Source organism: Zootoca vivipara, chromosome Z1, assembly GCF_965207765.1.
Source record: "Zootoca vivipara chromosome Z1, rZooViv2.hap1.1, whole genome shotgun sequence".
Classification (NCBI taxonomy): Eukaryota; Metazoa; Chordata; class Lepidosauria; order Squamata; family Lacertidae; genus Zootoca; species Zootoca vivipara.
Window position 1 is genome coordinate 36,510,071 of NC_142583.1, and position 119,752 is coordinate 36,629,822.

The 119,752-nt window shown below is 41.4% G+C and overlaps 1 protein-coding gene across 1 annotated transcript; it reads right to left on the reverse strand.

The window, feature by feature from the left end:
* Positions 1 to 4,769: 4,769 nt before the first annotated feature.
* FHIP1A (FHF complex subunit HOOK interacting protein 1A) lies at positions 4,770 to 92,495 on the reverse strand. The gene is made up of 12 exons (XM_035114011.3): positions 92,071 to 92,495; positions 53,082 to 53,291; positions 51,292 to 51,918; positions 44,892 to 45,050; positions 38,078 to 38,164; positions 26,548 to 26,715; positions 22,018 to 22,097; positions 20,634 to 20,821; positions 15,842 to 16,894; positions 12,055 to 12,233; positions 11,339 to 11,477; positions 4,770 to 6,850 (listed from the first exon to the last, which is right to left on the reverse strand). The coding sequence occupies exons 2-12, from the start codon at positions 53,184 to 53,186 to the stop codon at positions 6,600 to 6,602; spliced, it is 3,036 nt and encodes a 1,011-aa protein (XP_034969902.2). The 5' UTR covers positions 53,187 to 53,291; positions 92,071 to 92,495; the 3' UTR covers positions 4,770 to 6,599.
* Positions 92,496 to 119,752: the final 27,257 nt, after the last annotated feature.

Consider the following 119,752-nt stretch of genomic DNA (forward strand, 5'->3'; position numbering starts at 1 on the left):
CTTCAGTAGCACCTTAAAGACCAACTAAGTTTATATTTTGGTATGAGCTTTCGTGTGCATGCACACTTCTTCAGATGATCAGAAACTGAAGTGTATGATCAGAAACTGAAGTGATGGCCATCAACTTTGTGTAGAGGAAGTGCTTGCTTGGAATGCTGTTTTACAAGTTCCAGGGAGTTATTGTACCTGAAGCTAGTTCCAATCTTGTACCATCACCCTGGTTCTCAATTGTGTTACTAAATCTTTAGAGGTTACTGACCTTATTACATGTGCTTAACTGCCATAGACACCACATTGTAAATACAGTGTCCACGGTAGTAGGAGCTTTGGAAAGAACCACTTTTTTGCAGTTTGGAAAGAACCACTTTTTGGCAGTTTGGAAAGAACCACTTTTTTGCAGTTGTAAAAATCTACTATTCCAAGAGTATGTTTGGGGGTTTGGAAAGTTAGCACAGGCCTGATGTGCATACATGATGCCTTGTCAAGTCTAGCAAAAGTGGATTTTAGCGAGGGTCATTTAACAGCATTAATTCTTGAGGGAAACAATCCTCTATCATAAATGGGTTCTTCAGAAGGATGCTGCTTTATTCATTAGTAATAAAAGTAATAATAATTTGTAGTACTTATTCTTGTATAACTAAACATGCAGTTAACTTCCCTAGAAAGGAGACAGTGGATACAGATGTGTATAACTGGCTGTATTATTCTTAAAGGTAAAGGTAAAGGGACCCCTGACCATTAGGTCCAGTCGTGACCGACTCTGGGGTTGCGCGCTCATCTCGCATTATTGGCCGAGGGAGCCGGCGTATAGCTTCCAGGTCATGTGGCCAGCATGACAAAGCCGCTTCTGGAAAACCAGAGCAGCACATGGAAACGCCGTTTACCTTCCCGCTGTAGCGGTTCCTATTTATCTACTTGCATTTTGACGTGCTTTCGAACTGCTAGGTTGGCAGGAGCTGGGACCAAGCAACAGGAGCTCACCCCGTCACAGGGATTCGAACTGCCGACCTTCTGATCAGCAAGCCCTAGGCTCAGTGGTTTAACCCACAGAGCCACCTGGGTCCCGTATTATTCTTAGTTAAAGACTAATATTCCACCTCCCCTTTTTAGAAAAGCTACTTAAGTGATAGCTGAGCAAACATACTTCTTCCCCTGCAAATTGTGGCTTAGCTGTGGGACTCATTACTGTGAGGTGGTATTAGTGAACGTAATGGGTAATCTGCTTCTGAAATTAACAAAGATACTATCTCACTGATGATTGAGTTGGTGCTCTCTGCAGCTCTAATATCATAGATTAAATTATAGCTAGGGGACTCTAGGCAAGACTCTAATCTTTTCTATCTCACCTAAGTCAACAGTAAGTCAGTAGAAAGACTACTTCAGTACTATAAGAAACTGACCTGAAGTGTTCTGAAAGGCTCTGGTTTATTGACATTTCAATTTAACATTGTTGCATAGTTTCTGGAGAATATCAATGCAAATTTAAGTATGGTATCAATGAATTAGAGGGACGCGGGTGGCGCTGTGGTCTAAACCACAGAGCCTAGTAGGGCTTGCCAATCAGAAGGTCGACGGTTCGAATCCCTGTGACAGGGTGAGCTCCCGTTGTTTGATCCCAGCTCCTGCCCACCTAGCAGTTCAAAAGCACGCTCAAAAGTGCAGGTAGATAAATAGGTACTGCTCCGGCGGAAAGGTAAACGGTGTTTCCGTGTGCTGCTCTGGTTCGCCAGAAGTGGCTTTGTCATGCTGGCCACATGACCCTGAAGCAGTCTGCGGACAAACGGCGGCTCCCTCAGCCTATAGAGCGAGATGAGCGCACAACCCCAGAGTTGTCCGCAACTGGACCTAACTGTCAGGGTACCTTTACCTTTTTATCAATGAATTAGAAGCATCCAGCTCTACATTTTATTAACTAGGTATCCACAAATTGCCATCTTAGTCTGGAAGCAGCAGCAAGTGGGTGAAAAACTGACATTGAGTCAAGACAAGAAGGAGTAATCCCACCAATCTTGATCATTGTCCTGTAACAGGTTTGGAGCCTGACAGTTCTGGACAAAGTGTGAGTATCCAGGAATACATTTTCTTAGCTGTGTAAGCTCTGTCCCCTTTTAGAGGCATGAGAGCTTGCCACAGTAATATGTTGGATGCAAGGCTGCCCTTGAAAGATGACATAGGAATTGCAACTGGGGTGAAATGCTATAATTTGCCTTGTAATGAAGAGGCATAGAGAATAAAACATAGCTGTTTTGTGATAACTTCAGCCTTACCTTAAAAGCCTGGAAACAACCTACTATATTTTGCATGACCTCTTGCCAGGAATAGGCATGGACCATAGGTGGTGTTGGTAGGCCAGAGAATGTATTTTGTTTTGTTGAAATCATTAACTGGAGAGTGGGATGTAGAGAACTGTGAAAGGATACATCCAATTATGTTTGAACCTATGCAACAGGGAGTCTCTAGAGAACAGTAGTTGATGTAGCAGCAGATTGAGGAGCAGTATCTTCAAAGACTCCACATTCCCAAGCTTTCCAATTTTAAAAGGCATTTCTTACATAAGTTGCTTTGTGATGTAGGGAAATGTCTTTAAAGTGCTTAGAATAGAGAAACTAAACTGAATTCAGATTCATTGTATTAAAGTCTTTTTGTGCTGCAAATTGTTGTAGCTGGAAGAAAACACACAAATAAAACCCACAAAAATTGAGAGTACAGTCCTCATTTTCTACAATTAAGGAGATAGAAGATTATTATAAAATTACATTGTAGCAGCAGCTAGGCCATATTATGCCACACACTAATCTTGGTGCAAATGCAGGAAGCACATTAGAGACTTAATTCCCCCCCCCTATAATATTGTAAGATGGCTGAGAGGCAGTAGGGCATGTCATTTTAGGGAATGAAACTTAATTTTTGCATATTTCTTCAGTGAGGGGGTCTTAAAAATATGTTTTTGGGTGTGAAAAAAATCAACTCTATTAATTTTGTGATTGGACAACATTTAGCTCGGTAAATCTATGTTTGATTAAAAAGCACCTAAACTGCTCTTGGAAAACCAAAGAATGATTTTAAAAAATCAGTTTCTCTGCATACAGCATCTTTGGGTTAACATTCCTGTATTCTGCAAGGAGTAGAATTTGTCAGTGTTTTAAAAAGAGAGTTTTCACATAGTCCTACTAATTAGAGTAGCTGTGGCACCTTAACGACAGATAACGTGACAGTGGCATGAGCTGTCAATTGTGGGAAGAATGTACTCCATCAGATGCATAGAGAGAACTGTAGAGACAGGGCAATGGAATATATTCTACTTAAGACTAAAAGTGTTGTTGTTTTTTTTAAAGCCAAGCCTGAACACAGAGGCCTCGTGAGTGTTAAATCAATGGCCACAAAGATCCAGTCACTTTAACAGATGCACAACAAACACTAGTAGAATGGTATTCAAATCAGCAAAATGCTTAATTTGAGCTGACTTAAGGAAAGCTGTTAACTATTCCTGCTGCAGAAGTATTTTAGGGGTAGCTTGCTTTCTAGATGCCTTTTTGGGCTAGTACCCATCACTAAATTATTCCAAATAGCTTACTTATGCAAAGCAATCCAAAGCCACATTAAGCAAGATGCAATTTTCACTTTCCCTGAGATGGCATTTATATAGGAATAATTACAACACTACAGCTTGAATTAGTGCTATAATCATGGCTCGGATAATTACACCAGAAGACTGCAGCACTCAATTTCAGAGATGTTTGGAGGGGTGGTTATGTTTTTTTTAAAAAAAAAATATTTGGGTGCTTTTTGACATGAAACAAGCCAAAATAGCAAAGTATTTGTATTTTGTACTCATATGTGTCAAGGATCATCAAGCTTACCAACAATTTGTAGGTGTCATTTTTACTTATTTGTGTATATCATTCTGTGGTTTTCCATTACTAACCCTCCAAAAAGTCACTGTAAAGACTGTACAGTAATTCTCCAATTCATATTTTTAACTCTTATTTTATTAAAATATACAGAGACCAAATATCCTCTCTCTACTCTCAGCGAGAACCTAACTTCACAAATGTTAACAGTGGCTTACATGAGAGGCACAAGTATCTCCACTGAATGCAGCTCAGAAGATTGGTGAATGGCTTAAGGGCAACTTGACTTAATAAGCAGAGTGTAAGACAGGAATCTTTCCCAGTCTTACCTGGAGATGCCAGGGATTGATGCTGAGACCTTTTTAATGGAAAGCACATGTTCTGCCACTGAGCTATGGCCCTTCCCTTATTAATATAACATGCCATATCCTGGACCTACATTTCACTAACTGACCAACAAGTGGAATCTGCCCTTCCTGCTGTAATCATGATTCAAACAAAATATGAATAGTTTCTAACAAAGTAATCTGTTATACTTTTCTATACCACTATTAAATGCTCTGTTAAGCCTTGAACTAAGCCTAAACATTGCGAGGGTGTGGGCACATGATTGCTTCCTTTCAGCAACAAGCATGTCAAAATTTCATGAAACTACTACATAGTCCATACTATGGTAGCCTTGCTGGTTTTCAAATGTCCAACATTTTAAATGTATGCTTTTCAAATGCAGCAAATATAATCACATTTTATGTGATTATTAACAAACCCACATTATTTAAAAAACCTCACCTATCTTAACTTTAAATAAGAGCATGAAAATACAATGTCTTTTGAGAGCAATTTTTAAAAATCTGCTACAGTTAACACATACACAATTAATCAGTCAATCAAAAGGATGGATCGCTTCCCACAGAGAAGGTAGCAGGACTAGAATTATGAGATCATTTTATTTTTTTATGAAGATGTCACCAGACATGGGGAACGGGCCAAATAACAGGACTGGCAGATCCTCCCCTGCATAAGATTTTTACAGCTTGCAATGCTTTGAGAAGTTAAAAGGAAGCTGCTCTCTCCTCTTTGATTTCTATGGCCTGCAGGATTCTAATTCTGCCCATGGATGGTGGTGGGAGAGGAGACTGAGCAAATGGACCCGTCACAGTAGACCAGTGGAGCAAGAAATGGGTACACTGAAATCCCTCTCTTGCCATTATTGCACTTCTAAACAAATATACACATCATTTCAGGCAACCCTCCCAAAAGATGCCTGTGAAATTCCCATTTGCTCAGGTGCCATGTTCTAGCATAGAACATGCAAACCTCAACTGCTACTATTAGTACCTCAATATGGAGTTTACAAAGAGGAGCAAAGCTGTTTTCAAGTCTTGTCTTCAGATACTGTTTTCATTGGTTTTGGAGCAGTTTGTCATATTCACCTACTGTAAAAGAAAATGAAGGCTTTCAAGCACAGAGCCACTATTAACACAAAGCCAACTTCAGCACTGGAGGAACAATTACTCTTACTAGCACAAACTGAAATGCAGCTGTAATGCAGCAATTCATCATGTTTGGACCCGTTCTAATGAGTCTCATTACTCACAAAAGAAAATGTTCTTAGGCTATTGGACAGCAGCTGCAACAAGTTCTAGTGTATCTGTCCCAAGTAACATCCTCCTCTCTACTACTAGGGAGCAAAACATTTCTGCCATCCTTCAAAAGTGCAATGTTAGGACAAGTCAACATACATCATAAATAAACAGCTAGTGTTTTACAATACCACAAAGCTTTCCTTGAACCAAAATAACTTTTTAAGCTAAAAAGAAAAAACACAGCTTATAAAGGCAGGCTATTCTTTCAATTTTGTTTAAAAAAATAGTACTTAAAAATAGATAGTAACAACTCCCAGATGACGGTAACCTTTTGAAACTACTCAAACAATAACTGGAGTATTTGTGTTCAGCTTATCAATAAAAGTGTACAAATATGGTCTACCAAAAAGGCTACGGTTTGCATAGAAACATTTCATTGTGTGCAAATATTACTAAAATTAAGGCTTGAGCGTTTAGTTTAGGTAGAGATCTAGCATTTTCAAAGAATGCTGAGAAATGGCGGTGGGGGTGGGTGGGAATTCCATACAGTCTGCACTCAACATCCATTTACTCATTTCATTTAAACTTCAAAGGAATCAACAGCTGAGAGTGTTAGACTTGTCCACAGTGTAAGGCAATATGGTATGTATTCAGCACAGCACCTGCTTTTAGCAAGTAGCAGGCTTATATCTGTTGAATCCATTTGGATTCACAAGTCCAGCCACTCACAATGCAGAAAGCAGGGAAGGAAAGAGATACCTAAAACGTTATTTGCATAGAAGGCTTATCAGATTTGACATGCTCATCCAGGTAAGCACTCTCTTACAGAGCAGCCAACTTTTCTAGATAGAAAAACAACAACACAAAAGCAAACCACCTTTTAGCTGGTTACACAATTGTGCCTTTTTAACCAAAAGTGTCTATAGCAGAGTTTAAAAGAAGGAATCTTGAGGTAAGGAAGTTCAAGGGTGGGAATAGGGTAAAATAAGAAATCAAATACATCAAGTGTTTATGCTGCACAGTAGGAAATAAGGCCCAACATAAAGGTGTAACAGTTTTCCCCCAAATCAAGTATTACCAGGAACATAAAGTAGAATTTTCCTTTATAAGTAGCTCTCTGTGTTTTTTTTAAATTAAAACATCCTTAAAAAAAGTATTAAAGCTAATAAAAATTCTCAAAGTCACCAAATACTTTGTAACAGAGTATGGAGTGTTCCTGTGCAAGAGCAGCCAGCTCCTTGAGAAACTCTGGGAACAGGGCAGCTGCCAGGATGGCATTCCGGATGTGCAGGGGGACGCTGGGAAGAGCCGTTCCTTTCTTTTCCTTACTTCCAAAGAAAGGTTGCAGGATGACCTGGGAAGCCTCAGAAAGGTTCCTGCCTTTCCCCAAAGCATGGTTGTGCTGTGCATTGTCTGAAAAGGAGAAAGAAAAAAACCAATCACTTTTGTACCAAAACAAATTTAAGGCAATTGCAACCCAAGTTTAGTACATGGAACTCTAGCCCAGAATCAGTTTTAAATAATTCCTATAGGACTTTTAAAATCTGCCAAGTGCTTTACAATTCTCATTTTCTTTCACCCACACAACCATCCTAGGAAGATCAGTCGTAAGTATTCTCATTCCACCAATAGAGAACCAGGACTGGTAGGCTCTGAATTCTGGCTTCGCCACGTTTCTGTGTGCTCTGGCATGCATCACGGTGTTCTGTTGCGCCAGAAGTCAGGCTGGCCACATGACCTAGAAAGCTGTCTGTGGACAAGCGCTGGCTTCCTTGGCCTGAATCAAGATGAGTGCCACACCTCATAGTCAACCTTGACTGGGCTTAACTGTCCAGGGGTCCTTTAGCTTTACACCCTACAATATATCTTTCTAGTCTCCAGTAAATACATTTCCTACATGCACATCTTTTCTGTATGCTCTAATCTTAAAGCAAAATCGTAATCATTAAGGCTGAACATAAATTCGTCGGTATTCAAAATGTAAGGTGGTGCCAAGAAAATTCCCCGTATACATATACAAACCACATTTACTTTACAGCTCAAGGAAGAAAAGTGCTCATTTTATTGGTAAAATTGGATCCGAGCATTCCGCCATAACCTAGCCACAGTTCAAATAGTCTTGTATATACCATTACCACAGGCCATTTCTACCTTATATTCCCTAATTGACATAATGATACAAGTTGATGGACAACTGGCTGCAGGCACTGGAATTTGATTGCTGACATTATGAGCATGACTAAGCGCCAAACTTGCAGCTATCCAGGCATTTGTTTATTGTATAAGCATTAATATGGTTGTGCATGGGGGGGGGGGGCAGCACAGGCAGAGTGACTAGCCTGTGCTTCAGATTTATTTAAAAAAATGTGCAACATCTTTGCAAATGATCAATCCATTTTTTTAATAATAAAGGTGTTGGGGGTGTGTGTGAGAGAGAGGATATGAAGTACTAAATAATATGAACCAAACTATGAATAATATTCACTGAATATTGGGACTTGTTCACACAGCATGAATAACTGTTTTGGATTGATGAAGCCACGTTGAGAATATGATAGGAAAAGATCTCATAGTGAGCCCTTAGGGGAAGACATAAAACGGTAGCCAGGATCCAAAGAAACATAAATATAATTCTATGTCCTCGAGGGAGTTTGAGGCTTGTTTTCCCCCTCTAAAAGCACTCGTCATGCCCCCAGGAAGACTCATTTTGAAACCTAGGCCTGATTCAAATGCAGTTTATGATATACCCTAGGAGTCAGCTGTTTAAAGAAAAACTCATTAGGCTAACGGAAGCCATAGGCAGGAACCTAAGCAACTGTTGATCCCAGTCATTGGATGTTGGGTTTCGAACCCAAAATCCATAGCTCAAGCTACACTGCCTCACAACAGCAAACTTTTCTGTAGTAATTATCTGAAACAGCTTCCCAAATCCTATGACCTCTGCTAAGCATCTTATTTACTGCACACACCCATGATAGGATAATAATACATTAAGAAGCAGGCAATGATCTTGCAAGCTCCATAGTATGTTAGAAGATGTCAGTATGTCAATTATAAATGGAGCTACACTAAGATGAACGCTCAAAGGCAAGGGAAGCGGGGGACACATTGGCTGCGGCTGCTTCCCACAGCACTACTGAAATGCTTCAAATTAAATCAAGCAGAAAGGCAAGGATTTTACTTCCCAAAATAAGTGACTCCTTTACACATACTACTGGTAAGCAATTAGTCACTATGGTTACTGTGCTCATCAGATTCTGCACATTACCCCCTGAACATAGCTTCTAATGAAAATTTATACCTACAAGAACAGTGCTCTGATACAGTGATTCTAGCAAGATAAGAACCAGGGCTGGGGGGAAGGGGCAGGAGGAATTTAATTATGAAAGCAGAACACAGACCAACTTCAGTCTACGGAACATCCACATTACTTCCAGATGATTCAGGAAACAGAGGTATATTGTCTCTGAAGACAGAGGTTCCATTTAGGCATGGCTGCCAAACCTATTATCTATGCATTGGTCTAAGAGCAATCTACCACCACATCTGTTGGTGGTCATCATACCACATCAGCTTGTGATGGTCACTGCATGCTGTGTGAAGTAGTGCTTTGATTTGTTTATCATCATCATCAACCTATAACCAACCAGACATCATCAGTGAGGTGTTGGGAGAGGAGAGATACCCTTTACCCACATTTTTCATAGTTTTGTAAACCTGTGACTTGCTTCCTCTTGGTCATATTTCATCTCAACTAAAAAAAAACCTCCTCCAACACAAGGACATTCTTTATAGAGAGCTCTTCAAACACTGCTTGGGATGTCACCCATCCAGATTAATTTGGGGTAGGCAAGAAACTGTGACAGTCATCACCTCTGACTGTGCATCTTTTGTGAATAAGTAAAATTGCACCAGTCCCAACAATCCTTGAGGAGCCTCTACTGTTTACTTCCCTTCAATTTGAGAACTTTCTGTTGATTCCTACCCTTTGCTTAACAATCCAGAAAAGGATCTCACTTCTTATCCCAGAACTGCTGGCTGCTGCTCTGTAGTACTTTTGCAAGGGACCTCATCAAACGCTCTTTGGCACGTAATAATGGCTGCCAAACCGTCCCTATTTGAATAGTTTGCTGACCCCCTCAAACAAATAAGCAAAGGCTTTTCTTTCAATCAGCATGGCTTGTTTCCAGACTTAGTCACCCTTAGTACACACCCACTGAAGTATATGGGTTTGTGTTAGGAAAATCTGATACCTCTGTGGCAATGGCTCTACCTTGACAGGTGACATCCAAATCCTAGTATGACAAATAGAACTACTCATACGGCACGCTAATAACTGGGTGACAAGGAACTCAAAGTCCCAAATTTAAGAAGCAGTTTGGAGATTTGGTACAAGAGCTGTTTAAAGGAAGTGACCTCTAGTGCACATGGATAGTTTTATCTCCCAAGTTTCCTTTTAAACAGCTTTTGTGCAAAAAAAAAAAAATCCGAGACTGCATTGTTGTAAGTAGGCAACCTGGGAATTCTCTGCAAGGAGGTCTGGAGAGAGAATCACAGAAAATGCGCATACCTTTCTCAGTCAAAGGTAATACACTTTACTACTCATGACCCTGCTTGTGCTTCGGTCGCAGTAATAAAAGTTGACTGGCTAACGCATGAGAACTGGTGGTAATATATTCAGAAGGCAGCTGCAGATGGGGAAGCTGTTCTGCATGGTAAGACCAAACAACTCCTCCCCTCACCCCCAGGGAGTTATGGAAGGACTTATTTTTAACATGGTCGACTCCACTTGAGAGAGCACATTCATGAAATGTTGGACATGCTCATCTCTCACGACAATGCGTAAACTGCAGAGGTTTCCCGCCCCGCCCTCTAGGATTCCTAAATGAATGTTTGCAACCACACTCTCCATCACATGGTCATTCTAAAAATAAAGCAATCCACACACACACACACACACATTACCAGTTACCCTTCTGCTAGCCCTGAAAAGAAGAAAACATGGTTACTCCCTTCAGGAGTTAGAAGTTATATAGTGAAAAGCAGCTGTGCACATACAGAGATATTTTAAGGGTGCGGGGTCCATCGTCATAAAGATAACTGGGTCAACCTGGGCAAGTTACCTATCTCAACCTACCCTACCTTGGTGCCTTGTAATGAGGATAAACCGAGACAACCGTGTACATTGCCCACAGCTGCTTGGAGGGGGAAGAGAACACATCTCAAATGTACTGCGCAGGTTTTCTGTGCAGGAAATTCCGAGTGTAATCAATGGCATCACCAGTTAAAAGGATAAGATAGCAGGTGATGGGGAATATATCTGCCCCAGATCTTGGGGAGCTGCTGCCAGTCAGAGTAGACAATCCTAAGCTATATATGCAACTAAGTCTGCCCTAATATATATAAGACGAATTCTTCTGTTCTTGTAAACTTAAAAGGGTATCTAGATTCTGCTCTTACAGACAAGGCAAGATTGTTGCTTCACCCTGCTTCTATAAGACAGCAGCCACAGCCTATATGTCCTTTAACCAGGTCTCTCATTATAGGATACTGTACCATAGATGTTCCTGAAGGGCTCAGCTCAGGCACCCCAGGACCCAGTGTGGAGTGACCCATACTCCCAGCGGTGCGACCACATAGTGAAGCTAACCCTCAAAACATTCCAGCCTTCTGTATCTAAAGGAAGGGTGGGTGGGATGTTTCACACTGTATTTAATCCCAATATATTAAGACTACCACATAGTTAAAGCAAACCCAAAACATGCTTTCATAGGAACATAAACATAGTGAGATCTTTGAGATCTTGTTAAAAATAAATAATTGATAGTAATACGTGTTTTTTAAAAAATAATATATATGCTTTTAAGAATATATATGCTTTTAAGAATAGTAGTTGCTTGCCTTTAATCAATGACTCCAGAGGAATATCTGACATGTCCACCCGTAAAAGCAGATATTGCTGGGCTTCTATGAGTAGTCCAGGGAAGTCCTTTTCAATGGAAGCAAACTGCTCAATTTTGTTTTTCACAGATGCCAGCACCTGCCGAAACAATAGCAGCAATAAATCTTCATATTGCCATTTGAGTTGTGTCCCAAATCATCTGTTTACTGTGTCCCTTGCTCTCAAAATCACATTAAGGGCAGCTGTGGTGCCAAGCTCTGCCCAACAGCATTATTAACGCATCAACTTTAAGGCACCGTTCAGTGGCAGCTAAAGAAAAAGATCAGGGTAAAGTATTTTGCAAATCTTCCTTGTTTTTAAAGGGGTATGTGGCCAGTGATTAGAAACAATGGAAATTCACAAGGGAGATCTCTAGATGTCTCATTGCAGCCTTGTGGAGTGAGGCCCAATAGAGTTAAGCTGCAAATACGCAGGGAAATAAAGTGTAGAACAAACTGACGCTAAAACCCAATCACATTTGTTTGCATTCATTCCTTATTCCCTTTTCCTCTTAGAAGAAGACTGTAAACTCCTTGGAGCAAGGACCTGGCTGTTGCTTATGTCATTCTGTCATTCTAGCATTCATGCATAATGATGGCACTATATACCGAGAATGTTTAACAGCAAGTTATATCTTCAACCATATTAGGACTTCTGTCAAGCAATCATGAAGTACCTGGTACAATGACCGCACACTAGGCTGGAACACCATGTTGGTATTGAGCAGAAAGGAACGAAGGAGGGGCTGTGGGTAACTGGCCAGATGTGTGACAATGCCAATGAGCAGCAAGTTGACATGCAAGGAGTTCTCCAACATGTTTTCCAGCTTTGAGAGCACCACACTGATAAATGGACCTGAGGATTTAAAAACACACATCCACAAGTGATTAATTGCGAAGCACTGTTTTCCAGTCCGTTTGGGCCTTTGGGTAAGCTCATTTTGTGCTGGTTGTAGTGCTACCAGGACAAACTGTAGTGGAGTCCAAGAATGGGCCATCTGCTTGCATCAGACTTCCACAGAAGTTCCTTCACCCAAAAATACTTAAGTAGTATCGCTTATTTTCCCTTTCAATTAGCCCCCTGCTTAAAATCCTCTCCTTCCCAGCCATCCAGCCTTCTTCATTTGCTCCCATTCCACTTATTGGGCTGACTGGCAGCAGCCCTCTCACTCCAGCAAGCCACAGAGGACTCCCTTCTCTTCTCCAGCAGTTGCCCCAGGGGACTGTAGTTTCTACAGGGCTAACGCAACGTCAAGTAGCCCTGCATTTTCCATGGGCTACGTTGGCCTAGCCTGACGCTTCGGAGAAAGGAGAGACTCCCCCCCCTTTTCTTCTCTCTCCCTGCAGCTTGATATGGCCTGCCAAGAGGGAGGGGGTCAGGAAGGGAATTCTGCCTTGTTTTCAACCCAGCAGAACGGGCACTTCCTGTCTCCTCTACCTGCTCCCTGCTGTGGAAACAAGGGAATTTTGACTTGGAGATCGGCCACACATAGCAATGCTATGAGGGGCTGCACTAATGCAAGGCTGCACTGCTCTAAACATAGAACTCCCCCACCCCTCGCTCTGGAGGACACAACTACCACCAGCACCCAGCCCAGGAATTGCACAATGGCATTCTTATATATCTTTTTCCTAAGCTTAGGAGGGAGTACAGACAGTGACAACCTCGTGCTATTTTAGCATGGTCTTGGAGCTCTGGCATTTCACAGTGTCTACTTCATAGAGGCTTGACCAATTAATTGATATAAAGGGGTTTAAAATGGCAAGCAGGGCACAGCTGGACATCGCTGCCTCACTTGCCATGCCTAAGATGCCACTATGCAGCATAGCATTAGAATCAGGTTTCTCAGCCTTCCTACATGGCAGTTAAAATCCAGGAAGTCCATCAGAGATGACTGTGACCTTTTAACCTCTACTACACCAAGAAAAGTTTGCGTTACCAAGGAAGGAAATTAAAAACTCAACACCTTTTGTTTAGCATAGCAATGTTGCTATATGCACAATGCACAGGAATCATAGAACTGTAGAGTTGGAAGGGACACTGATAATCATCTAGTCCAACCTCCTGCAAAGTAGAAATAGGCAGTTGTCCCATAAGGGGTTTTGAACCTACAACCTTGGCATTATCAGCACCACGCTCTAACCAACTGAGCTATTCTGTGAAAGGCTGTGACTCAGAGGGCGAGCACATGCATAAGGTCCCATGTTCAATCCCTGGCATCTCCAGGTAGAGCTGGGAGAGACTAGCAGTGGGATTGCTTGTAACCATTGCAAGTTCTCCCTTGCAATCTTGCAATTCTTAAGAAGCTCCCAGGACAGCTCCATAATAATTATTATTATTTAATCCCCTTGTCTTATTGGAATTATCGTTTTCAGACGCTGACGAATACTGCTGACATGATCCAAGAGCAAAAGCTGTGTGAGAGATTAAAGAGAAAAGTATGGGGGTGGTAGATATTGAATGGTAAACGATTTTGGAAATACATAAACGGCTTTAGTTGCAAAGGGGTTCTTGCTGCACGGTGAGTTGCTTCCAAAGACTGAACCATGGTACATATAAATGGCCCTGTCATCACTAAGCTAGCTTCAAGCACCTTGTTAGATGAAGAATCTCAGGTGACAAGTAGAGGTTTACAAGCTTTGCAAGAGGAGTATCACAGACTAATTAGATCAAAATTAATGATGTTATACAAAACTCACCGTGCAGGCGGACATAAAACTAATTGGGGTCCTATTCATAATAAAAGTTTTATTTGCCACATTACATTCCCATTACTAAAATACTGATTGTGTCCTTGTCGGTGGATGAATGAGTTGGGATTTGAGTCGCAATAAATTATTAGAAAGGAGCTGATGCTATTTTCTTCTCAACAAACACAAAACATTAGTACCACATACAAAGATCAGTTCATTGTCCACCTTGAGCTCTGAACAAAAGAAATCTTCTTATTCCTTGACACAGAAACTTTGTTTCAGTGCTACAATCCTATGGGAAAGAAGGAATCAACAGAATTCTTTATGCTGGCTGTGTTTCGATGATAAAATTGTGGTTAAAGAAACCAGAATATGTACAAGCTCTATGCATTTGCACGCAGCTCCTTCCTTTTTATAAACAGGAAAAGAAGCCAGGAGGCCCAAGGCTTACTGCAGTTCATCCTAGTAATGTTAAAATATGGTTTACTGTTACATGCCAGCTGGGCAACTGAGAAGGAAGATGCCACTCAAAGAGCTGAAGATGCATTAGTACTGCAATAATGTGAAATGTTAACTTTTCCTTAATTTGACTGACCCGTGTGGGTTTTGGAATATCAAAGTTACCACCAACTGCTACTGTTCAGAAGCCACAAAGCTCCTGGTCTTTTAGCAACACAAATCCAACTATTTATGATGATTTTTTTCGTTAAGCTGATTATTTTTCACAGTGGCCAGACAGCTGCACCAGTGGAAAGGAAATTATTTCCAGACCAGAATAATAAACCTGATAGCAATATGCTTATTCAATTGCATTACTCAGTTTAATTGATCGATGGAGTTATGTGACATGCGGCCATATTTAACATTCCCTTCTTCTCCACCCTTTCCCTGAAAAGTATTATCTGGACAATTTCTCAGTTATATTGTATTGCCTGGATCTTTATGGGAACAGAGAAGCGCTGGAAAAATACAATTTTAAATTAGTAGGTAACAATAAATGGAAGTTTGCTTTAGTTATTTGCTTTTGTCATTATGAGCGCATATTTGAAATTTCCCACCCATTTTACCACCATCATCCCTACCCCCCCCCCATAGGGTGAATATTCACATCATGTCATTCAGGGGAGCTGAGATAATTCAGAACAAATTGTGTTCCAAGAGCTACCAAAGTTAAATAAATAACAGTGTTTTTAAGCCCAAATACAATGTGTCCTTCATCATTACAATAAAATCCTTTAGGGAAGTGTGATATTGAAAACAGGATGAATTCAATTCAGCAGTGCTAAGCGTTTCGCAATTGGTAGGGAGCAAAATGTCTCAATGTGCAGGTAAAATGGGGCAGATGCACAGAATGGCAGCAGAGCTGCCATCTAGTGATCAGAAGTGACTAAGACATTTGCAACTTTTATTTTACAGTGAATAAACAAGGTGTTGTTGTTTTGTCTTACTAGAAATAATAGCTATTGTCAAATCTTTTTGTGGCAATTGCTCTTTAGCAGTGCCTGCTGTAATAGTTCGATTATCCCTTTTCCTAAACTATGTAGGGATATTTTCTAGAATTATGCTGCTATTAGAGAATTTCTGTACAAGATATATTGAGAAGTATATTGGTCTACTTAGATTTCATTGATATGAAATCCAAGCCAAGAATATATCTACACTTAATATTCAATGTCAACATAATCAATAAGTCTCTTATTAACATGGCCCTCTCCCCCACCAAGAACATTGTTTAAAAGAGTTTTAGGTGACTTGATTAGAAAATTTCACCTGTAAATGGGATGCTCTGGGTCCTTGCCAGATTGCTGGACCATACATCTTTTGGCCCAAAAGGTGAAGGCATACTTTCTGCTGATGGTGTGTCGGCTGAAAAATTTTCAAAGTCTTCTTCCTCTTCCACGGGAGAGATTGGTTCAGGAATAAGCAATTTAAGCTCGACCAACTCTGTAGGGGTAGAATCTAACTCTTTAATGATGTTATCACATTGGGAAATAAAATCCTCACTTTCTGGGCTCAGCAAGCTCGTGTTAGCATTGTGGTCTTCTTCAAGGCAAGACAACTTCAGTTCCAAGTCTGGCTGCGGGGTTTCAGCAACGCTGTCATGGATTTGTTTGACTGTGGTGTGCTGGATCAAGTTTGAATTTTTCATATTGTGTTCCTCCAAACTGGAGTCTGTCTGGGGACTTTTAAGGGGACCATTGGCAGGGAGCGACTGCTGATCACCTGTGCTTTGAGATTCTGACACCGGAGCTTCCTCCTTTGCGCTGTCTGCTTCCTGAGCATCCTTTTCAGCACATAACCTATAAACCATGACATCATCCTGAAAGTCTGATTCTTCTATGTATGACCCTTTGATCAGCATGATTGCATTTTTCTTCATTTCTTGAATGTGCTTTGGTGGCGCTGCAGGTGCTTGTGGGTTTACATTGCCCAAAGCATTATCATGCTGTGGAGAGCCCGTATCAGATCCAGGAGAGATCCCCGTATCATAGCTATCGTCCCATTCCAGCTCCAGCTGCAACTTTTCTCCCAAAGGAGTTATCTGAGAGGAACTTGTATTACTAGGTGTTCTGTGCTGAAATCGGAAAATGGGCTGGTCTAGGTTTTTACCATCCTCGTCAGCTAGTGTTTGGATAAAGGTACGTGGATCAGGGCTTTCGCCGTCATATGGAGCAGACCAAACCTGGCAGTCTTTCATACAGTGGAGAATGAGGGATTGCGCATCCCAAAGGTACTGCAGGTAACTGATATCAACAGTCTTCCCATATTCCACAATACATGTGGAGTCTGCAGTACCTCTGCTGCTGGACTCTTCAGTTGTACCTGAAATGGAATGGCAGGGAGTCACAGTTAGGGTGTTGAACAGCAACACAAACATGCATAGAAAGATGCTATGAATATGCTTGTAACTTATACATGGGTTACACAGCTATCATAGTCAGGTGGCACGTGAATAAACAGCACTATTCCACAAGCAGGCAAATTTACAGAGAGAAATGTGGCTATTTAGATTAGGCCAAAGGAAGAAGATTTTCCAGTTTCCCTGGACTAGGTAAAGGGACCCCTGACTATTAGGTCCAGTCGATACCGACTCTGGGGTTGTGGCGCTCATCTCGCGTTATTGACCAAGGGAGCCGGCATACAGGTTCCAGGTCATGTGGCCAGCATGACAAAGCCGCTTCTGGCGAACCAGAGCAGCACACAGAAACGCCGTTTACCTTCCCGCTGTACCTATTTATCTGCTTGCACTTTGACGTGCTCACCCCGTTGCAGGGATTCGAACTACTGACCTTCTGATCGGCAAGCCCTAGGCTCTGTGGTTTAACCCACAGCACCACCCGTGTCCCTTTCCCTAGACTAGATAGTCCCTATTTTATGCAGACTAGTTCAATGGTCCTTAAAACTTGGAAGTAAGCTCCTGAAAAGCAAGATGCTATCAGTAAACAAGCTGTAACAGTGCAGAAGAGTGATTTATGCAACAGCTGCAAACTCGCATCCTGTCCCTGGCAAGTGGGGCAAAAGGAAGGACCTCTCCCACTTAATTTTAACAAAACTCTCCGAAGCAAATTAATGTTGAGATATGTTGCTCCTACAGGCTGCCAGATTCCACAAGATGCAGTAGAGAGAAAACTGTCCTGCCCTGTCAGTAATAGCACATAGTTTTGTGCTTCTCAATGGTCCAAGAAACAAGGTCACTTGGCAAGCCCCTTCTAAATCAGTTCACCATAGCTAGTTAAATGAACTCTACTGAACACTACTACAGTGGTACCTCGTTTTGAGTCCACCTCGTTGAGCGTACATTTTGTTGAACGTCCGCAGCAAACCCGGAAGTACCGGAACGGATTACTTCCGGGGTTGCCTCTCACGCATGCGCAGAAGCACTAAATCCCGCTTCGTGCAGAAGCGCAAACACGACAAAGAGCAGCTCTTTGTCGTGTGTCCTTTTCGTCTAGTGTCCGGGGCTCCAGAACGGATCCCGGTTGCAAAAAAAAAAAAAAAAGATACGACTGTACTGAATTCCTAATAATAATAATAATAATAATAATAATAATAATAATAATAATATATTTATACCCCGCCCATCTGGCTGGATTTCCCTAGCCACTCTGGGCGGCTTCCAACAGAAGTATTAGAATACACTAATTTCTTAAAGATTAAACCCAAACCCTAAACAGGGCTGCCTTCAGATGTCCTCTAAAAGTCTGGTAGTTGTTTTTCTCTTTGACATCTGGTGGGAGGGCGTTCCACAGGGCAGGTGCCACTACCGAGAAGGCCCTCTGCCTGGTTCCCTGTAACTTGGCTTCTCACAGCGAGGGAAGCGGCAGAAGGCCCTTGGCGCTGGACCTGTGTCTGGGCAGAACGATGGAGGTGGAGACGCTCCTTCAGGTATACTGGACCGAGGCCGTTTAGGGCTTTAAAGGTCAGCACCAACACTTTGAATTGTGCTCGGAAACGTATTTCAGATCTTGCTCTTATTATAAGCTCAAGGGAAAAATCCTCCTGCAATGATCCATGCAATGAAGTTTAAATGACTCGAGGAAGCTCCATGTATCACAAATCAAACAGGCAGTACTGAGCAACTAAATAGCCAACTGTTTGAATTTTTTAGAGAACAGACAAACAAATGTGGAGAAAGCCTCAATTTGGCAAAATGTAATAGGTTTCTCTACGGTATGGAATGTCCTTTATTTTTATGGATGGCTCTAAAACATTTAGCACAACAGTTTGCCTTGCAACAAGAAGTTCAATGAATCCCCCCCATACACACACAAAATAAAAGTGTATTTTTTTCCTCAATCTGACTGAATTGTCAGCCATAAACACAGAAACAATGAAGTGTTAAAGATCATGTCACTGGTCACCGGAAAGGCAATTTCCACCAAATTTCCAATAAATTTGTTCAACTGACCTATGACCAAGATGTCCTAAGATATTTATGATGCTCTTATAGACAAAATACAAAAGTTTGGGGCAATCGACTCAAGTTTTATTAGGTTGCATAGTTGACATTTCTTTCCAATGGGGAATGGTTTTACTTTTGATGGATTTGAAAGAAGGGGCAATGCTCCCCTTTACTTAGAATTTATTTCCTATCTCAAAAACTCCCAAGTCTGTTATAATACATATTTAGCTGCATTTACTGTTACTGCCTGGCGTGCTATGGTCCATGGGGTCACGAAGAGTCAGACACGACTAAACGACTAAACAACAACAACAACTGTTACAACCACCTCCGAGAGGCAGGTTAGGTTGAGAAACAACTGCTTGAACAAAGGTACCTAGAGAGGTATGTAGTTGAGCATGGGTGTGAAACTCTGGTTTCCCATGTGCAAACTAGGAATGGGGGGGGGGGGAATTGCTCAGTTTCCATTTTAATACAAACTCACTCACTAAAAATGGAGCTTTGCTTCAAAAGTTGCAATTCTCCCAATTTTGCAAGGCAGCTCTGAAACCAAATATTGTCTACAAAAAAGCATTTATTTTTTGGAAAGTGTGCGTAATAACGCTTGTATTAGTTAAAATAATGACAACAACACGTTGAGAAAATTGCTTGCGTAAATGCATATATTACAAGAAATGTGGACAAATGTGCATTGATTTCCATTAGGACTTTCTTTTCTTTTCGACTTGCTAAACTGATGCAGAAATGAGACAAACTGAAGTTAAGGCTGGGGAAAAATGAGAAACTGGGTTCCTAGTGTGAACCCAGTGAACCCAGCACCTCTTTTCCTCTGTTCTCTCAGAATATTAAAAACCACCACATGGCAAAGCAACTGTTTACATGAGGCAGGAAGAACAGACAAGGGTTCCCTCCCCACCCACCCACAGTCTCATGGTGGACATTGGAGATATCTCCTTGATTACAGTATATTCTTGTATACTATTTGCATGGTGTGTCAATGTAAATTACTTTCATTCACAGTATCCTGAATGCTCTTATGGGTGAATAATGCAAATACAGTCAAGATGGTCGTAACAGTTCTTGTTGTTTATACACTGTAAATAAAATAAAAACTTTTTTTAAAAAAGCCTTTCAGAAGTAAAGAGTTTTCCATATTTTTGCAAACAGTCTGCATGTTCATGCACACACAACACGTTTATTCCTGAAGCTTCCTCCTCCTTATTCTAACCAGCGGTAAGGAAAACCACACCTAATAGTGTACGTGCGTGTAATCAGAAACCTAGCATCCCACACACAGTTAGTAATAGTAGTAAATACTCAGCTCTTCAGTCCAAATGCTGACAAGAGTAAAGAGGTTTTCACAAAATCTCATGAGACTGGTGTAAGAGAGATGGAAGCATTTGCCTGGAACACAGAAATCCTGCGCTAAAGTCCTCACGCTGCTTTAAGTGCATAGCGTGGATGTGATGCAGGGCGGGGGGGGGGTGTTCTTTCGTTAGTCCAGTAGAATATGAATTTAGTCAAATGTTACACATGGGAGAAATTAAGAAATTTAATGATAATCATGAACTCAATGGCACTGAATACACCGCGAGGAACGAAAGAGGGAAAACAGCCTGATGCCAACTTGTCCATTCAGAAAACAGGTGAAATATTTACCTGCCCTGTGTATGTTTTTCCTCCACAGGATATAATCTTTTTCTTGTTTTTCAAAAGTCAGAGTAATCCCACTAGAGCAGCAGACTGGAGTCAAGGCAAGCAATCTAGCAGCAGATACAGAATACCAATCTCGTTCCCTTACAGCCCATCTTTGGCTGAACATGATGTGATTACAGGGTATCAAGTACCTAGGAACAGAGGGTTTCATTAATTAACTGCCATGAAATAGCTCTTATAAAAAAGTTATTCTCCAGCCCTCATTTATTCCTTAAACTAAATCACATAGATGAGCCAAATTTTATAATACCAACTGTCTCAGGTCTGATGACTGAACTGCCGAGTTGCTACTTGTCTGCAGGATATGGAAAATACGACAAGAAAGGACTATGGAAGAGTGGACTCCAGTTTGTACAGGGTGGTGAAGGAACCAAACTGGTTCACCATCATCATAGGAATACTAGCAATTAACATAACACTACTCAACAACCAGGTACTCAAGTTGCCGATCTTACAGGGATGTATCTGACTGGTAAGTTGTGAAAGTGCAGTGCCAAGCCAGCTAACTCTCATTAAAGGTAAAAGGACCCCTGACCATTAGATCCAGTCGTGACTGACTCTGGGGTTGCAGCGCTCATCTCGCGTTATTGGCCGAGGGAGTCGGCGTACAGCTTCCAGATCATGTGGCCAGCATGACAAAGCCGCTTCTGGTGAACCAGAGCAGCACACGGAAACACCGTTTACCTTCCCACTTGTAGCGGTACCTATTTATCTACTTGCACTTTGACGTGCTTTCGAACTGCTAGGTTGGCAGGAGCTGGGACCGAGCAATGGGAGCTTACCCCGTCGCAGGGATTCGAACCGCCGACCTTCTGATTGGCAAACCCTAGGTGCAGTGGTTTAACCCACAGCGCCACCCGCGTCCCAGGCTCATTAGGCTTCCTCAAAACTATTTTGCAAAAATTGATCGTATTCTTCCTAATGCACTCACAAATCCTAGGAAGTACTGACCTTTTTCAGAAACAAGACACATCACTCTGTATGCAGAAGAGCCTCTATCAATTTAGCCCGAATGAATGTAAATGCTTCACTCAGTCTGCTAAATTTGTGGAAAGTCTACTTTCATTCTTTTAAGTGGTTTGTGTTTTTAAAAATTCTCATTTTTCATTTTTTCGGCACTAGACGTCTAGGATTGACATTGAGCTTTCTGTACATCCTAAAACAGAAGTGTGTGATCTTCACCCACAACAGTGTAACACATACATCTCCACCTACTCACACCATGCACAGCATGGGTAAAACAACAGGTATAAAGCAATCACAGGATACTAATCATCAGGGAGGAAATAGCAGGGGCAACATCAGGAGAAAGAGTGTTTGATTCTACCTTAAAACTAGCTGTAACATCACATCTTCACAATGCAAGCTGATAAGTGTTCTGAACAATGCCAGGGACACCACACAGAGCTAAAAAAAAAAAGATAAGCAGAGTCAAAATCTGTAATTCCCCATGCTTTCCTAAGGTAAAACATTATTTTGTATTAAAGCAGCTCACAACCTAAATTTTTGCAATTTTTGAGAGAGATGTTTTAGTTCACCTAGATAACATCGCCTAACAAATTAATTTAGCATGCCCCAATAAAGTCAGATATAAGCATAGATATATACTATAATCCTTTCAGTAATGCAGTAAGGGAGAGAAGATTCCAATTAGTCAAATATGAATTTTTAAAGAGAACTGAAATGTGATTAACCCCAAACCCTCAAACACTTACGCAAGTATTCTTTTCTCTTTCTTAGACAGAATTATTATACAATCATCATACACAGGGTCAAATTATGTTGGAATGGTATCATGTCATATGTCTGGAACACTCTGAAACAGCTGGAGGCCTTTTAAGAAAAATGGTTCTGTTCCTCAACAAATGTAGAGAAACTCAGGTACCAGTCAGGTACCATCATATATTTTTTCATCAAAAACAGCTGCCTAAAAATGGAAAAGGTTAATGGCTTTATGCAAACCTTGCATAGAAGCATTAAGACTCATGTCATGTTACCGATTACATTTTATCTGTAGTTTACTAGAGAATAAGGACTAAATACAGTGGTACCTCTGGTTACGAACTTAATTCGTTCCGGAGGTCCGTTCTCAACCTGAAACCGTTCTTAAAGTGAGGTACCACTTTAGCTAATGGGGCCTCCCGCTGCCGCTGCGCTGCTGGTGCACGATTTCTGTCCTCATCCTGGAGCAAAGTTCTTAACTTTGATGCTGTACTGTTTTTAATATTCGACTGGAAGCCGCCAGGGAAACCAAGCCAGATGGGCGGGGTATAAATAAATAAATTATTACTATTATTATTATTATTTATTATTATTATTATTATTATTATTATTATATTAACCCGAGGTACTACTTAGGGGTTAGCGGAGTCTGTAACCCGAAGTGTTTGTAACCCAAGGGGTTTGTAACCCGATGTACCACTATATTGGGAAAGATCTATTGTGAGAGCCACTGTATTTCACTGAAGATAGTGTTTAGCTGCATCTGGAAGTTTGAATACCGGGGACTTGGAGTCTATTTAGATGTTTAGGAAAATTCAGTGCACATGATGCATTCCTTGATTAACATCAACATTTCAAAGACACCCCAGCTGCTGAAAGCTTATGGTAGGGATAAAGTTGCTTGCATTCTGTGGTGCTATACTCAAATGGATGACATTATCTGCATCTCAGGTTATCCCACTCAAAATCTGGGCTTCCTAAATCAAGGAAGAGCATCTCAAGCCTCTCTCATGGTACAATTCTCTAAAATCGGCTGAGCACAGAAATGCCTGACCTTCAGACCTTAAGCACTATAGGCACAAAAAGGGTTTCCTCTTCCTGTCAAGTTAGGCATGATATCCTCAAGACCATCTCTTCTATTCCTGTTCTTGTACTGTGTGAATCACTGCTTCCTATCGCAGCTGTACAAAGAGGTGAAGGTGGACTGCTGCTTTGCCTAGAGTGCCAAGCAAAATTACATGCATACCCTTGTTTGAGAGAACAGTTTGAGGCACTTTAAGAAGGTTCACCTCATTGGTTAGGACCGCAGGGCAGCATTAAATGAAAATTCATGTAGGGATATTATTGATTAACAGGACACTAAAATCGGATTCTGTAAACGAACGTCATAAATGGGGTTCTGCTATTGTATAGAGTTTTTGTTCTTGCCGAGTGCTGTCATCTGTTGAAGCTGTGGAGAATACACTGATCAAAATTATGGATCTACAGTTTAAAGGAATAGGATGTAGGGGGGAGTGACCAAAAACATTCATGGAGAGAAATGGGAGTCTTAATTAGTTCATTAGGTGAAAGGAAAGCTGCTTTATAGGTGTGTTCCAAGTGGACAGAAGCACTTGTACATTTAATCCTATCAAGTATTGCAAAACCTTTCTGCAATAACAACAGTGCTATGGTAACGTGCCGAAAGCTGTGGGGCTGGTTTCTATACTTGGCTAAGTTATACAGCAGAGAACTCATTTAGCATCACTGATGCATTTTGGCGGAGCTCCTGAGTTGCTAGTGGCTGGAGAATTCTTCGCAATACCCACGCCCTCTTGTCTGTGGAACAAATAATTATGGTACAGGAGACACACACATTAGCAAGTTGTAAGCGACTGAAGCTGCTTGGGAGTTTTCAGAGAGTTAATCTGCTTGGAGCTAGAGTCACAGCCACGAGGACGTGCAGCTATTACTTGGAAATGTTTATTTGGTGCAAGGTGTCGTCCTTAATACATAAACGTAATACACCCGTTGATCATTTGGCTCTGCCTGCATTTCCACCCATATGCTGCAGTGCATCCTCCATCATTTAATACTGAGTAAGTGCCAGCCAAAGAGGGGATCAGAAGTGCAGCTTGCTGAATGCAGACTGCAGCAGGTGCTTCAAGATTAACCTGCTTGCAAATGGATGCTCCTATTAGATTAACTATTTCTGTGGCTTAATTAACATGCCACAATTATTTTCAGGAGCGGCTCTTGGCAGTCCATTCAATACCACAGAAATACTTTTATGTTGCAAAAACCAAAGGACTGATCAAGCTGGCTGCACTGATAGCATTATATTGACATCATATTGAGCAACGTCCGTATACTAAAGCAAGTGTTCCGATGCTGCATAGAGGGCCCCCTCACTCTACCTCTCTAAACTGAGACAATGAAAATATGAAAGCTTGCTTGGGGACAAGCGAGTAACGGTTTTGGGAAGGGGGCGAGTGACTACTTCGTAAGTCTGCATAGTTAATTTCGAACACTCAAAAATATGGTGTCATTAAAATTTTATAAAAGCCTGCTTCTGAGATGCACACTTCTGCAGTTGATTACTTAACGCACAGGGAATAACCAAAAAAACAAACTCCAATTAAGTGGCAAGAAAAACACTCCAAAACTCCAATTCGGTTTTATGCTGCTGCAGGGCTGATTTTACTGCTGACTCATTGATTTTATTGTTGTTTACATTAATAGTGTTATTGTTTTAATTGTTTATACAATTAAATTTTATTGTATTGCTATGGTTGTTTCTAATGCAGTGTAGTCGGCTTGAGGACTTGGTAAAGGCGAAAGAGACAAGCAATAAACTTAAAATGAAGAAACAAATAAAATAAACTCAAATTAAGTATCAAAAACAACTTGCAAAGAGGCAGACACAGCGTCACATCCAGAATTAAAATAGCAATTTGAAATTCTAATACCAGTTCCATGATTTATCTGAAACAGTGTTATATTCAGATGCCTGATACTTTAGAATTCTTTAGAACCTCCAAATTTGTTTCAATGGAAATATGTTTCTGCCTCTCACACCATTACACCATTGGATTGTGGCAGCATAAAGGTAAAGGTACCCCTGACCGTTACGTCCAGCCACGGACGACTCTGGTATTGCGCGCTCATCTCGCTCTATAGGCTGAGGGAGCCGGCGTTTGTCTGCAGACAGCTTCCGGGTCATGTGGCCCGCATGACTAAGCTGCTTCTGGCGAACCAGAGCAGCGCACGGAAATGCCGTTTACCTTCCCACCGGAGTGGTACCTATTTATCTACTTGCACTTTGGGGCATGCTTTCGAACCATACACACCAGGTATTTCAAGCACATTCCACCCACAAAAAAAGATTCATGAGAACTGTAATTTGTTGTGTCCTGGAAATTGTATATCTGTGAGGAGTAAAATACAGTCCCTGGTATTCTTTTGGGGGGGCCAGTCATGTGATTTAAATGTATGGGTTTCACAGCCTGTGATGGCATAACTGGATAACAATGAATACGCTGTCCAAAAGCAGAATTTATGCACCTCAAACTTCAGATGGGAAACAGTTTTCTAGATGTGCAGAAACTGCTAGGAGAGAATGATTCTTATATTGGGGATTTGAAATGAACCAAGTCTGTTGTAGATTCACTGGGTGAGCTTTGGTACATCATTTCCTCCCCCAAACATCCCAGGTTATCCTCCCCCACACCTCCTTGCAGCTCATTTCATCTTATTCCCTGGATGGCCTGGATGTTGTTGTATCATTCTGAAGTGAGGAGAAATTCTGGGACAAATTCCCAGAATGCCCCTGAAAAAAATAATCATATGGGCCACTTGGTGAAATAAATTGGTACTGTAGTTGTCACTGCAACATTATTTAAGAGATGAAACTGGAATTTTCCTTATTTTCTTCTTCCCTCCATTTTTCTTTTTGTATTGAGTCTATTAAATTGTAAGCTTGAAAACAGGGCCGGTGTTGTTTGTAGGTGTGGAGTTTTTTCAAGAAATTTTAAGCACTTTCTAAAGAATATTAAAGTAACTAAATACACAAAGGCATAAGCAAAATAAGCTTGCAGTTGTCTAAAACAATCCCACAGAGTAAAAGACGGCCATGTTCCTGTTATTCTCATCTCACCCGAAATGGAGTGTTTATGCGGCTTGTGAGGGTATCCAAGATGTGCACGTTCTCATGGCGGTGCAGCAAGATGAACCGGAGGAAGATCTGTAGTAAAGCTGGTTCTGAAACACTCCGCAAGAAGAGATCCAGGTAGGCAGTTGTAGTCATTACTTCCTCCACCGTCACCTGAAAATGAATACACAAATGATTACAGACCACATCAACTTTGCTGCTCTGATTATACAGTCTATGTGGCCTCCACAATGACCTTGCAATGGGATATATAATAAGCACAGTTTGTTTGTTTTCTGTGGGTCTAAGCCAGCATACACAAAAACAAACATCAGTGTGCTAGTTTGAGTATTTTGATTAGCTAATGATAGTGCAGGAGTTTCATTGCTATGCTAGGAAAGATGGATGCAAACAACCGAACCATTTATTTGGAACATTCTCTTCCAGTACTTGACTTCCTCTTGAAGATGCTGTTTGCTAAACACCAAAAGGCCTGCTATTTGACATTCAGAGAAGGTGCTTGCAAGAGATGCAGGGTTTTATAAAAATCCTCCTGCTGCATTATATGTGCTCTCTACTTTTCCTGCCTCAAGCTTTGCCCATACTGAGTTATAAAGAAAAATCACACTTCTCCTATCAGTTGGCACAAATTATTGTGAACATGTTTCTTCCAGTTCAGTCAGTCACACAGCACACCTATTTCTTTTGTCTGCTACGGAAGTCGAGGAGCACAAGGTAGCCTACGAAAGCTCACTTGGTTTGTAGCAAACCCTCCCTCCATGGATTGCGCCACTACATGTTGCCACCTGGTTGATGCACTAAGAGACATCGGCAGATTTTGACATCTAGCTTTGTTGTTGTTCTTTAGTCATTTAGTCGTGTCCGACTTTTCATGACCCCATGAACCACAGCACGCCAGGCACTCCTGTCTTCCACTGCCTCCTGCAGTTTGGTCAAACTCATGTTAGTAGCTTCGAGTACACTGTCCAACCATCTCGACCTCTGTCATGCCCTTCTCCAAGTGCCCTCAATCTTTCCCAACATCAGGGTCTTTTCCAGGGAGTCTTCTCTTCTCATGAGGTAGCCAAAGTATTGGAGCCTCAGCTTCAGGAACTGTCCTTCCAGTGAGCACTCAGGGCTGATTTCCTTCAGAATGGATAGGTTTGATCTTCTTGCAGTCCATGGGACTCTCAAGAGTCTCCTCCAGCACCATAATTCAAAAGCATCAATTCTTCAGCGATCAGCCTTCTTTATGGTCCAGCTCTCACTCCCATACATCACGGCATAGCTCATAGCTTCTCTGAGTTATTCAAGCCCCTTCACCATGACAAGGCATGACAAGTGATCCATGAGCTAGCTGTGGTTTATTGTAGACACCAATAGTGCCTGGTCCCAGAAGAAGAAGAACAGATTTGTTGTAAAGTAAATACAAAAAATAATGGAATATATGTACTAGCTATAAACTTTCAATTACACCTCAGCCTCTTGTGGTGAATGTTCCTGTTTCTACTAGTGAAACAAGTTACTTTGCTAATGCAGTCCCTAGAATATCATTCGTCAGTAGGTGTCTGATATTTTAGATCCAGCCTTTGTGTTGTGCACCAAATGGTGCAAAGTCAGCATTTTCAAAAATAGTTACGTGGAAGCTTAATAAGCTTAAAAGCACAGATACAAATACGGTGCATACTGGTCTGCCTATATGAAAAGGAGCATTAACCATCTTTTTTTAGTATTCTTCATTGAATAAATGAGGAGAGGGTTTTTTTTTCTCCTTAAGAAAGAAACAGGTAAAGGAGAGACTCCAAGCTGTCATTTAAGAGCTAAGAGGATTTGGAAAGTACTCCAGTGGATGGTTTTGCATAAAATGCGCTCTCATTTTGCATAAAATGCTCTCTCTCTCTCTCTCTCTCTCTCTCTCTCTCTGTCTGCTCATGCAACACATTAGCTGTTTTGTTCAGCAGTTTAAAGATTGTAATCAAAAACATACGTATTAACATCAAAGACCTCAACTAAAGAAAACATCTTGTTAACACTATGTTTCCATTCATATTTACATACCAAATAGCATCTAACGACTAACCGGTGGACTACATTTGCTTCAAAAGTTTGTGCTATTACCTCTGCAACATATTTAGGCGTTCACAGTCATATGATTAAGTACAAGCTACCACAGATGCAACATGAGCAATTTTCATTATGGGTGCATTTCCCCCCCTCCCTTATCTAAGTTCAAATTAGAAACAAATAAAAGCACATCCAACCATAAAAAACCTGATCACCTCAGTCTTCCTCCGAGTTACATTGATCCTCTAGAGCCACCGTTATAGGCTTCCCAACTTAAGCAATTTCAGGGAGGAAAAGACAGAAAAGGACCATATAATGTATTCTGTACCCTGCATATACTAGATTGACAGTCCTCAGCAATACATTATTTATGAGAGAAGGGTGTATACTCAGCACTTTCCAAATTGGCTTGAGGACCTGGTTCCTGAGCAAATAAGCTTACAGCCTAACCTTTATTCCAACAGCCGTGTATACACATTTTTTTTAAAGCAGGAATGAAGAGCTGAGTAGGCCCAGGCTTTGGTTGCTAGCAGTTTCCTATGAGATGTGTGTGTGTGTGTGTGTGTGTGTGTGTGTGTGTGTGTGTGTCTGTTTCAAACCTTATTGAAATGCTCTCATATACACAACAGATGCTATTTCACTTTGCCAGGTGAGAGGGCAGGCAGGAGTTACAGAGGCCTCAGAGCATTTAACTTTGTAAACGCAACTTCAGGTGATGTCCTGGTAACCCACAAATTAACCATGCTCTGTACTCACAAAAGGGGTTTCTACAATTTCCGTGCCTCGTTAGAATCTGCCTCCAACATGAATAAGCAATAACAACAATATTCAAGATCCTAGAAAAAGGAAGAAGATGAAGAATAAAATCACCAGAACTTCAAAGAGGAGTGTAAGATGCAACTTTTATTGGAATAGAAGTCAACAGCTACAAGATGAGCAAGTCCCTATGTGGACATCTTTAAGCAGGAAACCGCTCAAGACCCTATGTGTACATAGAGAAGAACACACCACAGAATACAGCAGTCTTCTAAACCTGGCGCCTTCCAGAGATCTGCACTACAACACTCATCAGCCTCAGCTAGCGTTGCCAATGGTCAGGTAACATGTAGTGCTAAACATCTGGAGGGCACCAGGCTATAATGAAAAGGTAATACATTCTGCAGGAGAAACAGTTTGGAGGAAGTTGTGTTGTATACATAAATGTTGGTTGTCTATAAACATTTTTAAAGTACAACTGTACTTTTCCCCAGAACTTGCAACAGTGGCTATCTATTACAAAAACTTTTGAAATGGAAATGCTTGCACTGGGGAATTTCTTTGGGGGGGGGAGGGAGGGAGCCAAAAGCAATATTGAATGCAAACACAGGCCAGGCTCTTGTCACCACTGCTGACACAGCAAAGGACTAATAGAAAAGAACAATAGGAATAGCAGCAACAGAAAATGCTGCAGCAGCTGTCATGGGAGAGGAGGAAGATTTAGGAAATGGGCTGAATTCGCCCTGTTCCCAACACTTTATAGAATCATAGAGTTGGAAGAGACCACAAGAGCCATCCAGTCCAACCCCCTGTCAAGCAGGAAACATCATCAAAGCATTCTTGACATATGCCTCTCAAGCCTCTGCTTAAAGACCTCCAAAGAAGGAGACTCCACCACACTCCTTGGTAGCAAATTCCACTGCCGAACAGCTCTTACTGTCAGGAAGTTCTTCCTAATGTTTAAGTGGAATCTTCTTTCTTGTAGTTTGAATCCACTGCTCTGTGTCCGCTTCTCTGGAGCAGCAGAAAACAACCTTTCTCCCTCCTCTATATGACATCCTTTTATATATTTGAACATGGCTATCATATCACCCCTTAACCTTCTCTTCTCCAGGCTAAACATACCCAGCTCCCTAAGCCGTTCCTCATAAGGCATCGTTTCCCGGCCTTTGACCATTTTGGTTGCCCTCTTCTGGACACATTCCAGCTTGTCAGTATCCTTCTTGAACTGTGGTGCCCAGAACTGGACACAGTACTCCAGGTGAGGTCTGACCAGAGCAGAATACAGTGGTACTATTACTTCCCTTGATCTAGATGCTATACTCCTATTGATGCAGCCCAGAATTGCATTGGCTTTTTAAGCTGCTGCATCACACTGTTGACTCATGTCAAGTTTGTGGTCTACCAAGACTCCTAGATCCTTTTCACATGTACTGCTCTCAAGCCAGGTGTCTCCCATCCTGTATTTGTGCCTTTCATTTTTTTTTAAGACAGGGGGATGGCCAAAGTGTGGCACATAGTCAACATGAGAAGGAAGAACTGTGACATGCCTGGACAGGACTATGAAGGCTTGCACAATATGCATAAATCTTAATTTCTGCAGGGTCAAGCTTATGAATATACATTCATAAGGAAGATGGGGGGGACAGTGGGTTTTTTATTGGGAGAGATCAATGTTTTATTGACCTGTTTCATATTCTTCAGGCAAAAAGAAATGTTTTCAAATTCTTCCTGAAAGTTAGTAATGATGGAGACAAACACATCTCATTAGGAATGATATTCCACAAACTACAATCTGGGTCAAGAGAATCCTTTACACATGTAGTAGAAGCTTTCGGCTCACAGAACAGCACCTTTGGATTCAACACAAAGGCTACAACTGAAGTGCGCCAACTTTAATTTACAAGATCTGATCAATCATGGTTTACTCCAGCTTCTGCTAGTCTGGTACCCTCTAGGTTTTCTGGACTGCAATATCTATCATATCTGACCATTAGCTGTGCGACATGTAGTTGATGGGAGCTATAGTTCAAAACATCTGGATAGCATGAGATGGCGAAGGCTTGTTTAGACATTCTGGATGAGGAGGGGCTTCCTGCTCTGCAGAGGATCATAATTATCCTGAAGGATCATGTACACAACTTGGGAATACTCTGGATCCAGCTTTGCTACTGAAGACTTAAGGTGATGACAGTGTGTATACAAATGGTTTTCATTTGTTCCAGCTATTCATTTATTTACTTACAGTATTTACAAACTACACTATGCCAGACACACCTGAGGCAGTGTCCAAGCTTTAAAAGCTAATAAAAGTCACTATATGCAATGCGACTAAGGCTGCAGCAAAACACTACCATTCCCATATAAAAACCTCAGAGCTGCTGATCACTCCCTGATAAAAAAAAAGGTTTTAAAAGCAAGGGAGCTTTTACTTGCTGGCAGAATGACATCAGGAATGTCCTTTGGGAGGATGTTTCATAGAGATGGTGCACTGTTGGGAAAAAGCACTGATACTTGCTCAAAACAGTTTTACATGAGTGGAGAACTGAAAACAGAGGAGACCTTTCACCCTCTGTCTGCAGTGGAAGGGAGGGACTTATGGGAGGACACATCCCCTAAGGTGTGCCAGCTATCCCCTTACATGGAGACCTTGCCATATTATTCATTCTCCGGCAGCCCTGAGGATTTATTATTGTAATAAAGGGCTAGCTTTGATTACTGTCTAAAAGCTGCAGCAAATGCTGAATACTCTTGCCTACCTTTTCATTGTGGGATGGCCGGGGGGGGGGGCGGCAATTTAGGCAGCGTATCATGTGGACCAAGTCCGTTTCCAAGTACAAAAAGTTAAAGCCTTATAGCCTCAAATGCAGAGTAGCTATGGCATGCCTTCTGTCGAAAGAGGATCCTGTTTTAATATATTCCAAGGATGACCCAATCCAGTGCTATATTCCTGGGAGGTGCAGCTTAGGACACCCTGTAGATCTGCACCAAGTTATAATCTGTTATATTATGTTGGGTTTCAGCTTGTGGTAGCCTTAAGTCCATGCTTCAACTTTCAGTACTTTAGCTTTTTACACTAACTTTCAAGACCTTGGGCTGCATGGATTTTTTCCCCTTCCCACTTGTTGCATTTTATCTTATTGCTAAAATAGTACTGAGTAACTTGTTTTTACAAAAGTGGTATTTAATTTTTTTAATATATGGACTCTTATCTCTCAGTCATGAGAAAGTTGCTTAGATAAAATGACATCTGCCTTGAAATGTAAATGGCTTTCGCCAAGGGAATATCTTGCTATGTAGCTACAAAGATGTAGTAACCCGAGAAGAGGCATCAATGTATGTGCTGTATTAGTACAACTGGAAGCTGGCTACATTCAGACTGTTCATTGCAGCACCTTCTGCTTAGCAAAGTTCCCTGGTAAAGCTCACAGAAAGTTCCAAGTTCAATCTCTGGTATATCTAGTTCAGAGGGAACAGCTAGTAGGTGATAAGAAAGATGTCTGCTGAGACCCCAGAGAGGGACCATCCGTCAGATTGGATAATACTGAGCTAGATGAACAAATATTCCAGTATAGACAGCATACTAGGTTCCACCTTTTCCTCCATAGTCTGTATGGGCATGCTGAGATGAAGAGCGCACGGAAGCAGAAGTTGATGGTCCCGATCTGTTCACACACACCATATCTCTAGTAGGAGTTCACACTTCAAAAGTCACTTAACACATGCAAGCTCCAAAAGAAAATCAAAGTTTGTCCTATCTGCCAGCCCTCTGGTTTCCAGCTGCTGTTGCTGAATGCCAGGCTGACTCTTAAGTAAGACCACTCTCAGCCCTGATCTGATGATGGATGAGGAGGCTGATCTGGTCTGTATCACTGAGACCTGGGTGGAGTAACTATAAAGTAATTACAATAAAAAAACTGGAAGTGCATTTTGTAGACTGAATTTCAGGAGAATGGAGACTCCATATTTCTCCACCAGCAAAATGAGTACCAGAGAAAAATGGGACAAACTATGGCCTAACAGTTATACAGCAGCCTCTGTCGTTCAAAATTCAGTATTCTGAAAATCAGTGCATCCTCACCAGATTAGAATACTAATATAACATGCTTCCATTTAATTTAATAAATTGAAGGGGGGAGCGCTAGAGATAGAAATTGGGTGAGATCTGAAATCTCCTTTTTTTCTAATTTATCCATTCTATATTTTAAAAAAATCAGGTGGGTGAGATATATAGCTAGAAAACACCATCAAGTCAGTACAAATTACTTGGTGATTTCAAATCGTTTGGTAACATAAAAAAGAGTTGTCCCAGAATAGTGAAAAAGTGTTCCTTATCTGGGTCAGCCAGAGACTGACTATCCTGAATGCAAAGGTCATTATTGTGCAAGCGTCACCTGTTTAGTATTTAAACAAGTTTATGAAAAAAAGCAATTAAGTGAAGAATCCAGGTGCATGTTTAGTTAACTCATTTATATCTGATTGAGCATTTTGGTTTCAGCCACCTCTTTTAGTTTCCCCTCAGATCCACTAGATGGCACATTCCAACCTTCTCTGTCCAAGATGTTCAAAAAGATACAGCAAATGACATTGCTAAAAATTAACATGTGATCAGCATACATTGGGATAACACCATCTTTTTAATACCACAGGGAAAAGGCCAATTTAAACAATAACAACAAACAAACCCTGATTTGATCACACCTGTTTTGAGGCCATTGAAAGCCCTGCAAAATGTCTATAAAGCCGCCCCGACATCCGAAAATTCTGTCAGGCAGCAAGCCTACCTTGCCGTATGTGCCCTAAAAAAATAGTATAAAGACCTAATAACCCACCAAAAGATCGCCTATAACAGAAAATGTTGGCTGGAATTAATCAGTGTGGCAAAAGCAAAAAATCAAAAACTTCTTTAAAAAACCCCACCACCATGCTGAAGTGAAAAAGAACTGCTGAGGTTGGTGGTAGCTCATCTCTGGAAGTGGCAGAAATTCTAACTGAAGACATTCTGCAGATGTTAATATAGTTAATACAAGGAAACAGAAGGCACTTTTAAAATTCTACATCAATTACTAGATAGCAAATTTTATTCGCAGGGGACACTGTACCCTTTGGCGACTTCATCCATAATTTGTCTTACCAGTAATGAAATGATCACAAGTTTCATTACAAACTGGCCTTTTGGACTTTAGTGTTTATTTTTCCTCCTTTCTTCATTTACCAAAGCTTCAGTTAGAAGAAGCGTTGGTATTTGTACCATCTGGCCATATAAAATAAAAAAGGGCTCAAACGTACTTCCCAGAAGTGCTGCTCAAATGTTTCTTTTTTCTTTTTAGTATAACTTACTGGTAACCACATAAATGGGTAGTTCTGAAGTTCAAACCACACAGAATCATAGAACTGTAGAGTTGTGAGGGATCACAAAGATCATCTATTTCAACTCCCTGCATTTCTGATCCAGATGCAGGGAAGTCCTTTGAAGGTACTGATAATGCCTGGATCACATTCACTCCTAGGATTTATTTATTTTTCCTCATACCCAGAAGGAAAGTTTTGTTTCTCTGCAAGTACATAAACCATTTAAAAACACATACATAGACATTTAATTGTATTTGTACTTGTTTTGTGCCAAAATGGTGATGAGACTAGGAGCTCAAAAGTCTTGACAGGTAAAGATGACAGGACACACTGACAAATCCAAAGGAAATAAGGACACTTTTTCGGCAATATTAATAATTCTATTAATTATCTACATGGCAGGCTGAACCTGAGAGCCTTTCAAATGCTAATGAGACTGTCACAGCAATCTCTCATTTAAACAGCTGAAGTGCTCATGCTGCAGCAATGCGACAATGCGCTGCCGAAATACCAGTCCATGCTTCAGATGTGCTGCCAGGCCCCAGGTTAAGTTCTCCCCTTCTAGTTTGCCAAAGCATAACTTGAAAAGATTGATGGATTGCAGTTGGAATATATCACATTCATTTAGGCAACACATCCAAAACATGTTAAAAATGGGAGGGTGTCATGGATCGATGCTGCAGAGAAAATAGCTGTGAAGATATAGGGCAGGTCCCTGTCCCTAAAATAAATTCCACAGGAAGGGGATATGAGGAACTGAGGCAAATAGTCACAACAAGAAGCTTCCTCACAAAATAAAAACGGGCAAAGCAAATTCTGATAAATCACCAGATCCACTCAAGTGTTCTTAAGGAATTCAAATGTGAAAGTGGGTGAGTGAGCAGTAAAATGACAAAAGCAATTCAATGGACAAAAGTGTAAAGTGATACCTGCGAAGGGAGATCCTAATTTCATGGATACTCTCTTGGGGTCTGAACTGGCCATGACTGACAAGGAACGAGACCTTGGGGTCATAATACAGAGTTTGATAAAGAAATTGATCCAGTGTGTGGAAGCTGTGGAAAAGGTGGATGCCATGCTAGGGACCATTAAAACGGGAAAGAAACTAAAACTGTCAATGCCATAGTGCTGCTATACAAATCTACGGTGTGACCATGATTGGAATACTTAGTGTACGGTTCTGGTAACCTGACTTCAAAAAAGATACTGCAGAACTGGAGACGTTTCCCAAAAAGGCAACCAAAATGACCAAAGGGACGGAGCAACTCCTCTATGATGAAAGGTTACAATTACGCCTGGGTGATATCGATATATAATCCGGGACCAGTATGCGGGGGCAGATTGTGATGACAGGTTCATTCAGCGGTATATCGCTGGTGAAACCGTCACCACTCTTGAGTCCCTCTGCCTCCAGCGCCCTGAGGGAGAAATAAACTAGCTGGGAGCTGGAGGCACTCAAGCAGTGGCAGTTTCACCAGAAATATACCACTGGTGAAACGCCATCACACTCTGCCCAGGCAGAGGGAGAATCAAGCTGAATCAGCGAGGTGCCGATACAGCTTGTTCCTTCCTCCACTTCTTTAAACTGCTTGGGCTGAGGAGCACACTGCTGCCCTCGCCTCAGCCAAGCAGTTTTACAGAGCTCTCGCCCCCGCCTCACAGTGGCAGGATGGGGGCTCCGTAAAAGTGCTCCCCCTCCCCAGCTGGGAGATTCCCGCCCCTGCTTGTATGCGAGTAGGAGCGGGATTGAGGCTGCTCAGCTGGGGAGCATTAAGTCTCCAGCAGGATAAGGGTGCCTTTGCACACCACGCCTTGCAGACTACGCCCGGGAGGGTGGGCTGTGTCATTCCTCCTGGGGTGAATGACCCCTCACCGGAAGAAAGAGACTGCGCACCTGCGCAGGCAAAGGAGAAAGCAGTCAAATGCATGGAGCCTGACAGGTTCCATGCGCTTGGCTACTGCCGCTTGGTCCATCTTCAGGGAGTGGGTGGCAAGTGGGCAAGGTAGCTCGTCCGTCCCCCATGCCAGCGAAGGCAGGGGGAACTTGGCAAGGAGCCCCAATGTCCTTGCTGCTCCAGCGCGAACTGCAGGGGACTTGGGGCTGCCTCCACTGGCGGCAGGGGCCTGTCCGCCTCCCCTGGCTGAGCAGCAGGCTGAGACCAGCTGTATTGGCCACAGCCCGCGAGGCACTGGGGTGAAAGCACCTCAGCTCCCACGATGAGAGCTGCAGCAGTTTCACCCGGCATCAATGGAGCTTTTCTCAAATCGCGATGTTTGGTTGGAGATACACTGCAATGTTGAAAGCCCAACGTCGCTCAGCCCTAGTTATAACTTTGGGTGCTTTTTAGTTTAGAGGAAAGGCAAGTAAAAGGAGAGATAACAGAAGTGTAAAAAAAAAAGTGCATGGTAGAAGAATTGGATTCTAGAACTCTGGGACATACTAGAACTTAATGGACCATAAGTGACTACTAATTGCAGTGGCTATGTTCTACATCAACTGTCAGAGGCAGAGTAGATAGAGTGTTGTTGTGGCTGGGGAAGCCCAGCCAGATGGGTGGGGTATAAATTATTATTATTATTATTATTATTATTATTATTATTATTATTATTATTATTAAGGTCCTGCTTACTGGTTTCCCATAGGAATCTGGTTGGCCACTGTGAACAACCATTTGACCTCGAGAATTTTATCAGCAAATCAATTTAAAGTCAACTATTCAAATAGTTGGGACGCAGGTGGCGCTGTGAGTTAAACCACAGAGCCTAGGGCATGCAGATCAGAAGGTCAGCGGTTCGAATACCCGCGATGGGGTGAGTTCCCGTTGCTTGGTCCCAGCTCCTGCCAACCTAGCAGTTCGAAAGCACGTCAAAGTACAAGTAGATAAATAGGTACCACTCTGGCGGGAAGGTAAACGGCATTTCCATGTGCTGCTCTGGTTTGCCAGAAGCAGCTTAGTCATGCTGGCCACATGATCTGGAAGCTGTATGCCGGCTCCCTTGGCCAATAATGCGAGATGAGCGCCGCAACCCCAGAGTCGTCCGCAACCGGACCTAATGGTCAGGGGTCCCTTTACCTTTATTCAAATATACTCACTTCACTAGCAGAACTACCTGCCATATTTCTCTGAATTACTATGATTTCAGCCAGGCAAACATTTTGTATTTGATTATAGATCAAATAGCAACTCAAGGGATGTGACCTTCTGCTGCTATATCAGCAGATGTCTAACGAGTAGTTCAAGTAAAGAAACTAGGCTAAAGTAGTTATGCTTAGATTGGTCCATCTTCATCACGCACGTAATATTCTTAAGACTCTGAAAATGGCTGCTTATTTTTTAAAAAAACCCATACAAAAAACACTGACCTTATGCAATGCTGGGGCCATAACTGGTACCAGAAACCCATTATAAATGTAATCCACAAGCTGCATCCGAATCAAAGGATGTGCCACCTAAAGAAGTGAAGGGGAGAGTGATCATGGGATTTCAATCAAAAAGGCATCAAACTTAAGATATGATTTAACATATTTTTCTGAAGTTCACAGAAAAATTAAATAGTAATAATAATTAACCTCTGATAAAGTCCTCCAACCACCTTTACACAAATCAAGAGACAAACTATAGCTTATATCCTATGCACAGAATCCTATTAAATTCAAGATAGGCTTACTTGTGTATATAAGCGTGTGTAGAACTGTGCGGTATATTTAAGGGAAATTAATTCATATGTAAGCAAAGATCAAAAGGCTCATATCCCTATGTCATACAATTTAATGGTGCAAGATGATAGATTAATAGCCACCCAAGTGTACATTACAGCCGACTAAGGTCATTTTAGAATGGCCAAGCTACTATTAAATTTATCAAAATTATAGTGAAGCAACAGGAAGACCATTATTCATGTTTCAGCTTTTCAATACATAACAACATTATTTCAATAGTTCAAACAAACCAGTTTTTCCGCAACTACTATTTGGTAGTGTTATGTACTGAGCTGAATCCTAGAACAATAGGATTCAGAATCAGCGGGAGCTACCCAATCCAACTCCAGGTGGAAGTGAATCCGCAACCTGATTGGCCTGCTGGAGCAGCCAATCAGGCGGCTGGCAGAAGTGAATCTGCTACCTGATTGGCCTGTAGGAGCAGCCAATCAGGCTGCAGGCAGAAGTCAATCCATAATATAATTGGCCCACAGGTGTAGCCCTGAAGTAGCCAATCACGCAAGGCCCATTGTGTAAATAATGTATATAAGCAGATGGTTTGGGGAAAAGAGCCATTCGTCTTCTCTTCTCCTCCTTGATGACTATGAGCTGAATAAAGAGCATGAAATTCACTCTTGACTCCGAGTATATTTCACTGGCGACGAAGATGGGATCCTGCTGAGCTGACCGCCACCACGCACTGCACCGCAGCACCGCCACCTGCTGCACCGCTGCATCGCACCGTGCATCCAGGCTTCAGCTCCAGGACCCAAGGAACCCAGAATGGCAACCGACAGCAGCTTCTCGCCATTCAAACCAGCATCAGGAGACTGGGAAGGGTACGCCGCCCGTTTCAACTTCCTCCTGCAAGCGAAAGAAGTCACCAACGATGCCATGAAGAGGGCGACATTCTTCAGCGTCTGTGGAGAGGAGACGTTTGAAATCGCCCGGGCTCTCCTTGCACCTAGAGATGTCGCTACCGTCTCTTACAAAACAATAATGGAACGGCTGAAGGAGCACTTCTCACCACAGCCCTCGGTGGTAGCTTGCCGAAATGCCTTCTACGCAAAGCGGCAAGCCCCGGGGGAAACCATAACTGGGTTTGTGACCTCCCTCCGCCAAGCCGCCCGGTTATGCAACTTCTCAGAATTGGAGAACATGCTTCGTGACCGCCTCGTCGGTGGCCTGAGGGACGAGATGTTGCAACGACGCCTCTACGCCAAAAAAGACCTCACGTTCCAGATTGCTCTGGAGGAAGCCCTGGCAACCGAAGCCGCCGAGAGGTCAACGCAAGAGGCACGACCGGCCCCGCCATCCCAACCGAGGGTCTACCACGAAGACCTCACCGATGAATCCGAATCTGACAGGGAGGAAGTACACCGAGTACAGCGGCGCACTCAAGCAGCACACACACCACAGCAGCCTCGACGAGAAGGAGGGAACTGTGCAAGCTGCGGGGAGAACCACGAGAGGAGGACCTGTCGTTTCCGCAACGCAGAGTGCAGGCAGTGCAGAAAATTGGGACACATCGCCCGGGTGTGTCGGGCTCGACTCACCCGTCGACAAGCATCAGATGACCGACCCAGGAGCCCCAGGTCACACAGCACCATGCACCAAGGCAACTCGACGGAGATCACGGACTACCAGGTATTCCAGTTGCCCCATCCCAGCACAGAGAAAATTTATATAGAGGTACAGATAGAGGGAGCCCCATGCCGCATGGAGCTGGACACGGGTTCAACTCTATCCATAATCTCGGCCCGAACATTAAGGGAACTGTGCCCTAATGGGGGTCCCAAACTAAGGCCGGCCCCATTCACCCTCCGGGACTTCCAGAAACGTAAGGTCCCTACTATGGGGGTGGGGACCTTCAGGGTGCAATATCGAGGGCGAAAGCAACAATTGGACTTGCTGGTAGTTAAGGGCCCCTACGTTAGCTTACTGGGACTGGCATGGTTTGGACCTCTGGGGCTAGCCGTTACCGGGGTGAACCGCACTAGCTTACAAGTGGACGTGGACGCCATATGCAAAGAGTTTCCAGGGGTTTTCGATGGGGCATTGGGACGATATACAGGACCCCCCATTGCCCTACAGCTGGACCCCGCTGTACGACCCATCAGGCACAAGGCCCGCCGGGTCCCGTTCGCCCTGAAACCCCGCATAGACGAGGAATTGGACCGGCTCGTGGAGCAAGGAGTGCTGGAGCCGGTGCCCAACGCCCCCTGGGAAACTCCAATTGTCACACCCGTCAAGCCTAACGGTTCGGTCCGCATCTGTGCAGACTACAAATGCACCATAAACAAGGCTCTCACGGCCCATGCATACCCAGTGCCAGTGGTCAGCCATGTCCTCGCCACCCTGGCTGGGTCAAAAATCTTTGGCAAACTGGACTTGGCCCAAGCGTATCAACAGTTGCCTGTGGACGAAGCCACAGCAGAGGCTCAGACGATTGTGACGCACAGAGGGGCATTCAGAGTTAAGCGGCTGCAATTTGGCGTTAGCGTGGCACCAGGCATATTCCAGAATCTAATGGACTCTCTCCTTAAAGGGATTCCTGGCGTCACCCCCTTCTTCGATGATGTACTGATCGCCGGGCCCACACCAGAGGAATTTGAGGACCGCCTCCGCTCCGTCCTGCACCGTTTCCAGACGGCGGGCCTCAAGGTGAAGCGGGAAAAGTGTTTACTGGGAGTGCCGCAGGTGGACTTTCTGGGATTTAAGGTGGACGCAGAAGGGGTCCATCCAACCGGTGACAAGGTACGGGCCATTTGTGAGGCCCCAGCGCCCAAGAGCAAGCCCGAACTTCAGTCATTCTTGGGACTATTGAACTTTTACCATGCCTTCCTTCCCCATAAGGCAGCGGTAGCGGAGCCCCTACACAGACTCCTAGATAAAAGGGCCCCTTGGGTGTGGGGCCAGCGACAAAGGGCCGCATTCCAGGCAGTCAAGGACTTGCTCGTCTCAAACTCGGTCTTAGCACACTTCGACGAGAGGCTGCCAGTGGTGCTGGCATGCGACGCCTCTCCCTATGGCATCGGCGCTGTCCTGGGACACCAACTCCCGGATGGAAGAGAGGTGCCGGTGGCATACTTCTCCCAGACGCTTGCTGCAGCCGAACGAAACTACTCGCAGATTGACAAGGAGGGTCTGGCAATCGTGAAGGGCGTAAAAAAATTCCATGATTTCTTGTACGGGCGGCCCTTTACCATAGTGACTGACCACAAGCCGTTGCTTGGCCTGTTTGCCCCTGAGAAGCAGACCCCCCAAGTGTTGTCTCCACGTGTCCTCAGGTGGTCAATTTTCCTTGCCGGCTACCAGTATGCACTAATCCACCGCCCTGGGAAGGCGATGGGCCACGCAGACGCCCTCAGCAGGCTACCACTACCAGAAACAGGCCCCGACCCAGCGCCTGCGCAAGAGGTTATGACCCTGGAGCTGCTTCCCGACCGACCCATTCAGGCACAAGAAGTTGCGCACCATTCCACAAAAGATAGGGTCATCTCCCGGGTCCTGGACTGGGTGTGGCGAGGATGGCCCAGCAGCAGCCCCGGGCCAGAATTCGCTGGCTACACAAACCGCAAACATGAACTGTCGGCCCACAAGGGGTGCCTGTTATGGGGAAGCAGGGTTGTTGTTCCCCAGCCCCTCCGCAAAAGGGTCCTCACAGCCCTACACGAGACACACCCAGGGGTAGTGAGGATGAAGGCCCTTGCCAGGAGTTATGTGTGGTGGCCGGGGATTGACAGAGAGATAGAGGCCTGGGTCCAACACTGCCAGACCTGCCAAGAATCCCGCCCGGATCCCCCAAGGGCCCCAGTCCAGCCCTGGGAGTCCGCCCGACATCCATGGTCACGCTTGCACGTGGACTTCGCTGGCCCCTTCCAGGGAAAAACATTCTTCATAGTGGTGGATTCCTACACCAAATGGCTGGAGGTCGCACTGGTACCATCCACTTCTACGGCGGCAGCCATCCGGGTACTACGTAAGCTGTTTGCGACCCACGGGCTCCCTGACACCCTCGTCTCGGACAATGGAACCGCATTCACGTCAGAGGAGTTCCAGACCTTCACAGCGCAGAACGCCATCCGCCACATCCGCTCAGCACCATTCCACCCTGCCACCAATGGCCAAGCGGAGCGCATGGTGCGGACCACCAAGGACAGCCTCCGCCGCATGACACAAGGGGACTGGGAATACCGCCTTGCCGCATTTCTTCTAGCACAGCACAGCACCCCAAGCACAACGACGGGCCGGAGCCCAGCTGAATTACTAATGGGCCGGCGCCTTGCAACTAGACTGGACCGACTTCACCCCGACAGAGCTCAGGATGAGGTAGTGGTGGGGAAAGGCAGGAACCCCCGGACATTTGTGGCCCAGGACCCAGTGTATGCAAAGAATTTTGGGGCAGGCCCAGCATGGGTACCCGCCACAGTCACCAAGGTGACCGGTCCCGTGTCGTACGAGGTACTAACGGAAGGGGGGCAATGTTGGCGCCGCCACTGCGACCAGCTACGACGACGATTCCCAGGAGGAACCCGGGAGGAGAGCGGGACAGAGGGGCCCCAAGGGGACAGCAGGGCAGTGAGGCCTGTAGAGCGAGAGGGGTGGGCAGGGGAAGCAGAAGCAGTAGGCACAGAGGGGCGCCCCGAGGCTGGAAGGACACCGGAACCAGAGCTACAACCTAGTGGTTCAGTGGCGCCAGACCAGACAGCCCTGGCACAGCCAGCAGCCTCGGAACACGAGCCAGAACCAGAACCCCTGACCAAGGAACACCCCAGGCCACAACGCACACGGAGGCGGCCAGCAGACCTTGGGGACTACGAATGCAACTTCCCGGGCAGGACTGGAACTTAGAGGGGAGGGGTGTTATGTACTGAGCTGAATCCTAGAACAATAGGATTCAGAATCAGCGGGAGCTACCCAATCCAACTCCAGGTGGAAGTGAATCCGCAACCTGATTGGCCTGCTGGAGCAGCCAATCAGGCGGCTGGCAGAAGTGAATCTGCTACCTGATTGGCCTGTAGGAGCAGCCAATCAGGCTGCAGGCAGAAGTCAATCCATAATATAATTGGCCCACAGGTGTAGCCCTGAAGTAGCCAATCACGCAAGGCCCATTGTGTAAATAATGTATATAAGCAGATGGTTTGGGGAAAAGAGCCATTCGTCTTCTCTTCTCCTCCTTGATGACTATGAGCTGAATAAAGAGCATGAAATTCACTCTTGACTCCGAGTATATTTCAGGTAGTTAGAGAAACACAGAAACGGACGGTGTTGAGGCACCTGGCGACATCTCTGGCAAATACACTTTTTCAAAGGCCTTTTTATAATACAATACATTTGGTCAACTTCATAATAAAGGTTTGCTATAAAAGAGACAGCTTTCTGAATCTGGAAGTCAAAAAAGAAAGAAAGACAAAGACATTAAGACAAAATGAGGGTGCTTTCCCCCTACATGCATCACTTTTGTAAAGAGAATAAAAAACAGGAATTTTTCTACATGGCATATACAAACACTTCCATCCTGTATTTTCACTAATGAAACTCAGCAAAGTTGCATAACTCACATAAAGCTATAGATACTGAACAGCCTTGCCGCAATAAGAATCCTAAGTGCAGCATCAAAGAGATATAAAATGTGATTTTATCATTAGACTGGAGAAGAACAAAGACTCAAAAGAGTGAAAATCTAATTAAGAAATAATCAAGAACAAAGAACATGAGAAGACCAAACAGAATTTAATTTAGATTCGTGAAACATACTTAACCTCCTGATCAGCTCAACCACAATGAAAATGGCTTTCACAGCTATTGGGGTGCATTTGTGTGCATGCATTTTACTGTTATGAGAACCTGATCATAAACTAGAATAATTAGCCCAGACAACCACAATGTTCTGTCTGAAAAATAAATCTTTGATTTTAGAATCAATAAAGGGTGTTCAGTCAACCATCTTTGGGAAGAGGGCAATGTTAATAAAGAGAAATATGTATCTGATTTATGAGGAATATTTGTTATGTAAATCACAATTATTAATACTTGCCTATACTTGCAAGAAACTTGCTCTCTCTTGAAATCAAGACCGAATAATTAAATATATGAACTGTAAATATTCACAGCATAGGGTTTGATTCAACTGTGCCCTTAATGTGGACAGAACGCCTTCTGTTCATCCAAAAGCACTTGATCTCATCAAGACCTCTGGTAATAGAAGGGAATGAAAACTATTTGCACCCATTTCTCCTTCTCCCTCCCATGCTACCTTCCCCACTGTCCCCTATCTCTCTGGAGGAGATTTTGAAAAGGAAGGAGAGGGATGCAGGGCAGAAAAGGAATCAGCAAAAATTGCTTTTTGCTCGCCTTTTGTTAGCAGAGGACATGGGATTAAAAATCCTCAACAAATGGAAGAGGACAAATGGGCATCATCCACATATTTTAAAAGGTTAGTTTCATAAGCAGGCTCTCTCCTTGAGTCCAGTACCTGTATTACAGCATTGCAGAACTCAAGGGAGTTCATGAATTGGACAAGAGCTGGAGAAAGAAGCCAGTCATCTTTCAGCAGACAGTGCCATTCTTCTCCTTTGTCTTCCAACTTTGTAGGCAAAGACGAGTATAGGCCACTTAAGCCTGTGGCTAGCACCTGAATTGAAGGACATAAAGGGAGGGGGAGAGAAAGCAACTATTTAAACACAGTGTTTGCATCATTGATAAGCTTTTCATTAAGACAGAACTGAGATTTCTTGGAATATAGACAAACAAATTAAGTAAACAAACAGAACTAGTTGTTGAGAGCACTAAACATAAAAAGGAGACACATGTATGTAAACTATCAACGACATGTGGGCAACACACAGTAGACACAGGACACTGAAATAAAATAGTGGCTCCCTTCTCTGCATCTGTTGCAAGCTTGAATGTTTGAAAAGTGTAAGATTCACACTTCCAGTGTAAGCACATGTGTAGATGCACGAAACATATTTGATGAGTAAGATGTAGGTTAGCCAATAGATCAGGTATGGGAAACCTTTGACTGGATTCTGCTGAATTACAATCACCAGTAAGCAAGGCCAATGGTAACAAGCATTATAGTTCAACATCTGGAGGGCCAAAGGTTCCCCACACCTGCCTTTGTGTTTGTATAGCAGAATTTGCTGCTCTAGGTTTTTGTAACAGCTCAGCTTACGTGATATATGGTTGCTTTAACGCAAAAACGGAAGGTGTGCTTTCTTCCACAATTTGTATTTTTCATCTGTTTCTAAAATATATACTGTAGGTGTCAATGAAAACAACGTACTCACAGAAGAGTTTATGTGATTTGTTCTCACATCCTTACCACCACCTTCTGCCTAGAGAACAGTGCTACTTCTGGAATGGACATACAAAATCCATGCTCAGTACACTAACCATTATTGTATGTTTATAGATGTCACTCTATATTACTATGAATGCAATTGACCCTTGGACCAACACAAGCAAGACTTACTAAAAGAATACTACTGGTAGGTGGAACATTACAGGTTTTTCTTTGAATGTAAATACCCAGTCTAAGCAGAAGTCATAAAAGGAATTTTGTGTTGTTGATGTTTTTAAAAAATTGTAGTTATTAATGGGAAGTGGTGGGTGTAAGTTCTTAGCCTTACTCCAACAATCAATGCAGAGACATGGAAAGAATAAATATTACCAGTCATGCAACTTTAGTTTTACAAGAGCCAGTTAAAGCTATTCTACTTGTAAATCATTTTGAGTACCTGGGGTGATAAGCCTGATTTTCTAGAGGCACCAAGTTGAAACATTATTATTTTTTTGATTGACAGGCATAAAAAGACTGCCAATGTGTGTTTCTCTGCATCTATTATGTTCTTTACTCGCTACTTATTCCATCACCCAAGCTACAATTAATAGAACTGTAGGGTGAAAAGAAGCTATAGTCTATCAGACTAATATTTTAGAAAGACTAACTATAGCCACAATTCTGCATGGTTGGGTTGCACTTTAGTCATGTAGACAATCCAATAAATACACAACAATTTTATTCCCCAACATAGCTAGTGCTACCATTTGTCAGTAGTGGTATTATTGACCGTTGTCAACTTTAAGTTATTTCAAAATAACCTTTAAGTTATTTCAAAAGGAACAAGTAAAAGTAGAACAAACAAAAATTCTTCCCCAAGTATGATACATTGCTTTTCTTTTTCTTTTTTTACTTTTTTTTTTGTTTAAAAATACACTTTATTAATAATAATTATTTACACATATAACATTAACATAAAGAAAAAGAAGTTAAGAAAATAGAAAAAGACAAAACTTAACAAAAACAATAACTTAAACAGAATAATATTATAATATATAATAATATTATAATATCTCTAAATCATAATTATAACATAACAAAAATAGAAAAACTGACATAAAAAAAACCTTAATCGTCAAACAGAACATAAAAGCTTATAATGGGATCAAATAAGAATAGACAAATCATTCTTTCCGAGGGTCATCCATACTTGGCCCCTTATTTTCCCAAATTTTAATCTAATTCATTTTGACCATTAGTGTTAAAAGGCTAACCACTAACTGCCCTCCCCCTGCCCTCTCCCCCTGATGACTTCCAGTCATTCCTATATGTTGATTATCTTTCTTTCTTCTGGTGCATACTCGATTTGATTTTTTTTCCCCTTCTCTCTGATTTCCTTGCCTTTCCTACCTCTGCCACAAGATTCGCTTATTCAACCTTATTTTTCATATAAAACTCGAAGGATTCCCAATTCTTGCCCGCTTTTTCTCTACCCAATCCTTTGGAAATCCCATTTTTAATAGCCAGATTCTTATATCCCACTACTTTCAATAGCCAATCTTTTATGTTTGGAATTTTATCACTTTTCCAATTTTGTGCGATTAGGACTCTGGCGGCTATGGTGCTATACATTACCACACATCTGTTTTCAGCCTTAATTTCGTCACTTAACATACTCAAAAGAAATATTTCCGGATCTTTCTTGAATGATGTTTTGGTTATCTTTTTTAACTCCTTATATATTTCATCCCAAAAATTTCTTATTTTTTTACACCACCACCAGACATGTATAAATGTTCCAGTTTCTTCCTTGCATCTCCAGCAAGACTTATCATTTCCCTTGTATATCTTTGCCAGGCGCACCGGGGTTAGATACCACCTAAATTGCATTTTGTAGATATTTTCCTTTAAATCATAACTAGTTATCATTTTGATATCCCTTGTCCATAATTTTTCCCAATTTTCATACATTATTGGTTTACTCACATCTTGTGCCCATTTGACCATTACATCTTTTGTTAATTCATCTTTGGTTTCCCATTCCAGAATCAATTCATACAAATTTTTTATAAATTTATTTCCCCCTTCCAATATTATTTTACCAAATTTAGACATCTCTTTTTCGAAGCCAATTATCTTATCTTTTTTAAATCTTTCATTAATTTCAAAATATTGTAACCACACATTGCAGTATTTTCTAATTTCATTATAATCTTTTAATTTTAAATTCCCATCTACCTTTTCTAATAATTCATTATATGTTGGCCAATTACTTTCCATATTTATTTTTTTAACTGATATTATTTCTTTAGGTGATATCCACCACGGTGTCCTCGGCTCCAATATCCCCCTGTATTTTATCCATGTTCTGTAGATTGATTTCCTAATAATATTATTCCACAAGGCATTGTGTACATTTAATTTTTCTCTTGACAAGTGCCAGTGCCAACCAAACCCCAGTCCAGCACCTTCAAGGTCCAGAACTTCACTATCTTTTAACTCAATCCATTCTTTTAGCCAAAATAGGGCAGCCGCATCATGATATAATTTGAAATCCGGTAAATTTAATCCACCTCTTTCTTTTTTGTCAATTAGATACATTGCTTTTCTCTTCCCTACTCATGCAGTTCCCAGTTAGGAAAATGCTTCAAAAGTTAAGGTAACCCCCACCTTGCCCATGCAGCAATTTTGACCTTCCACTCTGCTTATCCTCTGTTTCTTGCATGATGTCAGCTCTACACAGCTCATCCATCAGATATTTAATATAGTGTTGCAGGATGGCTGCAATCCACAGTATTCTAGACCTGCTCATGGGTGTCCCTGCACACAGGGGGTTGCTAAGAAGTCCATAGCATTAGTAGGGCTGACTTGCTTTTTCAACTACTGTAGTTGAAGTTTGCATAAGGGCACACATTCTGGAATGGCCTACGGTTGAATGCTTGCTTCTGCACTCTAGCTATCATTATTTTAATTACAGAGGAGGGATTTTGACATTCAGTACAATATCACGCCTAGCTTTCTTTTAATTGAATCAGAATTTAGATTATTTTATTACATTCACGGGAAAATAACAGTGAAAGAAATCCTTTAATCATTCTGTATTTTTTGCCTGAGTGAACGATGGATGCTAACCAGATCCCTGCGGCATCATTCTGATTTTTCGCGAAGGCAGTATAGAACTCCCCAAACTGCAAAGATCAAACTCACAAGACCAACACATTATGGGTCTTTAAAAAGTGAGCAGCCCTCAGGAGCGGACTCTGATATTTTATTATAGACTTGGGCTAGCTACCTTTTACACACTAAGACAATCATTCTAATTAGGAATGTGTTTTGTCACTCAAGACGCCCAGCTGTTTGAAGGTTAATACAGCTTGCTTTAATCTTCAGAGTAAAAAGTCATTCTAAAAATTAATTGGCAAATGTAATTATGGAAGTTACAGCATGGATCTAATAAGGGTATCTACCTTGGGGACAATTTTAAAAAATGAGTACTCTTTAGATGTATCAATTTAAATGAAGTCAACAAGAAAAAGTCTATGCTAGAGACATGTTACTCAGTGCTTGCAAGTACAACTGAAATCTTGATATACGGTACATGTAAAGAGATTCATTAGAAACAGGGCAGAAAGTTGTTTCACAATGTGTCATTCAATTGTTTACATGCTGTGACCCATGTTGTCACTCTCGACACACACTCTTCCAGGAGGATCTTTAAAATGATGTCAAAAAGGGCTGAGGCTACGAATGTGTTAATTTTTAGACTAAAACTTTCCTTAACTATGCAACTTATTTTGAGCCTATCCAATTTCATTTCTTTGTATACTAGGTCAGTGGGGGAGAAAGAAAAGTGTTCTCAGATATTTGGACCTTTGTGTCAGTTGGCATGGAATAAAGGGACCCACGTCTCGTCTCGCCACTTGATGTGAAATGGGAAGTCTCACCTTACCTTCCTCCTGCCACCTCCTACCTGCTCTGCCAGTGCCAATGACAGAGAAGTGCCGCTGTCATTGACAGCAATTTTTGGAAAAATCAGGCTGATTTGGACAAGGTCTTGCCCAAAATCACATGAGATATTGTATTCTCTGCCAGATTGGCGCCAATAGTAGTGGTGTTTCCCTGCTGTTCATGGAGGCAGTGGGGCTTCTGCCACCTGAGGCAATGGCCTCACCCTGCCTTATGGGTGGGCTGGTACAAAAAGTATGAGGGAAGGTTTGGATTCAGACATAGTTAGTTGAAACGGAAAGCAAATCAAGTCCTTACCAATTTGCCCCACTGGTTGCAGCATAGGAGCCAACACCTAGGGGACAAGGTCCCTTTGCCCCACCCCTGTAAAATATTTGAAGGGGCCGGGACCCCCCAAAGTTGATGGGCATTGCCATTCAGACGGTGTGCATGTGCCACATCTTGCGATCGATTATGTGGGGTGGGGCCTGGGGCCTCCCAATATTTCATTCAAGTTGGTACCCCTGGGTTGCAGTAGGAACTATTTTCAACTAACTTAGCCCAACCTAACAACACTCGGGAACAAGCTGCATCAGGCAGTTGCACCAACTGTTATCAACTGCAAAGGTAGATCAGTACAATCATCACTGGATCATCTTCAGTTCAACACTTTGTTCCAGAGTTATCAGTCTAATCTGGCCACCACTGGAAACCAGACACACAATTCATCACTTCATTCCAGCGTTATCAAAGTCCTCGCCCTTCTCTAGCTCCTTTCCCGGACTAATTTTCTTTTTTACTGATATGAACCACTTTCAAAGTATTTGTCTGAAAAAGCCAGATACGCATATAATAAATAAATGATGAGGCAGCAGGTCAAAGGATAGCAGGAACTGAATGGAGGCAGGGAGTAGAAGCAGTAAGTGTGAAGTTAGCTTGGTTTGAACGCTGCTAGTTTCTGACTTGAAAGAATAAAAAGGAAGCAGGCTGCTTCCCTTTGGGAATCACCTTCCACAAACTCATAGGAACTTATGCAAGTTGGCATGTGTGTCATTGTGATAGGTACGTGGTGGAGCAAAATGAAAACACCTAATTCTTGGCTACTGTGAGTTCAGTAAGATTAAGTTGGAGGGAAATAGTTTGATTTGTTTAAAAAACAAAATGTAGCTAGCATAACTGAAGCATAACTGGAGAGATTTTTTGAAAATTTCAACACTTTACAGCTTTAATACCTAATGCAAATGTTTTATTCAAAAAACTGATCTTCAAATGGCACATTATAATACCATGTTAACGTTGGTATACTAATACCAACGTTAATTAGACCCAAATGGCCACCTAAATATCATACTTTGATACTTTGATATTATCCCCACTAAATTGCATGTATTTAGTCCCTAATTTGTTCATTTTGCTCCTGATACGTTTTCTGTTGAGGAGCAAATTATAGTATAGAAATGACCACAATTAAATACAGACTGGTTCAGAAAGCTATATCCCCCTGATGCCACCACTTCCCACTTCTGCAAAACCGTAACAAAATGTACCAAATAAATTCAGTTCTGCTTTGTTGGTGGGGAAAGTATCAAGTTGAGAGGTGGGTTGGGTTTCTTTTTAGAGGGTAGGGTCAGAACAAGCAACTTACCGGACAGAAGTAAGTGTTTTCTACTATATGGTTAGCAACAACATTGTTTTCTGCAGAAAGTGACATTATAAAAAGCAGTGCATCACGAGCCTGTTGGCCCACAGTCCCTTCTCGATGGATAAAAGGAATCAAGAGAGAGAAAATTAGGAAGTTTGCAGCTCCTTGGTCCTCACTGGTATGGAAAAAGAGTTCTAAAATAGATGGATCTTTGGCTAGGATTGAGCACAGCTGGTTGAGAAGAACCACCAGCTCAGCTTCCACGGCTGGTGTAGTAGTTCCTGAGCAAGAACTCAGCAACATCATCAAAGGTTTCAAGATGGGCTTGTGATGCAGCAAGGGCTGGTGGGACTGAGTGACAAGCATTTCATACATCTTCAACTGTTCGATTTTCATCTCATCAGTGAACTCCCTCCTGAGACTCCAAAGGAAGAGTTTCTCCATTATATTCTCGGTAACAACAAACTCCAGGATAGGTCCCATGGCAGCGTCTTTTGCTTGTTCTTCGATTAACAGGAAGAGCATGTGTTCTACGTAATTCTGCACAGTGCTGGCCTCATCAGGAGGAATTGCCCCATATTTTGCCTGAATATTTTTCAAAGGGTCATGCTTCTCTAATATTTTCACCACCTAGAGAAACGTGAAACAACATTCTCGTTATCAGAGTGAAGAGGTTCTTAACTAACCTTTTAACTCAAATCCTATTTTTCACTAAACTCACTCTTCAAAGTTGCTAGACTGAATCAGTGCTTTAAGCTCCCAATGTAAAAACATCTATTGAACAAATGCAGCGAAGTGCCTCTCAAAATGGACCTCAGAATGGATTGCAGAGATTAATAATTTAATCAAGTAGCAAACAACTTATAAATTAGCAATAGGAATTAATTTATGAAAGCACATTTAAACAGTTCATCGAATGGGTTTGTTAAAAAAATATTTATTTAACATATTTATATTCTGGTCTTCAACCCCAATGGTTCTTTAATTGCCTCATAACATTATGTAGCAAGCTACCACTGGTCACAATTCTTGTAAGTAAATATATTAAAATTGAGAGTGCTGGCCAACCAAGTTTCAAATACCAAATTCAGTACTGACAATGTCTTTTGCTAATTCAACTTCTGGGAGAACTGAGTAGCTGAAGCCATGATTAAGTGGCATCGTTTGCTTGTATAAACGCTAAGAGGGTGTGTTAGGTCAATCCCAACATTACAATGGAAGGACCTCAGGTGACAGACTGAGGAAGGCAACTTGACTGTAGACACGTCTGTCAGTGTGAACAATACTGGATTAAAATAGATAATTGCCTGCTGCTGTAAAATGCATCTCCTTAGTCTGCACACCTGCACAAAGCCTGCTTCAATAGGATTTAAGAGCCTAACCATGTGCAGGTTTGCATCCAATGCTAATATATAATTGAGCCTTATCTTTAAAATCCACTGGACCGTCAAAGCACGAGAATTCAAAGTTATATTCTAAATTTTATCTCCTTTCATAAAATCTAAATCTTCTAGCTCCTTCTCTAGCCTACCCATCAAACAGAGCTATGCCACTTTATTATTACATGTGATGTTAACTAAATAATGGAGTAGCAAGATTCTACCATTTTCCATAACAAGAACAGAAAATGCACTTGGGTGTTGGGAACAGACTGCATGCTGTGTATTGGCAGTTAAAACCAACCCCCAATCCTTTTGTTGTTTCTTGTTTTTGTTGTTGTTTTGGAATGGATTCTTACCACTGCAACCAACTTTAAAAACCAATAGAATAAAAGCTTCCCTGAGCTACTTTACCTGTGCCCAGTGAGTTTTAAACACTATCATGCAGGTTTCTGGGTCAACTCCTTCGAGGCTCACAGCCTGATGGTTTTTCCTGCCACTTGCACCTGTGGACATCATAAACGCTCCAAAGTTCAATTCTATGAGGCCATATTCAATTTCCTTTGCTCTCTTCTGTTGCTGATCACTGCATCACAAGTGTCAAGTCTGGATAGCATCTTTGACCTGCAAAAAAACCAAAACCAAAATTCATAAAGAACAAACATGGGATTTAATAGCAACATAAAACAACTTAGATTTTAAAATATGTACTGGGAATAATGTGAGATTATACACATGGCCCTGGATCTCTTGCAACACAAGTCGGCATCTTCTCACTTCTTTATAGCATTACATATCCCTGGCAGAAAATAACAGAAGAGGGATATTGCAGTCATCTCTTGCTAGTGGGCTTCCTATAGACATCTTGTTGGACGCTATGGGATACAGGATACTGAACTAGATAGGCAGGCCTTTGGTTTGATCTAGAAAGATTATTCTTACGTACTTTATTGTTTTACTAGATTAACCCATGTTTCTGCCAAAGTGATCATTTCTTGATTCTGTGCTCTTTGCAGCACACCATAGCCAGGAGTATGTTGTGGGAAAGGTTATCATTCCTCCCCTCGGGGGGAGGGAAGTACAGTATGGTGAAGGATGTTTATAACTAGAATGGGCTTCTGTGGGAGCTACCGTACTAATTGGAAGAACACAAAAGCGAATTAAAGCTATATTTGGTACACGTGAAAATACATCATGCCTTTTCCTATATTATCCTTGGTAACTAAGCAATACTAACGACAAAAGCTGAATACATATGCAAGGTTGAGGGCCTTTTAAAAAGATTACTGACAAAAACAGCAATTCATTCAGAAACATGACCCTTTTGGGGTTGCTGTTGTTAATAAGAACAAGCTGTGTGAAATTACAGGGTGTGAAAGAGCACAGGGTCCCCACACTGTGGTTTGTACCAATGGTAAAATGCCATGAAAATAAAGAGAAGTTCCTACATGTAATCAAAGCATCATTTTGGTCAGATAAATGACAGCATACCACCATCCTGGTCACATTCACACATAATTTGAAACCATGATTTCGCACTAGTTATAATGAGCCTGAGCCAAGCCTTGGGTTAGTGTGCTCCCCTGCTCTTTATTCTCCTCCCACACAGCCGGGAGAAATAGCCAGTGTTTCATTTCACAAGATCTGTGCTTGTTGTGTCATCGTTTATCACAAACTGTTATTAAATAAATCAGCTTCATAGCCCATGAAACTGACCACACACATGGTCATACAACAATAAATGCATTAATCAAAGGTGCTGCAACAGACTAACAAGAGATAGATTCTTGGACTCAACAGACAGACAAAACAATATTTTTGTTTTTATTTATTTATTTATTTGCAATTTCGGTTGTTATTTGGCACACGGTGCTAGCAGTGTTATCTGGTTCTTTGCATTTCAGAGCAATTAATGGGAATGGGTGAGGGATGTGTTTTGCTACCCAAGTGATACATCTTAGGACTCCTGCGCCATATATAGTCCTTGGTAAACCACCTTGGAAGTGGTCCACCTTAATTACTGTGCTGCTTAACAAGTATGGAAATTAAGACAAATTATGCTGATTTCAGAAATGTGCTTGACATTATGAACAAACCAAATGACCTTTGCAACTGCTGGGAAGTAAATATTAACTGCCTCATCATGCTAATAATCCCCCACCCACCCAAAAAAACCCAAAACTTTTCGCAGCAAAATTGCCCAGCCGTTTGGTTAGATAATAAAACTGTACTGCAACTAATTCCAGATGTCTCTCTAATACAAGTATGGGGAACCTTTGGCCTGCCAGATGTGGCCATGCTTGCTGGGCCTGATGGGAGTTCTGCTCTCATCTTAGAGGACCATTTCTGCAGCTGATACTGGAACTACTGATGGCGCTATCGATTTCCACAGGATTCTGCATTGTCCTGCGTGCTCTTTAACATCTAAGATATTGCTGGGGTGTCATTCTGAAATTTGGGGAAAGATTTTATCAATTTACTGATGGCACCCAGCTCTTTTTCTCTTTGTCAGATTAACGTGAATGTGCTGAACCAGTGCCTGGAATCAGTAATGAGTTGGATGAAGACCAATAAATAAGCTCAGTTCCGACTAGATGGAAGTTCTGAGAGTATACAGTTCATCTATTCAGGGAAATGGTGTTCTTTTATACTATAATAGATTCTCATATGAGCTAAGTGCAACCAGAAATATTTGGAGAAGGAAAGAGGCAGGTAATTTAACAAGTGCCAGGGTGAGCAAGAATACAATGAGAGAAAAGGTTTTCTTCTCAATAGGTGTTCTACTGAGTGGGGTTGTTTTAACAAGAGGGGAAGAGTGTTTTCACTTACAGTCATACCTCGGTTTAAGAATGCCTCGGTTTGAGTATTTTCAGTTTAAGTACTCCGCGGACCTGTCTGGAACGGAATAATCCACTTTCCATTACTTTCAAAGGAAAAGTTCGCTTCAGGTTAAGTACGTTTCAGGTTAAGTACAGACTTCCGGAACCAATTACACTCATACCTCGGGTTAAGTACGCTTCAGGTTGAGTACTCCGCGGACCCGTCTGGAACAGATGAATCCACTTTCCATTACTTTCAATGGGAAGGTTCACTTCAGGTTAAGTACGCTTCAGTTTAAGTACTCCACAGACCATCTGGAACGGCTTAATCCACTTTTCATTACTTTCAATGGGAAAGTTCGCTTCAGGTTAAGTTCGCTTCAGGTTAAGTACAGACTTCCAGAACCAATTGTGTTTGTAAACCGAGGTACCGCTGTATTCAGAGCCAGAATAAAAACAGAGAATTCCCTTCCCTACACCAGATTCCCAGTTATTTTGAAACTAAATATAATGTGGATTACAGCCTCCCTTCACAGTTTCCAGAAAAGGTCTGTTGCATTTGCTGCAACAGACCAAAAATAAGAGTTGTATGGCACTTCTGGAGATTAACAAATTTATTATGTAGTAAAGTTTCATGGACTACTGGAGTACAGTCTACTTCATCATGTGGCTGATCAAATGGATTGACCAAAAAATAAAAATCAATTATACATATGTTCACTTTAAAGGTGCCACAAGACTTTGCATTTCTTCATCACATCACAAAATTTTGTCTTCCATGGTAATCATACCTCTTCCTCACAGCTGTTTAACAGGAAACATGTGTTCAATGTAGCCTGTTCCCATCCTGATAAACCAAGGTTCATTATGATATCCAAACACAGTAGCAATCAAAAATCCTTTCAGTTGAGGAATATTTATTGTGTAAACCAAGTTTACAGTTCAGCAGACTCAATTGCATATGGTATGTCCCTTTACCAAAATACTAAGTTTGTTATGGGGGCGGGTTTCATCCACCAATTTGAGCCACTGCACCTGATTGAAAATGAATTACAATTTGGTTCACGTTTTCAGTGAAATGTTTTTCTCCAACACATTCAAGTATAAAGCAGCAAGCACACACAGATCTTGCAAGGAAATAGCAGCCCCTAGGAGGATAAGACAAGTAACTGCATGAATTCTTTCACAAATAAATCTAAATTCAGAAATACTGTGCCACAGGGGTTAGGAAAACGCATGTCAAAACTCTCTTTCTCTTCACATTGTCTCACATTCATCTTTGGATATGTGCCTCTTCAAGTTCTTTCCACTGCTTTCTGTTGTTTGCTTTCTGTATCCACATAAGCCCTACTGTTTCAGATTGTCCAGCCCATAACATAGGTGTTTGTACCCTTGGTCTTAAAATTGTAGAGTCTCCACACTAGCACTGCATGTGAAAAGGTGAAGGTAAAGGGACCCCTGACCATTAGGTCCAGTCGTGACCGACTCTGGGGTTGCGGCGCTCATCTCGCGTTATTGTCCGAGGGAGCCGGCGTACAGCTTCCAGGTCATATGGCCAGCATGACAAAACCGCTTCTGGCAAACCAGAGCAGCACACGGAAACGCCATTTACCTTCCCACTGTAGTGGTACCTATTTATCTACTTGCACTTTGACGTGCTTTCGAACTGCTAAGTTGGCAGGAGCTGGGACCGAGCAACGGGAGCTCACCCTGTCACGGGGATTCAAACCGCTGACCTTCTGATCGGCAAGCCCTAGGCTCTGTGGTTTAACCCACAGCGCCACCCATGTCCCTTTCCACTGCATGTCAAAGCTAGCCTCTAAATAATGTCTGATCAGCCACTTAGACTACTGATATAAGAAATAGAGTTTCTTGCACACTCCAACTAAGAAAGGAAGCTGGGTTTCATTGGTTTCATATTCCTGTAAAGATGTGTGGCATTACTCTTCATCCATCTTGGTCATCCAACAACGAACAACAATATCTGCTGGGTTTGGGTGACATGAATCCCAAGTTTCTGTCTCTCTTTACTTTTTCTAAGAGTTGGGTTGAAGGGTCGATTCAAACTCCCATCAGTCCCAGATAAACATGGCTGATCCTCAGGTGTGATGAGAGTTAGAGTCCAACAATATCTGGAGGACCATGGCCAAGCCTGCTCAAGAGGCATAGCACGTGTCTATCTTGAAAGCACAATAAACTGTTATTTAGTACCATATTAATTAGGGACGCGGGTGGCGCTGGCCACATGACCTGGAAGCTGTACGCCGGCTCCCTCAGCCAGTAACGCGAGATGAGCGCTGCAACCCCAGAGTCGGTCACGACTAGACCTAATGGTCAGGCGTCCCTTTACCTTTACCATATTAATTGCATCTTTAACAAATAGTCAAAAAGCATTTAATTTTGAACAATGTTCACAGTTATGAGATATGCAGGAACATACTTCCACTTTTAAAAGGGGTTTTGGAATACTTGTGTAAAAGAACAGTTTAACCCATAGATTCATTTGAAGACAATTTTAGAGGTATGGTACCACTGCTGAAAATTGCCTCCTTTTCTTTTTCCAGTCGATTCCCTTCCATCAGCAGAAAGTCACCACTGGATATTATTACATGCTCTTTTGTTCTATTGTCTTTAGGAGAATTACTGCCCAATAGCTTTTAACATGGTTTTATCTGAAAGTAGGTTAAAATATGCTGGTCAAGAGAAAATAAATTTGAGCAACCGCTGTAATTGTAAACCAGCCAGGAGTGTTTTAGGGCACAAATTGGTTTTAATTCAAGGACACTCTACCTCATTACTTGGAGGCACTACAAATTCCAATGGCACAAGAGTTCATTTCTGTTGGAAACAACTATTAAACAAAATCAGAATACAAGTCCTGTATAAATGCAACTGGCTCTGTGACGTATTGGCTCTATAATATATTGGGTGGCCTCCTTGTCTGAAGATACTTGCCCTTAGCAAGCTGGCATGTGAATTCGTAAATCTGTCGATATCCGCCTAATGCTCCATCTGTACAGAACAGCCATTTCTCATGAATGCTGACAAGTTTCAAATCTGAGGCGATCCAGGATACATGCAAGTTCAACAGACACAGGGCTGCCATATGTTGTCTTTTATATGGGTATGTAAAATGACATTCACCACAGCAATCCATAGTTAAAAGTAGAAGTCGGCAAATGTGTCTTTGGCTCTTCAAAATATGGCAACCTGAAACTGACATGAATGCTTACCCAGGAGTTATGCTGTTCATAATTTCATTGATGGCACTAACATTAACTACCCCAGAAGAAGCTTTAAATTTAATAAAGGAATACGATGTTTGTTAAGGCACTCATCTCTTACTGTATCAAGAGACAGTAGCAGCAGATTATTGGACCATTACAAGCAGCGCACAACTCTGTTTAGAACTAATAAGTGAAACTTGCAATTCATTATGCTGGTTAAATATGCACATATACCTTCTCTCAATGTTAAGCCTAGAGTGCAATCACCTCCGTTTTAATGTTAAATTTCAAATCACAGTAACCTTTATTATAAACACTATTAATAATGCTTGAAAAGTTTAATTTCAAAGGATAACATTAAACTTTATCAAGTGAACAGTATATTAGAATCATGCTTATTTGTGCAACTATTGCTTGAATAAATGGAGCAATTATTGGGAGGGAGGGAGGGAGGGAGGACAGTGTCTTGCTAGAAGTATTTGCTAAGAATGCCCAAGATTATTACACAGAATACAGAATATACAGTGTATAGAACCAAATAATGTTTGGTTTCTTATTACTAGTAGTTCATGTGTGGCTTTTCTCTTTCAGAATATTATGTCAGAAAACACATTATATTTTAATCCCCTTCTGCCCTCTAAGCAGCCAACACTGCTTCTCTCAAATTCTCTCTCCAAATTCCTCCAATTATTTTAAAAAAGATTAATTAGTGGGGTGGGGAGGTTAGCTGTGTCTTTTGTAGACATGGTCTTTCCTTGGAATAATATTTTTAGTCCAGGATGTGAGTAGATGCAGCAGTCAGCAGAGAGGTAGCAGAAACATAGAAGCATGGCTGAAGGCCAGAAGACATGATGTAAGCAAGATTCAGGGGCAAGACGGGTTCTCCATTACAGAGAGCACGATTTGCGGTGGGGGCTGAAAACCACGCCTATGGCAAAGGTGGGGGCATGAGTGGCCACCGTTTGATTGGTTAAGGGCTGTTGTTGGGCAAATTGGTATGTATCATTTTGTGAATCAAACCTTGGGGTGTATTTAAGCTTAACGTTGGTTTTTTCTGGACCCTTCTCTTTGGCTGCGTTTCTGATCCCCACCCTCCCTCCCTGTTTTTTAGGCCTCTGTGTTGACATTGCTATGACTTTTCTTGGTCGCCTGTATTCAGGGGCCGGTAGGAATTTTTCCCATCTGGCTGATTGGCTGGTGCCATTTGGGTTTTCGCCTACTGCATAGCAAATAGTCACAACTTGTAAGGTTGGCGGTTAGGCATTGGTTATGATGTTTGTATTAAGGGTCTTAAAGATTAGTTGGCCCCAAGTTTATGCCTGAGTGGTGGGGAAATCCTGGTCAGGTATACAGTGGCTCTATGCTGTGTCCGTAACCCCTAGGTAGGGGCCGGGACGGCATATTGAAGCCTCTGGGAGCCTGAAGGGAGAGGGGAGAGTTCTGTACACCCGGTCCCCGTCTCTCCCTGTGGGGATTTCCCCGTGTTGACAAGGCAAGTTTATCTTATTGTGGTGGGGAAATCCTGGTCAGGTATACAGTGGCTCTATGCTGTGTCCGTAACCCCGAGGTAGGGGCCAGGACGGCATATTGAAGCCTCTGGGAGCCTGAAGGGAGAGGGGAGAGTTCTGTACACCCGGTCCCCGTCTCTCCCTGTGGGGATTTCCCCGTGTTGACAAGGCAAGTTTATCTTATTATCAGTTCTGTCCTTAGGTGACAGTTGGGAACCAATGCCTACGCAACCACTCACACATTGTTTTGGATTTTAATAAAGTTGTGGCCAAATTCATGCCAAAAACCATTAAACTTAATTCTGTGTACGTTGTGATTTATTTAGGGGTGGTTTGGGGACCTCCACACGCAAAAACTAGCAGCCAAATTGGATTAAGACCATCCATATAGAAATATTGATACTTTCTTCCTAAAGAGTCTGCACAGAATCAAGGCAGGGATGAGTATAAATCACATCCCAAGTAAAAAAGGGAAACAAAGGACCTAGACCAGGAAAACTAGGGAAAACTTGTAGTAGGCAAGAAAACAGGGCAGGCAGCAATTCAAGGAAAAAACCCCAAAGGGATGCAAGACTAAAAAGAAACACAAGCTCCATGGACAAGCAGGAAGCTTAAGCCTGCTTTACTATAGTCACTTACCAAGAAGTATATCCCACCGAACTCAGAAGGCTATACTGTGAGGAAACATGTATAGAATTGCACTGTTAGGGGAATATGAATTCTAAGAGAAGCACCACTTCTTCTTATATGCTGTGATGGACAAATCCAGGGCACTGAAGTGTCAGCAGGAAATCTTAACCATCACCATTCTGCATTTTACTTGTTTGGGAAAGGTTACATAGCAGTATGGGAAAACTGCTGAAACAATATATAATGAAAATCTCAATTTTTCCTAAGTGCCTTGAGTTTATTTGGCAACAAACCTCAAGATAGGGGCCTTGCTCACTGTATTTTGTAAGGGTTTTGTAAGTCACCCATTTATAAAGTTTTAAATGAACTAGATATGGTGCTGACGGTGAAAAGTCCACCAAACCTGCTTTCTATCCCTTCCTGTTTCACTGTCACCAATTTCCATCTTATGTCAACAAAGTAAACCGAGAAAACCATTATTGCCAAGGGTAAAGGTAAAGGGACCCCTGACCATTAGGTCCAGTCATGACCAACTCTGGGGTTGCGGCGCTCATCTCTCATTATTGCCCGAGGGAGCTGGCGTACAGCTTCCAAGTCATGTGGCCAGCATGACAAAGCCGCTTCTGGCGAACCAGAGCAGCACATGGAAACACCATTTACCTTCCTGCCGGAGCGGTACTTATTTATCTACTTGCACTTTGACGTGCTTTCGAACTGCTAGGTTGGCAGGAGCTGGGACCGAGCAACGGGAGCTCACCCCATTGCGGGGATTTGAACCGCCGACCTTCTGATCGGTAAGCCCTAGGCTCTGTGGTTTAACCCACAGTGCCAAGGGTAGGAAGTGGCTTTTTTAAAAAAAAGAGTGAAAGATTAAGAAGGTTATTCTGAATATAGGCTACCTGCCGTCTGCATTTATGGCTATCAAGCAAATTTGGCTCACCAAAACCAGACTCAACACTGAGCCAGCACGGAAAATGAATCACTCCAGGCTAAATTCTCCATCCTCACTAATAAATTTCCTGAGTCTAGAGATCTACATAGTCAGAATGACTAATATTTGCATTAAGGAAATGTATTGCCATAGTAACAGAGACACTACACAGCTATCTACCTGCCACAGCCTGCTAAATTATTTAGCATGCCAATACTACAGTGTCACTGTGTAAATGATCACGTTCATTAACGGAAGCCTCTGCACTGGAAAACTGTAAACACATGACATCAAGACTGATTGCTATTTATTAAGAGAAAAACCCAATTGCACTGATGATGTTAAAGCAAAAGGTACAGAGCTGGAAAGGGGTCGAGGAGATAATGGAAGGTCAAGCTATCTTAACAGTATGAACCATGTTATCTTAAAGTGCTTAAAACTTGTCATTCCTTCCCCACTGAGCCAACAGTTCTGAAAAATTATAGGAAGTCAGCATCCTGGCCAGAATATATCAGATGCAGGACAAGTGGCATATTTTTTTTATAAAAAAAACCTAATTATTATTTATTTATTACCCTCCCTTCACTCCAAGGTCGTGGGGCGGATATTAAAACACAATATTAAACGTCATTTAAAACAACTTACAATTCCCAAAATTAGGTGGGTCCTAAAACTATATATCTCAAGTGCCAAAAGCCAGGGAAAAATGTGCATGCTCAGCATTCACCAGAAGCTGTATAATAAAAATGCCAGGTATACCTCTGGGGGTGGGTTTCCACAGCTTTGGGGCCGCCACAGAGAGTGCCCTCTCCTGGGCCACCACACCATGAGCCTCTGAAGGTGGAAGGACTACCAAGAGGTCCCCTCTGCTGATTTCAGCACCCTGGAGGGTCTGTAAAGAAGCCTGAGTCATTTAGTGTTTTAAACACTAATGTGAACACCTAAAATTGAGCCCAGAAATGAACTGGCAACCAAGCACAGCTGTTTAAAATAGGGGTTATATGAGATCTGAATGGAACCCCAGCCTGTAACCTGACGGCTGCAATTTGGACCAACTAAAGTTTCCAAGTCATCTTCAAGGGCAGCCCCATATAGTGCACATCACAATAATCCAATCTGAAAGTTAACAGTGCCTGGAGTACAATGGTTAAATTATCTCTGTTCAAAAGGCAAGCTGGCAGCTGGCAAACCAACCATAGAATCATAGAGTTGGAAGAGACCACAAGGGCCATCCAGTCCAACCCCCTGCCAAGCAGGAAACACCATCAAAGCATTCTTGACATATGCCTGTCAAGCCTCTGCTGGAAAAGGTACTCCTAGAAGCACCAGGGATTATTTGCAAAATTGACGTCAATAGGCCTTCATGGACAAATTAGACAGAGCTTAAGGACCATTTCCGCAGTATACAATGCTAATCTAACTTCAGTGGGACAAGTTTATCTGTGCTGCAGCATCTGAAGTGGCAACAGAGGACTGGATTCAACTAATCTGATGTGCTAGAAGAAACCAGTACAAGGACATCTGCTAGCACACACCCCACACAACCCCAAAAACTGTTCTGGAGGGTCAGGAGAACCCTCAGAATACTGCATGGGGAAGAAGAGGCGGATGTCATTCTGTCAGGTAATGCTTGCAGTGACAGAACTATCGCATCAGCAAATCACTGAATTCCATCCTCAGTGATTGATGCTCTCTGATGATGAGCCAAAAGCAATTTCTCAATAGTTCTATCTCTGGTTGAGAAAGGGAGTACAAATCTGAGTAATGAGATGCTATTAGAGCATGGTCTCCACAAAATTCACAAAGCCCAAGAGGTTTGTGGCTGCATTTATGTACAGGATACTTTTAAAGTACACAAGATATAATTCTAAAACATCTCTAAAAGGTCTGTGATTATTTAGTTTAGGATTAGCCACAATGTGATCTTCTTTTAACTACTTAAATACATACGGATATGATTGGAAAGGATACCTAGGAATGAATCCATTTATATACAATAAGTCAAAACTCAATACGTTTTTAAATTCTATATATTATTTTAGCTCTTTTAAAAATGTACTTCTCTTGGTTTTCCATCTGAGATTAATAGTCCCGTTTTGTTCTTTAAGAAGTTTAAAAAATTCTTTGTAAACAAAACAGGGCAGGGCACACTTTCTCTTCATCTGGAAGAAGAGTCCTTCTGTTTTAATTATTCTTCAGCCTGCATGTTTTTTTTATCCCACTTTTTCTTTCAGCAAGTCTCTCTTAGGGCCTCTCGTATGAAAACCTGTTCAAGCAAATAAACAAATCAAATCCAATATCCAGTGCTGGTAACCTGCCAATCTCTCAAGTGAATGTCTAAATCTAAGCACACAAGTGCAGTTCACTCACTCAGGAATAAACCAGAAGTTAATCTCCTGTAGCCCTTCTCCAAAGTTGGAACATTGTTAATTTACACATGAGAAATCCTATAGTCCACCTACGGTAACTATAAGCCAAGCATTCACATACTGTTTTTAAAAAGACAGACAATTCACTTCTTGTTTTGTATTTTTAAAAGAGCACTTTGTACCAACCAACTGGGCAGACTGGATCTCAGGAAGACTGAAATCACTTGAAACTTTCGGTCCTAATTTTTTTTAAAAAAAGAATTTACATATTTGTTTAGGTTTTCATATAGAGTCTGTCTATCACTATACAGACTTTGAATGTGGTTTGCTCTTTATTTAGTTTGGCTGCCTTACAAGCCTTACCGTCTTTGTTTCACTAATTAATACTTGTATTTTTTCAGATAAGGAGCTGAAATGGATAGCTACTGGCCTAGGTCTAACCATTTTCTCTCTCTCTACCCGAAACCCAGTGGCGTAGCATGGGTTGTCAGTACCTGAAGCTCACATGAAAAAACGTGGTGGAAGTGCTATTGATCTCTCCTTCATTTTTCACTTTTGTGAACAACTTTGAAGTGTTAGAACAGTGACTCTGTGTCTTAGAATAGAATGCATACCAACAACCAAATTTGCAAGTGTGTTTGGAGAAATACAGGCCGTGAAAATACCGAAATGATCTCAGATTGAGCAGCAATATTCAAGAGACATTGTCATCTGACAAAATTGTGTCAACTTTTTATGACACAATCTTGTTGGTGCCTTCCAGCAAATTGTCACAGAGCTCAGGCCCTATTTGATAACTTCTACAATTAATAACTACACACAATCAACACAACTTGGCTGGTTTCACAGTCAGTGCAAAGTGGCTAAGAAAGTTTTGGCTAACGCAGTTAGAGATTCATGTTAAGAATTCATGGAAAATTTGATCACAAGAGTGCTCAAAAACAAGAAAGTTGAATATATGAAAACTCAGTGTCAAGAATTGGGAAGAGAGGGAACAGCTTTCAACTACACTTTAGCCATCCTGACTGCAACTACAAAACATGTGATCAAAATATACAATAAGTGCCCCAGAATGAGCTTCTGGATTGTAACATCTCTCAACAGGTCCAACATCTCTTCCATGCTTTCTACGCTCTAGAAGTCTAAATTAATATTAAACAACATCAGAATCAAAATACCACTTGGATCTACAAGGAACAGGAATTTTCTGGAACAGGCAGGCAGCGTTAAGTCTCAAACTGACTGATTACTAAATACTGTACTTAGAAGTCGTACAAGGACATGATTCTCAAGACTACATTATTTTTACTGACAGCATACTTTTACCATTTAAAATGAAATGTTGCTTACAGTACAAGCATATTCAGTTTCATAACCAGTGACATTTTTTAAAAGTTGCAGTTTCAATTTCTTTTAACAGCTGTCATCCATAAGGAGCAGGAATAGACAAAACACCACGTAGGAGTTCATCTGATGATACTTTTGTGAATCTGGAATAAGGAAATTATCAACAGCCTAACACTTCTTCATGTGCTCTTCTCATTTTCCCATGCAGAAGAGTAACATCTGATCCAGCCAAACAACATTTTCATCTGCATCTAGGACAGGCATCCCCAAACTGCGGCCCTCCAGATGTTTTGGCTTACAACTCCCATGATCCCTAGCTAACAGGACCTGTGGTCGGGGGAGATGGGAATTGTAGTCCAAAACATCTGAAGGGCCGAAGTTTGGGGATGCCTGATCTAGGATATCACAGATCAAAGCAGCATTCAGCCAGCAGCAGGTTGTTTCATAAATGTCAAAATGAGAGCACAGAGCCTCGTTGTATATTACTGCATACAGTAGCATGAGCCATTGAACTAGATATCAGATTATAATTGAAAACTGCTGATCTGTGTACTCTAAAAACAAAACATACTACAGATTTCAATCAAGAATTCTCTCTGACAGGAAAAGCATATGGACATCTGACTCACTAAATCAACTTCATCAGAAGACTTTACAGCCAAATTCCTTTATATAATAGATTTTTCTCTTTGCTATGTACAGAATAATCTGTTCTACTTCATAGCTTTTACAGCACGTCTGCAAATATTCCCATAATCCTTGGACAATTTAATCTAGTGTGCAGATGGTTTAAATCTCACCAATCTAACTGCTTTGCTTTTGGAAAACAAAATATATTGTCCTGTGCCAGTAGTATAGCAGAAGCACATATTGAACTATCCAATGCATAATTTTATAGCCCTGTTCCACAGCCAGTTTTTGCTGTCATCTATATCATTTAGCAGCAAGCTCTGATACACTGCCTTTAGAATGCAAACAGTAGGGTCCAAATTTCAACAATTATTCTGTATATCTCAGCAAAGGCTTTAAATGTTAGTTCCAGGGGGTAAAAGGGATTTCATTTTTAGAAATAATACTTCGCACTTATATTTGTTTATTTAATTAATTTCTAAAGCAGCCTTCAATAAGTACCGTGGTACCTTGGTTCTCAAACTTAATACGTTCCAGAAGTGCGTTCCAAAACCAAAGCGTTCCAAAACCAAGGCACACTTTCCCATAGAAAGTAATGCAAAATGGATTAATCCGTTCCAGACTTTTAAAAACCAACCCCTAAAACAGCAATTTAACATGAATTTTACTATCTAATGAGACAATTGATCCCTAAAATGAAAGCAATAAACAATGTACTGTAGTCACACAATCAATAAATCAGTAGCTGAACTGGGTTCCACACAGTAACAAAAGCAAAACAAAACAAAAACGCAAAATAAATAGCAAAAACAGAGACCTCAGTGTAACACTCAAAACAGAAGAGTGGCACTCAACATGGAAGTGTGGCACTCAAATCAGAAGCGTAACACTCAAAACAGAGCATGTTTGGCTTCCAAAAAAAGCTAGCAAACCGTAACACTTATTTCTGGGTTTGCAGTGCTTGGGTTCCAAGTTGTTTGAATACCAAAGCGTCTGAGAACCAAGGTACCACTGTAATTCCAGAGGCAGTCACATTGGGGATTTTTTGTTTGTTTTTCTTTTAAAGATATTGGACTGGATCCAATCTATATTACTTGAACAAGTTCATCATGACTTCAATTGCAGGGATTTGAATGGCAACTAATTTTATATCACAATAAATGCATAATAAATCAAGCAGCATCATAAAAGTTTCTTACCATATTAAAAGGTCTGAGGTAAGTAGGGTGTTGGGTATAATGCACTACTGCAGGAGCAATGCAAGCTTTCACAGGAAGAGAATTTCCCAAGTAGGTTGCCACAACCAAGAAAGCCTCTTGTACACAGCACATTTTTAGTATGGAATCATGGGTGATATTCAGTGTGATTTCTACTCAGAGTAGACCCCTTGAAGTTAATGGACACAGTCAGCTTAGGTTCATTAGTATCAAGTAGTCTACTCCAAAACAGACTCAGCTGAATACAACCTGTCATAGAGTATTTTGTTCATTACTGATCATTACTGCCCTGTATGTACTCTACAGATACAGGAAGATAGGAGATGGACAGCGGTTGGATAGTTGGGCACAAGACTGGGAAAACCTCAGTATGAAGTCTCAGCATAATTGTAAATGTCACTGGTTGATCTTGACCAAGTCTTTATCTTAAGAGTCAAATCTACCTCTAGGGAATAATGCAATTAACACATGTTATCTCTTGAGCACATTTGGAAGCTATTAGGGTATATGATCAATCTAAATTGTATATTTGTGATCAGGTGTATTGGTTTTCAAGTTAAAAGATTTACATATTTAGGGATCACCTTTTATTACAATCTAAAATGGGTGACCCATTGTAACAGGATAACCAACTTAGCCAAATGCTCTGCAGCACGAATTAAACGATTCTATTTTTTCTATGGTAACCAGAATGCGCGTGCAGCGGTTAGGGCCTATAGCACAAAAACTGTTTTGCACACCTTTATGGGATTCCCTTATGGATAACTGACTTTTAACAACAAAGTTGAGGCATCCTTCTTCCGAGAAATTCTAGGAGCTCCAAAATACATCTCCTATCTGGCTATGTGTGCAGAGTTAGGCAGAGCATCTCTTATAGTCTAAGGGCTGGATTATTACTTTCAACTAAAATTTCACTTTAATACAGACCCGGAAAGTTTACTAACTTCTTTATTGAGAGATAGACATAATTTTACATGGTTTTCTGATACCGTATTACTTTCAAACTCAGTCAAATAGGGATCACAATAGATTCCCTTCTTCTATTGGATGAGTCACAAATCTCTCTCATCAAGCAGAAACTGGTAGATCATGAAATCCAAAAACTCTACCCCTCCCAGTCTTTTGTATGTTCATCTGCTTACTTAGGATTGCAGCCCCTAGCTCGTCTAAATGCTTTCCCCTCATCTGTTTTGTTCAGAAGGTTTTTTTAAAAAATCCCCTTCCAGAACAGATTCTGCTCCTGTAATGAGAAAACACCAGATACAATACATCACTAATAATAAATAATTTATTATTTTGGATTGCCCTCTTCTCGACACCCTTCACAGAAATCTCCTAGTGACTCCTTTAAAGATATTGATTCACAAAGACTCTGTAATCCAATATTTGTTGAGGGATGATACTCCTGAAACCACCAAGATTGTTTCAGGGTATTTAAAGCTAAAGCTAAAGTTGCCTGGTTCATTCAATAGTGGCTATCTAGTGTTTGGATTATCAATATATTTGGATGACTTTGTATGGTTTTATTGTTTAAACTTCTGCCAATAAAGACCAATAACAACATATGATAAATCTTTAATCCTTTTCTGTATTGGTCCTGTGTTTGTAAGTAGCTTGAGCATCACCCATGAGCCTTAAAGGATTTGCATGCATACATTTATGATTCAGATGGTGAGCCATTAACAGCAATATGCCCAAAAGAGATTGATTGGGAAAACAGTAATCATCATTAGTTACCTCTGCCTTACATCATTCTCCTTCCAATTCCTATGCAAACACTAAACTGTTTATTCCTTGGTTCTTTTTTAAAATTCTAGGTCTGTAAAGTATGTTGGTTCTCCTTCCCCAGACAATACCCAACTTGCAAATCAGAGAAACGGAACAAGTCATAAGGACAGTGAAAGAAAAACATATGACATGTTTATTCAACATACAAATCATATTTGATGGATAGTTATTTGACAATATTTCTCCACGGAAAATAGTAACAGACCCATTAAATGCTATTCTCAGGTCAGGATCCAAAGCACTGCTTATTGCTTAGAAATTAATTGGTTGGAGTTCCCATACCATTTCTCTCTGCAGAATAAAACAGAGGACTTGAAGAGATGGCAAGGATACTGCTGATACATAGAAACACCAGTATGCAAAATGCTCCAAAAATGCATGCAATCTAGAATATCTAACTGCTTATACCGTATACTCATGTACTGTATTGTTTCAGTATCTTGCAACAGAATTGAAAACAAAAGCACAGGCACCCTCCATTCCCACCCTCAAAATATTGAAGCGCTTGCCTTTGGCTTCAGCTAACAATTCTACCGTACTATGCACCATTAAAATGCAAAGAGCACTCTCTTGTTAATTTTTCACTCCAGGAAACTGCAGCTCTTCTTTGAGAATTCATTTAGCAGAAGCTCTTAGAATAGCCTCCCTTTAATTATATCAATTCATCTTTCATTTCTACCAGATATACAGCGTTCATTTCCAACTCAATTTAGAAAAGAATTTGACCTTAAAAACACAAAGGAAAGAAAAGGCTTTGTGGCCCATATATCCTCTTACCTGACCCAATGCCTAAATTGATCACTCATTAATCAAGTTTCTTTTAAGGTAAAAATCTGCCTGTGAAATCCGTAATTCCAGATCTGTAGTTCCCTAAGGCAAATAGATTTCCTATAGTATAATCATGAAAAATATAACTTTATAGTAGCCAAAAACATTAGAATCAAATGGACACACAATCCACACTTTTCCATTTTCAAGGTAAGCCAAATAAAATATATACCAGCAACTTGAGTGAGACAAAATTATCATTATTGTGATGTCACAGATATATATAGCAAAAAGATGCCAGGCTTGAAGATAAATTAATTTTAAAAAACGGTATGGAAGGAAGAGCAAATTAACTACACATCAAGTCTACAAGTCTACCCATTCATCTCCATTTTTCCCATGTGTGAGTCACAAACATAAGGCATATCTTATAAACATACATTTCCATGTACAGGTTTTATGCTTTGCATAAAAATTGGGAAGGTATCAGTTTCCAAAGCAATATTACCTAGATTCTAGAACAATCTTGCCCAATCAGACCCAGCCAGCCCAAAACAGCTGGAATGTACCAAGTTGGGAAAGGCTGATTTAGAAGTTGTATGAGAACCATGATTGATTAGGTTGTTGGGCTATTCTGGCAACTTTGCCATTTCACATAAATTCCACCAATTACATTTGTAAGCAATTGAAAAGGCAAATGCCTTCCATGCCACTAACTCTAGAAAATAATGGTGCAGCCTCATAGCTTTGTATTATGCCAACAGGCCTAACTAAACTGAAATCTAATACAAAGCATAATGCGGCCTCATGCCAAGATGATCCAAGCAGCAAAATCTGGATTTGGTTTGCACATGGGTTAGAAGCCCTCATTCGACCTTGCATATGTGCTTTCTTTATTTACTCCACCAATCCTTACATCTAAATCAAGGTAGAGAGAAAATTTATTTGCATTAAAAACAAGTTAAACGCACTGGCTTTTTAAAAAAATTGAACAACACTGTTCCGGGAACACTTAAATCTGACTGCAACCAAATACCTATTTCTTTATATTAATTTAAAAAGGGAAATCATGTACGCATTATCAATGTTTGTAAACAAGAATGTCCTATGAAATAAAAGAACTTTGGTTTGCTTTATTGAGTCAAAAACAAGACAACTTTTTAAAATCAACATGGCATAGTTTTACTACATATGAAACATCGTTACATAGCAACTTGTGAATGATATCTTTGTTTAAAAACTTTAAAAGTTTAATATAATAAATTGATACTTGGGTGGTGATAGAATGTTTGAATGTTAATTGCTGCTGTTCTTTGTATTAATAAGTAAAAATAATAATTTTGGGGGGGGGGCTGTGTGGCCACACATTTCCTCCTCTCTTTCCTTGCCCATTTTAGCAGAGGGGAGGCAGAAAGAGTCATGTTCTCTTTAGCTCTGTACGTGCATAATGAAAATTAACTTTCATTACTGGACAGAAAAGTTACAGATAGGTCACAACATGTGCATATTCCTTCCTTCAAACAACCAGCTTTGGTGTTGATATTCTGGCTTGTTAAACCTGTTTCCCATGATATCCAAACCTGAAAAATATGGTTAAACCCCTGCTTTCATTGTTCTCTCATGTCCTACAAGAACAGCCAGAAAGGCATTAAAGGGCTTGCTTCTGGTTTGCTCATACCAGCCATACACATACATACACACACACACACAAACACACACCTTCATTATATATATTTTAGGCGCCAGGAGACAACATTCTTTTTCAGGTCTTTGACTGATTAATATTCCACAGCCTTTTAAACGTGTCTGTGGGAAGGGAGGGGTCATTGTTTTGCTATTTTGTTTTAATTATTTACTTGTTTTTATCCTGTATTTTATTCTGTGAACTGCCCTGAAATCTTATTATGAAGGGCAGTATATAAATCTTAATAATAATAATAATAATAATACCGTAATAGGAACAGATGAATAACATGACAGTAGGAGCTAAAGGTAACCGACTCTGGGGTTGCGCGCTCATCTCGCATTATTGGCCAAGGGAGCCGGCGTATAGCTTCCAGGTCATGTGGCCAGCATGACAAAGCCGCTTCTGGCAAACCAGAGCAGCACATGGAAACGCCGTTTACCTTCCCACTGTAGCGGTTCCTATTTATCTACTTGCATTTTGACGTGCTTTCGAACTGCTAGGTTGGCAGTAGGAGCTACTCCCCATTAAAAAAATACAACAATTTGCATTCAACTTGCTTTTACTTGCCATTTTCAGCAAACGGGGGTTGGAAAAGCCATATGTGCAATTTAGTGGCATTGCTTTTCCAAGCAGGAACTGAAGTACTGAACAACTTACGCTGCTGGTCCAATCTTTAAATAGACAGGATGTGTACCTGTAATAGCTGTGGCAGCACAAGACAGATAGGAAAGGAGGCCATGATAGTTTATCTTGTCCTTTCTTAACAAGAAAGTCAAGGCACCATACATGGGGTTCCCATTTTATCTCACAGCAACTTTCTGAAGTACATTAGGCTGACAGATAGCAACACGCCCAAGGCGACAGACAAAATGAGCTTCTTGGGGAAGTGGGAATTTGAACATTAATTTCCACACTCAGGCCAAATATTCTAGCTACTTGCACTAGCAGAGTTCCTGTTTTCTACTTCTTCGCTCACCAGGGAAGTATGGTAATTGCTATCAGAGACAAGCAGCAGTGACGTAATGCATACAATTTTCCACTGAAAATTTGCTAAAACATGTAATCTCCAGTGCCTTATCTTGCTGCAGAATTTTCTTTTTATACATTCATTAGTAGCAATGACTAAATGAATGTCAGTTGCAAATACAATATTAGCTAAGCTTGGCAGTTCCAAAGTTGTAATTAATATTTCTCAGGTGATTAATCCTAACCAGTATGTGAGTTGCATATCATGCACAGTTCTTTGGTTACTAAACATTTATTAGTATGTCAACCGTTTTCAGTAGCTGAGTGTTTGTTTTTCTCCTTCAATGTAAACAATGTAAGGGAAGCAAACGCTAACATCCTTAAATATTTACAAGCAGTCTTCTAGTAAAAAGATTTTACCTAACCCCACATTAAGAATGTTTTAAACTTTCCCTCACTCAAATATTTCAGGTTGAATATCTGTAGTGTACTGGGGGGGGAATTAACATGAGGTTCCCAAACTGTGATCCACAAGCTTCATTCAGGTGGTCCATGGTGTGTCTTGTGAATTTGTGGCTGACAATGTGAGATAGAGCATCAAATGCATTTAATATTCATATTGATTTTATTGCATTTCACTGCTTTTTTATTTCTTACATTGTATTATACCATTTGAGTTTTGTGGAGTTCAAATTATATATTGTATTTTATTGCATTGCAGTTTAGAATTTAAAATCCAGAGTCCAGGGGAAGGGGTTAGAATTAGACAAAAGTGCTTAAAGGTTATTATGATAGAAGAAATAATATTTGAATGTATGGAAATTTGGGGGGTATAAATTGTGAGGCTAAAGGAAGAATTAGAGATTGATGGGAAAATAAATTTAGATTTGGATTAATTAATGAATTATAGGTCGAGGATAGTCGATGTTTTTCCCCCCTTTGTGTAGATTAGAATTGGTTGTGAGATAATGGAAAAATTGTGTCAGAATGATTTAAGATGATAAAGGAAAATTGCTTAATTTAGATTTAAAAATGGACCCAGTGTGGGGGTATCGAGGAAGTCCACAATGTCAAGTTAATGTAAGAATTTATATGGTTTTTTTTCTTTTTTTCTTTTTTGATGTTTTATTTTTATTCCTGCTTTTTTGTTTTTGTGTTGAAATGTTTGAAAATCAATAAAAAAAATTTAAAAAAAAGAATTTAAATTGTAATACCATAATAGAAATAAAAGAAACTATTAAAATACATCTAAAATCATACCACATCTAGCACAGAGCATTAAAATTGCTACCATCATTCAGTTTGCTAAAATCCTTAGCAATTTTCCAGTGGTCTGTGGAGAGGAAAGTTTGGGAACCATTGCTCTAGGGCATGGTCCCCAAACTAAGCCCGGGGGCCGGATGCGGCCCAATCGCCTTCTAAATACGGCCCACGGATGGTCCGGGAATCAGCATGTTTTTACATGAGTAGAATGTGTTCTTTTATTTAAAGTGCATCTCTGGGTTATTTGTGGAGCATAGGAATTTATTCATATTTTTTTCCAAAATATAGTCCGGCCCCCCACAAGATCTGAGGGACAGTGGACCGGCCCCCTGCTGAAAAAGTTTGCTGACCCCTGCTCTAGGGCATGAGAAAATTTTCAAGTGAAAACTGTAATTTTTCATTCCAAATTACACTAGCCACATTAACCTACTTTAAATAGTAATACTTTCCACAAAACATTTCAATTCATCCCCCCCCCAAAAAAAACCCACCTATAAAGCTCAATACCAAATTGCATTGCAATATTTTAATTAGACAGATTTATACTCTTCTATTATTGGGATGCAGGTGGCGCTGTGGTCTAAACCACAGAGCCAAGGACTTGCTGTTCAGAAGGTCAGCAGTTCAAATCCCCATGACGGGGTGAGCTCCCATTGCTTGGTACCTGCTCCTGCCAACCTAGCAGTTCAAAAGCACGTCAAGTGCAAGTAGATAAATAGGTACCACTCCGGCGGGAAGGTAAACAGTGTTTCCGTGCACTGCTCTGGTTTGCCAGAAGCAGCTTAGTCATGCTTGCCACATGACCCGGAAGCTGTACGCCAGCTCCCTTGGCCAGTAAAGCAAAATAAGCGCGACTGGACTTAATGGTCAGGAGTCCCTTTACCTTTACCTTTTTATACTCTTCTATTGGGTAGGTGGGTGGGATTTTTAAAAAAACACAAAACTGATGAAGCACAAATGAGCTCTCACGTGGTTGCCAACTGAGCAAAGCAAACGAACGTTTGTGGATATATATCTTAGCATCTTCATGTCCATATTGTTTCCTGTTCCTAACTTGTCAGCAGGGTGTCAGGAGTATGGGCAAGAGTCAGGCTCTGGGGCCTGTAGTGCTTTGCAGGACTGGTGCCTGCCTAAGCTTGTGCTGGAGAAGCAAGGCGTGGCCACACAGGTGAAGACCTCAGCTTGTGCTGGAGAGGCAAGGAGTGGTCACTCAGGTGAGGCCACTTGATACCTCACTGCACCTGGTGGCAGGAGCTGGGAGGGATAAAAGCTCAGCATTTCACTTCAGTTTTTTGCCACAGCAACGCTATCCCTGCCTGGTTGCATCTGGCCTCTTGATCCTTGCTCCTTGGACCCTTGCCTTGCCGATGTCTTGATCCTTGCTCCGTGGACCCTTGCCTTGCCGACGTCTTGATCCTTGCTCCTTGGACCCTTGCCTTGCCGACGTCTTGATCCTTGCTCCTTGGACCCTTGCCTTGCCGACGTCTTGATCCTTGCTCCTTGGACCCTTGCCTTGCCGACGCTTTGATCCTCGACCCTTGGACCTTCGCCTTGCTTCTTGTTCCTTGAACCTCCGCCTTGCTTCTTGTTCCTTGGACCTTCGCCTTGTCAACGCCTTGCTCCTTGACTTCCAGACCTTCGCCTCTGCCTTGCTCCTTGACCCTGCGACTGCCTGCTGCTGGACCCTCAGCCCTGCACCTGTTCCTGCTTCTACACCACCATCTTGCCTCTGGTCCTGACGCCCGGCGACCGGACCGTGACACAGGGCTGGATTTAGGTTTGATGAGGCCCTACCCTAAGCTACTGAAGGTAATGGGGCCCGTTATATGTCCAGCTGTCCTTTGTCAACAACAAATTGTTGCTGTTTTGGAATGCTTTGGTTTTGGAACAGACCTCTGGAACGGATTAAGTTTGAGAACCAAGGTACCACTGTATATAGAAATGAGCAAGCCAGTGATATTTTAGGGAGCAAGCTAGCAGGCAGGGCCCATGACTTACATCATAGGAGCTTACACAACACAAAACACTATTGCTGTATGTAGGTTTCATTTTGTTCTTTATCTTATATTTTAGAAATGTACATCCAGGTTTTAGAGAGTGGGGCCCTAAGCTATAGCTTGTTTAGCTTATACGTCAATTCGGTACTGCTTGTCAGCATGGTGGGAAACTCCAGGGTCAGCAGGAATCACCTAGACAACTCTATGACAGCATCAGGTCCCTCAAAGCCATAACATGCCCTTGGAGTCCCTACATTACACCTCCTTGCCAACCAGCTGCAAAAATCAGATTTCTTTCTCTGTACTGGCCACATTTTCTTTTTTTACGCACTCTGTTATAAATGTTTTAATCTTTCAGTCCTCATCCAGTAAATTGGTATTTGTCCAATAGCTATCAAGCATAAAAGGATGTAAATGCTTATGAAGCACATGTCTTAATCAACCTATACAAAAGCACCTAGAGGAGGTTACTTTGATTACTCAGTGCAATCACTCTAATTCAGTAAGAATGATTACAACATTACAGCCAACATCAAGTTTGGGATATTATCTTTGGAGGCCGTCTCAACAACCAATCTGCAATGTTGTAAACAAATATGCTAACCAACATCTATTACAGTAAGCTACAGTTTTGTCCTAAACTTACCTTTTGCTCTAGCTTCTGGGGAGTGGAAAATCAGCTTTCGTTACTCAGAAAAGCTAGAGATGCAGCTCCATATGCACAGATTCAGGTTACCAAAGATTTATAATTTTTGAAACTCGTGTTGATCTGTTTCATTTTTAAAAGAGCTTTGCAGCAAAAGTCATGTTCCAATATAACTTTTCATCTACAAGATATATTTAAGTTGCCATTCCAACCATACATACCAAAAACAGTTTCTAGAAACTGTTGAAAAAGATTCTAGAAAATCAAATTCAGATCATAACAAGGCAGCCATTTATTTTTTTAAAAATAAGAAAAATGTAGTCATACATTTACAATGAAAATCTGCTTAAACGCTTTGGTCACATTCTGAAGGCAATCTTATTTCACACACAGCACTGTACTGTACACTGAATAACAGAACTGGTTTTTCTTGAACTTTCTAAGCAAAAATTGAAACTAGACTGGAACCAATATTCACTTCCCTTATTGTCCCTATTGGCTATTCTATTGCAGGATTCTTCCGGCAGGCCACACTTCTTGAAATATATTTGTGCCTGCATGTATTATTAATTTAGTCCACAGTTCCCTTCACAGACAAGCGGCTATGCCTTTGCTTGGATGAACCACAGAAGCAGGATGATATCTTCCCTTATTTCTCCTGAGCAAGAAACCACTTTTGTTAAAGAAAGGCTTGGCTACAGTCCTCTTCAAGCTCTGAGGCGGGTCTCCTCACAAGTCAGAGGCACAGCTAAGACTGTTCGGCAAACAACACTTCATGACAAATTTATGTGCTGGATGGAAGGCAAAATATCTATACTAGTTATGTGACTTTTATAACAGAAATACACCACTATTAGACCAAGAAATGTGGACTAAACTAGGAAATTTACAAATCTCTTGGCTGCTACTCCATCAAATCCACACCTTTTTTTTTGCTAACCTAATTACCAGTAAGGCAGCCACAAGATTACTAGCCCATTTGTAATGGCCCAGGTATAATATTCGTAATCTATAAAATTATGCTCAGTGCATAAGAGAGTTCACTCAACCCTATTATACATCAACAGGAATCAGGTTTTGGCTATGAATATGACCCAGATCAATAGAATACACTTTGGACAAAAAAAAAACCCCACCTTCAGGTCTATTTCGACAAGCACTAGAAAATTAACCCTAACATTCATATATAAGTGGTACCCCTAGGAAGCTAGCCAAGATCCATCTTGGTGCCTCACCACATTGCTGAAGGGGTTGCTCCAGACCCAGTACACATCTCCACAAGTGGCAGGAATGTACAAAACTCCAGTCTTTCAGAAATTCATAATTCAAGAAATTAATAAAATAATGAAACAATTGGCAGTCAAACCAGAATTTGCTTTATTAAATATATTTCAAGACAACAATCTAGATTTACATAGTGTAGAATTAATAAGCCATTTATTACAAGCACTGTGACACACCATAAGCAGACACTGGAAAGACCTTTCTGGCACAACAATAAACAAATAGTACAAAACAGTTTAGGAAAGAGCATTCCTTGAGAGATCAACAAATAAACTACGGTGGATACATGGATGGATCAAGAAAGATGGATTTACTCCAGTGTGGTTTAATTTTATAACATAGGCCAGTACAGTCATACCTCGGGTTACAGATGCTTCAGGTTGCGCGTTTTCGGGTTGCGCACCGCGCCAAACCCAGAAGAACCAGAACAGGTTACTTCCAGGTTTCAGCGCTCGCGCATGTGCATAAGCATTAAATTGCACTTTGCGCATGCACAGAAGTGCCAAATTGCAACCCATGTGTGCGCAGACTCAGCACTGCAGGTTGAGAACGTGCCTCCCGCATGGGTCACGTTCACAACCCAAGCGTCTACTGTATTCCAAAAAATGAACAATCCCCCCATCAGCATTTGGCTAATTGATTTAACTTTAAATTTAAATTATCTTCACTTTGAACCATACATTGTAGATATTACTGCAAATTTATTATGCTATTTTTGTGATATACAAACGACATGAGAAGATTTGGTCTATTTATTTATATCATTTACTACTCATATGATCTTTGTTTATAAAACCCAATAAAAAAAGTTATTCAAAAATAAATAAAGGCTAAATCTACACAGAATAACATGGTTATTTTAATTTAGCGCATTAGCAACCCAAATCTAATAGCACTCCAATATGACCTTCTGAAAAATTAAAGCCTTCTGACTTTAGGCCAAATGACTCAACAATTGTAAATGTCTCATGAGAAAAGAGAGGTGAGAAAGAAGGAACTTGAAATTGGATCCAAGCCAAAGGTCAGGAATGTACTTATGCCCTCTTGGCTACACACCAATCTGTCCTGGCAGCACATTTTTTAAATCCAATGTCAGACCAGCAGGTTTTTGACACAATACACATTATCTTTGATAATAGTTTTGAAATAACGTTTTTGGTTCACTTTGCCTGGTGACACTTTCCACACTGTTGCAAATGAAGCGCTTTAACAGGTATGTAAAAAAACAGCTCAATTATTATAACTAGAGGCATTAAGCAATTCCCTCACTATCGTCCTTCTCCAGAAAACCAAGCGTACGTGACTTCACAACTTTAGGTGCTGTATATTTGAAGTTACACACACTTGGGTGACTTCCAGTGCTGTCAGACTGCTTGCAGAATGGAAGGAGAAACTCAAGGTTGCAAAGGGGGGGGGGGAGAAGCAGGAAATTTCATAGCATCCACCACTGTGGTGCTGGATATTGCCCAATGGAATAAAGCAGCTGTTTTCTATGTACAATCGTAATGAGAGATGCCAGCCACCAACTGAATCAAATCCAGCATGCTGCCTTACTGTATATTAGCTTCATTATGCTCCTATCATAAATTAAAATTTGCCTTAATATGAGTAACTCTGGCTCAAGATGACAACTTTCCAGTTTCTGTCCATCAGCTCAGTGGGAAGAATGATATTCTGCACATTATAACCACTTATTCATATATACCGGCAGCGACCATTTTGTGCAGGGATTCTGTTCCTGGCCCCCGCGCACATTAGCGGAATGTGTTACACCCCTTTAGACGTCAGCAGAGCACACAAAAGCCCGTTAAACCCCCCATTCATCCCTCTTCCAGGTCAAAAAGAACCCACACTTTGGTGGATGCACCTAAAAAGGTCCCCATGTGTACTTTAATACAGACTTGTGAGACAAAAGCCATATAAATTCACAAATCAGCGAGTCCTAATTCGTTACTGTCTTATTTCTAATAAAACATTGTGCTAATTAGGTAAATGATATTGTGCTAATGAACAGTGCACAAACTGACATACGCTATGATGTCATATATTTAACTCAATAGATTTAGATTAGCGTTAAGTCATTTTTTTTTATATAAAAAAAAACCCTTTTAGAACCATTTCCTGGTTATGAATATTAGGCTACATTCTCACAAGTTTCTGTAAGCACTGATAGGTGATGGATACATAAAATAATTACACTAGTCTGGTACAGTATTAAATTCAGTATTAAATTACATTTTAGTCACTTGCCCCTCAATACCCATTTGATTAAAAAAATCACAATTTCAATTGAGAAAATTGAGAAAAGGCCGAATTTTACCACTATGGATTCGACCAGTGAAGTTCCAAACTATTCGTAAATGTATCAAAAACAAGAAACTATTTTTTATATTGTGTAGGTAGCATGCAAATATTCTTCATAACTTTCAAATGACTAATTACTGTATCTAATTTCTAGAAGTATCCAAAAGTTACCTTGTTTAGTAGTTACAAAGGGATTTCAACTCTGTAAATATATAGAAATTTACTTGGCAGTCAGTCCCTTAGGGCTTATGTCTGAGCTGACACACACAGGAATGCACTGTAAATATTTCATATTTTAAAGAACCAAACCTCTGAACATATATTTATCACTTCCGTGAGCATCTTAGAATTCGTGTTGGCGGTTAACATACCACAAACTCAAATAATGAAGGTGTGTTTTAAAGTGTGTTCCCTGTGTGCTGTGTACTAAAATGAAGCTTGGTGGACAGGATGACTCAGACTATTGCTAGCTGGAAATTCTGCATGTCTCTATCTTCATTAAATGAGTCAGTAATCGTCCAGTCCCCTCCTGTATATGGGATATGTATAACTGGCTATTTACATGGTATGCTTGTCTAGTATTTCAGCTGCAGCTCTGAGACACAACTGACAAATCTCTATAAATCATATTTAATAAGCAACACCTCAAGTGAACTTTTGTGGTGGTCTTCACATACTTCTCCACATTTTTAAGCTAGGCAGGAGGATGTGTGCAATAGCAGAAACTAACATCCTCAAACTGCCTCCAAACAAAGAAAGTAAGGAAAATGTTTTACTGCATACACAGAGAGAGCTAAAATGTTTTCAACTGTGGAACAGAAGTACAGGCATAATCTTGGAGATACTGTGGGTTCAAGTTCCAGACCACCACAATATCGCAAAATGTGAGTCACACATATTTTCTGGTTTCCCAGACATAAAAGTTATGCTTATACCACACTGTAGTCTATTAAGTGCGCAATAACATCGTGTACTTTTAATGCTAAAAATATGTGAACCATCATGTAAGCCAGGCATGTCCAACAGGTAGATCATGATCTACTGGTAGATCACGGGGTGTTCCTGGTAGATCTTGGTTGATCTCTGGCCCCCCAGCGATCTCCTTAGAAGCAAAAGAAGCAAAACAACAACAACGGCTTTCTAAAAAAGCTCCACAACATTGCCATTCTCCAAAAAGCTCCACAACTTTGGCTTCCTACAAAAGCTAAACAACTCTTGCTTCCCAAAAAAAAGCTCAAAAACTTTAGGTAGGTCACTGCTAGATTTTTTTATGACAATGGGTAGATCACTGCTAGTTTTTTAATACTGTGAGTAGATCACAGTCTATTGGGAGTTGGACGTCCCTGAGCCTTCAGCGAATCACAATCTTCTGGCTGATGGAGGGCACTACCTTGATGTTGGTAGTTGCTGACTGATCAGGCACCTGCATCCTCATAAGGAGCAGCTGGGCAGGCTCTATAGCCTCGTCTCCAATCCACCACCAGCACCAGCAACACCTCCAGTGCTTCAATTAGTTGTTGTTGTTTTTAAAAAAGCACTATCTATGGTGCACAATAAAACTATGCACAATAAAGTGAGGTATGCCACTATATTTATCTCATGAGTCAAGTTGTGCATATATGTACCAAGTGTACTATCAGTTCTGTTTCATTAAGTAAATTCACTTTTTTTATTTAAAACAAAAACAAAACTCCCTGTTAAGGCACAAACCACCCTTAATGTTATTAGCAGCCAAATATCATCAACACTTGATAGCTGTGTATAATGAGAGGTTGTTGTTTAGGTCCAGTAACTGCATGTGGTAGTATTCCCATTAGGCCTGAAGTAATTACAAGAAATTTAAGTGAGAACAGAGGTTAATCAACCTTACACCCTCATGTTTATTCTTCATAACAAGGCAGAAATCAAGCTGTTCCTGTGTTTTATTTGCCCTGTGGTGTAAAAATATATATAGTCTTCACAAAACTTTCATTTTGCACCTACTAAAGACAGCATTTTAAAAGATCTTGGGTGAAAACTGTTGAATGTGTAACTAATATCAGTATACTGAACATTTCTGAGATTCATATTTTAAATGTACAGTGGTACCTTGGTTCTCGAACGTAATCTGTTCCAGAAGTCCGTTCGACTTCCGAAATGTTTGAAAACCAAGGTGTGGCTTCCGATTGGCTGCAGGAGCTTCCTGCACTCAAGCAGAAGCCATGTTGGATGTTCAGCTTCCTAAGAACGTTTGAAATCTGGAATACTTACTTCCGGGTTTTCGGTGTTCGGGAGCCGATTTATTCGTAACTAAGCCATTCGAGAACAAAGTTTCCACTGTATTCAGCTTAAAACCTTTCTATATTCAAGTCTCTCATCTTTATTCACCTATATTTTAGCAGATGACAATGCAATTCCCCAGTTATATCAGATGGAAAAGGGTAGGACTGTCTTACTCCAGACAGTAAGAGTTCCTTTGCAATTCCCCATTTTAAATGATAATGTATTAATGTCAATATTATGCCTCCTAAAACTGGAAATACAACAAACAACAACAACAACAACAACAACAACAACAACAACAACAACAACACACTCTAAAGGACCAACCATCTTAGCAGGATCATAAAATTGTTGGGATAAAATTATACACACACTCCTTCTGGAGTAAATCTTATTGAAGTCAATAAGACCTGCTTCCACCTAAACATGCACAAGATCAAAATCCAAGCCCCCGCATCCCAAAAAAAAGGAGTCTCATGGTATTAGTGGCATTATTTATCATTCACTCCTGACATTATATTTAACAATTATTTGACCTTTATACTGTTCAACAGTTTTGAAAAAGCATAGCAGACTATTAATCTATATTTCTTTGGATTATTATTATTATTAAAAAAATTTAATGGTCCGGAGTAAATCCTATTAATATTGTTGGCAAAAAATTCCCCAGAGTGATTTCCTGAAGGGCTTTGAAGCGAGAAAGAACTTTGTACTGACTAAAAGCAAACTAGTTATAAAACCCAGCGTTTTGTTTCATGAGATCATCACCCCCCCCCCTGCAAATCTAATTTAAGGCAAGGAGGGGAAATGCCAACTGTCTCGTGTTGAAGCACAATACCTCATGCACTTTCTCCCATTTACAGATTGAAAGCTATATAATGTAATATAATATAATATACGGTAATATAATGAATATAATATACAATGGTACCTCGACTTACGAACGACTCAACAACCGAATTTTTCGACTTACGAAGGTGCCTTCAGAACGGATTAAATTCGTAAGTCGAGGCACCACTGTAATATAATTTATTATTTATACCTTGTCCATCTGGCTGGGTTTCCCCAGCCACTCTGGGTGGCTTTCCCTCAAAATGGCTGCTTTTCTTACATTACACCCTTGGGGAATGGCCAAAACTCAGTGGTAAAGGGGATCTGCCTTACATGCAGAAGGTCCTGGACACAATTCCCACATCTCCTTAGCAGCTTGAATAATAAAGCGGGAGGGCTGATGGGATGCTGTGCTGTTCAACGTGCCTTCCATCAGCAGAGGGGTACTAATTGGCTACAACCCCAAGATTCCAGAAACACAGTTCTAGAGGATGCTATTTGCATCCTGGCTTTGGGCAAATCTATTTTCACTTCCTATCATTTTGAAAGACAACTCTGTAGAGAAAATGCTATCCCTATGCAGCTGTTGCTACACAATTGTAATGCCACTATGCAAACTTCAGATAATCCTGCAGTGAGTATGAATGGTGGACAACTGTGTCAGTTATCCACTGCGTTTGCCACAATAGAAAGGTAACATAAGATAGCCTCATAACAAGCTGGAAATTTTCCTTTGAACCATTAATCATTTCTGACTAAAGAAGACTCCATCAAGGAACAGGAGATACACTTAAGAGGTTTTCCATAAGTACAGTAGTTGGAATAGCACAATAGTCCTATTCTGGTAGGTATCATGGCATGCGAAGCAAGAACATATTATTATTTAGGCTGTGGTTGTGGTCGTCGTTCAGTCATCTTAGTCATGCTCGACTCTCCGTGACCCCATGAACCAGAACATGTCTTAGAATTTCTTCTCAAAGCTTCTCCTTTTGTCCATGGAGTGTTCATGGCAAAATACTGGAGTGGTTTGCCAGTTCCTTCTCCATTAGGCTGTGATACAAAGCAGCAAATTCCATTTAACTCAGTGGTGCTTACTTTCAATACACTATTCTTGGGATCAAGGAATTAAGCTTGAAATTTCTGTAGCTTTCTTTACATTCCTGATAACAAGTCATGGCAGGCAGTTTGGGAGAACAGTCAAAAGTTCAGTAGTTAAAGTGAAAGGAAAGGAGAACTGCCCAAAACACACACCCAGAATTACATTGTATGAAAACTGCTTTTCCCGAAACTGGACAGTAACTTTGGCCTTTTCAACTTACCCAATTTTACTATGACCCATACTGAATCACACTAGACAGGTTAAGATTTAACAAGCGAAGTTGCCCACAATGATAAATCTGGAATGCTTCCAGTCTGCAAGACCATGTTCAGTTGCTGAGTAATATACATTTATTTCCTTTATATTCACCATGTAAATGTTTTGCAAAACATTATGTGTGTTGCCATTACAAGTAAGTTTGTCAAAGGCCTCTGCACTCAGGGCTTTTAAAATGCAGGATACACACCCCATAGACAACAGACAACCATTTTCCTCACTGAGCCACAATTCCAGAGTGGTATAACTCTGGGAACTGTAGTTCTGTAACATGAATATGGGTCTCTCCTAATACCTCTTAGCACTCTTTACAAACCACACTCTCCAATATTCTTTGGGGGTAGCCATGACAACTATAGTGATATAGGGTGACAACACGAGAACGGGCTTTTTCTGTGGTGTCTCCCCATTTGTTCCCCAGATTATGAGTCTACCGCTCTTAACCACTACACCACACTGGCTCTCACCAGGGGCCCGCACACAAACCGCCCTGCAATCTTCAGATGAAGGGCTGTATACAAATTTAATAAATAATTAGAATAATATAGCGTTTAAAATATATAATACAGAAAGAGCCTGACAGTGATCATTAAAGTAACACAAATGTCCCCCAAAGGAGTGTGGAATGGGTGGAATGTCAAGCTGGCTGCCTCCTGAACCAGTCATATGATTGCTTTGTCAGGTAGCCAGCTGCAGTAGGTGTACCCAACTGACATTTTTGGCATATTGCTCCAGCAAGGGAATTCAGATCACAACTGGAAGTTCCAAGAGAAAGCCTTAGGGATTTCTACATAATAAATACATGTGTTGAGGATTAGAGTGGAAGTCCACAGAAAGCACAGGCAAGACAACGGGTGATGAAAATGGTAATGACAGTGGCTGGCACAGAAGAAATAACTCTGCAATATAAATACCTCTATACAACCATAGCAAAGTTTTTATTTTTCAAGATAGTCCTGTTACGGGGGGGGGGGGGCACTTAAGACTGGAATCCCCAGCCATATGAAGTACTGCAAAGAACCAGCAACACATACTGTAATCAAACCGCACTTGCAAGAAAGACAGAATCTAATATGTTACAGTAGCATGAGAAGCAAGGCAATCAGAACAGCACAGTCAGTAAGTATGGCATTTGTGCTTTCAGCAACTTAGATTGACCTTGTTTGACATGGCACTATACCATGACTTAGTGCTACATGAATGAGCTGTAGGAAACTTCATGCTCATACTCTCACCCATCCCTCAACAAGCATGCTTTAGACCAGCCTACATGTCAAACACTAGAAAGTCCTGAAACCATGTCACAAGGTTTTCTGCATCAAGTAATGATCTCAGATTTACTGTGATAGCAACACAAGAATGTCCTGGGAAATCATTAAATCTAGATAACGATAATGCATTCAAAGGCTTAGTTATCATTATTTGATAAGCAGAGTAAGGGCACAATTTTTAAAAGCTGTGGCTATTCAATGCAACTGGTTCATGACCTTTAATATTCCTATTAATAAAATCCCCTTCATGGATCAATGCCTTGTCGTGGCAAAGGGGCTTGAATAACTCAGAGAAGCTATGAGCTATGCCATGCAGGGCCACCCAAGATGGACAGGTCATAGTGGAGAGTTTTGACTAAACGTGATCCACCTGGAGAAGGAACTGGCAAGCCACTCCAGTATCCCTGCCAAGAAAACTCCATGGACAAAGACAACAGGCATATAAAAGTTATGACGCTGGAAGATGAGCCCCTCAGGTCGGAAGGCGTCCAACATGCTACTGAGGAAGAGCGGAGGACAAGTACAAGTAGATTCAGAGCTGATGAAGCGGCTGGGCCAAAGCCGAAAGGACACTCAGTTGCGGATATGCCTGGAAGCGAAAGGAAAGTCCGATGCTGTAAAGAAAAATATTGCATAGGAACCTGGAATGTAAGAACCATGAGTGGAGGTAAGCTGGATGTGGTCAAAAATGAGATGACAAGAATAAATATCGACATCCTGGGCATCAGTGAACTAAAATGGAAGGGAATGGGTGAATTCAGTTCGGGTGACTATCATATCTACTACTGTGGGCAAGAATCCTGTAGCAGAAATGGAGTGGCCCTCATAGTCAACAAAAGAGTGGCAAAAGCTGTAATGGGATGCAATCTCAAAAATGACAGAATGATCTCGATACGAATCCAAGGCAGACCTTTTAACATCACAGTAATCCAAGTTTATGCACCAACTACCGGTGCTGAAGAAAGTGAAATTGACCAATTCTATGAAGACCTACAACAACTTCTAGAAATGACACCAAAGAAGGATGTTCTTCTCATTACAGGGGATTGGAATGCTAAAGTAGGGAATCAAGAGATAAAAGGAACAACTGGCAAGTTTGGCCTTGGAGTTCAAAATGAAGCAGGGCAAAGGCTAATAGAGTTCTGTCAAGAGAACAAGCTGGTCATCACAAACACTCTCTTCCAACAACACAAGAGACGACTCTACACATGGATATCACCAAATGGGCAGCATCGAAATCAGATTGATTATATTCTCTGCAGCCAAAGATGGAGAAGCTCTATACAGTCAGCAAAAACAAGACCTGGAGCTGACTGTAACTCAGATCATCAGCTTCTTATAGCAAAATTCCAGCTTAAACTGAAGAAAGTAGGAAAAACCACTGGGCCAGTAAGATACAATCTGAATCAAATCCCTTATGAATACACACTGGAAGTGAGGAACAGGTTTAAGTATTTAGATTTGGTGGACAGAGTTCCTGAAGAACTGTGGATGGAGGCTCGTAACATTATACAGGAGGCAGCAACGAAAACCATCCCAAGGAAAAGGAAATGCAAGAAAGCAAAATGGCTATCCAACGAGGCCTTACAAATAGCGGAGGAGAGGAGGCAAGCAAAATGCAAGGGAGATAGGGAAAGATACAGGAAACTGAATGCAGATTTCCAAAAAACAGCAAGGAGAGACAAGAGGGTCTTCTTAAATGAGCAATGCAAAGAAATAGAGGAAAACAATAGAATGGGGAAAACCAGAGATCTGTTCAAGAAAATTGGAGATATGAAAGGAACATTTCGTACAAAGATTACCATAATCAAGGACAAAAGTGGTAAGGACCTAACAGAAGCAGAAGACATCAAGAAGAGGTGGCAAGAATACACAGAGGAATTATACCAGAAAGATATGGAGGTCTCATACACCCCAGGTAGTGTGGTTGCTGACCTTGAGCCAGACATCTTGGAGAGTGAAGTCAAATGGGCCTTAGAAAGCATTGCTAATAACAAGGCCAGTGGAAGTGATGATATTCCAGCTGAACTATTTAAAATTTTAAAAAATGATGCTGTTAAGGTGCTACACCCAATATGCCAGCAAGTTTGGAAAACTCAGCAATGGCCAGAGGATTGGAGAAGATCAGTCTACATCCCAATTCCAAAGAAGGGCAGTGCCAAAGAATGCTCCAACTACCGCACAATTGCGCTCATTTCACACGCTAGCAAGGTTATGCTTAAAATTCTACAAGGCAGGCTTAGGCAGTATGTGGACCGAGAACTCCCAGAAGTGCAAGCTGGATTTCGAAAGGGCAGAGGAACCAGAGACCAAATAGCAAACATGCGCTGGATTATGGAGAAAGCTAGAGAGTTCCAGAAAAACGTCTACTTCTGCTTCATTGACTATGCAAAAGCCTTTGACTGTGTCGACCACAGCAAACTATGGCAAGTTCTTAAAGAAATGGGAGTGCCTGATCACCTCATCTGTCTCCTGAGAAATCTCTATGTGGGACAAGAAGCTACAGTTAGAACTGGATATGGAACAACTGAGTGGTTCAAAATTGGGAAAGGAGTACGACAAGGTTGTATATTGTCTCCCTGCTTATTTAACTTATATGCAGAATTCATCATGCGAAAGGCTGGACTAGATGAATCCCAAGCCGGAATTAAGATTGCCGGAAGAAATATCAACAACCTCAGATATGCAGATGACACAACCTTGATGGCAGAAAGCGAGGAGGAATTAAAGAACCTTTTAATGAGGGTGAAAGCGGAGAGCGCAAATTATGGTCTGAAGCTCAACATCAAAAAAACCAAGATCATGGCCACTGGTCCCATCACCTCCTGGCAAATAGAAGGGGAAGAAATGGAGGCAGTGAGAGATTTTACCTTCTTGGGCTCCTTGATCACTGCAGATGGTGACAGCAGTCACGAAATTAAAAGACGCCTGCTTCTTGGGAGAAAAGCAATGACAAACCTAGACAGCATCTTAAAAAGCAGAGACATCACTTTGCCGACAAAGGTCCGTATAGTTAAAGCTATGGTTTTCCCAGTAGTGATGTATGGAAGTGAGAGCTGGACCATAAAGAAGGCTGATCGTCGAAGAATTGATGCTTTTGAATTATGGTGCTGGAGGAGACTCTTGAGAGTCCCATGGACTGCTAGAAGATCAAACCTATCCATTCTGAAGGAAATCAGCCCTGAGTGCTCACTGGAAGGACAGATCGTGAAGCTGAGGCTCCAATACTTTGGCCACCTCATGAGAAGAGAAGAATCCTTGGAAAAGACCCTGATGTTGGGAAAGATTGAGGGCACTAGGAGAAGGGGACGACAGAGGACAAGATGGTTGGACAGTGTTCTCGAAGCTACGAACATGAGTTTGACCAAACTGCGGGAGGCAGTGCAAGACAGGAGTGCCTGGCGTGCTATGGTCCATGGGGTCACGAAGAGTCGGACACGACTAAACGACTACAACAACAACAACAACAACAATTAATAAAATGCATGACCACTTAGGATCAAGTTTACAAATACTAAGCTCTTGCAATATATATATATATATATATATATATATATATATATATATATAGACAGAAAGCAGACAACATCTAAACACAATCACGTGTCAATTAGAAGAAGAAGAGGAGGAGGAGGAGGAGTTTGGATTTGATATCCCGCTTTATCACTATCTGAAGGAGTCTCAATTAGTGTAGAACAACATCACTTATGGATGCCATTATTACTAGTTTCCTTAATCAAACATGCACTGGAAACAAGTGATCAGTAACCAACTTCAAGTCAAACAACATTCCACCAGCCAAGTATTGTGATCTGCCAAGTGCTTCACAACTTGCCTTTCTGTACTATAGTTTCAAATAGACAACAAAACAGGTGTTTTGTCAAGACTCTGATAAACCACCCTACATGGCTGACTGCTTAGGTCACAGACTTCACACAGGCCAGCCAATCTGTGTCAAATCAAACTACAGGTAACTCTTCCCGCCCCCCATTTTCACAAAAATTAAAGAAAGCAGTTAAGCAAGTCTATGTTCATCAATACATTTTAAAAAGGCATACTGTGGTTTTAGAAGCTCATTTGCTGAAACAGCTTTTCTATGCCTTCTTCACCTCCACAGTTATGTGCCTAGAATAATAAAAAGACTTAGCTCACATGATTTCCAAAAAACTTACTTAACTATTGTTCCCCTTATCTCTAATCTCCAGTCATACAATATACCCAAAGAAAGAAATTAACTATCTATTTTATCAAAATAAATCATAGTGTCATCTACATGTTTACTCATAACCAAGGCCAACTCTGATAACTATGAATCAGGTTACAGCCTAAACATGTAAGGACCCTTCACTCACTTACAAGCTTTCTTTTCACCCAGCCAAACTTATTTGATGGTAAAGATGCTTAAGCTTGTGCCTTAAGATTCATTAGGCATCGAACTGCTGAAAGTAAAACTTCCCAAGTTTATTTTAAATGTTGTAATGAAGAACTTCACTAAAATGTATCCATGTGATCACCTTATATGCGCCTAGAGGCCAGAATCAAGATTCGGAAAGCCAGCCAGAAGTCAGTTTTTAGGCACCCATTCTGAGGGATAGGGAGACAGGGCCACACAACCTGTTGAGGAGCTAGGAATGAATTTACATGTTTAACAGAACCCTTTTAGTGTCTCCACAAAACCCTAGAAACATACTAAGGTTTCATACTCAAACCGTAGAAAAATAATTTGGACTGGAGGGGTCTGATCACTAGTTCACTTGTATACATGCAAGCTTCACATCAGCCTTCACAAACCTAGTGCCCTGGGTTGGGAAAGTCTTCCATACATGGACTCATTGCATCTGCCACCACTATTTGCAGCTCCCCTCTGCTCTATAAGCCAATATATCTGCTAGCGGAGATTCATGCTGCATCCAGCTGATGAAACAATATACATGCATTTTTAAACAACTAACCTGTATATTCGTTGACAAACTACAGGTACTATAAATTATTCCTAGATCACATATTACTTTGCTGCAGTTCATACTGGCTTCAAGGAAGGAAAAGAATTGTGTAAATGGGATCATTCCTTGATCATAAAATGTTTGGAAAATGTGCGTTGGATGTCTAGTTCCAGGAAAATCCAAAACAAAGATAGTTGATATAAAAGTGCAAGAAATTTAAAAAATGAAAAAAGTATCACTCTGAGTCTAAGCATCATTTCTGAAAAGAGCCTTACTTTGACCAAAACAGCCATCTCTATGGTAAGTGGAAACTCTTTTCCCTCTTAGCGAAAAAGATAAAGGCGATTAAGCTGGAATTATTTCCCAGTGACCTATATAATTGTGTCAGCTTGCCAGTTACTATTAGTGCAGGCCATCTAGGGATGGAATGGCAATAACCACAACCTAACCCTTTTCTGGGGGCAATGGGAAAGGGTCGATCCAATCAATTTTAAAACAGAACAGTACTGTAATTATTAGTAGCGATGTGAAGTAAACAAAGTTTGCTGTAACGTGTTGCTACCTTCCTCTAGCTAAGAAAGCCGCTTCCTTGTTTGCCCCTCCCACAGCAGCAGCATCCACCCCCCCAGCAGGGAGAGGATTAAGTTTGTTAACTCAAGAGAGAGACCGGTTTCGTCTGGGCAGAGTTTGACAGTGAGGGAAGACTTTTGAGTCATCTGCCGCTCGTGTTCTTACAAAACCCGAGGCAAGCAGCACCCAACCCTCCCTCTCCTGCATTTGCAAATTGCAATGCTTTGTGCGGACGCATCTTGCAACCAGGCACGCTGAGGGGGAGGGGAGGAGAGAAAACTCCCGGGTTCCAAACCTTTTTGGAGAGGCAACAAGTGTTTCAGAAATACTTTCAGGCACGGGAGGAGGAGGTGAGGGAGAAACCCGACACGGGAAAAGGCGGGAAGACTTCACAAACCTCTCCAAGCCTTTCTTTTCTTCCTCCCTTTTCAAGCTTTGCAACAGGCGTGCCCCTCCTCCTCCGCTGAAACCTGAACTGGCCCATCACCTCTGGGAGGCACAACAAAACGCCGCACGCAAGCAAGTGCACCACCCGGCTCCTTCCTAGGCCGCAGTGGTAATTCGAGGTCAAAACGGCGTCATTCCCGGGGGTCGCGACCGACTCCCCATGAGAGCAAAGCATCCTCCAGCTCGGCGCGACCCCTCAGTCCGGAGTGAAGAAACGCGAAACTCCCCTAAAGAGGAAAATTCCTCTCGGGAGAAACACGTGGGTGGGTGAGCCGCTGCCACATCAGATTAACACTAAAGAATTAAAAGGAGCGAAGGAATACCTGGGCGGCCTCGAGCGCCTCCTCGGCGATTGTTTTGCTCGGTGGTGGTGCTCTTCGCCCCTGCCGGGTACTTTATCTAGAGTAGTGAGCCTCCCATGTCCGGAGAGCAGAAAGTTTTCTCCACGGCGAGGCGCTTCCCCCCGACACGGGTTCCCTGGGAGTTGGCTCAGCCCCGCGCAATCCTCTGGGCGCCGCTGCGCTGCCTCTGGGGAGAGAGGCGGGGAGGCGCTGCTAACAACAACAACAGCTCCAGCAGCAGCAGCAGGTAAATCCCTCCCTTGCGCTGGAGCAGCCGGCTTTGAGCAATAATCCTCCAAGCACTGGAGGGAAGGGCGGGGGAGAAGGAGAGGCTGCTCCGCCGAGTCCCTGCCAGCCCCTTTCCAGAAAACACAGTTGGAACAACAGCAGTTTGACGGCGTGCGGGCGGCGCAGGAATGGAGAAACTGGGCGGGCGGCGGGGCGCGTAACAAGGCAGCCAGCGTGGGCTGCAAGCGGGCCTTGGGTTTGGGGGCGTGTGAGTCACGAGGAAGAAAGAGCTGGAACGTGTAACGTGAGTGTCTTCACGCACCTCTGGGGCTTAATTTCCTGAGCCTTGATTTTCACCCCGGTTTTAAAGACCTGGCCTCCGCGGAGTCCCATCATGAGCTGCCTGCTCGCTCTGCTTAGGGATGGCCGCTTATCTGCAAACGAAGCGCCTTTTCTGCTGACGCCTCGGAGCAAGTAGGAGGTGGAGACCTCTCTTGTCCCTTCGCTCGCTGAATATTTCTGGTTCCTTCTAAGTCTGCAAAATGTCAAGGGGGTTCAGGGAGGAGTATCCTCTCTACAATAAAAACTCGCATTGCACGGACAGGTGGGATCCAGTCGGACTGCCAATGCCAGCTGAAATTCTGTCCCTAAGGGGCAACAGAAAAAGAGTAAGAAAAGGGGGAAAGAAGGATTGAGCTTTAGTGGTTTAATATAATATGATTTGACAAGTAAGTGTTTAGAGCAGGCATCCCCAAACTCGGCCCTCCAGATTTTTTGGGACTACAACTCTCATCATCCCTAGCTAACAGGAGCAGTGGTTAGGGATGATGGGAATTGTAGTCCCAAAACATTTGGAGGGCCGAGTTTGGGGATGCCTGGTGTAGAGCATAGGATATAGTTCAGGCAAAATTAGGAGCTTTCAAGTGCCACGTAAATCCCCTGGCACTGGCAGGATTATGTCCACAGAGTTCTCCGCTGTCCATGTGCATGATCCAGAAGTCCTTACAACAACCCTGTAAGGCAGGTGGGACAAGGGTCTTTCCTTGCTCACCCAAAATAAGCAAAGTGGGATTCCTATGGCTAATGAAGGTGGCAGAAGTAGCAGGGACAGCTAAGACGGCAGGCGTAGACTTTTCCTTTTTGTCTCAAGCAGTAATGAAAGGTTAAGAGCATAAGTCCTGGTGAATCAGACCAAAGGCCCATCTACTCCAGCATCTTGTTCTTACAGTGGCTAACCAGATTCCTATGGGAAGGCTGTAGACATTACAAGTAGCTGCTGATGGACTTGTTCCTCCATTAATTTGTCTTAGCCTCTTTAAACGGCATGCAAGTAGGTGAATATCATTTTACATTTTGTGGGAGCAATTTCAATAGTTTAGCTTAGTATTGTGTGAAGAAGTTTATTTTGTCTGTCCTGAATCTTCCCACAGCCACCTTTGTTGGATGGACCCCATTTCTAGTATCAGGAGCGCCATGGGGGGGGGAGAGAGCAAGCCTCCCCCCCCCATTTTCTAGTAGGGGGCTGGGTCTCAATACTCTGCAGCTTGCAGCAGGCCCTATTGGGCCTTCCCGCAGCTGCAGTCTACCTGTGGCCGGCAACAGGTTTCACAGGGCCTACCTGCAACCACCCCCTCCAGAGCTTCCAGCAGCTGCAATGGCCCCCGCCAGGCCTGCTCGCAGACTCTGCTGGGCCTTGCCATAATGGACACCGCCAGGCCTCCTACCACTGTGTGTGTGTGTGTCTAGTTTTGTGAGAGAGAAAAGCGTCTTCCCAGTCCTACCCAGTATCTTCATGCCATGCATGAACTTATAAACATCTATCATGCCCCTCCTTATTTGCCTTTTTTCTAAACTATCAAGCCCCTAATGCAGTGGTATCTCGGTTTTTGAACGTCTCCATTGACAAATGTTTTGGTTTTCGAATGACGCACACCCGGTAGTAAATGGTTTGGTTTTCAACCAAAGGTCAGCACCAACACTTTGAATTGTGCTCGGAAATGTACTGGAAGCCAATGTAGGTCTTTCAAGACCAGTGTTATGTGGTCTCGGCGGCCACTCCCGGTCACCAATCTAGCTGCCGCATTCTGGATTACAGTAGTTGTAGTTTCCAGGTCACCTTCAAAGGTTGCCCCACATAGTCCAATGATTAATGGTTGCTGTTGCTCTTTGATAAAAGGAGCAGGGAAAGTAGTTACCCTATAGTAGCAAGCTCCATCTTCAATGGCGGACCTTGGGCTCTCAAATTTCAGCAGCACCCTGTACTAAAATCCCCCCCTGCCTCTCACACTCTGTTTTACAGCATTGTTTTGGTGCCCCTGCAGCATGACACCCCGTGTGCAACCACACCAGTTGTGCTAACCTAAAACCTTCTCTGTCATCTTCATTGAATTTTTGAGACTGGAGAATCTTCTATAGTTAGAAAACTTTGGACCAATCAATGTCTCAGGAACATGCTTTTGAAGGCATTATGCTAACACGATTTCTATTGTCCATGCTTTAAAAAGGACAATCTGAACTAAGCACTCTTATGTGTTGCAATGTCAGCCATGGGTGTGGCCAAGTGGGGGCAGGGGGAGCAGCTACCCCCAAATCAAGTAAAACAATAGAAATACTTAACTGACCATTCACATCGGTTCTGCCGCCCCAACAAAAGTCCTGGCTATGCCCATGATGTCAGCCAGAACTAGGAATGATATAATGACTAATCTTGACACAATTAGAAAATTCCTGTGTTTATAGACACTGAAGGTTAAAGGGAAAGAGTTAACTGTTAACTGTGTTAACTGGCAGGGTGGGGAACTGAATCCAGAAGAAACGTGACACAAGCAAAGGTGTCATAAAATATATCTTATGTACTGTTCTGGATTAACCTACTTCACAAATCATTTCTTTACAGTTCTGTCAATTGCTCTTTTTTCTTTTCTCAGTGTTTCAGTTACAGTGGTGCCTCACTAGACAAATTTAATTCGTTCCACGGGTCTATTCTTATAACGAAAAATTTGTCTAGCGAATCCCATAGGAATGCATTGGAATTTTTTTTTTAAAAAAATTGCCCATAGGAACGCATTAATTGAATTTCAATGCATTCCTATGGGAAACTGCGATTCGCTAGACGAATTTTTCGTAAAACGAATTTGTCTAGCGAGGCAACCTCTGCTAGAAAAATCCTTTCTTTAAGCGAAAATTTTGTCTTACAGGGCGTTTGTTAAGCGAGGCACCACTGTATTGGGCTTATTTCCCTTTACTCTTTGTACACTTACTCTTGGCAATCTGGTTTCTTTTTTTGACTTTCAGTATCCTACTGACAATATCTAGCTCTTCACCCTTCCCACCCCCGTTTCCTCTTCTCCTGCTGTTTTTACCAATATGTCTAGTCTATATCTGCCTGGATGCTGGATCATTATCTCAAACTTAATACCGGTATCTAATATGTTTTCCATGGAGAGCAATAGGAGTTGCATTCCAAGGAACTAATAACATTTCTACTTGTGGCAGTCGGGCTACAGGTGGCACAAAACTGGGGTGGGTGGGTGTGGAATCAGCAAACTTGCGATTTGCCTTACGGAGACAAAAGAGATGGACAGTGGCATTAATGGAGACACTTACAAAATATACAAGAGCTCTAAATGGAACTCAAGACACCAACTATTGGCACTTCTTTTATTATTTTCCTGCCTGGAAATCCATCTATACATGTAAAAGTGTACTTTCTTCAAATGTCTATTGATATATTAGCACAGTTTTGATGCTTACTTTTGTAAAAACTGAATAAAAACATTTAAAAACAACGTTAATATGTACAAGCCTAATGTTGCAATCCTATACACCATTTCCTGGGAGGAAGCCCCAGTGAACTTATTGGGACTTTCTTTTGAGTAAACATGTATAGAAGTGCACTGTGCATGTATTGTGTTTCTCCCTAAATCAGGGTGACTCATCTGCGGTCTTCCATATCTAGCTGGACTCATATCTAACTTTCCCTCAGCCCAGCCAGCACAGTCAGAGATGTAGTTCAACAACATCTGGAGGGCCATAGGTTAGCCATTCCTCCTTAAACCTTTGCTGCTGGCTTATTTTTCTCGTTCAGTTAGAAATATTATCCTCTAGTCTTCTCAGCAAATGTTTATCCTTCTCTTTGTTTCATATTTCTGCTTTGGCCAAAGTCTGCCCCCCCCATTCTTTCTCTAGAACATTCTGAAAATTGATCTGAGATAAACATTATCTCAGTTTTCAACTCTTCTGTTCATTTAGTGCTTGTTTCTTCACTTTTATATATTTATATTTTTCCCTTTGCTGGATTTCTCTGCTGTTTTTGCAGTAAGTTTTGAACTGATCTCCATGATATTGCTCCCTTCTTATTTATCTCTCTCAAATCTTCCCAGGACCAACATTCATCTAACACTAATCTTTTTGGTAAACTGACACACCCTTACTCTGTTCCTTGTCGCTGCTCTTTCTTTAGTCATCTTGCGGATGGAATATTCAGGTGACATATCCGCTCTTGTATTTTCCATCTTAATGCATTGTTTGGCTTTTCTGTTTCTTATTCTGAAGTTAATTATTGTATTTTTGTTCCTACTCTCCTTCTTTCACTTTCTCCCAACTTGTACAAAGGTTATCCTTTCTCTCTAACTTTCCCTCATGATGTTTAGATTCTAAGCCTGCAGGCAGGGTCTTGTGGGTTTATAATATTATTTCTGTGTAGTATCTAGCGCATATTAGGCATTCTGTAAATTATAATACTGTAAATAATAATGTTCTTTCTCTACAAATATTAAGACAATAGTAAGATATACATATTTTCCTTCATTTTTAATATTTTCATCCAGCAAAACTATCACTTTGAATATACATTTTCATTCATTCATCATCATCATTATTATGCAGGAGACACTACAATTTACTTCTTTTGAGGGATTATTATTATGCAGGACGCACTACATTTTACTTATTTTGAGGGATTCAGAAGTCATAAACAGTCTCTTATGAATGCACGAAAAGCTGTCAAGATGTCAGCTCACATATCCTGGATCAACTCATTTAAGAAAGATTTCCCATGACATGGCAAACTATGATCCACCTAAACATTTCACTTTTTATGTCCATTCTGTTGTCCTTGGCCGGATCTCTCCCCCCCCCCCCCCGTTTGGATTACAGTCCTATTTTAAGACGGGTGTACACTACACTAAAAAAAAGTATTCACAATTGTATGACTCAGACCTGAGATCATCTGTGACATAGAGTTATTCATGCATTTTTTGTTATTTTGAGTAACAGCGTCTTCCTATACATGTCTATTCAGAAGTAATCCCTGTTAAGTTTGCTAGGACAGGTAAGTGTGTTTAGTAGTTTGCAGCCTAAGAATTACTCATTTATTCCAGTTAACTCTGGTTCTATCAAAAGTGCTTCTAGTTTCCAAATATACTGTAGTTGTGCACTGTTTCTTTAAAGCTCATGCCCCTCACTGCTAGCAACATACAACATAGATATTGGTATCTTTTCCCTTGTCGTGTGAAAAAGTGCTAGAGGGGGTAATCTTTGGCTGTGAGAAAAAGGACTAAGAACCAACAAGACGTACTGCTTCTGTGTTTCAGCTTGCAAGTTTTCAAGTGTGGGTCTCATTTTGGAAGAAAATAGAACGGAATGATTTTGTTACACATATCTGTGTATAATGTATTGTTTGCCCCTGAAGTGATCATCAATTGAACTGAAATAGGAGGAACTTTGGTTAAGTTACAAGCTCTTGATCCACAATTGAGAATAAAACTAAATAGCAATTTTAAAAGAAAGAAAGAAGAAGCAGCTGGCCTCTGAGGAATCAGTTACACAATGTGCCTGGTTCTGTGCCAGTCTCCAGATTCCATGTGCTTTGTGTATATTTTCTTTCTTAAATTAAAATGGCTTTGGGTTGTTTTCAAAATCTTGAGATTCCAACAATACACAATCAAATTGCTGATTCCATCAGTGGGCACAACTAGCATATTATATGATGACTGACCATGATAATATTAACTCTCACTGCTTTAGGGGGTGTTGAATGAAAAGAGTAAAGAACATGGCATGAGAATAAAAAGTAAAGTGTTATATATTTTGCTAATTTATAACTAGCAAGGGCACACTAGGGAGTGGAGATGCCATATTTTTGTACTTGTTTTCTCTAAAGAAAGTATTTAAATCTGTCAGTAATTATTTATTCTATGTCTTCACTGCTCTCAACCAAGCTGGCATTATTTGATGTGCTCTGACTATGTGCTTAATAATGTGCTATGTAATTGGCTTTCTGACTGATGGTTGTTTTAAGGGCACCGTAGAGCCTGTTCACACACACCCCAAAACCTTTTTTTAGTCTTAAAAACTCCCATTGACTGCATTCAACATCACATACATATGCTTCTTATGTACATCGATTGGGTGCTCAGCCTTATTCTGAATGGAGTCACACTGACACCGAATGAGCAGGTAAGTGGTCTGAATGTGCTCGTAGGTCCATCTTTATCACTGGAGGCAAAAGTGCTATTCATAGTATTCAGTACCTGCTTCAAGCACTGCTAATAACAAGGCCAGTGGAAGTGATGATATTCCAGCTGAACTATGTAAAATTTTAAAAGATGATGCTGTCAAGGTGCTACACTCAATATGCCAGCAAGTTTGGAAAATTCAGCTGTGGTCAGAGGATTGGAGAAGATCAGTCTACATCTCAATCCCAAAGAAGGGCAGTGCCAAAGAATGCTCCAACTACCGCACAATTGTGCTCATTTCACACGATAGCAAGGTTATGCTTAAAATTTACAAGGTTGCATAATGCGGCATGAACGAATTTACTGGGCCCAATAATCCTGAAATTGGCTGATTCCCCAACAGAGAGACACCTTGCCTTAATTCTACAGGACTGCAACCCCCATATAACCTTGCAAGTAGCGAGGTTTTTAACCTCAGTTCTCTCCCAAAAGAGACGAAATGGTCTGTTGTTTTATTTCTAACCATAGCTTTTATACGCTTATGTTTATGTTTACGTTTATCACCAATGGCGGTGGTGTGGCCGTCTGCTGAAATCTGATTTTTGTATTTTGTATTTTATGTTGTGTGTTTTATACCTAGTGGACTTATAGCCGTAGTAAGCTCTGAACTGAACTCTACAAGGCAGGCTTAAGCAGTATGTGGACTGAGAACTCCCAGAAGTGGAGTTCCGAAGGGGCAGAGGAACCAGAGACCAAATTGCAAATGTGATGGATTATAGAGAAAGCTAGAGAGTTCCAGAAAAACATCTACTTCTGCTTCATTGACTACGCAAAAGCATTTGACTATGTTGACCACAGCAAACTATGGCAAGTTCTTAAAGAAATGGGAGTGCCTGATCATCTCATCTGTCTCCTGAGAAATCTCTATGTGGGACAAGAAGCTACAGTTAGAACTGGATATGCAATACAGTAACTGATTGGTTCAAAATTGGGAAAGGAGTACGACAAGGCTGTATATTGTCTCCCTGCTTATTTAACTTATATGCAGAATTCATCATGCGAAAGGCTGGACTGGATGAATCCCAAACTAGAATTAAGATTGCCGGAAGAAATATCAACAACCTCAGATATGCTGATGACACAACCTTGATGGCAGAAAGTGAGGAGGAATTAAAGAACCTTTTAAGGAGGGTGAAAGATGAGAGCGCAAAATATGGTCTGAAGCTCAACATCAAAAAACCCAAGATCATGGCCACTGGTCGCGTCACCTCCTGGCAAATTTAAGGGGAAGAAATGGAGGCAGTGAGAGATTTTACTTTCTTGGGTTCCATGATCACTGCAGATGGTGACAGCAGTCACAAAATTAAAAGACGCCTGCTTCTTGGGAGAAAAGCAATGACAAACCTAGGCAGCATCTTAAAAAACAGAGACATCACCTTGCCGACAAAGGTCCGTATAGTTAAAGCTATGGTTTTCCCAGTAGTGATGTAGGGAAGTGAGAGCTGGACCATAAAGAAGGCTGATCGCCAAAGGATTGATGCTTTTGAATTATGGTGCTGGAGAAGACTCTTGAGTGTCCCATGGACTGCAAGAAGATCAAACCTATCCATTCTTAAGTAAATCAGCCCTGAGTGCTCACTGGTGTCACGGTCCGGTCGGCGGGCGTCAGGACCAGAGGCAAGATGGTGGTGAAAAAGCAGGGTCGAGGAGCAAGGCAGAGGCGAAGGTCCACGGGGCACGAAGCAAGGCGAAGGCGAAGCAAGGGTCCAAGGAGCAAGGCGAAGGATCCAGGAACAAGAAGCAAGGCGAAGGTCCACGGGGCAAGAGCAAGGCGAAGGCGAAGCAAGGGTCCAAGGAGCAAGGCGAAGGATCCAGGAACAAGAAGCAAGGCGAAGGTCCACGGGGCAAGAGCAGGGCGAAGGCGAAGCAAGGGTCCAAGGAGGAAGGAGCAAGGCGAAGGATCCAGGAACAAGAAGCAAGGCGAAGGTCCACGGGGCAAGAGCAAGGCGAAGGCGAAGCAAGGGTCCAAGGAGCAAGGAGCAAGGCGAAGGATCCAGGAACAAGAAGCAAGGCGGCAGCAAGGCAAGGGTCCAAGGAGCAGGAGGCCAGCTGCAACCAGGCAGGGATAGCGTCGCTGTGGCAAAGAGCTGAAGGGAAATGCTGGGCTTTTATCCCTCCCAGCTCCTGCCACCAGGTGCAGTGAGATCTCAAGTGGCCTCACCTGGGTGACTACTCCTTGCCTCTCCAGCACAAGCTGAGGACTTCACCTGTGTGGCCACGCCTTGCTTCTCCAGCACAAGCTAAGGCAGGCACCAGTCCTGCAAAGCACTATAGGCCCCAGAGCCTGACTCCTGCCCATACTCCTGACAACTGGAAGGACAGATCGTGAAGCTGAGGCTCCAATACTTTGGCTACCTCTTGAGAAGAGAAGACTCCCTGGAAAAGACCCTGATGCTGGGAAAGATGGAGGGCACAAGGAGAAGGGGACGACAGAGGACAAGATGGTTGGACAGTATTCTTGAAGCTACCAACATGATTTTGACCAAACTGCAGGAGGCAGTGGAAGACAGGAGTGCCTGGCATGCTGTGGTCCATGGGGTCACGAAGAGTCGGACACGACTAAACAACTAAACAACAACAACAACACCTGCTTCGAATTCCAGCTGGTTCATCAGCTATGGTAGTTCTGGACCAAGATAGCTGGATCACTATCCTGCATGTTCTGGTAATGTCCCACCTTGACTATTGTGGTATGCTCTACACAGGGCTACTTTTGAAGATGAATGAGAAACTGCAGCTAGTGCAGAATGCTATCACTCAAGTATTAGCTGGTATTTAGGTGCTATAAGGCCTCACACTACTCGTGTTGAATTTGCACTGATTGCCTATATCTTACTGGAACATATAAAACCCTTAAGTGCTTCTTCCTAAAGTGGAGGGGACAGTGTTGCTCAGTGTGTGGGGATAATTATTATTTATACCCCTCCCATCTGGCTGGGCTTCCCCAGCCACTCTGGGCGGCTTCCAACAGAATATTAAAATACAATGTCAAATACAACCTTCTCATTCATTATGAGATCCAACTTCCTCCTGGAAGCATGGATGAGCACATCAGTGATGCTCTGTCATCACCAAATGAAGACATCATCATCCTCTCAAGCAGTGCTTTTTTTTTCTGGGGGTACTGAAGGATACACCAGCACCATTTTTCTAGAAGAAAAGCACTGGTTAAAAGTGTGGGACTTACTTGCTTCCGGTTCCAATCTGCCTTAATGGAGGCAGCCCCAACGACAGTAGGAGAGCGTAGGAGATGCAAAAACAAGGATGATAGAGGGTAGATCATTCTTGCAAATTCCCCCCAGGGCTACTTCACTTGCAGGCTGTCTCATTACCTGGGTCTCACTCCAGCATGGAATGCAGGGGCCAGGGAGGTGCTAAGTGCAAAAGCACTTTGCCTGGCAAAAGCCCTCCTACGCCGCCATTAAGAAACAAAGGTTCTCCTGTTGATTAGAAGCTTAATTGGACTAAAGTACAGGCACTTGCTAGAAGAGATGAGATCACAAACTGGAACAAACCAATGGCAAGGACTTTAAGGTTTGCATTTGAGATAAGACTTCATTTGGTGCAAAAGACGGGGGGGGGGGGAGCCTACGGTTTGTTTATTTAAAGTTTTCCTCTATTTATGATTCAGCAACCCTCCCCTGAATGTTAGTTCAAACTATACTTGTAGAAGTGAGGATGGAAGAAATTGGATTAACAATATGGATTATAACATCAAATGGAACTGTGTGTGTAAAAAAGGGGAGAGGGAGGGAAGCTCTATTTTGCAAAAGGTTTTATAAATCAATGTGTCAACACGAATAGAAGTTATTAACATCGCAGTTGTTGTATAGGGAATTATTATTATGACTAGAATGTAATTGAAACTAAACAGATTTTGAATCGCAGAAATAAATAAAATCAGAAAGCCAGCAAATTTAGCACGTGGGGGAGGCACTTTAATTAAATTATATAATTAGGTATTTGAACGATTGGTATTGATAATTGTATTATAAATCGGCATTGTTATAATGAGGTTATTATTGGAATGTAATTGGAAACTAATAAATCATTATCTACAAAAAAAAAAGTGTGGCACTTACTGTAACAATTTCATGGTCAGTACCGCCGGCACCTTTTTGCTCGAAGAAAACCTCTGATAGTAGTACAGATATTATTTTATTGCTTGGGAAACCGCTTTGGGACAACTGTTGTGGTATAACATCATAAATAAGTACATAAAATAAATACAACCTTATTTGACTAGCCAGATAAAGAGGGGTTTCCAACAGGTATAGCTCATAAATAAGTACATAAAATAAATACAACCTTATTTGACTAGCCAGATAAAGAGGGGTTTCCAACAGGTATAGCTCATAAATAAGTACATAAAATAAATACAACCTTATTTGACTAGCCAGATAAAGAGGGGTTTCCAACAGGTATAGCTCATAAATAAGTACATAAAATAAATACAACCTTATTTGACTAGCCAGATAAAGAGGGGTTTCCAACAGGTATAGCTCATAAATAAGTACATAAAATAAATACAACCTTATTTGACTAGCCAGATAAAGAGGGGTTTCCAACAGGTATAGCTCATAAATAAGTACATAAAATAAATACAACCTTATTTGACTAGCCAGATAAAGAGGGGTTTCCAACAGGTATAGCTTGCATGGCAAAGCCACACCTGTTGAAATTCCTTTTCTACACAACTATTAAAGGTACAAGAGCCCTGTCCTCTTTTTCACTTTGCCACCCTACTTCTTCATTCATGCCACCTTTGGATTATCCAAGTTTCCACACTTAGAATTTGTGCATGCTTGTTCAATAAACTAGAGGTGCTGGCGAATCTCACTGTTAAAATTCTGTAGGACGAACAGCCACCCAAAAATGGCTACTTGTGGTTTACAGACTGGATAGCAGACAGCTTGTGTTTATCTAATTTTTGTTTTTGTTTTTCTCAGTTCTCTTGACTTTTCCAAGCAAATGTGTAAAACTATTTTCTCTCTCTCACTCACTCTTTCTCCAGTAAATCTTTTGACACCCAATTCCCATGTCTATGGCTACAGGAAGTATCCTAAAATAACGTCCACATGGGGTGGGAAATGAAAATGCAGTATTTTTATTACAATAGTCTTCTAAATATGGCATAATTCTGTAGGCAGATGCCTAGATAATTAGTACAATTTGTATTTGGCATTTTATATATAATGTAACATATTTGTAGTCTGAAGCAATATAAGATGTGGTGGACACATTGCTGAGATAGTGTGTATGGTTAAGCGCCGTCAAGAGACTTGCAGCCCTGTTCTATGCACGCTTACTTCAGATTTTTGTTGCACTGATTTTTAGCTAGGAAGCGATCCTCACTGATGTAGCATGCTCTGTTTTGCAGAATCTCGCAGTATGATCACAATACATAATCATACTGACTTGAAAGTAAGCACCATTGAAATTAATGAGATTTATTAATTTTCTCTCTCTTTCACACACACGCGCGCACACACACACACACACCTCTGCTGTAAAATACTGGTGTAAGGTGAGCTGGTTTGTGTTATTTTAATGTATTTGGAGAATTTATGCAGCAAAAAAACAACAACAACAACCCACAAACAGAAAAACTATACAATTTACTTTAAAATTCAAACATGCACCTAAAAATATACCCATATCAGGTACAAAGACAGAGATATAAAAGTGCACCAGAGGAAATAAGATGAGTTTTAAAACGGAGGCATAAAATACCTGGGCAAAAAAAAAAGGTCTGGCACTGAAAAGAAAACTGGTACCTAGGCGCGACTCCTGGGACTTGCCTGCCACCTATTATTACCCACCTTACCTGATTGGATTGGGGTTGGAGAGAACAATTTCAATACCTTGGCAGGTTAATCATCCTGAATACAACCCTCGTTAAAACTTTGAATTAATTAAAACTGAGGAGGTTTCATTAATTCTAAAAACAGCCTATTTATATAATCCACTTCACCATTTTAGAAATATGGCATTTCATTAGGATATGAGAGGAAGAAACAAATTATAATAAATTAAAGTGACTAAGTACAGAGGAAAGTATATTGGGAATGTAGATGTTTTAATTAACAGAAGCACTAGGACTGGGCATTACTTTTAAAGTCTTAAAATTTTAACACTTTTGTTTCTAAAATGAGCCAAGTTTGTTGTCCTTTTAGAGACTCTCTACACCAGGCATCCCCAAATTTCGGCCCTCCATTTGTTTTGGACTATAATTCCCATCTTCCCCGACCACTGGTCCTGTTAGCTAGGGATCATGGGAATTGTAGGCCAAAACATCTGGAGGGCCGCAGTTTGGGGATGCCTGCTCTACACCATCACCACAAAAAATCAGCTTGAGGTCATGTTGATGGACCTGAATATTTTACTCACTACCTCTGGCAGATGTGAACTATTAAAATAAAAGCAAGCATCTCTTGCAGTTACAAAAGCGTACAGATCAGCTTTGTATACGTGATTGTAGTCATGAACTACAGACATGAGCAAACATTAACTGTCATGGAGCTCTGTCATGCACTGCTATTCATAGCTCCATTCTCTGCATATTTACACAGGAGTAAGCTCAATTGAATGTAGTAGGGCTTAGCTCATTTCCGGCCTAAATCAAGATAATGGGTTTTTATCTAACTATAGGTGTTAATTAGCTGACAAATGCCAGGATGCTTGCTTATCATCACTTCTTTGTTGGTGCTAATTATTTTACATACATTTTAGCTTTAATATAATTATTACAATCTGTATTTTTTATTTTAAAAAAATCCCCTTGATCTAACTGTTCAGGCCATAATCCACAAGACCATGTATGTGTATAGTTGATCTCTGGATAACATTTAATGAATCTGATGAAGTGAAGTGCAATCCATGATAGCTGGTGCTTTAACAAATTACAGTGGTACCTCAGTTTACAAACACAATTGGTTCCGGAAGACTGTACTTAACCTGAAGCGTACTTTCCCATTGAAAGTAATGGAAAGTGGATTAATCTGTTCCAGACGGGTCCGCGGAGTACTCAACCTGAAGCGTACTTATCCCGAGGTATGAGTGTAATTGGTTCTGGAAGTCCGTACTTAACCTGAAGCGTACTTAACCTGAAGCGAACTTTCCCATTGAAAGAAGAAGAGGAGTTTGGATTTGATATCCCACTTTATCACTACCCGAAGGAGTCTCAAGGCGGCTAACAATCTCCTTTCCCCTCCTCCCCCACAACAGACACTCTGTGAGGTGGGTAGGGCTGAGAGACTTCAAAGAAGTGTGAGTAGCCCAAGGTCACCCAGCAGCTGCATGTAGAGGAGCGGAGACGCAAACCCGGTTCCCCAGATTACGAGTCTACCGCTCTTAACCACTACACCATTAATCCGTTCCAGACGGGTCCGCGGAGTACTTAAACTGAAAATACTCAAATCGAGGCATACTTAAACCAAGGTATGACTGTACTAAACAGAAATTTTCAACTCACTTGATATCTGATTTGCACCACGACATATGCAGCAATGTATTATTAATGTGCTTGTACTACTGTTGTTAACAGAGTAACTCTAATGCAAATTAGAAAACTGTATTATACAAGTGCATATATTGCATGCCAAATATAAATAAAAATTGGTCTTACGGTGTTACGATAGTAAAAAAACCAGAAAGTTGTCTTGCAAACTCAGTTTTGGTGCCTGTGTAATTGTATAATTGAAATCGGATGATGCAGTTACTTGCCATAAACAAACGGCATGTATCCAATTGATTTTGTCCTGTACAAAACGTTATCTGCAGTTACGACTGCACCAAAATTAAAACAACTTGTAAAATGGAATGTCCAGTGGTGGGAAAGGAGACCAATCCTGTTTTGTTTAAGTATCAATGGTAATTATCTCTACAGCATGTCTACATTAATGACATTAATTACAACGATCCAGAATGCAAGTCAGCTAGTGCACTCAACATTAAACCACATTTTTGTTCTAGTGGCTTATGCATTGCTCTAATTGTTCCTTTACTTTTACTTTAACAACATTGGCCTTTACTTTTCTTGCTTTGCCCTATAGTCTTTTAGCAAAATGGCAAAATATTTTTTTTTCAACTTTTCTTGGTGGTAGAACATGCCATTACCAAGTAGCCCTTAGCACCATCACAATCATATTTAAGTGTTTCATCTGGACACCCTAACAGAGAGTTTACAGTATTTACATTCTGGGGTTCCTCCAAGGAATTCAAGGCAGCGTACATGGTTCTTTGCTGCCGCTCTGTTCTATTGACATACCTTTAATAATAAATACTTTAAATAAATATCAATATAGAAAAAGTCATATGTCAGTTCTGAGCTGTAGTTAGTGCAAACAAGTGATTTGTTGGTGAAAACATCAGAAGATCACTGTTTGTTACAATATTTGTCTACATTTTTTTCTGCTCGTCTTTGAGGATGGCAAAAGTTCCCATTTAAGTTTCATTGATTAAAATGCAGCGTAGTTTACAATTCACAAATCAAGAAAAAACACTAATCAATAAAAATAAAATACTGAAATAGAATTAAGCACCTCATATCAATACAGCAGCAGACAAAATCCATACAGATAAGGGCCTCACCTGCAGATCTCAAAGTATGGCCCAACACCTTTATAAGGTAGCAAAAGGTAAAGGGACCCCTGACCATTAGGTTCAGTCGCAGCACTCATCTCGCTTTACTGGCTGAGGGAGCCGGCGTACAGCTTCTGGGTCATGTGGCCAGCATGACTAAGCCATCAATACCTTAAACAAGGGGCAGTTGTGTATAGGTAGCCAGGGCAGATTCTGAACAATTGGTGTTCTATTGGTCCAATTTCATGTGCTGCTCAGTTCTCTGACAGATGCATTTTTCACTAGTTCTTACATGTAATATTGTACTTGGAAATAAAGTACAGTCATACCTCGGTTTAAGTACGCTTCGGTTTGAGTACTTTCAGTTTAAGTACTCCACGGACCCGTCTGGAACGGATTAATTCACTTTCCATTACTTTCAATGGGAAAGTTCACTTCAGGTTAAGTACGCTTCAGGTTAAGTACAGTGGTACCTCTACTTACGAATAACTCTACTTACGAATGTTTCTACTTACGAATGGAGCTCCGTCCGCCATCTTGGATGCGGTTTAGATAGGATTTTTTCTACTTACGAATTTTTAGATAGGGTTGCTTCTACTTACGAATTTTTTCTCCCAATGCATTCCTATGGGATTCGACTTACAATTTTTTTCGACTTACAAATGTGCGTTTGGAACGCATTAAATTCGTAAGTAGAGGTACCACTGTACAGACTTCCGGAACCAATTGCGTACTTAAACTGAGGTACCACTGTATTTCTAGTTAATAAAGTAATTACTTCATTAAGACGTTTCTGCACCAGGGAAATCCAGCTGTTTTCCTTGAAACACAGGTCTCAGGACAAGTGACCATTTACTGTGTCATTTTATTTCAGCCAATAGCCACTAGGAAGAGTGGGGGGGGGGTGTCACACCAAGGAAGGAAGAAAGATAGGCCAAGGAACAGAGGTTATTAAGTTCCCCACCCCTCTAAGTACTTGTTGATACTAAAATGGTTAGTAAAGTTGTTCAAATAAAACCATACTCTGCTTAGACCACTTTCCTGCATTTTCATGTCCAGTATTAAATATTTTTGCCAACAGATAGATGACATAATAAACTCTATTCTCATGGTACTTAGTATTTCTTCTAGAGCAAGAGGTAATAGAGTATTATGGTTCAATCGAGATGTAAGGTTGCTAAGAAAAGGTCAACCCTGCAAGGAGAATTTTCAAAAGATACTTATTCATCATTAATTAAATCTGTTGTAGTTGCAGGGGGGGGGCTGTAAATCTGTCTTGAAAGCCAAAAAGTTCACTGACCAGAGACATATTTGGTTCTGCTTAGAAATGGCAATTCAGACTAAGAAGTCTGCCAACTTTTGTAAATTAGTAGAGATTGTAAAGAAAAGACTAACAGTAAGTAATGGGTGGACTGCTCTTCCCTCTCTTCCCACTCAAATCTGCTCCAGAGAATCCCGTAACCATTTGAAACAGATTTGAAGGGATGCGAGAGGGAAGGAAGCATCCACTTGTGAGAGTAGGAACCTACTATGCTAAAGGACTAACACAACTGGATATAGCCTAATGGGATTGTGTTTGGAAACAGCATTTCTTCACCATCTTTGTGTTCACCGAGTTAGGTCTCTCAGGGGTTTAATAGCAATCTTATGTCTATGACCTCTGACCTGCTGCTATAGCCCCAGTGTAGGAACGTGGGTGGCGCTGTGGTCTAAACCACTGAGCCTCTTGGGTTTGCTGACTGGAAGGTTGGCAGTTCAAATCCCCGCGATGGTGTGAGCTCTCGTTGCTCTGTCCCAGCTTCTGCCAACCTAGCAGTTCAAAAGCATGCCAGTGCAAGTAGATAAATAGGTATCACTGCAGCGGGAAGGTAAATGGTGTTTCCGTGCGCTCTGTCACTCATCACCTCCATGCGCCAGTAGCGGTTTAGTCATGCTGGCCACATAACCCAGAAAACTGGACAAATGCCAGCTCAATCGACCTGAAAGTGAGATGAGTGCTGCAACCCCATAGTCACCTTTGACTGGACTTAACCATCCAGGGGTCCTTTACCTTTACCTTTTTTACCATAGCCCCAGAACCTGTGGTATTGATCACCCCATTTTCTAATAGCAAGTCTTTGGGAAATGATGGCAGACGTGAGCTATTTGTTGTTGTTGTTGTTTAGTCGTTTAGTCGTGTCCGACTCTTCGTGACCCCATGGACCATAGCACGCCAGGCCCTCATGTCTTGCACTGCCTCCCGCAGTTTGGTCAAACTCATGTTCGTAGCTTCGAGAACACTGTCCAACCATCTTGTCCTCTGTCGTCCCCTTCTCCTAGTGCCCTCAATCTTTCCCAACATCAGGGTCTTTTCCAAGGATTCTTCTCTTCTCATGAGGTGGCCAAAGTATTGGAGCCTCAGCTTCACGATCTGTCCTTCCAGGGAGCACTCAGGGCTGATTTCCTTAAGAATGGATAGGTTTGATCTTCTTGCAGTCCATGGGACTCTCAAGAGTCTCCTCCAGCACCATAATTCAAAAGCATCAATTCTTCGGCGATCAGCCTTCTTTATGGTCCAGCTCTCACTTCCATACATCACTACTGGGAAAACCATAGCTTTAACTATACGGACCTTTGTCGGCAAGGTGATGTCTCTGCTTTTTAAGATGCTGTCTAGGTTTGTCATTGCTTTTCTCCCAAGAAGCAGGCGTCTTTTAATTTCGTGACTGCTGTCACCATCTGCAGTGATCAAGGAGCCCAAGAAAGTAAAATCTCTCACTGCCTCCATTTCTTCCCCTTCTATTTGCCAGGAGGTGATGGGACCAGAACACCTTAAAGGATGGGCTGTGATTATGAGGAACCATTTTGATTTTATCACCCAGTTCTGTTGTCTGGCGCATAATAGTTATCATCTACAAGTAGGAGCACAGCATCAACTTCTCAAATTATAGACATTTATACTTAACATGGAGGCCAACTATGAAAACTATCTAGTTTTGCATCTTGAGAAATGGTCTGCCAATATATATTTTTTGCCAAGGAGGAAGATAGTTTCAGATCCAGCTACGCCACAATTAATAATTATGTTGTTTGCCTGGTTTTTTTTTGTTTTTTGTTTTTGCATAAATATGTGTCTGTGAAAGGCTTCCTAGTTCATTGCTTCTGTGGTTCTTTCAATACCATTCAAATAACCTGTCTGGATCATCACTTATTTTTTTGTTAGTGTGAACGGTTTACAATAGTAATAGCTTGAATTTTAGATCTGCGGCTTCCAGTATTGCTTATAAACAACACTGTATCCAGTGTATATACTAACCAGTATATAGTAATGTGGAAACATGGGTGTGTACTTCATCCATTCCCATGTAACTTCTTTATAAACGATTATGCCTCAAAGACCAGGGATGAGAAACTCATTCCATCCGACAAAGGGAAAAGAAAGCTCTCTTCACTGCTTTATGCAAACAACATGGTACCCTTTTCCTTCACTAAGCAGGCTTCCATCTACTGCTTAGAACAGGGATAGGCAACCTTGGCTCTCCAGATGTTTTGGAACTACAACTCCCATGATCCCTGTTAGCTGGCCCTGTTAGCTAGGAACCATGGGAGTTGTAGTTCCAAAACATCTGGAGAGCCAAGGTTGCCTATGCCTGGCTTAGAAGTACAGTTGCCTTAAGTTCTTTTTGCAAGGAGAATCTGCTGAACATTAATTACAATAAAACTAAAGTGGATACATTAGGGAATAAAACAGCTCTCCACACCTGGTGCTTAAATCCCCATATAATTGAACAAGCAGAATCATACCAATCCTTTGAAGCACTATTTTCTAGCACTGAGAAATAAGGAAATTATTTCAGTGATCAAATTATGGCGAGTTCTAAGGCTCATGAATGGGGGTGGCTTGGCTTTTTCAGGCCATATTGACCCATGGTCAACCAATTGGAGGCTGCATATCAAACGGGGCATGGCTGAAGTGTAAAAGTAGGTGTAGCTGGTTTTTAAATTTTTTCTTAAAAAATAAAGGACATGTTTTGGCAACCATGGGCAGGGTCACAAAAAAAAACCAAAACCCACTTCTGGCATCACAGAATCGCAGCAGGAGTCATCACTAATTATTAAAAATTATTGGTCTAAGACTCCAAGCTAACATATTTTGCCAGAGAAAATTAGTGAAAGTATGTTTGTTAGAACAGATTCAATCCAGCATGGCTAAATTAGAGTACCTAGTATATATTATTTACTCAAGTTTTGGAGCATTTTTCCTTCAATAAACTGCAGTCATAGATATAGGAAGTCTGTTTCTAAGCAGGAATTCAAAAACAGGATGATAGATAAATACACACAGTTCTTCTTGGTCCCCACAAAGGTTGCACCCTAGTCCTTGTTTGAATGGGTGCACTCCGGGAAATGCTTTAATCTGGCTTGGATTTCAGTTTAATACACAAACAGTTTCAGAGAGAAAAAAATGCAGTACTCCTTGCGCTCTGTGGCATTGCATGTGCAAATATGGGAATACAGGATTTGCCACAGTGTTATTGTGCTGATCTATAACATATTAAGTTCAAATTCCTTCTTCACTAAATTGTTCAAGGAACATGAGGATTGGTTTACAAAAACTGATTATTTGGGTTCAACACTAGTCCTACTCTGAGTAGACCCTTGACATTAATGTGTTATATCTGTCAACTACCCTGAGGATTACCACCCTTTGCTTTTAAATAAAGTCTGCCAGAAAGTGAAAGAGAAAAATGGTTTACACATTTAGGTGCTTTATTGATATTTAGGCAATGGGTGTACTCTAAACTAAGCTGCCTTTCACCTTGCTCTTTTTAGACACTGTAGGTTCATATACAGGTATTAAAATGTGGCTAATGAGTGAAACAAATAAAACTGAAAAATCCTTATCTGTAATATTATTTGCATTAAAGTTATCTTTCCTCTAGGTAGATAAGACAATCAGCATTAGCTGTGTGGACTAAATAAGATAAGCAAATCAGATCAAATATTGTATTTAGAAATGCCAACTTCACTGGATATTCACTGGAATATCCTCATATACTATCTAATCTTAATTAGTTTAACTTGCAGTATCTCATGTCCTCTTATTGTTTCTATTTTGTAACTAAAACAGAGTAGGACTAAAGAGCCTAGTTGCAGAAGGGAATGCTTGTCCAGATTGTGCTTGTTTTTGTTGTCATTCTGCCACTCTCTGGTCATTTGTGGAACTACAGCGTCCTCTAAAACAAACCAGGTTTTACTGCAATCCCTCTATATGGCTTGGTTGCAGCCTATTGTATTTTATTACTGTATATATTAAGGGTAGCCAACTTGGTACCTTCTCGATGTTGTAAATTACAGCTCCCATCATCAATATTGGCTGAGCTTATTGGGAGTTATTGTCCAAAATATTTGATAGAAAACCATGTCATCTGCCTCTGCTGTTGATTTTTTGAATTATACCACTTTCCATGTTTTTGTCTCAAGGTGATGCATATAATATGTTAAAACAGCTAAAACAGTTATATAGTTTTGTAATAGCAAAATTGCATTCTGTCGCATTGGTGGATTGACTTGAAAATGGTCGGATTTCAAATCGGAGGTTTCCCTTGTAGGGTGGGCTGGAGCAGGTAACCGTTTCTCAGCTCTACACCTGTGAAATGTTAAAATGGTAAATCCGCTCAGAGGGTTCTCAGGATGATGAACTACAGTGGTACCTCGGTTTACAAACTTAATCTGTTCCGGAAGTCCATTCTTAAATCGAAACAGTTCTTAAAACAAAGCATGCTTTCCCTAATGAGGCCTCCCGCCGCTGGTGGCCTTCCACTATTCAGATTCTGTTCTTAGACAGAGGTAAGGTTCGCAAACCGGGACACTATTTCCGGTTTTGCGGAGCTCATAAACCAAATCGTTCTTAAACAGGACTGTTCTTAAACCAAGGTACCACTGTAAAGCTACAGCAGCTGGTGTTTTTAAAGTGCACAATGTGCCACACACTGAATGTTCACAATATTTTAACTTGGACTGTCATTTCTGTTTGGGCTTAAAATGAGCATTTTGTGAAGAGTAAAATACACACTTACAAAAAGCTGAAATTTAGTTTGAGCCTTAGTTACACCTATGTTTTTCAAATGATTATATTTGCCTTTACCTTAGTTGCTTGTGGGGATGCGGGTGGTACTGTGGTCTAAACCACAGAGCCTAGGGCTTGCAGATCAGAAGGTCGGCGGTTCGAAACCCCACGACGCGGTGAGCTCCCGTTGCTTGGTCCCTTCATCTGCCAACCTAGCAGTTCGAAAGCACGTCAAAGTGCAAGTAGATAAATAGGTACCGCTCCGACAGGAAGGTGCGCTGCTCTGGTTCGCCAGAAGTGGCTTAGTCATGCTGACCTGGAAGTTGTACACCGACTCCCTTGGCCAGTAAAGCGAGATGAGCGCCGCAACCCCAGAGTCGTCCACAACTGGACCTAATGGTCAGGGGTCCCTTTACCTTTACCTAGTTGCTTGTAATGTTTACTAAGAATAAAATAGTTTTTGAACTAAGTCTAAGCACATATAACTTTGTTTGTGGATATCATTCTCCTGTTACCTTTCCTTCTTCCTTCTTTCTGTCTTTCTCCCCTCTCTCTGTTGTCTGGTTATCTACTGAAATTTATAATGTTAAGATCTTTGGGGCAATAATCTTTTATTTGCTTATGGTGTTTGTTATCGTGTTGTGTGCATACATTAATTACACTTATAAAATAACATTATTGATCTTAGGTGGTGGTGTTTATAATTGAAAATACAATGGAAAAATTAATTCCACGGTGCATGTGCAAATATCCTTTCCATTACTGTTATTCATATAATGACAATATTCCCCTTAGGAGCATAAGGAGTTCCAGCGCAGAGCATTTAATATCAAGGCAAGATTCAACCCTAGCATCATTTTAAATGTTAAGCACTTAGGTCAGTTTACTGTAATGAAGCTGAAAAAACTCTGGCATTGATTTTCATCCTTTTAAGCTAATATATTTATCCAGAAAAGAGTATTATCTCAAGTTTGTGCTTCAAGGGATGAGTTACTACACAAAGCTGGATCTGATAAATATCATATTTCATTTGAGCCATGATAAGAGCCATTTCTTTCATATAGAACAGCATCACTTTATCTCCAAAGCATCAAGAAAAGGGCTTAAAGTCAAGAATAATATAATCTGATAAATGCTGGTATAACTTTATATTTAAGAACCATTCATCTTCCAGCCTCAATCCCTCCCCCCCTGAGCAAAATCATCTGAAGCAAAATAATATCCTGCTATATAAAGGGTTATCCCTTGCAAACTCTGCACCTATATATAATGCCTTGGTAATGTACCTTGTCACATCCTCTTCCTCCTCCTCCTCTCTAGAGTTTGTAAGTTTTCTTCTTGAATATTCATGGACCTCGATTAAGCCTTCCGGCAGAAGCATTTTATAATAGTGTTATTTATTTATAACAGATGTTCCGTGGAACTGTGCTTGCAGTACAGGTAATTTGTTGAACTTTCAAGGCAAGAGAACGCTCTTTGAAGAAATCCACACAATGCAGTCCTCTGCAATCACACTACAGAAATGCTTTCAGCAATAGAAAAAAGGAAAAAGTTATATCATCCATCAGAAGTGGATTTATTGAGCCAGGCTTTTAAAGCTGCCTGCTCTCACTGTCACTCCCAGGATTCTGGCTAAATTTGTCTTTTATATATCTGGTAAACGGCGTTTCCATGTGCTGCTCTGGTTTGCCAGAAGCGGCTTTGTCATGCTGGCCACATGACCTGGAAGCTATACGCTGGCTCCCTCGGCCAATAATGCGAGATGAGCGCGCAACCCCAGAGTCGGTCACGACTGGACCTAATGGTCAGGGGTCCCTTTACCTTTACCTTTATATCTGGTTGACTGACGAAGCAGGAAGAAGTCTCGGGAGCCATGGAGTGAATGGAATCCATTGGGGCAAAAATGGCTGTCTGAAGGTGGCTTAGTCAAGTAGCATCAAGCTAAGGTTGTGCTGCGCAATAAGGACTGAGATGATAATTACTCTGACTTAGCCCACTTTAGGCATTCAAAAGATTGCATGAGGGCTCAAACTATGAAGCTGCCTTGGGACATGTGTGTGTTAGCAATGCCTCTCCTGATTTTCATGCCTTGAAGAGTACAAAGGTCATGCTAACCATGTTTAGCTGAACACGATTAGGATAGCTTGGAAGAGAATAGTTGATTATACAGGATGGGGCAGATTCTAACCATGGTATTCTCAATCCACGAAGGATTCTTAGTGTGTAAACGTCAGAAATGGGAGCTGGCATGCAGAGAGATGTTGGGGATGGTGGCTTTTTGTGTACCTGCTCCTCACTTTTTCTTTTTCTTTTTTGAATGTCTGAAGAGGGCTACTCTGTATCTTTCATATGTTTATATAGCCTTCTCTGGTTCTCTTATGGGACACGGGTGGCACTGTGGGTTAAACCACAGAGCCTAGGGCTTGCCAATCAGAAGGTCGGCGGTTCGAATCCCTGCGACGGGGTGAGCTCCCGTCACTTTTTCCCAGCTCCTGCCAACCTAGCAGTTCAAAAGCACGTCAAAGTACAAGTAGATAAATAGGTTTATAGAAACTGCGGGTTTGAGAATTATGTTAAATAAATTATGTAGGAGAGATTTGAAATTGCAAGGAGTTTTAAACAATGAATTGGAAATTGCTAAAGATGAAAGAGAAATGAACCGCAGATAGAGGGAACTCGAGGAAGTCCCCTCTTACAATGTTAAAGGAAAAGGATTATGGTACTTTGATTTTTGTGTTTTTATTGTTATTTTTGTAATGTTATTTTTTTGTTATTTTTTTGTATTTGTTGTGTTTAAAGTGTTGTGTTTTTCTGTAAAACCAATAAAATTATTTTTTTTAAAAAAACAAAACAAGTAGATAAATACAGTGGGAAGGTAAACGGCGTTTCCGTGTGCTGCTCTGGTTTGCCAGAAGCGGCTTTGTCATTCTGGCCACATGACCTGGAAGCTATACGCCGGCTCCCTCGGCCAATAATGCGAGATGAGCGCACAACCCCAGAGTCGGTCACGACTGGACCTAATGGTCAGGGTCCCTTTAACTCTACCTTTTGTTCTCTTATGGCCAGAATTCATCAAATCTTTGCAACTCAGCATTTCTCCAGATTTCACACTCATCCTTAAGAAACTGAACAGTCCTGAGTTGTGCAGAGAAGTGTGTATATAAGCAACTAGCTGGGTTGCAAATCAACTTCAAATAGCAGGAGAGAGTTTTAGGTATGTGGAGACTGTTAGTGACTTTTCTTAAAGGCTTGACATGTATAGCTCTGAAACTACTTTAGTGGATAAGAGATTAGTAAACTCCAGTTCTTCTGGATATCATTTTTAAGCGGATTATGTTGGTTCACTGAGGCCTGTTTACTTCATTTTATGTGCAGTGTATATGTGGAGGGATTACTTCCTCCTCTTGGTCAACTACTCAGTTTTTGGAAATGCATTGCCTTTTTTTGAAAAAGCTCCTACTTGCTTTTCAAAACGTTGTTGGAAAGGCTGAAATGTATCTTTTAAAAAACAAACTGTATAAATTTGTTGAATCAAGCTACAAAAATTATGATAACCAGTGTGTACAGCTGCAATGTGTGTTTCCATCAAGTTTCCTGCTGGAACACGTTTTCCCTTTGGACATTGCAGTACGGATTCAGAAGATTACAGTAGCATATCAACTGGTGAGACCACTGAGCAGAAACAGGCAAAAAAAAATGACCCCCAAAATATATCTTAATGCTCTGGAGAGTTGTTGCCAATCAAGGGTTGATAGTATCAGGATCAATAATATGACTTAGTGCAGTGCTCCTCAGCAGATCTTCTCCTGCCCTGTTTAGGAAGGATTTTGAGGCTAGGGAAGGAGGTGCTATAGAGAACCATAAAGGTGCTGCAACCTGGTACAGGTTAAGGCTCCATTGCAAATCAGTCCCGAACCCCATCCTGTGCCTGTCACAATATATAACAATGCTGTTCGTAGATATACAGTAGCACCTCGCAAGACAAATGCCTCGCGCAACGAAAAACTCTCAAGACGAAAGCGTTTTGCAATGTTTTTGGAGCTTCGCAAGACAAAGTTTTCTATGGCCTCGCTTCATAAGACAAAGTTTTTCAGCGTTTTTTGGTTTTGTTTTGTTTTTGCCGTGGCAAACCGCGCTTCGCAAGACAAAAATCTCACTCGCGGAACGATTACTTTCGTCTTGTGAGACACCACTGTACTCTAGATTTCTCTATGTATATCTACTAAACAGATTTAATAAATCTTTTTCTTTCTTAACTGATCTTACAGTTGGATTGGCTTCAGAACCATTATCCCTAGAGTAGGGGTAAGGAACCTGCAGCCCTACACATGCTGTTGGGCTCCCAGTTCCTATCAGCCCAGGGCAACATGGCTGATGGCCAGGATGGATGGGAACATCCCTGCAACACTTGGTGGGTCACATGTTCCTCACCTTTGTGCTAGGCTAGGGTATGCCATGTTCTCAAAGCTACGAACATGAGTTTGACCAAACTGCGGGAGGCAGTGGAAGACAGGAGTGCCTGGCGTGCTATGGTCCATGGGCAGGGCCGGCCCAACGTGCAGGCTGGGTGGCGCAGGGCACCATGGCGCCGGCCCGCCAGGAGGGCGCCGTGAGCTGCGCCCACCCGCTGGCCGACCGGTCTGCCGCGCAGCAGCGCCTGTTGCACCCGCGCTGTGCGCGGCGCCCACCCGCCCACCGCGCTGGGAAACGGGGCGGGAGGGCGCCGGAACGGGGCGGGAGGGCACCGGAGGGCGCCGGAGGGATCCGGCACACCACAGCGCCGGGAGCGCTTAAGACGGCGCTGTCCATGGGGTCACGAAGAGTCGGAAACGACTAAACGACTAAACAACAACAACAGGGTAGGCCTTTGGACAGCAGTAATTGACCTAAATGTGTCTCCTCCACCTTTCATAATTCTGTTTCTGCTTATTTATTATTTTCCATTTATCCTCATAACTGTGGTGGTGATGATGATATCAAGATGCTACTCAGATGCCCCGAGACAAAAGGCTGGGAGTACCATGTAGGATCTCTGCCAACATAAGATGTCTGGTTCACTCCAGACATCTAAGTGAGACTTTAACTCTAGATTTGGCTTCTACCCAAGAAGAAATTCCAGGTTCACGGACTCATCCTCCTGCTACACTGCTATTATATTGTCTGCTGCAGCCTTTTGATAGGTGGATCCTTGCAAGTGCTTTATTATTATTATTATTATTATTATTATTATTATTATTATTATTCTCAAACCTTAGTAGGATGATTGGGATGAAGAACACCACCTCCCAACTCCAGAATTAAGGGCCACAGTTTATTATTGGGCAAAAATAGTAGTACAGGCAAAAGTAAAATGTCACTGCATATTGATTCTGCCTTTGGAACAGGACATATCCTCATAATAAGACAATAATAAAGACTTAATATGAAGCACCATGAAGCATGAACACTGGACACCAGATTCCAGAAAGGGTGCGTGCCATTTTCTTATTTCCAGCCTCCCTTTATCTACGCTATTAAAAAGAAAAGAAACAGGAAATAACATATATACCGTAACTGTGATTCCTCATTGCAGATGATTTACAAGCAGGGAGAACAATCTAGTCATTCCTGCTAAAGGCTTAGAAACTGGACAGATGTGATTGCAGTTTCTAGTTGCCAATATGTGAAACTTCTATACTCAGCCCTCTCCCATCTCCATAATCTTTTAGGTCTATGTGACCTTTCAAGACTCATCCTACTGCTTTCTACAGGACTTTTGCACAGTCTTAACAGCAGTGGGTGAGGCATGACTGACTGACTGAATCATTTCGGTTACTGACCAGACTGGAGGCATGACTGGGCAAAAGTATCCATGCATATGTACACACCTATGAAAATCAACCTTTTGTTTCTTCATCCCTTTCTTTGCTATTTATTTTGTATATAGCATACAAAAGCAACAGCAGCATTAAGGAATAACAACTGACTCATATAACTGTATAATTATATGTAAGTTCCAGAGGAGTAGCCATGTTAGTCAGTTGCAGGAAAAACAACAACTGACAAATGTTGTGTGTTACAGAAGATCATATTTATCAGAGTTCACCGGATGATTAGAAAGTGTGATCCTTAGGCAGTGGGAGCAGATATGTAGAACTTGGGAGTTAAAATGGCAATAAAATGTGAAAAGTACCGGTACTATACTGCCTCTACAATTAAGAGCTTAAACATATGCAGAATAAGCAGAGTGACTCTCCTCAATAACAGCTATTGGAGATAATTTGTACTCTGCAATGTCAAGAGTAAT

Coding starts and splice junctions, on each gene's coding strand:
- FHIP1A (XM_035114011.3), bottom strand. CDS start 53,186: ATGATGTCCACAGGTGCAAGTGGCAGGAAAAACCATCAGGCTGTGAGC. Junction 22,098..26,547: donor GCATAAACACTCCATTTCGG/GTGAGATGAGAA, acceptor TTTTTTTTTTAG/CTCTGTGTGGTGTCCCTGGC. Junction 16,895..20,633: donor GAAAAACATACACAGGGCAG/GTAAATATTTCA, acceptor ATTCCATTTCAG/GTACAACTGAAGAGTCCAGC.